Genomic DNA, 144,179 nt, shown 5'->3' with positions numbered 1-144,179 from the left:
GGTGCTCACTTTGGCAGCACATATATTAAAATTGGAATGATTCAGAGAAGATTAGCATGGCCACTGCTCAAGGAGGACCTAAAAATTCATGAAGCATTCCATATTTGTAGAAAGAATCAATATCTTGAAAATATCCATACTACCCAAAGTAATTTATAGATTCAATGCTGTCCCCCTCAAGCTACCAATGATCTTATTCACAGAACTGGAAAAACCCACCTTAAACTTCATATGGAATCAAAAGAGAGTGTGCATAGCCAAGACAATGCTAAGCAAAAAGAACAAAGCCAGAGGCATCATGCTACCCGATTTCAAACTATAATACAAAGCTACAGTAATCAAAACAGCATGGTACTGGTACTAAAACAGAGAAATAGACCAGTGGAACAGAACAGAGGTCCTGGTGGCAATGGCACACATCCACAACCATCTCATCTTTGACAAACCTGACAAAGACAAGCAATGGGAAAAGGATTTCTTGTTTAATAATTGTTGTTGGGAAAACAGGCTACCAGTGTCCAGAAAGCAGAAACTGGACCTCTTCCTTTCACCTTACAGTAGAATTACCTCCAGATGGATTAAAGATCTAGACATAAGACCTAATGCCATAAAAAAATCTAGACAAAAAATAGGCAAAGCCATTCAGGACATAGGTGTAGGCAAGTACTTCATGACTAAAACACCAAAAGCATTGGCAACAAAAAGGAAAATGGACAAATGGGACCTTATTAAACTCCAGAGCTTATGTACAGCAAAAGAAACCATCATTAGAGTGAACCAGCAACCAGCAGAATGAGAAACAATTTTTGCAATCTACCCACCTGACAAATGGCTGATAGCCATAATCTACAAAGAAATAAAACAGATTTACAAGGAAAAAAACAAAAGTGGACAAAGGATATGAACAGACGCTTTTGAAAAGAAGATATATATCACCTCATGCCAGTTAGAATGGTGACCATTAAAAAATCTGGAGACAACAGATACCAGAGAGCATGTGAAGAAATAGGAACACTTTTACACTGTTTCTAGGAGTACAAACTAGTTGAACCATTGTAGAAGGCAGTGTGGCACTTGCTCAAGGGCCTGGAAATAGTAATTCCATTTGACCCAGCAATCCCATTACTGGGTATATACCCAAAGGATTATAAATCATTCTATTATAAAGACACATGCACACGTATGTTCACAGTGGCACTGTTTACAATGGCAAAGACCTGAAAACAACCCAAATGTCCAGAGACGATAGACTGGACAAGGAAAATATGACACACATACACCATGGAATATTATGCAGCCACAAAAAACGATGAGTTTGTGTCCTTTGTAGGGACATGAATCAATCTGGAAACCATCATTCTCAGCAAACTGACAGAAGAAAGAAAATCCAACACTGCATGTTCTCACTCATAGGCAGGTGATGAATAATGATAACACATGGACACAGGGAGGGGAGCATCACACACTGGGGTGTTTTTGGGGGTGGCCAACAGGGGGACACCAGGGGTTGGGGAAGTCAGGGAGGGATTACCTGAAGAGAAATGCCAGATGTATGTGACGGGATGGAGGCAGGAAACCACATTGCCATATGTGTACCTATGCAACAATTCTGCATGATCTGCATGTGTACCCTATAACCTGAAGTACAGCTTTTAAAAAAAGAATAAACTGATGTGATAGAGCTGAAAAGCACACTACATGAATTTTTATAATGCAGCCACATGTAATTGTGTGTGATTGCCTTATAAAAATTTTTGTAATGTGTGTGGGCACCCAAGGGTGCCCTGTAAGCAGGTGTTGCCAGGCTGGGGTCCTGGGAGAGGCAAGCAGACTAAGGAGTGCTGAGGTCAGACTGGCACCATCTCATGTGCAAGACCACCTAGTAGAATAGATCAAGCAAAGGTCAGAGTCTCAGAGCTTGAAAACTGGCTTTCTGAAAGAAAAGAGGCAAGAATGGGGGAAAAGAATAAAAAGGAATGAACAAAACCTTTGAGAAATAAAGTATTATGTAAAAAGGTGAAATATATGCCATATTAATGTACCTGAAAGAGATGACAAAAATGTAACCAAATTGGAAAACATATTTCAGAATATCATTCATCAGAATTTCCCCAACCTAGCCAGACAGAACAACATTGAATTCAGGAAATCTAGAGAAGCTCAGATATGCCACAAGAAGAACATCTCTAAGACACATAATCATCAGGTTCTCCAAGATCAAAATGAAATAAAACTTGTCAAAGGCAGCTAGCGAGAAAGACAAGGTCACCTACAAAAGGAATCCCATCAGACTAACAGTGAACTGCTCAGCTGAAACCCCACAAGCCAGAAGAGATATTCAACTACTTAAAGAAAAAAATTTCAACCTGGAATTTCAAGTCCAGCAAAACTAAGTGTCATAAGTGAAGGAGAAATAAGATCATTTTCAGGCAAGCAAATGCTGAGGGAATTCATTACCAGCAGATCTATCTTACAAGAGCTCCTGAAAGTATAATTTAATATGGAAAGAAAAGATCATCACCAGCCACTACAAAAATGCACTGAATTACACAGACCAGTGATGCTAAAAAAAAACAACCACATACACAAGTCTGTGAAGTTATCAATTAGGAGCGGGATGACAGGATCAAATACTTACATATCATTGCTAACTTTAAATGTAAATGGGCTAAATGCTCCAATTGAAAGACATAGGGTGACAAGATAGATAAAGAGCCAAGACTCATTTGATTATGCTGTCTTTAAGAGACCCATCTCAAATGAACTCCCATACATAGGCTCAAAATGAATGGAGAAAAATCCTTCAAGTAAATGGGAAACAGAAAAAAGCAGGTGTTGCAATCCTGGTTTCTGACAAAACAGGCTATACGAATAAAGATAAAAAGAGAAGGGCATGGGCCCGGCACGGTGGCTCAAGCCTGTAATTCCAGCACTTCGGGAGGCCGAGGCGGGCGGATCATGATGTCAAGAGTACAAGCCAATCCTGGCCAACATGGTGAAACCCCATCTCTACTAAAAATACAAAAAAAAAAAAAAAAAAAAAAAAAAAAAAAAAAAAATTAACTGAGCGTGGTGGCATGGTCCTGTAGTCCCAGCTACCTGGGAGGATGAGGCAGGAGAATTGCTTGAACCCAGGACACAGAGGTTGCAGTGAGTTCAGATTGCACCACTGCACTCCAGTCTGGTGCCTGGCAACAGAGCGAGACTCTACCTCAGAAGAAAAAAAAAAAAGAGAGAGAGAAGGACATTGCCAATGTGGCCCTGACCTTTGATAAATGTTATTATTGCTTGATACCAACCTGGGCTATCCTTATTGTTCAAACCAATGGGATAGATGATTTGCTGAGGTTTGGGAGCTTCTGCCCCCTGGAGAGTCCCGGATCTCCCAAAATTTGGTTCAGAGGTAAGGTTGATTTTGCTTTACAGCTCCTTTTGTGAAGTTTTTCTCATTTCCGGTAAGGAAGACAAGTTGTTCTGCTTCCATGATGGTGGAGAGCAGGCACTTCCTTTCTTGAGTCTCAGCTTGCTTCTGACAGGAAAGGTGAGTGTGAATTTTTTCCTGTTTCTAAGATGGTAGAGAACAGTCATCAGCCTGAGCCTTATTTCCAGGTAAGTGGCTAAATTAGAGATTTGTCTTAAAATTTTTCCTTAATGACCAAAAGTTAAGATTACCAACCACTTAGTTTTAATTTCTCCTTAACATTAAGACACTCAGTAATCATATTTATTGTGCATTTTTTAATTTTGCTTAACTTTTTTTATTTATTTATGTTTGAGATTTTATTTCACTTTTCTTTCATCAAGTATGACCATATCTTTCTGACTTGGTCAAATCCAAGGGAATGTTCCAAATTTTGGGAAGCAAGTCATCTGAATTGGCTAAAACTCTTGTAGCTGCCAAGTATGTATTTTCTAGTTTGTAGAAATTTCTTCTTCTTCTTTTTTTTTTTTTAACCTAAGAGTTTCTGTCCACATTAGGCCATCTTTTATCAGCCAAGGCCAAACTGAAGGAGCAGTGGTGACCTTCCAATCCTAAGATTCTGCCCTGTTCCCTACAGCAACCTGAGTTTGGTTCCTAAATCTAATTCTTTCTGGTTTGATATTTGTTGCTTTTAAAATATCAGCAGTTTTTCCCAGCTATGATGTGGTAGTAAGAGATTCAAAAGGATTTTCTTTAAGAGCTTTATAATTAAAAGCATATTTCTTTTATTATTATTATCATCAACCCATGATCTACCTTAGGTATTTCTCCTAATGCTATCCCTCCCCTAGGCCCATCCGCAACAGGCCCAGGTGTGTGATATTTTCCTCCCTGTGTCCATGTACTCTCATTGTTCAACTCCCACTTATGAGTAAGAACACGTGGCATTTGGTTTTCCATTCTTGTGTCAGTTTGCTGAGAATGATGGTTTCTAGTTTCATCCATGTCCCTGAGAAGGACATGAACTCATTCTTTTTCATGGCTGTGGGTGTATATGTGTGACATTTTCCTTATCCAGTTTATTATTGATGGGCATCTGGGTTGGTTCCAAGTTTTTGCTGTTGTGAACAGTGCTGCAGTAAACATATGTGTGCATATGTCTTTGTGGTAGAATGATTTATAATCCTGTGGGTATATACCCAGTAGTGGGATTGCTGGGTCCAATGGCATTTCTATTTCTAGATCGTTGAGGAATCACCACACTGTCTTCCACAATGGTTGAACTAATTTACACTCCTACCAACAGTGTAAAATATTTCCTATATCTCTACATCCTCTCCAGCATCTGTTGTTTTCTGACTTTTTTAATTATTGTTTTTCTGAAATGACAAGTGATGATGAGCTTTTCATCATATGTTTGTTAGCTTCATAAATGTCTTCTTTCCAGGAGTGTCTGTTTATATTCTTTGCCTACTTTTTGATGGAGTTGGTTTTTTCTTGTAAATTTAAGTTCTTTGTAGATTCTGTATATTAGTCCTTTGTCAGATGGATAGATTGCAAAAATGTTCTCCCATTCTGTGGGTTGCCCATTCACTCCGATGATAGTTGTGTTTTGTTTCATTTTAGTTTTCTGTGCAGAAGCTTTTTAGTTTAGTTTAATTCTGTGCAGAAGCATTTGTCAATTTTGACATTTGATGCCATTGCTTTTGGTGTTTTAGTCATAAAGTCTTTGCCCATGCCTATGTTCTGAATGGTATTGCCTAGGTTTTTTTCTAGGGTTTTTATAATTTTAGGTCTTCACTTTTAGTCTTTTATCCATCTTGTGTTAATTTTTGTATAAGGTATAAGTAAGGGGTCCAGTTTCAGTTTTCTGTATATGGCTACCCAGGTTTCCCAACACCTTTTATTAAATAGGTAATCCATTCCCGATGGTATTTTTGGTCTAGTTTGTCAAAGTTCAGATGGTTGTAGATGTGTGGCATTATTTTTGAGGGCTCTGTCCCATTCCATTGCTCTATATATCTGTGTTGGTTCCAGTACCATGCTGTTTTGGTTACTTTAGGCTGGTAGTATAGTTTGAAGTCAGGTAGCATGATGTCTCCAGTGTTGTTCTTTTTGATTTGCTATGCGGGTTCTTTTTTCATCCCAGATGAAATTAAAGGTAGTTTTTGGCAATTCTGTGAAGAAATTGTAAATGGTAGCTTGATAGGAATAGCATTGAATCTATAAATTAGTTTGAACCATGGGGCCATTTTTATAATATTGATTTTTTGTATCCATGAGCATGGATTTTTAAAATGTGTTTGTGACGTCTCATATTTCTTTGAGCAAAGGTCTCCTTTAAGAAGAACTTTGAGTACGGACCCAGGAAGGACAAGGCAGCTGTCTTGGTTCTCCGTGAGTCCATGCTTAACATTGAACCTATATTCCTTTAAATATCAGTTGTTTCTCCAATTTAAGTTCATAGTAGTTGTAACTGATGGGTTGTCATAGGTAACTTGACTTATACCATGGAGTTCATTCAAATTGCATATATAAACAGTTTCAGTATTGGCTGATTTAGAATGACAGTCTGACAAAATGTTTTCTTGGTATTCAATTAAGTTTTCTTCTACTTGGGTAGGAGTTTAAAAAACAAGTAAGACTTTTCATTAAAATTCCAGGAAATCTTACACAGTCCTTAAAGTATTTGGGATAATTTGACAAAGGATGTGATTCTAAAGTTTCCAGAAATCTGTATTCAAGAGCTCTTTTTCGTGGTCTTTTCATTATTTCAGGAACCTCCTAAAAGACACCATATTCTAGGACATTTTGTGCTTGTGAAGTTTTCAGAAACTGCATCAGTATTAAGCAGTTAAGTGTGGAAATGATGTTAAATAGTTATAGTTACATGATTGACAAGAAAGTTTGTTCATTTCTGTGGTCTACAATTTATCATGGAAACAATATAATTGATAGCACATATTTTGGCACATTAGAATTTTAGGAATTTCATACAATTTTCAAACATATATTAACATTGCCTAGAATACAATCCGAAGAAAGTCAAATATTTCTTATTTTGACAGTGCTCCTCATGTAACAACATGTCAAATAATTCCATATACTTCTCTTTTGGATTTTTCAGTGCCCTCTTGTGCATTCCAAATTAAGAAGTCAAAAAGACTTAATTTTGAAGATAAAATTGGATTTGGGGAAGTGTATCAAATATATTAATATTCATATAAATATACTAAAGGCCTAAAACATTTGATATAAAATGAAATGCCAGGTCACAGTAAGTCATTCATTTAGCCAAAATGGTAACTCAAAAAATGTTTAAATGCAAAAGCCTTTACTCATTGATAGAAGACTCAGCTTTTCAAGCAATGTGTGTCTTTCCCTTCTTTTTCCTGTAATTTGAGGAGAGACAGAAATCTTTTTTATTCTTTAATATTATGTTAAAATCATATTCAAGAAAGAAAGCCAAATTTCACTCCTCCATTAGTGTACTGTTAATGTCAACTCAAATTTTTAATAAAACCTTAAAGATGAATTCATCCAGTCTTCATCAGTTTGACTATAAGTTGAAATTCTTATAAGCTTTTGATAACATTTTACAAATTTGTATTAAAGCAAAATTAGTACTCTAAGAAAACCCTGTTGTGTTTTTATTCCAATGTTCAATTTATGGAAAAACTGAACAATACTCCTTTAAATTTAGCCAGTGTGTTCACACGGTGTTTCTTTTACAAGATGACTAGTTCACAAACCTTCCACAACTTGCTCAAACCTTTAGCTTCATTCTATTTAAGTCAAAACAATTTTTAACCTTCTGAATGAAGCAAAAATTTGCATTCTAATGCCTTATAATGTTTTACTGAAAGCACATTTCACTTTTTCCACAAAGCTTCCATGTAAAACTTTTTTCAGTAGTCTCAATTATATGTTACAATGTTAGCTCTTAGCAATTTTTTTTTTTTTTTTGGTGAAACACCTGTCAGGTAAGTTATTTTAATTTTGTAATAGGTATGGAGCCTAGGACACCAGACACAAGTGCATATAAAGTCTGACTTTTTCAAGCATAGCCAGGGAGCACGGCTAACTCCACATGTTCTCAGACCTTACCTAGAATCTAGTGACTCCAAAGCAGGTAAGTTGAACGAATTTTAAAAGTCAAAAAAAGCAGTTTATTACTTTAAATCATTTTACAAACCTAATATCTGACCTGCCTAATTTAGAGCTAATGTCTTTATTTTACCAATAAACTTTAAAACTGTCTTTATTTCTCAAATATTACTAAAGTCATGTGAAGTAAAAGGTATTAGAGTTTTTATTTTTCTGAAAAAATTAATTTGATTTAAGCATTCATTATTTTAAAGGCAATTAGAGAGTTTTTTTATTTATAAACATCACCCACAACACCTAAAAATACACAAAATAGATCCAGTAGTTGTTGCTCTTACTGTCCCCACCTGATGTCCATTTATCACTGTTGCTGACAGTGATAAATGTGTGGAATAGTTGGGGCTGACAAACATTTCACTGTGATATTCTTTTTTAGGTCAAATGAAATTTAAAGAAAATTTTATTGAAACTAAAACAAGCAGTGTTTTCAAATTTTTGCAATAAATGATAGGCAAACAGAAGTACGAGTTACTATATTGTTAAGAGGAGGCAACAAGAAGTACATGCCTATTTCTAATTGACCAGGCACAGACCACAAGAGGCAACATGGACAAGTGTTTGAGTAGTGACTTCTTAAAAGAAACTTTTCCCTGAAAGCCACCTGGAGGGCACTGCTACTCAGAGGAAAAGAGCTTGTGAGGAGTGGACTATTGTGTGGGTAGAGGTTGAGCAGAGAAGTCACAAATAACACATAAAATTATTACAGTGTGAAAATATCTGGAAAATGACAATGAATATTACTTCTCTCTTAGATTTCTTAGATTGCTGTACTTCTTATAGACACTTTTTTTTTTTTTTTTTTTTGAGATGGAGTCTCGCTCTGTCACCCAGGCTGGAGTGCAGTGGCAGGATCTCGGCTCATTGCCTCTGCCTTTCAAGTTCAAGCAGTTCTCCTGCCACTGCTTCCCAAGTAGCTGGGGCTGCAGTCATGCACCACCACATTCAGCTAATTTTTTTGTATTTTTAGTAGAGACTGGGTTTCACCATGTTGGTCAGGTTGGTCCTGAATTCCTGATCTGAAATAATCCACCCGCCTCAGCCTCCCAGTGTGCTGGAATTACAGGCATGAGCCATCACGCCCACCCTGAACACTTCTTCAGTATTATGTAGTAACACTGTGTGCGTGTGTGTGTGTTGTGTATCTGTAAACATTAGAACTCATGGGTTAGTCTAGATAAAAATTGAGAAGTTATATATCCGTCCCTCCATCGACTCTGTCACCCAAAAGAATCAGTTTACATTTTTGGGGAGAAGAAGAAACTTGGGTTTGGAGGCATGTTTCTTTTTAAATCTGGCGATTTTAACATGATAATTATTTGACTTTTGGTATGCTACTCAACTTCTTTATATTTTACTATTCTCACAATAAGAAAATGATAAATAATACCTTTGTAGAGTGTGTTTCAGAATTAAATAAGGTAATGTTTTTGGAGTTCCTGGCACTCGATATGTGACCAATAAAAAGTAGCTATTGCTATCAATTTTATCATTAATCATTATCTTTATTATTATCATTATTTATTAAGTAACCAATATGAAGCAGGAGTTATAAGAGATATGAGAAAATAATAATGAATTATTTTCTTATATTAAGTTGTTCAGGCAGAAACCTCTGTTTTCTAACTAATAGCTGATAATAGATCTGAACTACAGAGTTCTTATGGATGACTCCCTTATAAGTAATGTTGAGTTTAGACTGCTATTTATATACAAAAATTTTAGAACAAATGCTGACAGTTGGTGATGTGTCCAGAATCAGCAGTCTTCTATTACTAGCTCTCAGCTTCACAAATTGACATCTTCACTAATTTGATCTATGCCCATAACCTTTTCCCCTTTAGTCCACAGAACAGTCTAAATGTTTGAACAAAGATTTCACACCAACCACTCAGTTTACAAGTGAACAAAGATATATTTATCATACTTTGAATAAGAATACTTCTTATATTATGGAATTTTAAAAATGTTCTGTGCCTGGGGCCCAAGCAACGATTTCTAAATACCATTTGGCTTCTCAGTTCCATTGCAATGACATACTGTAAGCAGTTTTAAAATTTAATTAACTATACTTAGCTTCTTAGAAGGCATTTGTTTTCTGCTTTTATAATAACCTATCTGTTATGAACCATGCCTTGTAGTTATCAAATGGCATCAACTCCCATAGTTAGTTCATTGGCACTCTCTGTCTGACTGCACAAAGCAATGTAAGATATAAGAAGCCAAAGCAGAACACTAGAAAAAGCCAAAATATTATTACTCTAAAGGTTTCTCACCACAACTCTCAGGATGGAACATAATTAGATACAATAATAATAATAATATAAAGTTATAAATCCTTACATTCTCCAATCAGCTAATCAACTTAGAAGTTAATATGCAGTATTTCCTTTCTTTTTGCAACTATAACAACACATCGGGAATAGGTAGCTTTAACTAGATTAGTTTAACAAAAAAGAATGAGAGAAGAACCAATAGGTACAATAAGAAATGACAATGATGAAAATGCCACCAATCTCATAGAAATAAAAAAAGATCCTTAGGAACTATTATGAACACCTCTATGCAGACAAATTTTTAAAAAATTTAGAGAAAATAGATAAATTTCTGGAAACATACAACATCCCAATATTGAATCAGGAAGAAAGTGAAAACTTGAAAAAGAAAGTGACAAATTTTAAAATTGAATCAGTAATAGAAAAACTGCCAACTAAAAAAGTCCTGGACTAGATGGATTCACAGCTGGATTCTACCAGATGTTCAAGGAAAAACTGATATTAATCATATGGAAACTATTCCAAAAAAATGAGAAAGAGGGATTCCTCTCTAACTCATTCTAAGAAGCCAGCATCTACCTGATACCAAAATCTGGTAGAGATAAAACAAAATAGTAAATCTTCAGGTCAATATCCCTAAAAAACATAGAGGCAAAAACTCTCAAGGAAATATGAGCAAACTAAAGCCAGTAACATGTTAAAATGCTAATTTGTCATGATCATGTGGGCTTTATTCCCGGAATGTAAGGCTGGCTTATCATATGCAAATCAATAAATGTCATTCGCCACATAAACAGAATTAAAGGCAAAACCATATAACAGTCTCAATACACACAGAAAAACTTTAGATAAAATCCAACATTACTTACTGATAAAATCCTTAACAGACATGGTATCAAACGGCCATACCTCAAAACAGTAAGAGCCACCTATGACAAACCCCCAGGCAGCATCATACTGAACAGGCAAACAATGAGCCATTTCCCTTGAGGCCTGAAGCAATGCAAGAGTGTCCACTCTCACCATTCCTATTCAGCATAGTACTGAATGTCCTGGCCAGAGCAGTTGGGCAAGATAAATAAATAAAAGTCATCCAAACAAGAAGAACACAAGTCAAACTATCTCTCTTCGCTGTGATATGATTCTATATCTACAAAATTCTAAAGACTCTGCCAAAAGGTTCCTTGAAATATCAAATGATTTTAATAATATTTCAAGATACAAAATCAATGCATAGAAATTAGTAACATTTCTGTACATCAATAACATGCAAGCTGAGAGTCAAATAAAAAATACAGCAGTCACATATACCGCAGTCACAAATAAAATGAAATACCCAAGAATGTGGCTAACCAAGGAGGTGAAAGAGCTCTTGAAGGAGAACTACAATACAATCTTCAGATTCAATGTTATTTCTTATTAACCTACCAACATAATTTCTCACCTAATTATAAAAAAAATTCTAAAACTCATATGGAAGCAGAAAAGAGCCAGAATGGCCCAAAGAATCCTAAGCTAGAAGAGCAAAGCCGGAGGCATCATACTGCCCCACTTGAACATATACTACAAGGCCGAAGTGACCCACACAGCATGGTGGTGACACAAAAACAAACATGTAGACCAAAGGGACCAAATAGAGTACCCAGAAATAAAGCCACACACCTACAACCACCTGATCCAACCAATGGAGAAAAGACTCTCTGTTTAATAAATGATGCCGAAATAACTGGCTAGCCATAGGGAGAAGAAAGAAAGTGGATACTCACATTTTACCATGTGTGGTAATTAACTCAAGATGGATTAAAGATCTCTAACTATAAAAATCTTAGAAGAAAATCTGGGAAATACTCTTTCTGACATTGTCCTTGGCAAAGAACTCTTGGCAAATTCCCTCAAAGCAATTGAAATTAAAAAAATTAACAAGTAAGTAGTACCTAATTAATGAACTTCTGCACAGCAAAAGACACCTGTCAACAAGTAAACAGATAATCCACACAATGAGAGAAGATACTCACAAATTATGCATCTGATAAAGGTCTGAGACCCAGAATCTGTAAGGAATTTAAATCAATAAGCAAACAAACAACAAGAACAAAGAGAAAAACAAAACAAAACAAACCCAATTCTATCAAAAAATGGACAAGGGATATGAACAGACACATCTCAAGATAAGTTATATTTAAAATACTATGTTATGTATTTATCATAAACATTTATATTTGAATATTCATATTCTCATTATTTGCTCTATTATATACTATTTAATTGTAGGTAATATACATTATGTGGTGTGTGTGTACATGTACGTATATACATTACATATTCTGTATTGTCAACCTATGAAGTAGGGAAGGTAGGTGTTGTGTCTTGTTTATAAGTGAAGAAATAATAAAAAGGGAAATGACTTTTCTAAGGCTAGAAACTGTTGATTTAGGACTCAGTTATCACTGTAACTAGTTTAATATGTTTTTTCCTATTATCTTGCAATTACTTAAGAAATTCTAACTAATTTAATCCTTCCTGAAAGAATACACAAATGAAAACTGTTAGTTAAATGTAGATTTCTACAGAGCTCTCATACCTCAAACCTCACATCAGTCCTGTGAGGTAGATTATTGTCACTTTCCCCAGTTAGAGATGAGTAAAACATAGAGATTAAAGCAGCATTCAAAGTTAGGCTAACCACCTCCTCATATGTGTTGAAATCACTATCTATGAGCTGTGTGATCTTTTTCAAGTTACTTTATTACTCTGAGGCCTATTTTATTATTTGTAAAATTAATGAAGTAATAGTACATAAGTTAACAGATGTCCATAGTAATTGAATACGTTTAATGTGCTTAGAAAATTATCTGGAACACAATTAGTTGTTTTAATAAAGATTTATTTTCCTGGCTTTTAAGTCAGTATCTCTCATGTATTCATTAATAATAAACAGTAAAATAATATGTGAATTTTTTCAAAAAATCAAAGGTATGTCAACTAACCTTATCTAGTCCTTTAGAGTAGCTTGTGCCCTGGAGGAAATATCATGTCAACTCTGAATTCTGTCTATAATGAGTCCAGTTTTCAATACATAAAACTGACATAAATTAAGCCTGACACAGTTAAAATTAAAAACCAATGTGAGGCAACATTATATTGTAACTATCAACTTCTCTACTAACTAAGGAGATGTTTTAAATAATATGTTTACTGTTAATAAATACATTTGGGGTCTAAACCCGGGAGGATGTGGGGTTTCCAGTTCCAGAACTGAGCACCCGGTTGCAGAATCATCCCAGCGGACACTCTCCGCTCCCAGAAGCTGCAGCAGCCGGTGGGTTTGGAGCATCAGAGCCCCGGGCGTCCAGGGATGAGGACCACATGTCGGGGACTTTTCCCCCGGCGCCGGCAGTCAGGGTTCTTGGGTCTTTGCATCCTCCCAGGAACCGTAGGATCACCCGTGCCCGCCCTGTCCCAGGCCGAGGGGACTGGACTGGGCTCTTTCCTCGTGAGCCCTGGGCCTCGGCACCTCGATGTCTTCCTCCCAAAGGGCATCCTTCACTGCCGCTGTCTCTTAGTCTACCTGACTCCATTTCAGTAACAGTTCATCACACTTTCCAATTTTAGCAGGTATCGTCGTAAAGGCTGTGTCTCAGGGCACTTGGCTGTTCGAAAATATGAGCACACCATATTTCCCTTTATTTCTCATATTTATTTCATGAAGGCCAAGCCGTGCCTTCACGAGGCCGAGTGTGAAACCCTGGAAGACTGGGGCAGGCAGCTCAGACTCAGCTTGCACCTCTCTGCCTCGTCGGTCTTCTGATGCTTCTTGAAGTGCAGTTTTACTTTACCTTTTACAATGCTGAAATGTCTTACATTTGCTTTCTGTAATTTTCCTGTTCAGTAGGGTTATGGAGTGTGGATTTCAACCTAAGAGGGACAAAGAGGTAAAGAAGGTTTTCACTGAACGTGTCTGGATGGATTTTCAGGTTCACCTCGCAGAAGACCGCCAACAGGCAGAGTCTCTTTTTGCTTGAAGATGTTAAAATCACTCTCTCTCAATCTCTTTCTCGATCTCTTTCTTTCTCTCTCTTCTCTCCTCTCTTTCTCCCCACATCCAAAATAAACTTAGCTACTCGGGAGGCTGAGGCAGGAGAAGTACTTGAACCCAGGAGGCAGAAGTCGCAGTGAGCCCAGATCGTGCCACTGCACTCCAGCCTGGGCGACAGAGTGAGAGTGTCTCAATGCCAGATATAGACGACGGGGAGGAAGGCAGCAAATCACACTGCCACGTGTGTACCTATGCAACAATCTTGCACATTCGTCACGTGTACCCCAAAACCTAAAATGCAATAAAAATAAATAAATAAATAAATAAATAAGATAAAAAAAAAAAACAACAGCAACAACAAAAGTTTGGAGAAGAAGGTGCCATTTTTCCTAGTCGCTTTTCTTACTGCAATGGTGACCGCGTTTCCTTCACACCTGCAGTCCAGGAGCTTCCACCCGGGGGAATGTGCAGACCTCTTGGTCAACGATGCCAGGCCACAGTGCCGGCCTCCTTCTGCTTTTGGCCGACAATGCAGTCAGGGGCAAGACTGGACCTCACCAGATACTGGTCGGATGTTACCCTCCCCAGAGACTGGAGGGCCGCGCTCCCAGAGGCCTACTTCATAACAGCCTTCAGTCAGGAAATGCCGTGGCACTCCACCCCTCTGCCGCCCCATTTCCATATTCTGTCTCCTCCCTTGCCCACTCTGAGAGGATTTACCACCTTTCTGGACCCTTTGGAGTCCCACGTGGACAAGACAAAAGGGGCATTGCCTTTTCCTGCAGGGGCGGGAAGAGCAGTCACAGCGGGGGAAACTGGACTCACCGCGCTCACCCCCACATACTGGTGCCCTGCTGGGTCCGGCAAACTCAAACAAGCACTCTCTGAAGCTTCTCTGGAAACGGAAGGACTGTGAGGTTTCTGATGCGGCAAGAGGAGCCAAAGGGAGAGGACCCAGGCCTTCCCTTGGCTCTAGAGAAAGAACCCAGAAGAGGGGCAGATCCAAAGGAAAAACGCAAAGGCGGCCCTGCCCCACGACCTGAGCCGGCTAAGGGTCGCACGCTACATTGCGTTGATCAGAACAGTTGTTTGCTCATATAAAGAAATCCTGGAAGAGGCATTGTGTAAGCAATCTGAGCGTTTTATTCATGAATGGGTATTGGATGTCACCAGTGCTTTTCTTCCGTAAGTGGTGTAATCATGTTCCTTTCCTTTTTAGTTTGTTAAATGTTGGACAACACTGATGAATTTTGGAATGTTGAACCAAACGTGCACACTTGGAGTAAATTGTGCTTTGTGATGGTGAAAAAAAAAAAAAAACAACAACAACAACAACTACTTTATTTGTTAGAATTTAGGAAGAACTGATTTTTAAAAGGTAAAATTCATACATTTATTTATCTTTGCATAAAAAGACACACCCAAACTTAGATATTAGAAACAGTACTTTATCATTATGTCTCATACTTCCGTGGTTTACCAGGCTTAGCAGGCTGATTCTATCTTGGAGTCCTTTATGCACTGCAGTTATATGGTAGTTAGGTCTGGAATCACCTAAAGCCTACTTAACTCACATGTCTTGTTTCAATTGGGATGTCTGGAAGTATTGAGGGCTAATTGATCATCTTCCGGCTCTCACTCTTGCTGTGTGTGTGTGTGTGTGTGTGTGCGTGCACGCGCGTGTCAGTGTGTCTGTGTATCTCTTCATGTAGTGTATCCCCGTGGCTATTTGAGCTTACTCATAACAGGGTGATCAGGGTAGGCTGGGCTACATACATAGCAGGTGACTGGTGACGTCCCTTAAGGCAAGCTTTCCAAAAAAAGAAATGAAAAAAGCTGCCAGTATCTTAAACTCTGGAATCGAAAACAGATATGTAATCATCTAATTGAGATCAGTGGGAGAAAGATCAAAGGGTTTGGGGCCATCTGTCATCTGGCATAGCCATCTAAAAACATGTATTTCATAGACTTTCTATCATTTCTGTGCATGTATATTTTATATTAATAAAATAGTCTAAAAAGTAGGTTACTTAATAGAGAAAATATTTTCCAAATATTTAGCATTTAATGATTCTCTAGTATTTTGTTAATGTATATTTAAGAACTATCTCTTTGTTACTAATGTTGTACATTCTAATTGTCTATCGTTCCTCACTCTTTGAATCAACAGCATAGTGAACATTCTTTTAGTTTAAACATTTAAAAATTTCAAAGTAATTTTCATAAGAACTATCCTAAGAATCAAAATTACCTACTCAAATTCAATAACCATGCAAGTCTTTTAAAGCCACCATGCAAGTCTTTTAATGTGTGCAAAGAAATGTTTAAATGTAAATATTAAATCATAAATTCCAGAAGGCATATTTTTCCTATCTAAATCAAAGGATTTCAGTAAAACCATCTCACTGACACTGCAAAGAAAATTTTTCAGAACACCTTCATAGAACACTTTGCAGAGACAGAATATTTAACATGTTCACAATCAAGCAATGTTAATGCTCAGAATCTTTTACCATTTTATGTTATGTCAGGACTTATATAATGGTTATAATAATAAAATAACTGAAGAAATCCAAGGTATTTTAGGTAGAATATTTCCATATTTCAAACAAGAAAATTCTGGACAATAAAAAATAAAAATACAAAGATTCTCTACAGAAGAATATGAGTTGAGATGTACACATACAAAAGTAATCAATAAATTATTAAATTCATAGTTCTGAAGAAGGCCAGAATGAGCAAAAGTGGAGCTGGAGAATTCCATTCTGCAAACATCCTAGCTCCTCATTGTGAGTGCACACTCCTACCCCAAATTAGAGTCATATGAAGACATAATAGTAGCTATAATTAAAAGTGATAATCAGTTTAATTTTGGTCAATCTTTTAGGACACTGTTATATCCCTCAAAGTCATCTTCTGAAGAGAATGGCATGAGAATATTTTGAGGAATTTTGAGAAATGAGATTTAGCTTTCTAACTTTGGAAACTGCAATAACTGGTATATTTCAGTTATTTGAATATATAAACTGAAAATCTTGACTACATCAAGAGACATATTGGTTGTACCAAATGGGCACTTGAGCCTCAATCTACAGAGACCAGCCTTTATATCATTATTTATCTCACATGTGGGGCAATTCCACAAGCACTAGCAAAGAATGCCAGGTCATAAGTTTTTAAGTGTCACTTTTAGGTGTGTGTGTGTGTGTGTGTGTGTGTGTGTGTGGGTGTGTGTGTCTTTACATATGCATTAAAAGTTCAAAGTAGAGCTATTTCTAGTCTAATAGAAAGCATAAAGTTATGCATAAATGCTTATATAAAATACTTATCAAGCCATATTTGCTTATATTGTGAGTTCTATCTTTCTTAACTGGTATCTCATATTTTTATAAATATTTTAATTAAAAGAACCAATCCACATCTTGATAAAGAGAGGAATCATTAACAGATTTTACAAGAAATAGCCTAATTATTTACAGGCTAACTTATGACATAGAGAATGGGTTGGGTAACAAGATTTATAGAATGATACAGATCTGAGATTATTTCTATTTAGATTTGCAATTTTTTACTTGTGAGAAATTTAGTTAATTATCTACAAAAAAAGAAAATATATGGCATCTTTTACACTGAATATAACTTTTCCATGTAAAATATTATTAAAATTAGGCTGGTCACAGTGGCTCATGTGTGTAATCCCAGAACTTTGGGAAGCTGAGGCAGGGGATCACATGAGGTCAAGAGTTCAAGACCAGCCTGGACAACATCATGAAGCACTGTACTTACTAAAAAAATACAAAAGTAACCAGGTGTTGTGGTGGGCACCTGTAATTCCAGCTACTTGAAAGGCTGAGGCAGGAGAATTGCCTGAACCTGGGAGGTGAAGGTTGCACTGAACTGAGATCACGCCATTATACTCCAGCCTGGGCTACAAGAGCAAAACTTCACCTCAAAGAAAGGAAAGTATTAAAATTAATTAACACTAAATACATTTCTCAAAAGTCTTGTTTTCTACTTTGTTTTTAATTTTGATTCTTTCACGTTCTGCATTAAGTTATTCAAAGTCAATAATCAAGAAAGGCCAGAATGAAATGCTAAACTTCAGTAAGTAGCAATTTTTAATGTTATTTTGTAGATTGTCTTGCAGAGACTAGACACTGTAGTTCTTTTGTACTTTTGTCTAATTATTAGTTTCCTAATTAGGATTAAATAAAACAAATAGTAGCCAGAGATATTTTTTTCAGTGTTCACTTGACACAGATTTAAAGTTCCTTTAATCATACAATGACTTTGTTGGTTTTTTAAGGATTCATTACATAAAACTTAAGACAACTGAATCCTGCAGACAAAACAACTAATGAGTAACTTGAAAAAGATTTCCATTGGCTGGATTAATCTGTATTACTTAGAATCAAGTCAGTTCTTTGTTCATGTGGATATTGAAAATAATAAAGCAACATTCAAATTCATATTTTATTTAGTTTTAAGTAATGCCTAATTTTATCTTGACACTAACCCTCTGGCAAAATGAGCCATTTGAATATGCAAAACAAAATCAAACAACAAATAAATAAATAATAGATAAAGTTAAAAGTACGTTGAAACTTCCAGCTTTAGACTTCAAGCCATTTTAATTCATTTATGGATTAACAATAAAAGGGAAAACACTGAATAAGATTCTTCATCTTTTGTAGTAAGGCAAATATATTTAAAAAACATGTCATCCATGCATTAGCAACTGGAAAAGAGAATAGATTGTTTTTCCTATTTCATCCACCAAAATATTTTGGTATAAAATATATATTGAATTTCTAAAATAAAAATTTGAAAGTAGACTTAAAACATAATTTTACCTGGTTGAGGGTATGTGAACTCTTTCAAGATAACTTGGGAATAAAATTTTCAATACTTAATTATTTATCCAGATAAAACCAACCAGCATTTTAAACAATTTATTTCTGTACACTGAGTTTTTTTCCCTTGGCAGTGTGGGTAATAACAGATGCTTATATTTACACATTTGAAAAAACACTTTTTAGCCTTACATCTTTAATAAGTAGATGAAGCAATATGAAGTGTTAATATCATGCCATGCACCAAACCAACTTCTGTGACATAACTCCACTCCAGCCCTCCAGTTACAATGTATTTGAGGTTTTAAAATCTGTTTATTCACATGTAAGTGGATTTCTGTGAGAATGAAATGAAATAATAAGGGTGTAATATCAGTCAAACCAAATGGCACATACAAGCCTCATATAAGTTTTCAGTAAATGTTGCTTTTTAAAAAAAAAATTTCTCTATTGTAACTCATTTAGTCAACATATGAGAAAAATAAATATCACAACTTCATCCACCACTCCAAAAATGATTATATTCATAGCCAACTCTGTCTCTATTTTCTCTATTCTTAGGTAAGGTCATAACACCAAATAGCTACCTTTACTTCTAGAGTAATTGATCAAATAAGTAATGCCCATTGAAATCATAAAACATGAAAGGAACATAGATACAAATAAGGTAAACATGCTTTAGAATTTGTATTATAATTTGTATTAGTGTTAGGTTAACACTAGCTCCTGTAACAGTTAACACCAAAATATCAAGAGATTAATATAATTTTAGTTCTTTTTTACGAAATTCTAATGGGTGGTGGGAAGAGGTTTGTGCTCTGCTTGATATGTCATTCTTTATGGATTCCTTGACTCATCAGATGAAGACTGTGCTTCTTCTTTAAGTTTGTTTTTCAGTATCTCCCTGAGAGTCATCCTCAATTCACCAGCAAGGAAAAACTACAAAGACAGTAAAGAGTATGAGATGTGTCAAGTTGTGTTATAATGGACCTGAAAAAGGCTTACATCACTTATCTCCATATGTCAGTGGCCAAGGCTTACTCTTTTGGTCGTAACTAATTGCAAGGGATACTGGTGTAACCGAATTCTGGGGAGCAGGGGAAGCTCAGGTACCAATGTTCTTTTCCAGACCCTTGGTACCTCACTCACCCAAGAATGGGAGAGGGGACCACGCTGGGCACGGTGAGTGATTAAGTAAATATTGGACCCGAAAGAGTTTTGCAGAAGGTGATTTATTTAGGCAGATAAATAGAAAAAGGAGAAAGAGAAAGAGCTTCCACGAGGTCATGGAAGGGGATCCAGATATGGAGTCCAAAGAGGTGTTAAAGAAGGCGACGTTTAACCAGGGAGGAATTCCTGCCCTCTTTAAGTTTTCTGGGCCTATGAAGAAAGTTCCTTTAAACTTCACTGGAGTGATTGCTTTTTGATTTTTCCTGTGTATGCCAAAGTTTAAACAAAGACCTTCAGTCCCCGGATGGAGACGTGGGGGCAATAATGGCACCAGGAAGTCATATGGAACCAAAAGAGAGCCTGCATAGCCAAGTCAATTCTAAGCAAAAAGAACAAAGCAGGAGGCATCACACTACCGGACTTCAAACTATACTAAAAGGCTACAGTAATCAAAACAGCATGGTGCTGGTACCAAAACAGAGATGTAGACCAATGGAACAGAACAGAAGCCTCGGAGGAAACACAACATATCTGCAACTATCCGATATTTGACAACCTGAAAAAAAAAACAAGCAATGGGGAAAGGATTCCCTGTTTAATAAGTGGTGTTGGGAAAACTGGCTAGCCATGTGCAGAAAGCAGAAACTGGACCCCTTCCTGACACCCTACACTAAAATTAACTCCGGATGAATTAAAGACTTAAACATAAGACCTAACACCATAAAAACCCCAGAAGAAAATCTAGGCAAAACCATTCAGGACATAGGCGTAGGCAAGGACTTCATGACCAAAACACCAAAAGCATTGTCAACAAAAGCCAAAATAGACAAATAGGACCTAATCAAACTCCACAGCTTCTGCATGGCAAAAGAAACAGTCGCTAGAGTGAATTGGCAACCAACAGAATGGGAAAAAATTTTTGCAGTCTACCCATCTGACAAGGGGCTGATATTCAGAATTTGCAAAGAACTAAAACAGATCTACAAGAATAAAACGAGCCCATTCAAAAGTGGGTGAAGGATATGAACAGACACTTTACAAAAGAAGACATACAGGAGGCCAACAAATATATGAAAAAATGCTCATCATCACTGGTCATTAGAAAAATACAAATCAAAACTACATTGAGATACCATCTCATGCCAGTTCGAATGGCTATCATTAAAAAATCTGGAGACAACAGAAGCTGGAGAGGATGTGGAGAAATAGGAACACTTTTACACTGTTGGTGGGAGTGTAAATTAGTTCAGCCATTGTGGAAGACAGTGTGGTGATTCCTCAATGACCTAAAAATAGAAATCCCATTTGACTCTGAAATCCCATTACTGGGTATATATCCAAAGGATTATAAATCGTTCTACTATAAGGGCATGTGCACACGAATGTTCATTGCAGCACTGTTTACAATAGCAAAGACCTGGAACCAACCCAAATGCTCATTGATGATAGACTGGACAGGGAAAATGTGGTACATATACACCATGGAATATTATGCAGCCATTAAAAAATTATGAGTTCGTGTCCTTTGTAGGGACATGGATGAACCTGGAAACCATCATTCTCAGCAAACTGACACAAGAGCAGAAAATCAAACACCAAATGTTCTCACTCATAGGCGGGTGTTGAACAATGAGGACACATGGACACAGGGAGGGGAGCACTACACACTGGGGTCTGTTGGGGGGAAATGGGGGAGAGACGAGGGATGGGGAGGTGGAGAGAGATAGAAATTACAGATATAGGTGAGGGGGAGGAAGGCAGTAAATCACACTGCCATGTGTGTAGCTATGCAACAATCTTGCATGTTCTTCACATGTACCCCAAAACCTAAAATGCAATAAAAAAATTTTTTAAAAAAGAAAGAAAGAAACTACCCTCACATTTCAGCCCCAGGAAAAGAATACATTCCCTCACTAGGACCAAAAGGAAACTTGTTTCTGGACCTCCTAATTTACCTGTTCCTAAAAAAGTCATAATTGAATACATAGTCAACATATAGTCTTTTTATGTAGTTACGTGTATAATATACTATTTAAACATTTTATATCCATATATTTGTTACAAAATAAAGAGCTTTTGTCAGTGCCTATTGAGCATCACAGTGAATATGCAGTATTAAATTATAGCTGGTATCATAGGCACACGCTATCATGCCCAGCTAAATTTTGTATTTTTAGTAGAAATGGAGTTTCACCATGTTGGCCAAGATAGTCTTGATATCCTGACCTCCTGATCTGCCCTCATCAGCCTCCTAAAGTGCTGGAATTACAGGCGTGAGCCACTGTGCCCGGCCTGCAGTATTGAAGCTTAAACCAGTATTTTGTTTAAACAAATGCATAACCTAGATTGTGACATATGTATATAAAATGTTGGGAATCCAATTCATATCATTTATAATCTGTGTTATATAAATGCAGTACTTCCCATTATTAATGATAGTTTCTGGTGTGCATGAGGGGAAATAAAAACATTATACATAAAATAGTAATTTTGCCAGGCCTTAATCCAACTGTAAGCACATTTAAAAAGATTCTTAGGTTTGAGATATTTATTTAATAAACAAAAGGAATACTTATATGTTAATTAAGACAGAAGTTGAATATTAAAAAATGAAGCTTTACTTCATATACATTATCTGATATATTTAAATATTTTACTCATCCACTTAAAATTTATTGTGCAAAGGTTGCTACAATTTTTTCAGATAAAATATTTTTGAGTTCAAAAAGATGTGTTTGAACATACAAAATAAAATTTATGTTTGCTGTGTGCCAATATTCTCCATTAAATTTTGGATTAAACAATTGACTTGAGATCTTACATTAGTTAACATTACAATTCCCACAATTTGAGATTTAAGAAACTATAATAAATTTAATAAGGAGACAAAATATGATTTATGGCTTATAAAGAGTTAAGAAATTTGATAGAAATTTGCATAAAATAGAGAAAATATCTTATTCTATTAAACATTCTAGGTTCTTTGAGGAGTTTCGATGATATTTCATACATGCTCAATTTTTATAAAGTATATATTACCTGTCATTCAGATAATCTACAAATCAAGTGCAGATGAATACAAGAAATTTCTTTGCTATATATGATTCATTTTGAAGTTGTATATACAATTAATTCATAAAGTTTTAAATTTAAAATTAGAGACTAAACTAGATGCATCTGAAGTCCTACAGTCCATTCATTTAAAACACACTTCCATTGAAATTGGAAACCCAGAACTTCGTATTGAAATGAAAATCATAGCTTAGGGAAGAGATACACACACACACACACACACACACACACACACACACACACAGAGTGGGGTGGAGAGAGAGAGAGAAAATATACTATTGGAGAAAATAGGCATCTCATCTCCACTGCCATCATAAAGATCTTCATAAAACTTGATGACAATAATCATTTTTTTTCATTACTTAACTTTCAAATATATCCGATAGTTGATAAGGAGTTCTAGTTTTGCATGCTAAAAATTATGTATTATTTTAAAATATAATATTTTTGGCATTCTTGAGAACAGAAGCTATTGTAAATAGATGTTAGTCTCAATACAGTCAACCTATGTAGTTATTCAGACTACAAACATTCATTTTACCATACAAGCAGGAATCTCCTCAGATGGAGAAGTGAAAGAATTACAAAACTGTGTAAAAATAAGAGTCTGTGGTTTTATTACTACAAAGAAAAATATGTCAAGAACCATTGAATTGTGGGAATGTTCGTAAAAAAATATCACTTACAAAATTATATTGCACTATCTTCCTTACCCATTGTATTCATTCTCTTTCCAACTCCCCCATCACCTTTTCACATCCTTGATGAAGTCATAATTTGTAGTTGGCAAAATGTTTTTTTAAAGTATCCATTTATTATATAGAGAATAAACCAGTGGTAAAACTTTAATGATATTTTCATTGTTGTTGCTGGAAAGGGTGGTTATATCTGAAATTACAAGAATTGTTTTGTTTTAAGTTTTCTTGAAGCTGATAAGAATTTATTAGTTATTTTAAGTTCTAAATATTATTTGTAATACCATAACACTGCTTAAAATTTATTAAGTAATATTTCAGACATCACATAAATTTTTCATAAAGATAAAATGTTGAATGGAAAATGATGAATATTTACCCCAAAGCCAGTTCAGGATTCAGGGATATCAGTTAATAACAAAAATGTAGTTTTATGAAAATTGAAATATTTCCCTGAGATTGGAACATCTTATCTCAATAATTAGCTTAATATGCTCAAAAAACAAGAATATTCTGATATACATAAAATGGTTGCTGGTTATGAGTGTTAATAAATAGCATTTTAAATAATTATAGATTTCACAGCTTTCCTAAGAGGTTAGTTTCCCTTATCCTTGAGTTATTAGTTTACCAAGTTTTCTCCATTAACAATATCTTAGTTTTCTTATTTAAAAAATTCATAAATTTTGTATAATTTATTATGATGAATAAAAATCATTTTATGGAATAATACTGTAGGCTAGAGATAGCATAAAGTATTATTTCCTTGTTTTTTGAGATCAATAAGAGATTATAATTAAATTTTATATCAAGTAAACAAGAATGCATTTCATGAATTCCTAAAAACATCAAACGTTTATGAAGAACACTTAGTAACTTATTTAAGAACCCAATAGAGTATAAGGATAACACAATAAAAATATGAATTAATTAAAACATATTTTCCCTATAATATTTGCCTTAATATCATATTAGTGACTGACTTCAATTCATAGAGGAACAATTATTATACATACTCTTTATGAATTTCTGATGATTTGAAATTCATTTGTGTTAGCTTCCAGATAGAAGAAGGCTGTGTAAAATGTACACTTAAATAAGAAACAAAGAAAAAACAATGAACTCACTAATGTTTCTCCCATATGGAAAATATTTGTGATATTCCTCCTTTTGTTTTTATCTTAGAAATCAGCTTATTTTTCTCTCTTGCAACTTCTCTAACAATGAAACTGAATCATGGAGCTTTAGTTAATTACCTCACATATGTAGGCTCTCCCTTTCTAGACCTTGTTTGTACTTCCTAGAAACAAGGGATGTGAGACACTAGAAGCCAAATAAAATGAGAAGAAAGCCAATATGAGGAGACTTGAGAGTATTTCCTGGTGAAATCATGGGAACCTACATCAACACAGTATAACTGTGGCATTATAAAAAGGCAAGCAGGGCACATTTAGGCAGACATTAATTAAGAGATTCTGGCTCCTCATCTTTTCTCAAGTCTTGTGTGAAACATAAGGAATCTAGTTCCTCAGAAGAAAGGCAGGACATAGCTGGGATATGGGAGAGAGAGAGTTGATCTTCATATGATAGTGAAGTTAGAAATGAGAAGACTTGGAGTCAGAATCTGTGGAGGGTACAACTTAATTAGGAACTATGTATTAATAGAAGACTTACCTAGAAAAATGGTATTTGCAGAACCAGGGAGAAGCAGAGGGGACAAATTGGAAGCTGTGCCCTGACTGCATCCAGATAAAAGGCCACAAATTACAATGGCTGCAAAGAGTTTTTTTTTTTTTCTTTTTTTTTATTGCATTTTAGGTTTTGGGGCACATGTGATGAACATGAAAGATTGTTGCATAGGTACACACACAGCAGTGTGGTTTGCTGCCTTCCGTCCCCTCACCTGTATCTGTCATTTCTCCCCATGCTATCTCTTCTCACCTCCCCACCCCCCGCCCCTCCCCCATTTCCCCCCAACGGACCCCAGTGTGTAGTGCTCCCCTCCCTGTGTCCATGTGTTCTCATTGTTCAACACCCACCTATGAGTGAGAATATACGGTGTTTGATTTTCTGCTCTTGTGTCAGTTTGCTGAGAATGATGGTTTCCAGGTTCATCCATGTCCCTACAAAGGATGTGAACTCATCGTTTTTGATGGCTGCGTAATATTCCATGGTGTATATGTACCACATTTTCCCTATCCAGTCTATCATCGTTGGGCATTTGGGTTCGTTCCAGGTCTTTGCTATTGTAAACAGTACTGCAATGAACATTCGTGTGCACGTGTCCTTGTAGTAGAATGATTTATAATCCTTTGGATATATACCCAGTAATGGGATTGCTGGGTCAAATGGGATTTCTATTTTTAGGTCCTTGAGGAATCGCCACACTGTCTTCCACAATGGTTGAATTAATTTACATTCCCACCAACAGTGTAAAAGTTCCTATTTCTCCACATCCTCTCCAGCATCTGTTGTTTCCCGATTTTTTAATGATCGCCATTCTAACTGGTGTGAGATGGTATCTCAATGTGGTTTTGATTTGCATTTCTCTGATGACCAGTGATGATGAGCATTTTTTCATATGTTTGTTGGCCTCCTGTATGTCTTCTTTTGTAAAGTATCTGTTCATATCCTTCGCCCATTTTTGAATGGGCTTGTTTGTTTTTTTCTTGTAGATCTGCTTTAGTTCTTTGTAAATTCTGGATATCAGCCCCTTGTCAGATGGGTAGGCTGCAAAAATTTTTTCCCATTCTGTTGGTTGCCGATTCACTCTACTGACTGTTTCTTTTGCTGCGCAGAAGCTGTGGAGTTTGATTAGGTCCCATTTGTCTATTTTGGCTTTTGTTGCCATTGCTTTTGGCGTTTTGGTCATGAAGTCCTTGCCTACACCTATGTCCTGAATGGTTTTGCCTAGATTTTCTTCTAAGGTTTTTATGGTATTAGGTCTGATGTTTAAGTCTTTAATCCATCTGGAGTTAATTTTGGTGTAAGGTGTCAGGAAGGGGTCCTGTTTCTGCTTTCTGCACATGGCTAGCCAGTTTTCCCAACACCATTTATTAAACAGGGAGTCCTTTCCCCATTGCTTGTTTTTGTCAGGTTTGTTGAAGATCAGATGGTTGTGGGTATGTTGTATTCCTCTGACGCCTCTGTTCTGTTCCATTGGTCTATATCTCTGTTTTGGTACCAGTACCATGCTGTTTTGATTACTGTAGCCTTGTAGTATAGTTTGAAGTCCGGTAGTGTGATGCCTCCTGCTTTGTTCTTTTTGCTTAGAATTGACTTGGCTATGCGGGCTCTCTTTTGGTTCCATATGAAGTTTAAGGTGTTTTTTTCCAGTTCTGTGAAGAAGGTCATTGGTAGCTTGATGGGAATAGCATTGAATCTGTAAATTACTTTGGGCAGTATGGCCATTTTCAATATGTTGATTCTTCCTAACCATGAACATGGAATGTTTCTCCATCTGTTTGTATCCCCTCTTATTTAATTGAGCAATGGCTTGTAGTTCTCCTTGAAGAGGTCCTTTACGTTCCTTGTTAGTTGTATTCCTAGGTACTTTATTCTCTTTGTAGCAATTGTGAATGGCAGTTCCTTCTTGATTTGGCTCTCTTGAAGTCTATTACTGGTGTATAGGAATGCTTGTGATTTTTGCACGTTGATTTTGTATCCTGAGACTTTGCTGAAGTTGTTTATCAGTTTCAGGAGACTTTGGGCTAAGATGATGGGGTCTTCCAGATATACAATCATGTCATCTGCAAATAGAGACAATTTGATTTCCTCCTTTCCAATTTGGATACCCTTTATTTCTTTTTCTTGCCTGATTGCTCTGGCTAGAACTTCCAGTACTATATTGAATAGGAGTGGTGAGAGAGGGCATCCTTGTCTACTGCCAGATTTCAAAGGGAATGCTTCCAGTTTTTGCCCATTCAGTATGATATTGGCTGTTGGTTTGTTGTAAATAACTTTTATTGTTTTGAGATACGTTCCATCAATACCTAGTTTATTGAGAGTTTTTAGCATAAAGAGTTGTTGAATTTTGTCCAAAGCCTTCTCTGCATCAATTGAAATAATCATGTGGTTTTTGTCTTTTGTTCTGTTTGTGTGGTGAATTACGTTTATGGACTTTCGTATGTTGAACCAGCCTTGCATCCCCGGGATGAATCCTACTTGATCATGGTGGATGAGCTTTGATATGCTGTTGCAATCGGTTTGCCAGTATTTTATTGAAGATTTTTGCATCTATGTTCATCATGGATATTGGCCTGAAATTTTCTTTTCTTGTTGCGTCTCTGCCAGGATGATTTTTGTCTCATAAAATGATTTGGGAAGGATTCCCTCTTTTTGGATTGTCTGAAATAGTTTCAGAAGGAATGGTATCAGCTCCTCTTTGTATGTCTGGTAGAATTCAGCTGTGAACCCATCTGGACCTGGGCTTTTTTTGGGTGGTAGGCTCTTTATTGCTGCCTCGACTTCAGACCATGTTATTGGTCTATTCAGGGTTTCGGCTTCTTCCAGGTTTAGGCTTGGGAGGATGCAGGTGTCCAGGAATTTATCCATTTCTTCCAGGTTTACTAGTTTATGTGCATAGAGTTGCTTGTAATAATCTCTGATGATGGCTTGGATTTCTGTGGAATCTGTGGTGATATCCCCTTTATCGTTTTTTATTGCATCAATTTGGTTATTCTCTCTTTTCTTTTTTATTAATCTGGCTAGTGGTCTGTCTATTTTGTTGATCTTTTCAAAAAACCAGCTCCTGGATTTATTGATTTTTTGAAGAGTTTTTTATGTCTCTATTTCCTTCAGTTCTGCTCTGATCTTAGTTATTTCCTGTCTTCTGCTAGGTTTTGAGTTTTTTTGATCTTGCTCCTCTAGCTCTTTCAATTTTGATGATAGGGTGTCAATTTTCGATCTCTCCTTTCTTCTCATGTGGGCACTCATTGCTATATATTTTCCTCTAGAGACTGCTTTAAATGTGTCGCAGAGATTCTGGTATGTTGTGTCTTCGTTCTCATTGGTTTCGAAGAACATCTTTATTTCTGCCTTCATTTCATTGTTTATCCAGTCAATATTCAAGAGCAAGTTGTTCAGTTTCCATGAAGCTGTGCGGTTCTGAGTTAGTTTCCGCATTCTGAGTTCGAACTCGATTGCACTGTGGTCTGAGAGACTGTTTGTTATGATTTCTGTTCTTTTGCATTTGCTGAGGAGTGATTTATTGCCAATTATGTGGTCAATTTTAGAGTAGGTGTGATGTGGTGCTGAGAAGAATGTATATTCTGTGGATTTGGGGTGGAGAGTTCTGTAAATGTCTATTAGGTTTGCTTGTTCCAGGTCTGTATTCAGGTCCTGGATATCCTTGTTGATTTTCTGTCTGGATGATCTGTCTAATATTGACAATGGGGTGGTAAAGTCTCCCACTATTATTGTGTGGGAGTCTAAGTCTCTATGTAAGTCATTAAGAACTTGCCTTATGTATCTGGGTGCTCCTGTATTGGGTGCGTATATATTTAGGATCGTTAGCTCTTCTTGTTGCAGTGATCCTTTTACCATTATGTAATGTCCTTCTTTGTCTCTTTTGATCTTTGTTGCTTTAAAGTCTATTTTATCAGAGATGAGAATTGCAACTCCTGCCTTTTTTTGCTCTCCATTTGCTTGGTAGATCTTCCTCCATCCCTTTATTTTGAGCCTTTGTGTATCCTTGCATGTAAGATGGGTTTTCTGGATACAGCACACTGATGGGTTTTGGCTTTTTATCCAATTTGCCAGTCTGTGTCTTTTGATTGGGACATTTAGTCCATTGACATTTAGGGATAGTATTGTTATGTGTGAATTTGATGCTGTCATTTTGATGCTACCTGGCTGTTTTGTTGGTGAGTTGATGCAGATTCTTGATTATGTTGATGCTCTTTTACCATTTGGTGTGTTTTTGGAGTGGCTGGTACTGGTTGTTCCTTTATATGTGTAGAGCCTCTTTCAGGAGTTCTTGTAGAGCAGGTTTGGTGGTGATGAAATCTCTGAGTGCTTGCTTGTTCACAAAGGATTTTATTTTTCCTTCACTTATGAAGCTTAGTTTGGCTGGATAGGAGATTCTGGGTTGAAAGTTCTTTTCTTTAAGGATGTTGAATATTGGCCCCCAATCTCTTCTGGCTTGTAGGGTTTCTGCTGAGAGATCTGCTGTGAGTCTAATGGGCTTCCCTTTGTGGGTAACCCGACCTTTCTCTCTGGCTGCCCTTAGCATTTTCTCTTTCATTTCAACCCTGGTGAATCTGACGATTATGTGCCTTGGGGTTGCTCTTCTTGAGGAATATCTTTGTGGTGTTCTCTGTATTTCCTGGATTTGAATATTGGTCTGCCTTGCTAGGTTAGGGAAGTTTTCCTGGATAATATCCTGAAGAGTATTTTCCAGCTTGGATTCATTCTCTTCATCACATTCAGGTACACCTATCAGACGTAGATTAGGTCTTTTCACATAGTCCCACATTTCTTGAAGATTTTGTTCATTCCTTTTTGCGCTTTTTTCTCTGTTCTTGCCTTCTCTTTTTATTTCATTGAGTTGATCTTCGACCTCTGATATCCTTTCTTCTGCTTGGTCAATTCGGCTGTTGAAGCTTGTGCATGCTTCACGAAGTTCTCATGTTGGCGTTTTTCAGCTCCATCAATTCAGTTATTCTCCTCTCTATGCTGTCCATTCTCGTCAGCATTTCATCCAATCTTTTTTCAAGGTTCCTATTTTCTTTGCGTTCGGTTAGAACATGTTCTTTTAGCTCACTGTAGTTTCTTACTATCCACCTTCTGAAATCTGATTCTGTCATTTCATCACACTCCTTCTCCATCTGGTCTGGTTCCCTTGCTGGTGAGGAGCTATGATCCCTTTTAGGAGGAGAGGTGTTCTGGTTTCGGGAGTTTTCATCCTTTTTGCACTGGTTTCTTCCCATTTTTGTGGGTTTATCCACCTGTTGTCTGTCTCTGTCCCAGGGAGTTGGAGCTTTATGAGTTTCCGTTGCACTACTGCCTTTTTTGATTTTTCTTTCAGGTCTGACCCGCCCAGCTAGCAGCACCCCTAGCCACTGCCTGCCTGCAGGGGCTTTGCTGAGCTGCTGTGGGCTCCGCCCAGCTGCCCTGAGCTCTTCCCTGCAGTCCTTTTTATATGGGCGTAGTTAGAACTGTCTCGGCAATGGTGGCCCCGCCTCTGTTACCGCGGACTCTCTCTGTTGTGGCAGGTTGCCTCGGCAACGGCGGGTTGCCTCGGCAACGGCAGCCTGCCTCAGTAGCGGTGGAGAGTCTCAGTAATGGCGGAAGCCCCTCCCTCACCGGGCCGGACCCTCCCGGTTCAGCTGTGCTTGGTTTGAAGGGCTCAACCCAGAGGGTTTCCAATTACTGTTTTTGTTTTCGTTGTTGTTGGGGGTGGAGGGGTGGGACCAACCGAGCCTGATCACCTGGCTCCCTGACTCAGAGTCTTTTCTTTTAAGTTGAACGACCCCGTGTTCCAGTCGCTTGTTGAAAAGGCGCCGGGATCTCCCGTGCTGCGACTCACGGAGTCGGCTCAAACTGCGGCGCCGGCTCCTGGCGGATTTTTTGCCTAGGAATCTCCTGGCCTGACTCGCTATTTCAGATGAATGGGCAACTCTGCCGTCTCAGGGCTCTGATCGCCAGCTAAGAGGGCTCCCAGACCAGTGGCTTTTGTAGGGAGAACCGCAGCAACAGGGAGTGGTCACAGCAGCTGCGTGGGCGGAATCAGCCCCAGGGGCGGGGGCCAGAACAGCCGCACCGGCTGGGACTGCGACGCTGGCGACCCCTCTGCCTGGGTATCTCCTGGTCTGTGGGCAATAAGAGTTCATCTGGAAATGCGGCGTCCACTCACCCTCTGCACCTTCACTGGGAGCTGAAGTCCTGAGCTGTTCTTAGGTGGCCATCTTCCCAGCATCACCTAGGGTTTTTCATTTTTTAATTTGATAATCATAGGTCATTAGCATGCCTATCCAGTTTGCCCTTAGGTGGTGGGAGTTCAAACACACAAAGACCCACTGTTGGTACAAAACCATTCTCGCCAGTTTGGAATAGGCTGCCATGGTTTTTAACGTTATTGCAGCATGTATATTAATTATGGAATTCAGATACAATTTGCTTATGTTCTGCTATGGTATTTGATCGAATCCTAATTACAGTGACCTCTTAGTTAGCTCAGTATGTGCTTTGCCCTCACGTGCACACTGTTTATTACTTTGTAAGATGCCACTATGAGTACTGAGATTTAGAGCTGTCGAAAGGCCGAGAACTGGAAACAGCCTTTCTTCCATGTTCTATGCATTGCAAATGAGAGTAATAACATTTTGGGAGCTTTTAAAATCTGACAGAAGAGGAAAGTGACCTTCTCTGGCAGGTCTGTGCAGAATAGAGTATTTCATTCATTCCCATGCCGAGAATGAGCACTGTGCTATGGCGGTTCTTTTAGGGTTTTTCTGTGCTCTGGGCTCATGAAGATAGTGCATCATGAGCTGTGGCAGCTGTACTCTTTTTTGATGACCTAAAAAAGGATGATTTCTGAGGAATAAAGGGCTCCCATCTTTGACAGTGGATGTGAAAAACCTTTCCTAGCCTAGAGCATTTATATCTATAACACATTGTAAAGTCAGAGTTCATGTTACCTGTTTTAACACATGACTCCAAGTCTCAGTACACAAAAGGGCACTGGTTGGCATTCTTCTTAATGTATTTAGTAAAGATCATAAGAAATCCTTTAAGATGAATGGAAATGTTTATCTTAGAATGGATAGGCACTAAATATTGATGATTGAACAGTTAATGTTTTAGGACACTTGGTATAGTGCTTTGCACACAGAAAGAGATGACAGATGAGATTATTCTTTTGTGTCTTTTCACAGTTGTAAAAATTGCTATTGATTACAGTTCACATAGCAAGTTGCTGATAAAATGTCCATTTTTATAAAACATCTCCAACAACAACAAAAAAGAAATCCTTTAAAGTTTAAATGTCCAGAAAATAAAATTAAAATGTTAATAAAAATTTTTAGAAGTTTAAAGGTCCCTGGAACAGGCATACAGATTGTCAAGAATGAACTAGAGTGCAGGAAAGCCATGTGACACCTGGCTTTCTGTGTCACATGGCTCCCTCTGTGTTCATGGAGCTTCTTTGAGGCTAGATTGATGTGACCATCCAGACTTCTCTGGCTAATACCTATTCTTCAACCACATTGGTTACTCTGACATGGGAATTGCCTTCTTTTTCTTGAATAGAAAGGACTTTAAACAATAATCACAAACAAAAAATATTCACAAACGTTATAAACGAATATATGTGACAATACTTGGCTGAAACCAAAAGAAGTTTCAGTAGACAGAATTGTACTATGTTTGAAAATCAAAGAGTTTATGCAGCTTAAAATGTGTATAGACTGCAGTGCCATCTACTGTTTGTGAATGTCGGCGTATTATCAGGAGAACCGTGTATACAGTCACAGTTGTATTTCCTCACCAAGTTCTTCACCAAGAGTGAAGTATGTTTTTGTGCCTTTCGGTTTCAGTTAGAGGCATATTTTGTGCAAGATGTATGTTAATGTGCCTCTACATTATGAATGAATTCTTTCAGTCAGACATTGTCTAAATCATAACTTATGATGCTTGGGAAAAAAATCAACAGTTGAAATTTCATGAAATTCTAATATTTGTATGCCAAAATACGTCCCATTGTTAGGATGGAGGGAGATATGTATTTGTGCTCCCTGAAGTGGAGATTCCTAGTTACTGACCATCTCCATGTTTAGCATTTTTCATGATACTTTCATAAATATGACATTAACAGGAGAGCACTAATATGATTTTACAGATGGAATAACATATTTGTCTGCATTAACTGAAAGAGTGCAAATATTGGTTCGTGGTGACTTGAGCTGACTCCTCCAAAAAGCAGGAATTTATCAACGTATCAGATAAACCCAGTTTCAGAATGAGCAAGGAAAAACGTTTAGCTTTTTCTTAAATAGATGACAAAATACCTACATAGAGTGATACTTTAGTTAATGTAGTAAATGTATTTTCCAGACTGACATTCAGCTTAAATATGCCTGCATGTGATTTACTCCATAGGTAACTGATGAACACATTCTTGTCAGATTGGGTACAGATGCTAAACACTATCTGAAGGTCATTCCTAGTCATTTATATTTCTTAGGGTAAAAGTAAAGTGATTCGAACTATCAAAAGACCTTTGAAATAATTTATCAATGTATTAGATAAACTCAGTTTCAGAATGATCAAGAAAAAACGTTAGCCCAAATAATGCAGCTAATTAACAGTGGTGCAATTTATAGCCGGGGGATTTAAAATGGACTTAAAGTTCTGTCTTGTGTTTTATTTTTGAACTTGCCGCTTTTGCATTCTGTGAGTTCAGTTTAAAGACAGTTAGTCTAAGTCCATATTCAGCCCTCGGGCTAGAAATCTTGCCTCTGATAATCAGCCACATTATCTGGGCTAACGTTTTTTCTTGATCATTCTGAAACTGAGTTTATCTAGTACATTGATAAATTATTTCAAAGGTCTTTTGATAGTTCAAACCACTTCACTTTTACCCTAAGAAATATAAATGACTAGGAATGACCTTGACATAGTGTTTAGCATCTGTATCCAATCTGACAAGAATGTGTTCATCAGGTACCTATGGAGTAAATCACATACAGGCGTATTTAAGCTGAATGTCAGTCTGGAAAATACATTTACTATATTAACAGAAACATCACTCTGTGTAGGTATTTTGTCATCTATTTAAGAGAAAGCTAAAAAGAATGGAAATCATATGACAGTGACTTAAGTCTTTCTTCAAAGTGCATGTGAGTCTTTTGCAGTACTTCATTCAGCCAAGTATCTGTTCTTTGCTTAGAAGGCAACATCAGAAGGTTAGCATTCATCAAAAACACAGAATTTTATTTTTTTCCTATTTGTGTCTGTTTATTTTAGATAACTGAAACTTCACAGACTTCAACAGCAAACAAAGTTTAAAAAATTCAGTTCTGTACTTTAGCTTCAACTATTTCTATTTTATAATCTATAAGGCTCATGCCATAGTTCAGCACCAACAGGATCCACACAAAACTGTTAAAGCATCTTCTTATTCATCCTGTGTGATAGTTTTTGTTTGTTGTTGTTGTTTTTTAAGGTAAAAGTCCTACTTTCAGACCTTGAAGTGGAATCCCTCTAGTCAGAGTATAAAACTTGGGTTGTACCTTCTTATTTTCATTGAACAGATACAAAAAAAAAAAAGGAACTGTGTTCCACCATTGATTTAGGTTGTCCGTCTATATGTTGAATTTATAACACCGAAGGGTCAGAAGGAACATAACAATGCCCTGCCCTATTCTTCCCCTCCATTTTAAAGTTTTAGAAAGGTAACCAGAAAAATGTTTCATTTATTCTTTAAAATAAGGTGCAAAGAAGGATTACAACAACAAACGTCCTCATCCACACCTCCAGCAACATCTCGCTATTTAGCATAATCTACCATGAACGATTCAGGGGCTCACCTAGAGCTATATTGACAGCTCCTGAATGGAGCATGTTTGCTATACCAGAGGCCTGCTCAATGGCAGCGTCTCTCTGTTCAGAGGTCATTACAAAATACATAGAATTTTCAAATGTGGGTTCGACTGAATAAATTTGAATTTATTTAGAAAGAATCAAAATACCTATTTAAAGATTGCAATATATGATAATCATTTTTAAAGGATTTTATTAAACCTGATAGGTTTTTCAGAAATGAATAAAAATCAGTTCTGAAACCAAAACTGATTTTAAGAAAATTTGAAAATGTAAATCAGTCCTATCCTACCCATAATATAGCTGCTCCAAAACTTTATCTTAAAGAGTCATTTTAAAATCACTATTAAAACATGTAACTGCTATCTTAATGTTTTGAAATTACTTAAAACATTTTAAAATATGAATATCACAGTTTAAAAGAAACCAGGGGAAGGAAAAATAGAGAAAGAAATGCCAATTCCAGTCCAAAGCTTTAGTTGCCAGGTTTTCTAAGAATTACTTTTACCAATGTATGAACTCTTATGAACAGAATGTAAGATGTAAATCCTGAGCCTTTTGTCTAAAGCGACATTATTGACTGCTGTTGTGATGCTCCAGTAATGTAATAAATTATTCAATTGCTGCAAAGTGCTGTTTTTGCCTTAAAATTTTGTGTGTCTTGACAACTATAGTATTAAAGGTATGGAGACTCTGCAAATGCTGGGCACGCTTGGCATGAGATAATGTGTTTTTATGAAATTGTAATATAGCTATGCAAGTGTGTTTATTAAAAGAACACAAACTAATAAAAACGTGATTAAAAGTTATGGGATAAAAATTGTGTAAAGGTTGTGGTAAAAAAACGTGGATAAAATGTGGAAAAATTTTATAAAAAGTATAAAATTTATGAAAAGGAAGTTAAGAGTGTGCGACCCGCAGAGACCCTTCCCAAAGCAAATGAGAGCGAGGAGTTGTTAAGCCGAGTCCAGGTTTATTGGGGTTTGCGGGCAACTGGAGCGGGAGAGGGAAGAGCTGCACCCAGCAGCTGCCGGAGAGGGTTTTTATAGGGGCGGCGGCCTGTTTAGGCAAGGTGTTGTGAAGTGATTGGTGGCGGTTGGGCATGGGCGAAGGGGGAGTATTGTGGAGTGCAGGGATTGGCTTAGCTTTGGCGGGCTAAGGTGGGGAGTACAGGTGAGGTGTTATGGAGTGATTGGTGGAGGTTAAACAAAGAAGAAGGAAGAGCCATGTGGCAAGAGGGGATGGGCTCCGGAGGCGGTCCGCTGGATGTGGGTCCCGGGCATGGGGAATGGGCCCTTTCTACCTAACAAAGAGATTTTTTAAAATCATCATGGGGAAAAATATAAAAATAAAAGCAGGCCCATGTCAGCAAGGCCCGAAGGGGAGCTGGAGTCTCCGCCCCACCATGTCCCTCTCAACCCTTCCCAGTCATGCCTTTATTACTAGTGTAGCAAGACAAGCCCCCCGTCTAATGGGGGGAGACAAACAGACCCTTTGCCACCTTCACCAGGGCTGAATCCTCAAATCTCTGGGTGATGATGGTTGTTATTTAAGAGCCAGAGGCTGCTGGAGTTGATCTGGCCTCCTTCCTCTCACCAAAGCAGCTTCTTCCTCAGGGGGCTCCCATCTTCTTATTCAGAGAGGCAGCTGAGGCAGGACTGTGGCGCTAACTGTGGACCAGGCGAGGGCACGGGCTGCTGGGGTGACCCTCCCCTTCCCCAGTGTACATATTGTATGTGTGTAACGTATATTTTAGCGGTTTTGGGTGCCCCGTGTATCTTACCTGGCAGAGGTTGGAGCTGGTACATGGGGGAGGAGGTTTTAATAATTATTTGCAGCTGGGAAACTTACTTATTGATAGCAGAGGACAGAGGAAGGAGGCGGGGACAGGGTCGTGGCTCCCTGGTGATGCAACTCCTGTTTATTTTGCCTTTTATTTTGGAATAAATGGATTTAGCCGCACTGCTCGGCCTGGTGTAGTCCCGTTTCCCTCACTGGGTCCTGGAGTTTGTGCCCCTGAACGAGGAGCCCCAGAGTGTCTGAGCGAGTCCAGCTGGGCTGTTGGGGACCTTCCAGGCCTGTTACCTGTGTGCTGCCTGGTGACACCTGGGGGACTTCCCGGGGACTGCGGTGGCACGTCCGGCCCTGACACCCAGCAGGCTCAGAAGCCAGATCAGCGGTGGCCGGGAAGGCAGGTACCGGCACCCAAGGGCGCTGACTCCCGCCCACCCCAGGCGTCTGTCTTCCACCCCCCGCCTCCCTCTCCTGTCTGCGCCTGGTGGCCTGCGCTGTCTGTCCCTCCAGAGTGCCGGCTGCCCCGCGGGCTCCCTCCAGGCTGAGTGCGTGGCCCTCCTGCCCCCTCGTGGCCAGAGCCGGCTGCACGGGACGAGACCAGCTGAGCTCCAGGGGCTTTCCGGGAACAGTGTTCCTTGGAAAGGGTGGGGCCTTTTCACTGCTCCCAACAGCACCCCAGAAATGGCTTGTCCTTTCCCTTCCCCTGAGCTCCAGAGAGAACACAGTCCACAGGGAACGCATTCCCCATCGTCCAGAAATGGGTTTGACTCTCAGTCGAGGGACAGCAGGAGAGGTAGAGACTGTCAGGCCACAGGGCTGCCTGCGCAGCACCTCGGTGCTTGTCAGGGGACAGGAGGGATAGTGGGGCCTGGGTGACAGGGAGGCTCACTGGAGGTGGCGCACTTTGGAGAGGCAGTGTCAGGGGACAGCTTTCTCTTGTTCGGACACATGACTCCACCACAAGGACATCACATTGACTGATTCCCAGTGCCAGAGGCGAGGCGGTCAGCCACGTGGAGGTGTGTGTATATATGTGAGTATTTATAGCTATTTCTTGAACAGGGCAGGAGCATGCCACAGAGAGGGACGGTCACACCTGGATGTGTCAGCTTACCACTACAACAGACTAAGTCACAGATGAAGGGGGCTGCCTTTGGGGCTGGGGATTCACAGAACAGCCGCCCAGGCCGGCATCGCACCACATGGTAGAGCAGGAGCTGGGGATCATCTGGGCGATGGAGCTGGCTCTGAGGCTCTGGCTGCTGAGTGGCTGCACAGACCCTGCCAGAGGCAGAAGAGACTGTCAGCCTTTGGGACCCAGGCCCAGGCCTGTGGCTGCAGAGAGGCAGCGTCACCCTGGCGTACGACCTTCAGCTCCTCCCGGGCTCCCAGCAGCCAGGAACGCCCACAGTCAGCACAGGCACCTGGGCGGACGGTGAGGGTCCGGCTGCCCTCCAGCGAAAGGAGCACATGCTTTTGGGCTGTCACTTGGAAGAAGTGTCCGGAGGAAGCGTGCCCGCCGTCAGGGAGGCCGAAGCAGAAGCCTCCGTCCAGGGCTCCTGGGGATGGGGGCATTGGGTCCACTGGCCTGAGCTGGCTCCCCACCCTGGGGATTCCCCGTGGGCAGCAGGAACCTGGGGCCTGCCCTCAGCACCCACCTCTGTGTGAGAACAGCACGAGCCCGCCGTCCAGCTGGGCCTGCGTGAAGCTGCACACCTCAGTGCCCGGCACCCCCCACAGCACTACGTGCCCGCTACTGGGCTGCCTGATGGTGTAGACCAGGTCCTCAGGCCCGGAGTCACCATCCGTGCTCCTCGGAGCCTCCGCAGGGATGGGCACCATGGCCTCCTCCCACATCTGGGGACACGGGCCTGTGACGGTTCTGCCCTGCCATGCTCACCCACCCCCTTGTCCCCAGCCTGGGCAGCCACCAGGACTCCAACCCCACTGCAGGTCAGGCCTCAGCTGGCATCGAGGCTGGCACCACTCCGGCTCCCCTGCACAAGGGGACCTCCCCGACTTCACCTTCCCTGTCACCCCAGGGAAGGCCCCAGGGAAGGCCACCCTCCAGGCCCAGCCTCCCTGCTCTCCATCTGGCCTAGTCCGCATGTCCCTCAAGGCCAGCTTGTGTCCCCTGCCCAGGAAGGCCCCAGCTCTCACCCTCACCAAGTTCTCACCCCCCAGAAACCAACTCTGACCAACAGTGCTTCCTAATTTGCCTCGCTGGTGGCGCCGGGGTCTCCTTTCAGGCCCTCCATGTGTGTCTGGCAGGGGCTGGGCATGGTGGGAATGGTGATTTTGGAAATGGGCCCTCCTTCCAGCTGAGGGAGGGGTGGGACGCGCCGAGAGTGGGACGTCTGGAGAGGTGGGACGCATGGGGGCTGATGGCTGGCAGTGTCCTCGGCACAGAAGCAGTGCTGGGATGGGCCGGGTGCTTCCAGAGCAGTTCCAGGCCCTGCTCATGCTGGGCGAAGGGGACCCCTCTTCAGGCCTCCCATGTGCAAGGAGAGCAGGCGCCGGTTCCTGAGGTCCTGAGGTCTGGTCTTGCTCGGCAGTGCCGGCATGGGGCTCACATGCCCGGAAAATGGAGCCCTTTGGCATTCCTGGGCCCTCTCCCCTGGCCCCAGGGAGCCCTCAGGCCCAGCCCTGGCAGTAGGGGCCTTAATGTGGGGGGCAGGGCCCCAGCGCTGGGCTCCTGGAGCAAACACGGGTGGATGGCCCCACCTGGTGGCCGCGCTGCCACACAGCCGTCCCGGCCCGTGGTTCCTGAGCGCTGTGTCCCACTCACTCTTCAGCGGCCTCCCCGCCACCAGGCCGCCCTCTACGGGCACATCCTAGACCACCAAAACCCCCCAGTGCCCCACATCGGAGACAGCCCAAGTCAGCCCTCTGCGGAACCTTCAGTGGCTCCTGACCACGGAGGATGCCCCCAAGAGGCTGGCGGTCAAAGCCCTGCCGTGTGGGCTTAGTAAACGCACGCCACTTCTGTTCCAGCAGAACTACATGTGCAGCCATGACAGGTTCCAGCCCATGTCCGGGCCTCTACTTCCACCCCTGCCGAATGGGGGCCCTGCTCTGCTGGGGCACAAGGGGCAGGAGTTTGGGAAGCCAGGCCATGCCTTCACTTGCTGGGGTGAAGGTGGGAAGCTTAACGACTCCCGCCCTGGCACCTGCCCTTAAGGGCTTGTAAGTGATTCTGGCAGGTGTTCTGGTCCTGAGCCACAGGAGAAGAAACAGCAGAGCCACGTGTGGCCGCTCAGAAGTCTGCCTGCCGTGCCTGCGAGTGTCCAACAGCAAAACCTCCCGCCTTGCTCTGCTTCAGCACAATCTCACATCTCTCCTTCCAGCCACCGTGTGAGGCACGCGGCAGCTCCCCATTTGCAGAGGAGGAAACTGAGGCTCAGAGAGGGGGAGCTCTGTGCCAGGAGGGAGGGGATGCTGGCCTCTTTCTCGAAGCAGACATGGGGGGGTGGTCCCAGGGATGCTCTCACCTGCAGGCCAGTGTTTGTGGCGAGGACAGGGGGTTGGTTGTTGGCAAGCAGGACGGTGACAGTGAAGGCCACAGGATGGCTCTGGTGGTCCGTCTCAGAGGCATCCACCATCAGGACAAAACTGTCTGTCAGTGTCTCGCTCCCATCATGCACGTAGCGGATGAGCTGCTCTTCCACCTAGGGGCAGGCCCAGGGCTGGCGGTCAGGCCCCAGCAGCACCCTCCGTGTCCTGCCTTTGGGTGCAGGAGGAGACTGACTCTTTCAGGGCCTCTGTTTCCACTGTGGAAATGGGGAGAACAAGCTCCAGCTCCCGGAGGAGTTGTGAGGAAGAAAGCAGACGCAGTGTGGAAAGCAGAGGTGCTTCTGACACGCGACTCCCGACTCCTCTGTGTAAACCCCAGATGGGAGTCCCGGGGCTCCCTTCACTGGCGCCCGGAGCCGGCTGCAGCCCTGGGCCTCTCACAGCCACAGCTCTCTCCAGGAGAAGGCGCTGAGGGTCCTGGCTTGAGGTCCGTCCTCCTTCTGCAGGGCCCTGCAGGCTAAGGCCAGGGGTGCAGGTACAGGACCCTTTCAGGGATTTGCCTGAAAATCCCAGGTTGGCTCAGAGATCTCTAAACCCGTCTGGGGGCTGGGCTGTGAGCCTACAACATGGGGAGACCCCTGAGAACAACAGGTGGCATGTCTGCTCCTGGGGAGCTGTGGGTCCCGAGGGTGAAGCTTCCACCCAAACCAGGGACACAGCCCCACCCCCAACCTGCTGAACTTACTTTGTGACTCTGAACAAGCAGGCTCCTCTGTCTGAGCCCAGGGCTTTCCCCTGGATCCATGGAGGTCTGATGCAGCTCAGGGGTTTCTGCAGTAAGTTCCAGGAAGGGAGGCAGCCTCGCTGACAACCCAAACCGTTAGGCCGTGGGAGATCTGCACGTGGGCCTGTCGAAGCAGGAGTAATGGCTGGAGGCCTGGCTAATGCCAGGGCTGGCACAGCGGCGGGCTCTTCCACAGGCTGGGAGCCGGCCTGGGCCTGGAGAGGAGCTGAGTGAGGGGCAGGAATGCTCAACAGGACAGGATCTGTCCCTGCGGAGTCCACCCCTGCCACCAGGCCACCTTGACACCTTGACGGCAGCCCTACAGCCATGACCCTACATCAGAGACAATCACGGCTTCATCGGCAATGCTGGCTTTTGGGGGGCACTTTATTGAAGGGGGTTTGCTTAGGCTGTGAGAAAGTCGGGGGGGTTGGAGAGGGAGAGAACAGTGGTGGGTGGGAGATCGGGAGACAGGAACAAATATCTGGTGTTCTCAGGGAGCTGTCTGTCCCTGCAGACTTCTCTCTCTCCCCTCCTGGGGTCAGAGCCACTGGTGGGTGACTGCCCCCTGGCCTGATGTGGGGAAGCTCGCTGCTGTTGGGGTGAGTGAGAACACCATGACCTCTGTGCCCAAAGAGTGACGTGAGACAGTCCCTGCTTTTCTCTGAGCCACAATTTCCTCATCGGTAAGATGGGAATGTTGGACAGGTGTGGTGGCTCACACCTGTTATCCCAGCACTTCGGAAGGCCAAGGCAGGAGGACTGCTTGAGCCCAGGGGTTCGAGACCAGCCTGGACAACACAGTGAGACCTCGTCTCTAAAAAAAGTAATACTCTGGTGTGGTGGTGTGCACCTGAAGTCCCAGCTACTCAGGAGGCTGAGGTGGGAAGATCGCTTGACCCTCAGAGGTTGAGGCTGCAGCGAGCCGAAATTGCTCCAGCCCTGGGGGACATGGAAAGACCTCATCTCAATAATAAAAAATGAGTGGGTAGCGGGGACCGTTTCCTGACCTGCAGGGCTGCTGTGGGCTGCAGGACTGACAACATAGTTAGTGGCACGCTGGGATGTCCCTGGAGGAAAGAGCTGGCCTCTCCTGTTTGGAATTATGGACCCTCCTAAGAAGCAGAGAGAGCTGGGAACCCTTGCCCCATGGAGAGCTAAGGACAAAACTGTTCATACAAAGTCAGTTCATTCAAACACTTTTCTTACAAACTCAGTAGGAAGAGTAATACGGTAAATTCGAATCCCGGCCTATGCCCGCAGCTGGAGGAAGAGTCTTAGCTCTGGAAGCCTCTATAGAACTGACAGCTGGGGCAGAGGGCCTGTTGGAAGCAAGAGGAGAGCTGAATGGGGTGGGAGTCAGGGTGAGGCAGTGAAGGAGCAGAGAGACCAGGGAGGGACCAGGCTGCAGGCCAGACCCACAGCCTCTTGTTCATTTGCTCCTGGCCTTGAATAGAATACAGCTCAGTGTGGCACCCGTCCCCATCCTGTGCTCACTTCCTTTCCCACAAGTGCCACTGACCCAGGTCTTCAAGGTAGGGGACTTGGAGGCGGCGGCAGTAGCCATGCTGGGCTCCTGGGCTCCGCCACCTCGGCCAGGTCTGTGGGAGTGGCCGTGTGCACGTGTGTGTGCCCTCATCTGTCTGTGCCAGTAAGTGTGGACGTCATGGCTATTTCCAACTCCCTCAGCAGCCCAGGAAGAGCCCCAAGCCCTGCTTTGAGGGTGCTCCCAGCCTGCGTGGGGGGCTACGCTTGCGCTACTGTGAGCGCGATGACAGATGTGGTATCCAGCTCCTTCGGAGCTGTGTGGGAGGCCCCCACAGAGAGCCAAGCATGGGAGGAGACTGGACTTGAGCTGATGCTGGAAGGACAGGCAGAGAAGGAAGGAGGTGACCTTCCAGTCTGAGGGTCAGAGTGAGAGCAGGGCATACAGGGATGGTGACTCCCACACCTCTTCCCTGGCCTGGCATTGCTGACTTTGAAAGGCAGAATGTGAGGGGTTGAAGTGGGACCCAGATGGGTGTACCTGGCAGGGAGGGCTTGTGTGTTACTGGTTGGGGGTCTCAGAACTGATGGGCGTGTCTTAGTGAGCAGGGCCAAAGGGGCACCAGGTACAAGAAATTGAAGCAGGGTAGATCCTGCTGCCTCTGAGGATGGCTTGGGGGGACCAACAGTGATCAGGACAGGTGCTGAGCCTTGTGTGCACCTCTGTGCTGCCCCAGGCCTCTGGAGCAGGGCAGTGCCCCGGGGCCAGCACCCTTGGCCCAGCCCACCCAGACTCACTCGAGAAAACTGTTCCAGAGCCAAGTGGAACTGAGCCTCCCTCCCTACGCCCGCCCACCCAGGCAGGACAAGAAGGGCCTTTTAGTGCTGCACCCTGGGGGCCCCGGGATGGGCCGCACCAGGTGAGCCTGGCGGCTGGCGATGACGGTGGGAGGGGAGTAGGGTGTGTGTGGCGCTCACGGAGGAAGTGTATAGGCTGCGTCTGGGAACTGGGCGTGCTGCACATTGTCGGTTCTGAGAAGAGATTTGAGAATGGCTCTCAGTTGAAGCCCAAGGATGTGGGAGCGTTGGAATCCCTCCTTGGCTGGAGGCTGGGCCTGGATGAGCTGACCGCCCCGGTCACCCTGGATGCTCCCTTCCCATCTCCCTGGAGGCCCAGCCCTTCCCTCAGGCCCTGAAATCTTAGGGGATCTGGTCCCTGCAGACAGGAACAGGGAGCCTGAGGATCCAGCACTGATTCACCCCAGGGGGGTCCTCCATTGACTCACTTCCCTTCCAGAAACCCCGTGATGCCCTCTCTGAGAGCTGGCTGCTCCATCTGAAGGGGAGAAGGGTGTGGCCTGGGCCCTGGTGAAGGAGGCTCAGGCCCTTCCTTGCTCCACCTTGCTCTTGGGAATGGTCCCGAAGAGGTAGCTGAGGCACTGAATCACGCATGGGAGGTGATGATGGGTGTGCCCTGAGGCTGCAGTTCTCACGGCATACCTCTCCAAAAGCAAACTTCCATTCAGCCTCAGCTGGGTCAGGCATCCGTGCTGGGACGAGGAGGTGTGGCAGTGGTGGTCCAGGGCTATCTGTAGGACAAGCCCCCGCTGGGGGGACAGGGTCTCTGAGGGGCACCAGCTCTGCCTCTAGGAGGCTGAGAGGGTGGTGAGTGGGTGTCCCGCCTGTCACCAACAGGAGCAGGGAGAGAAGGGCAGAAAGAGAGCAGAGTGGCAGATAGACAGATCGGTCCACAGGGGAGCAAGTGGAGGGAGAAGGGGCAGAGCTGGGGAGCAGCTGGAGGGGTGTGTGGGGCTCCTTACGGGAAGGGTAGGGTGACACTTGCCTTGTTTCCTTCCTTGCAGCACTGCCCATTCCTGGCCCAGGGCATCTGAGGCTGCAGGACCCACTTCTCACTGGGTCCCTTTGGGCTCCAACATGGCCACCTCAAACTTGTCTGGCAAATGAAGTCTGGCCAGCATTGGGGTGGCCCCACTGGGTGTCTCAGACACTCCAAATGGGCAAAGCAACGCCCTAGGCCATCCATGCCTGGGTCACCTGCCCTTGCTCCAACTGGAGAGCCTTGGCTAGCTAGAAACCCCATAACCTGAGATAGCGGGGTCCGTGTCCACCCCAGAGGAGATCCCTGGCAACCCCAGCCTGTGGTGAGAGAAGTGCAGCCTGCTTGACTCCTGATCTGGGGCCACTTCTGGCTCCTCCTGTCCTTTTTCCCTCCCTGAGGAACCCCTCTAGTTCCGCCAGGCTGGATCAGGGTCTCAGGCCCCTCACTCACCTGCGGATGCAAGTCTGGCCATCATAGCCAGGGTCCAAGCCAGGGCCAGGGCAGGGGCTGGAGGTGGGGCACAGCCCAGACTGCACCCCGGCGGGCTGAGCGACAGGACTTTTGAGATGTGATGGGCGGGCTCCAGGTCCATGCGGGGTTATGGTTTCTCTTGAAACCATAGAGACCTGGGTTTGAATCCCAGCTCTCCTATTTGGCTGTCAAATCTTGAAGTCCCCTCACCTCTCTGTGGCAGTTTCCTCATTTGTGAAATTGAGTTGATGAGGATTAAATGCTTTAATGTACCTCAAGTGCCTAGCCCAGGGCCTGGCATACAGTAGGTGCTCAATAAATGCTTATTCTTTCTCCTCTGACTCTGTCATTCTGCACATCCCTATGATTTGTGGTTTACATACAGCTTGCCACATATCACCTCCCTTGTGGCAAAGCTTGAACCTTCCCCTCCAGAGGCTGCTGCATACAGTTGGTGCAATAAATGCCTGCTGTGGTTGACTAAGAAACCAGTTGCTGCTGTTCTGTGGGGATTTGGGCAAACCTAGTACTTCCATCCGGGTACCCTGGGAGGCCTGGGATGGAGACTGTGCCAGGCTGGCCTCAGTGGCGGTGAAGCTATTGATTCCAGAACTTGTCCCTTGTTTTTCCTTCTCAAGTCAGCAGGACATTTGGTCCTCGTTAGGGGCTAACTACTGGACAGATATGGGCCTGGGGCTGAGGGGCTGTTGGAAGACTGTGTTTGGAGGAAAAGAGCTTTCTTTTCAGGAATGAGAAAAAGAAGAGAGAAGGCTTCTGCTCCATGAATCAAAAATTTGGGTGAAGGTCTCCACTGGCCCCATCTCCCCACTCTTTCTCCTCCCCATCTTCCCTGTTCTCCACCTACACAGATGTCTGCAGAGCCTCCAGGTAGGGCGCTCCTGCCCACAGCTGAGATTCAAGTCGGGATTAGCTGGGAGCCTCCCCCTGCCTTGTTGCTGGCTCGACAGAGAAACACAGGCCTGGAAGATAATGGCAACCAGCAGGGCGGCAATAATCTGGCTCCAGCATCTCTGCTGGGGCTTCCCAGTTTACCAAACGTTCACGTGGTCTCTTGACAACCTTGGGAAGTGTGCGTGTTGGGAGACAGCGTCCCTGCTTCCAGATGAGGAAAAAGAAAAACAAGGGTGATTTAGATGATGTGCAATGATCCTGTTTCTGTTGCTGAGGCTGGAACGTGGTGACAGCCATGGCTGACTGCAGCCTTGACCTCCCAGGCTCAAGCGATTCTCCCACTAAAACCTCTTGAGCAGCTGGGACCACAGGCACGTGCCATGATGTCCAGCTATTTTTTTTCTCATAAATAGAGATAGGACCTCACTATATTGCCCAGACTGGTCTGCAATTCCTGAGCTCAAGCTATCCTTCCTCCTCAGCCTCCCAAAGTGCTGAGATTACAGGCATGAAGCACTCTACCCAGCCGGTATGTTTCTTGAACTCCTGACCTCAGGTGATCTGCCCACCTCAGCCTCTTAAAGTGCTGGGATTACAGGCGTGAGCCACTGCGCACCACCCCATCTCTTTCTTTTATAGTGAAAATAACATTTTGTGAAAAGTACTGTGTGTTCTTTACACATTTAAGATTACACTCTTAAAAGCTGAGATCTCAGTTTTTAATAGTATTGCAAATCTGCCTCTTTTTTTTTTTTTTCTTTTTATAGATGGAGTCTCCCTCTGTCTCCCAGGCTGGAGTGCAGTAGAGCAATTTCGGCTCACTGCAACCTCCACATCCTGGGTTCAAGCGATTCTCCTGCCTCAGCCTCCTGAGTAGCTGGGACTACAGGTGCATGCCACCATACCTGGCTAATGCTTTGTATTTTTAGTAGAGATAAGGTTTCACCATGTTAGCCAGGATGGTCTTGATCTTCTGACCTCGTGATCCACCCACCTTAGCTTCCCAAAGTGTTGGGATTACAGGCATGAGCCACTACGACCAGCCTATGTATTTTTTTTTCCGTATTTTCAGAAATCTCTTTGTTTCTCTCTCTATATAAAGCATTGTTACTTTATGTTCTCTCTGATAATTCCAGTGTCTGTGTCTGCAGAGTCTACCTGTTGTTTCTGCTGGGTCTCAGAGTGTATTGTTTCCTTGTGGTGTTTTTGAGTTTTGAAAACTGGAGATCTCATTTTCTTTTCTTTTCTTTCTTTCTTTTTTCTTTCTCTTTTTTTTAGAGATGGGGGTCTCTCCCTACATTGCCCAGGCTGGTCTCGAACTCCTGGCCTCAAGTGCCGGGATTCCAGGCATGAGTTACCACGCCCAGTCGAGATGTTCCTTTTCCTTGGAACTTGAGCAACACAAAATCCTGAGGCCTGGTGGGTTGTGTTCCCCTGGGGCAGATTCTCAACCAGGCACACTTCTGCCCCCAAGGACACATTTCAACATCCTGAGACATTTTTGGGTGTCACAGCTGTGTGTGCACACACATGTATGTCCCTGCACATGATATGGGCACTTCAGGGATAGAGACCAGGGATGCTGCTCATATCCTGCAGGGAGACTGATCCACCAGTGTCACCAGGGTGGGCTCCAGGCAGGATCTGCCTGTGCCTCTGCCAGCCACCTAGACCCTGCCACCCGGGGCCACTCTACCTTCTCCCCTCATGGTCTCCAAGGCCACACTGTAGCCTGATTTCAAGCTGTAACTTGGAGGACCAATTTTTCTTCACCTTGCATGGAACCCCAAGGCTGAGAGGCGGTTGTTCCAGAGGTGCCAGCCCATCTCACGTTTCTGGTTTAGCTGCAGGGTCCAGCTCTGTGTGGGTGGTCTCCTGATGAAGTCACCCTGGGACAGACACTGTTCTGTCTCCTGCTTCCAGTCCTGTAAAGTTGCCGGGAAACCCCAGGGCATGGGAGGCATCCTCAAAGTCAGATGTGGGCGGGCCCTGGTGGGCAGACCCCAGCCTCCTATCAGGGAGGGAGGATTCTCCTGGTCTGCTGCTGGCCTACCCACTGTGCTGCCGTCCACCTGGTGCTGGGGCTGTGGGGCACAGGCCTTCAGGACCCGCTTCCTTTCCTGCCAGGAGGTCCAGTCCTGGTGTCTTTATGTCCCCAGGAAAGCCCACTACCATCCTCAGGGGAGGAGGGCAGCTGCATGCTGGGCTGGCTTGGGCCTGTTCTGGGACACCCCCGCAGACCGGGTGCAGGTGGGGACATGGCTCTGTGGGGTTGCAGTAAGCAGATGAGTGTGGAGCTGGATTCCGGAAAGGAATTGACCACTGCCTCTTAGGACCCCTCTTCTGAGATGGGGTGCCTTGTGGGACAGTGCTCCAATGTGCCCTGGGCATGAGGGGTCCCTGCACCCCCCACACACTGACGTTACACTGGGGTCCCTGCACCCCCCACATACTGACTCTGCATTAGGGTCCCTGTGTCCCCTTCATACTGACCCCTCATTGTGGTCCCTGCACCCCACAAACACTGACCTTGCATTGGAATCCCTGTACCGCCCCACACACTGAGCCCGCATTGGGGTTGCTTCACCCCCCACACTGACCCTGTGGTCTGCACAGGGTCCCTGTGCAGGGATCCTGGACTGCAGAACCCATCCGTGATGTTGCCATGCCCTGGCTCTGGTAGCACTCAGTACCTCCAGGCCGGGCTCGGCAGGTGCCCCCAACCAGTACCTACCCCAGCACACCAGGAGTAGGCCTGGGCGGGGGGCAGGGAATGATACCCAAGGGGACCTGCCCCAGCATCCTCCTGTACACTGGGGGTTCTCATTGTCTTTGGCTCAGGGAAGTGGCTTCTCCTGAAACCTGGGTTGGGCGTGGCATAAAAAGGGGGGTGAGCAGGACCCCAGACCTTAGGAATCCTGAGTGGGGGGCAGAAAGACAGGCTCTGCCTATGACGTATCTGGGAGCTGTCTGGGGGCGCAGAGTGACCCCCTTCCTGGCGACGGGCCCTCCTGGGGAGATAGGCTCACAGGTTGTTGTGTGGGACTCAGCGTGGGGCAGCAGCCTGGCCAGGATGAGGAAGGCCAGGACAGGGTTGGGGGGTCTGCGGGAGGCACACGCATGCCAAGCTCCCTGATCTGCTGCAGCCAGACTCCCTCAGCCTTGGCCGGGACCAGAAATCCGACGGCCATCCCTGCCAGGCTAGCATACCCCCGCTTAGAGGCCACCCCACCCCCCATCTGCTCCCATCCAAGCGACAGCCACCCTGTCCTGGTGCCCTGGGAAGGGGAAAGCTGGCCTTGGACCCGCGTCGCAGCCTCCCGCACCCTCTGCTGGCCGTTTTCGGAGGTGCAGCCTGGCGTGAGCGGCGCCTTTCCCTGGAGAGGGGGCCCAGGGCAGCACCGCTGGAAGCCGCTGGAAGCCGCTGGGGTGGCCAGAGATCTGCTAACTCATCGAGGGTTCACCCCACCCCGTGTCCACTGACAGCGGCAGCAGTAGCTGCAGGCTATACAGACTCAAGAGAGCCCCAGCCCATGTCAACACCAGGGGCCAAAACCGAGTCCAGGGCTCGGCGCGAGGTCAGCCTGGGGCAGGCCTGGGGAGCCCGATGGCAAGGGGGCCAGGAAGGCGCCAACTCAGGGACTGCGCCTGGGCCTGCCCGGGGTCTCCAGACAGAGAGGATGAGTGTGACGGGGTGCCTGCTGTCGCAGGGCTGAGTGCCAGGCCGGCCCTGGGGGCCCTGGGGCTAGATGAAGGTGGAGTCCAGAGCCCCCCTCGTCCTGCTGGCTCAGGACGGGGCCTCAACAGCTGCTTAATGGGCGTGACTCCTCCTGCTCCAGCTGCGTGATGCGCTCCCTCTTCTTGGCCACCTCCTGGGTGAGGAGTCGGTTCTGCTCCTTTGGCATGAGGATGGTCTGCTGCTGCCAGCACGGGGCGAGGTGGACGTCAGGGCAGGGCAGGGGGGTCCAGAGGAGGAGTGGGCAGGGCCCGGCTGGCACAGGCTGCAGCCAGCAGCTCCCCCAGGCCCCGGGACATCTCGTGTCCCTCGGGCAGTAGCCCCCCAGTGGCCGGGGACTCCCTGTGGCCCCAAAGTCCGTGCAGCCTCCGCTCTGGCCCAGGCTGCACTGGCGCTCCAGCACTCCTGCTGCTGCTGCTGGTACCAGTCACTGCCCTGAGCCATCATCTCTGAACCCTTCAGCAGCACCTCCTCCTGCTCCAGCTCCTTCACCTGCTTCGGCAGGCCGAAGCCCACGCCGCCGGTGATGGTGAGCCTCCGACGTTCCCCCTGGGCACCGGGCTGCCGGGCAACCCCTGATTCCGTCTCCAGGGCCTGCAGGCCGCTGCACCTGCTTCTGCGCTCTGGCTCCATTCCAGCGCCGCGCTCTGGGGCTACTAGGGCTCTGCGGGGCAGGGCGTCGCCAGGTCAGGGGACACAGCTGCTCCGGGCTGCGGGTCCGCACTGCTGGGGCCGGCCGGAGAGCACGCATGCCCGGGGCAGGGCCTTCCTCTCCAGGACAGGCCATGGCTAGTAGGGGGGCACCGACACCAGGAGCTGCAGCCGCGGCAGAGGCGGCAGCCGCGGCTGGTACCCTGCGGTGCCGTGGCGTGCTTGGGGCCCGGGGCTCCATCAGCCTCAGCAGCGAGGTGAGCAGGCCGGCCACGCAGTGCTTGAAGATCAAGTCGCCGCTGGCCGGGGCAACCTGGCACAGACCCTGGAGCACCCCGCGGAGCAGCTCACGCGCGTCAGCATTCTGTCAGTGGGACTCGATCTTGCGCAAGTGCAGCAGCCGCTGGTCGTCCAGGATGTGGAATAGGGTGCGCTGGCTCTGCAGGAAGGCTCGGAGCAGTCCCTCGTTGCTGGGCGAGGGGGCAGGCTCGGAGGGAGGCAGTTAGCCCTGCTCAGCCATCATAGCTTGGGTCTCCTCTCCACCCGCCTTTGTTCCCGCGTGGCCCCATGGCTGGGCCATCTCGGTGCGCTCCTGTATTTATTTTTAATAGATAATAAAATAATAAAATGGATTGTGTTGCCCAGGCTGGTCTCAAATTCCTTGGCTCAAGGGATCCTCCCACCTTGCCCTCCAGAGCGTTAGAATTACAGGTGTGAGCTGCTGCACTGGACAAATAGAAATTTTATAGGCAGAACGCTGTTGAGCCTTGCCATGGCATGATAATGTGGTTTCATTTTAATTTCTCCCCTTCAAATGTTTCTCTTTTTTAAAATTATTGTTTTTGGCCAGGCGTGGTAGTGTAAGCCTCTAATTCCAACACTTTGAGAGGCTGAGACAGGAGGATCCATTGAGCCCAAGAATTTGAGGTTACTGAAGCTATGATTTCACCACTGCACCCCAGCCTGGGCAAAGAGTGAGACCCTATCTCTATGCTTTTTAAATTTACATAATTGTACGTAATTATAATTGTACATAATAATTATACATAGTGTGATGTTTCAGTACATGTACCTCCAAATGTTTCTGGGTGTGGGTATGAAGGGTCTCTGTTTCCTGATAATCACCACACAGTGTTGATTTTTACGTATCCATCATTTTTCATGTTAATGTCAACTGAGAGGAAATGTTTGTAGATCATAAGCAGAAATACAGTTTGTTCAATCGGCAATCATTTATCATCTCTTGGTATGTGCCAGATCCTTGTTTATCAGGGCTGGAGCTCTCAATCCTTGAGGAATTGCCCTCTATTTCTTTGAAAGCACTTATAAAACTAGAGAGTAACTGTCAAGGAGGAGGACTTGTCATGTGCAGTGAGGACAGGGAGTCGAGCTTCTGAATTCTTAGTACACATTGGAAGGCTCAAAATATGTTTGCTGAGACATGAAATGAACTTCAATGCCCATCAGTAGTGGATTGTGTAGAGAAAATGTGGTACGTATGCACCATGGAATACTACACAGCCATAAAAACGATCATATCTTTCACAGCAAGGATGGAGCTGGACACCATTATTCTAGGCAAACTAATGCGACAATAGAAAACTGAATGCCAGCCAGGCATGCTGGCTCACACCTGTAATCCCAGAATTTTGGAAGGCTGAGGCAGGTGGATTCTATAAGGTCAGGAGTTTGAGACCAGCCTGGCCAACATGGTGAATCCTGTCTCAACTAAAAATACCAAAATTAGCCAGGCATAGCGGCAGGTGCCTGTAATCCCAGCCAGTTGGGAGGCTGAAGCAGGAGAATTGCTTGAACCTGGGAAGCAGATATTGCAGTGAGCCAAGATCATGCACCACTGAACTTCAGCCTGGGCAAAGGAAGAAAGAAGAAGAAGAAGAAAGAGAAGAAGAGGAAGAGGAAGAGGAAGAGGAAGAGGAAGAGGAAGAGGAAGAGGAAGAAGAAGAAGAAGAAGAAGAAGAAGAAGAAGAAGAAGAAGAAGAAGAAGAAGAAGAAGAAGAAATAGTAAAAGAAAAGAAGAAGGAGAAGAAGAAGAAGAAAGAAAGAAGAAGAAAGAAGGAGAAGGAGGAGAAGAAGGAGAAGGAGAAGAGGAGGTGGAGGAAATGCCCCACTTTATCACTTATAAGTGGGATCTAAACATTAAGTGCACATGGACAAAGAAGTGAACAATAGACACCTGGGCCTACTTGAGTGTTGTGAGTGGGAGGAGGGTGAGGGTCAAAAAGTTGCCTATAGGGTACTGTGCTTATTACCTGGGTAACAAAATAATCTGTACACCAAAACCTGAGACACACACAATTTACCTACGTAAACAACCTGCACACGTGCCGCCGAACCTAAGATAAAAGTTGGAAAGAAAAACAGAAAACAAGAAAACTAACATGTTTGCTGAAGAATGAGTGAAACTGTTAAAATATGTGTTCCTCACATAGCGTACAAAGCAGGTATTGCTTTGCTTAGGGGGATTATCTGTAAGATACAGGGATGCTATTCCGAGTTAGGGGAAACGCTGACACTCACTCTCCTGGTTAACTTCGGTGCTGTCTCCAGTGCACTTCATCTGCCAGTAACCACGTGTGTTTATGGACGACACACACACCCCGGAAATAGCTCTCCCTGGACACGTATGGGTTCAACATTCCTGGTTTCAGCCATTCACATGTTTCCCTATAGAGGTGTGGCTACATTGTTCCCAGTTATTTATTGTCCTGAGGTATCACTGTTTAATGTACATTTCCATATGATGGAAATTATATGATTTAATGAGGTTAATGAAGTTGGGGGGTTCATATAAGCCTCTGGCTGTACCTCTCAGAATAGAAACTCTGCTGTTGGCCTTTATGAAAACCCATCTTGGCCAGACCCAGTGCCTCATGCCTGTAATCCCAGCACTGTGGGAGGCCAAGGTGGGAGGAACATTTGAGGCCAGGAGTTTGAGACCAACCTGGGCAACATAACAAGACCCCATCTCTACAGAAGTAATAAACATAAAAATAAATTAGCCGGGCATGGTGGCATGTACCTGTTGTTCCAGCTGCTTGGGAGGCTGATGTGGGAAGATCGCTTGAGCCCAGGACTTCGAGACTGCAATGAGCTGTGGTCATGCCACTGCACTCCAGCTGGAGCCATAGTCTTATATATGTGCAGTTTAATCTCTTAAGTACCACAGTGAGTGTAATGGGAAAGTATATGAAATATCTGGGACAAAGCTTTTGAAATTGTTTTTCCATAGTACTTTCATTTTACCTGTTTTTTTTTTTTTCTTTTCTGTTTTTAAGCTGGATTTTTTTTTTCAAATTGTGTCAATTATAAGAAAGTTGAGGTAGAAAATTTTCCAAAACAAGTTTGTTTGTTTGTTTATTTATTTATTTATTTATTTATTTATTGGAAATGGAGTTTTACTCTTGTTGCCAAGGCTGGAGCACAGTGCTGTAATCTCAACTTGCTGCAAATTCTGCCTCCTAGATTTAAGTGATTCTCCTGCCTCAGCCTCCCAAGTAGCTGGAATTATAGACATGAGCCCCCACACCAGGCTAATTTTAAAATTTTTAGTAGATAGAGGGTTTTACCATGTTGGCCAGGCTGGTCTCGAACTCCTGACCTCAGGTGATCCATGCACCTTGGCCTCCCAAAGTGCTAGAATTACAAGTGTGAGCCACCATGCCCAGCCCATTTCCTTAGTTGAAGGAAGGAAGCTTGGTAAGTTGAAATGAAGCTGGAAAATTACCTTGGAGGTAATTTTCAAAAAAATTAGAAGCAACTGTGAAAACTTGCGTTTTGAATGGAACTGTTAGAAGTATTTGAAGCAGGAAAGTGGTCAGAACCTCTCACTGCTGTCGTGCTGCCCTTACAGTGCTACAAGTATTGGCAAAAGCCCACATCAAAAGTTGTGATAATAATAACGGCTTAGCACTACCTACTAGGATGGTTAGAACCAAAACTAAACAAAATGGACAGCAAATGCTGACGTTGCTGTTAGGAATGCAAAATGGTGCAGCCACTGTGGAAAGCAGTTTAGCAGTTTCTCAAAAGATTAAACATAGAACTACTGTATTACCTGGAAATTTCACTTCTAGGTATATATTTAAAATAATTGAAACAGCACCTCAAAGAGATACTTGTACACTCATGTTCATAGCAGCACTATTCTGACTCATTCTCTCTCTCTCTCTCTCTCTCGAGACAGAGTCCCACTCCGTTGCCCAGGCTGGAGTGCAATGGTGTGACCTCAGCTCACTGCAACCTCTGCCTCCTGGGTTCAAGCAATTCTCCCGTCGCAGCCTCTGAAGTAGCTGGGACTACAGGCACGCACTACCACAACTGGCTAATTTTCGTAATTTTATTACAAATGGGGTTTTACCATGTTGGCCAGGCTGGTCTCAAACTCCTGACCTCAGGTGATCTTCCCACCTTTACCTCCCAAAGTGCTAGGATTAGAGGTGTGAGCCACAGTGCCTGGTCAGCAGCAATCTCCTCAATAGCCAAAGGTGGAAGTAACTCGAGTGTCCATCAATAGATGAATAGATGAACAAAACGGTGCATATACATCTAATGGAATATTTTTCAGCCTTAAAAGGAAGGCAGTCTTGATATTTTCTCTACCATGACGGACCTTGGAAGCATTCTGCTTCATGAAATAAGCCAGACACAGGAGGGCAGCTATTGTGTGATTCCACTTGCATGAGGTGCCTACTGGCTGTTGTATGATTTCACTCGCATGAGGTAAATTCATAGGGACAGAAAGTAGAATGCCAGAGCCTGGGGAAAGTTGGAAAGGGGAAGATATTGTTTAATGGGTACAGAATATTTGCTAGGTATGATAAAACAGTGTTGGGTTACAAATAGTGGTGCCAGTTACACAGCAATGTGAATTTATTTAATGCAACTGAATTGCATATTTAGGAATAGTAAAAATGATAAATATTGTTATGTATATTGTACCACAATTTTTAAAAAGTGAGGCCAGGTGCTGTGGCTCACTCCTGAATCCCAGCACTTCGCGAGGCTGAAGCAGGTGGATCACTTGAGCTCAGGAGTTTGAGACCAGCCTGGGAAACATGGCAAAACCTTATCTCTACAAAAAATACAAAAACTAGCCAAGCGTGGTGGCACATGACTGTACTCCCAGTTACTCTGGAGGCTAAGGTGGGAGAATTACTTGAGCTCAGGAGGTGGAGGCTGTAGTGAGCCACAATCATGCCACTGCACTCCAGCCTGGGTGGCAGAATGAGATCTTGCCTCAAAAAAAAAAAAAAATTGTCAATCTAGAGTAGTGGCTTTTTCTTTTCTTTTTTTTTCAGATAGGGTCTTACTTTGCTTGTCACCCAGGCTGGAATGAAGTGGTGCAGTCATAGCTCACTGCCACCTCCATTTCCTGGGCTCAAGGGATCCTCCTGCCTTGCCTAGGAGTGCTAGGATTATAGGTGTGGGCTACTGCACCTGGCTGGAGCAGTGGTTCTTAGTGTGCTTCCCTGACCACCAACATCAGGATCATCTGGGAGCTTGTTAAAAATGCAGATTTTCACTGGCTGGGCATGGTGGCTGGAATTAGAACTAGGCACTGCAGTGAGGACGTCCAGATTACAGGCAGCTGTTTAAGACTTCATACTTTGTAGGTTCACAAATAGCCTCTTAGGTATAATAAGCTCATCGTCTTGTGTCATTTTACAATATAGGTACCATTATACGATGTAAGTTTTTTTCCTGAGTTTATCAGAGGGCCTTTTTGGATTTTACAGTATTGATCTAGGCTGGGCATGGTGGCTCACACATGTAATCCCAGCACTTTCGGAGGCTGAGGCAAGAAGATCACTTGAACCTACAAGTTTCAGACCAGCCTGGGCAACAGGAGGAGACCCTGTCTCTACAAAAACATTATAAAGGCCAGGCATGGTGGCTCGTGCCTGTAATCCCAGCACTTTGGGAGGCTGAGGTAGGGGATCACCTGAGGTTGAGAGTTCAAGCCAGCCTGACCAACATGGAGAAACCCTGTCTCTACTAAAAATGCAAAATTAGCTGGGTGTGGTGGTGCATGCCTATAATCGCAGCTACTTGAGAGGCTGGGGCAGGAAAATCACTTGAACCCAGAAGGCAGAGGTTGAGGTGAGGTGAGATCGTGCCACTGCACTCCGGCCTGGGCAACAAGAGCAAAACTCCATTTCAAAAAATATATATATTTTTTAATTAGCCTGGCATGCTGGCATGCTCCTGTAGTCCCTGCTACTTGGGAGGCTGAGGTGGGAGGATCATTTGAACCTGGAAGGTCACGGCTGCAGTGAGCCATGATTGTCCAGGCTGAGCAACAGAGTGAGACTCTGTCTTAAAAAAATAAAAAATGAAGGAAGCATTGGCCTAGCAGATTTGAAATGGCTGACTGTAATCTTCCCTTTAGCCCTGTCTAGCTGTATCCCACAGCTTTTGGTATGTTATCTTTCAATTTTTATTTGTTTCAAGAAACTTTTTGATTTCCATCTGAATTTCTCTGTTGACTCAATGATTATTCATTGAATCAACATGTTCTTTAATGTTGTTTAATTTCCATGTATTTGTCTAGTTGCCAACGTTTCTCTTGGTGTACATTTCTAGTTTTATTCCATTGTGTCCAGAGAAGATATCTGATATGATTTCAGTTTTTGAAAATTGATTGAAACTTGTTTTGTGGCTGAACACAGGCCCTCTGCTGGAAAATGTGAAAACATTCCTTGTGTTCATGAAAAGAGTGTACATTCTGTAGTGTTAGAATGCACTGTAAATATCTGTCAGCTTTATTTGGTCTAAAGTTCAGTTTAAATCCCGCTCTTTCTTGATTTTCTGTGTAGATGACCTGTCTGATCCTAAGGTTTGGATGTTGAAAGTCCCCACTATTATTGTATTGGAGTCTATCTCTCTGATTAAATGTAGTAATTTTACAGGCTGCTCTTTGTTAGAAAAGAAAATATTTGGGGGCTGTGTTTCATTAAAAGGAAAAACCTTACCCAGGACTTCCGCCGTCTCACTGTCTGCCTAAATAATGTTTTCTTAACTCCTGTATCACCGACAGGGTCTGAGCCGGAATGAGGTGGCACAGAGAACCTGGACTGTGCAGAATGCTTTGTAGTAAACACGTCTGAGCGGCAGTAGTGATCTCCAGTTTCCAAATGCAGCAGTGACATCTGACCTCACCTCAGGGTTCAGTGTCCAGCCCCAGGATGTCAGAGGTCTGAGCTGCGGTGTCTGTGCAGTAGGAGCAGGTGTCCCTCGGTGGAACCTGCTCTAGTGTGGGCTGCGGATTCTGTTCCTGGATGTGTAGTTTCCAGCCTGGTTCTGTGGCCTTCCCCCCAGTAAAATTAGCCCCCAACACCAGATATCCTGGTTTATGTGTAAATTACAGAAATTTGTTTTCTGTAGTTTGCTCCAAGAAGTAAGCGAGAAATCATTCTGCAGACCAGTGTCAGAGAGCAACACTGAGAGGTGTTCTTTGTGTGAGAGCTGCATCCTAAATTGTCTACCTGGCCTCTGCTCCATAGTGGAGAGAACAACAGGGAATCTCACGTCTCATAATTGATGATATACGTCCTCCCTTTTCTTTCTACGAGAAGAATGCTCTTTTAAATGAGGTTTGAAAACCCACCCGGTCCACCCACCCTGGGCACTCTGATCTCTGATCTCCGTGGATCCCAATCTGGTAGAGCAACAGGATTGCTGGCGGGGATTAGAAAATACTCAGGCAGCTTCCTAGAACACCTGTCTCAGAGTCTTCTGCACAAGACCAAGGAATCACTTATATAACAAGTGCTACAAGTGAGGCTAATCCTCAGACACGTGGGATCCTGGTGTTCTAGATCTGGAGACCAGAAACATGAGCTCCAGCCTTGCCATAAATCCAGAATCTCTTGCTGGGCTCTGGATTTACTGGATCTCAGCACCATGTCCAGGTGATTCCTGTGCTCAAGGAAGTTCCTTGTCTAAGTGTCCTCTGGACATGGGGTCAGGACCGTGCGGTCTGCTCTGGGTATAGTCTGATGAGATCCCTTAGAACTGGAGGTCCAGAGTTCCATCCTTGCGCTCATTCTTTTCCACAGCGGGTCACTCCCTTGGTGCCTTCATCCAGGCTTGAGGTTTTAAGTATCATTTATATGGTGTGACCTCCTAAATCGATTTCTCCAGCCCAGTATATTTTTCCTTTCCCCTAAACTCTGGAATTGTCTGTCCAACTGGCATGTGAGCTCCCTCACCTGCGTTCCTAGCAGAATTTTCTCCACTGAGTGCCTGGGATGTGCCCTCCTCCGTCTGTTTCTGCCAGAGCCTCCCCATGTCCACTGACAGCAGCTCCACCCTTCCGTCTACTCACTCCTTTTACAACGATGGGTGTCCTTGATTCATCTTCCTCACACCACTGATACAATCCATTGGCAAATGCTGTTGGTCCATCTTAAAACGCGTCCAGAATCCCCTCACATCCCACTATTTCCCCTGCTCACACCCCAGTCAAGGTAATGACATCTCCAGCCTGGAATACTGCGCTCACTTCCTGCTGTTTTCCCTTCTGCCTCCCTTGTTCCTCACCTCTTAGTTTTGTTCTTAGCATAGCAGTCAGAGATCTTTTAAAGGAGAAGTTGTACCATGTCCCTCTTCTGCTCAAAACTGTCCTCTACCACCCCAGCTGACTCAGAGAAAATGTTAGATGCCTCCCCACTCCCTGCAGGCCCACCTGCTCTGGCTGTCCCTCTGCCCTCACCTCAGTTTCTCTCTGTCCGGCCCTCCTGGGTTCCTTCCTCTTCTGGGAACACAGACACCCTCTTGCACTAGTGCATTTGAACTGGAGGTTCCCCTGTTGGGAAAGGACGTCCCCAGACATCCTTGTGGCCAACTCTTTCCTAAAAGGTCACCTTTGCAATGTGGCACACGCTGTCCACCCAGCACAACAGCCGCCTTCCCTGTCCCCACTCCCCACACCCTGGCTCACCTGCCTCACAGCACTCACCACCTTCTAGCACTTTCTTTCTTTGCTCTGGCTACAGTGTATCCATCATCTGCCTCTTCCCACTGGAACACATGCTCCACAAGGTAAGAGATTTTTCTCATTTGACTTCAATTATGTTCACCAGATGCAGAACCATTCTGTCCTGTGTCTGACCCACAACCAAGGACAGTTGAATGAGTGATCACTGCAGGGGACCTCCCTGTTCTAAAGGCAATAGCTTTATTAACATAACCTCAGGCCAAATGCTGTTTTGTGGCAACTACAGCACAAGGTCCCCTCACACGGACATCGAGGCCACCTGTGCTTTTCTCAGCAGGGCTGTTTGTATGTCCCCCTCCCCCATGTCTCCTCCCACACCAACCCTCCCTCCAACACTGCAGCTCACCATCAGCCTTCTCTCTTCAGGGAAGAACAGTCCTTGAGGATGGGTCCAATTTCACAAACAAATCTACATCAAAATTAGACTCTGATTAGAGTCATGAGTTGGGTATTGGAGCCAGCAGCAAGAATACTGGAACCAGCGCAGGCAGAGGGCAGGAGAGCAGAGCAGAAGAGGAGCCCCGGAAGAAGGGCAGGAGCTGAAATGGTCTGAACATTTGTCTCAGAAAGTGCAGAGACTCCTGTGTGCAGGGGAGACCCTGGGTGATGTCTGACCCTCTGTGATCACAGCTCCAACTGGACAAGTTTCCACTGAAGGGACAAGGACAGTGGAGCCGTGAAGCTAACCCAGCTGAAGACTGACCACATGAAGCCCATGATGGACTGAACCGCAGCTGGGCCCAGGCCCCATCCACACTCGGCTCCCCACAGCCCTCTCCACTCCCACCTGCAACAAACTCAGCACAGCAAACACACAGAGACAGAGATGGAAATGCCCAGCCCTGAGTCTAGCACAGGAAAGACGACTGGGGAGGGACACAGGTCAGCATGGGGACAGGGGTCACAGTGGGCACGGGCTGGGCTGTCTCTCCACCTCCTGACATCATGCTAACAGTGACACAGACACATTCAGATGCCTTTGCAGAAAGAGATGCCAGAGGCTCTTGAAGTCACAAAGGGGGTGTGTGAAGAAATCCTGTATCTCCGTCCCACACAAGGCAGCTGTCTCAGGCTACAGAAAACAATGAAGCAATTCAAGTCAGTCATGGTAAGTGATGACACTCTGAACAGCCACACACTCGAAACGGCCCAATCAAAGAATCTCCCTTACCCAGTCCTTTCCCCTCTGCCCCGCCCCCACCCACTTGAGACCCCCAGAGTCTCACCTTTAGCAGTCATGAGAGACATGTCAGAGTCCTGGGCACTGCTGGTGCCTGGAGTAGAAGAAGCACAGGACCTGGCCAGAGGCTGCAGGACCCGTGGGACAGGAGGACTTGTGGTGTGGGTGGGCTCCTCCACATGCCTGCCCCCCCACTTATATACAACCTGAGATTCATGCCCTCTTTTTCCACTTGTGGGAAGAACGTGTCCTGTGAGGGTATAGAGAGGAGGCTGGGCCGTGAGATCTTAGAGGAGCCTCCTAGTCTTGGACCCCAGAGAAGTTTCCAGAATTATGACTCAGAACCTAGGGCAGGATCAGAAAACATGAGGAAAGCAGGTGTGTGTCCTGCACCACCCACCCTCCTAAGGTCTGTCCTTAGCAGGGACCTTGCCCTGACTCATGAATGCTGAAATCAGGACCCCAACACCACAATCACCAAGGTGATGAATGTGTCCTTCATTGTCACATGTGCTTCACAGAAGACCAAGTGCTGGCACACAGGGCCCCAGAAGGGTCGGCCCATGTGTGGATGGTGCTTCCCAGCAACCAGGCAGGGACCACTTCTACCTGGGGCTTGAAACTGCCAGGGGACAAGAAAACCCAGACCCCACCCCTCACCCCTTCCCTACCTAAGTTCCTCCTCCTCCACATCAAAGCAGCAACCACAGCTCCAGGGACCAGAGTTCCTGGGACAGCTAGGCCAGCGCCGATGCCCACAATGGGGATGGTGGGCTGGGGAGATGGCCCTGGGGAAGGAGGGAAAGGTGAGGCTCCCTGACCCTAGGCCTCCGCCCTGACCCTGCTGGAAGGCTCCAGAAGGGCTTCTGCTTTCTCTGAGAAGAGATGTGACCCTCATCCCCCTCCTCACCCCACCTCAGGGTGAGGGGCTCTGGCAGCCCCTCATGCTGCACATGGCATGTGTATCTGCTTTTTTCCAGAAGGCACTACCACAGCCGCCCACTTCTGGAAGGTTCCATCCCCTGCTGGCCCGATCTCCACAAGCTGTGCCCTGAGTTTGGTCCTGCCCATCCCGCTGCCAGGTCAGGCACTTCACATCTCTCATGGGACACCCCAGCAGCGTCCTTGTGATCGTCCTGAGAATGGACACCTGGGGTGTGGAAGAAAGCACAGAATCCAGACACCAGCCTGGACGCAGGACCCTGGGATAATCTCTTATTCCTTGGAAAGTTCTAGTCTCTGAGGGAGGAACAGCGACTTCTGGTCCTGATCTGAGTGGAGGTGAGGGACTCACAAAAGCTGAAATCAGACCTTCAAACACACTGAGTGTGAGGCAGAGAACAAGGCCTGAGGAAAAAAGTCACAAAGCTCAAGATGGATGCAGGGTTCAAGGGGAGCCCCTGATCAGTATTCCAGGGACACTCTTCCCCTCCATTTCCTGAGAGACGCCATCCCTTAATTGTCCTAGAGAGCAGAGGGAGCCCTCAAAGGACTCTCAGGAAAACTCATGCCGTGCTCCATGCGAGGTAGGGCGATGTTCTCTGTGATCCTATTTTCCTCCCGTCCTCGGGGAGACCGTCCCGGGAGAGCTATAGGAAGTGGGGAAGGCTCCCCAGGGCCCCTGGGACCCCTCGCCGCCGCGTCTCCTCCCGTTCTCCAGTTATCTGTGGCGGCGCTCCAGGCGCTCAGTCTCGAGGTAGGGTCTCGCCCTCTTCGCCGAACGGCCCACCTCCCACTCGCGCTGGGTGATCTGAGGTCCAGGAGCGCGGGTCCTCGTTCGGGGCAGTGAAGTCCTCGGCGTCCTAGGCTTGTGGGTCACACCCGCGGAGGAGGCCCCCTCGGGCCCCACGCGGCAGCCAGTCACCGACCGGACGGCCTGAGACCCTGGCCCCCCGCCCAGGGCAGCCCCGCGCCCGCCCCACCCACCCCGCGAGGACTTTGGAGCCTCTTGGTCACACTGCGTGCCTGGGGCCTGGCCAGGCATCTGTGTGTGGAAACCAGGGAGCGACCCCCAGGCTGCGCGCAGCCCCTGCCCCTTCCCTTCTCGTCCTGGAATCCCCGTCCGGACGGGGGCCTCCCACCCCGTGGCTCTCCCCTTCGACTCCTGTACAAAGAAACTCACCAGGATGACCTGATGCAGGAGAGTGAGCTCGCCCTGGGAGTGAAGGTGTAAAGAGGGGTTTTCTCTTCAAACCTGGTGAAGTTTTGTCTGAAGTCACCGGATAGAGATTCACATGGAGACGAGTTTCCTTTTAGTTTATTAACACAGCAGGTAGCACAATATTGGTAATCCCTGAATGATTAAGATTCCAATCAATAAAAGACCTGTGTGAAAACAGCATTGCAATTAAACTCTCAAAGCTTCTAAGTTTTACTTTCCCGGACTGGATCTGTGACTCTGGGTTGTTGCATGTAAAACAATCTTCATTCCCTAGCTGGCATTCCCCTTGTGCGTCCAGAACATCTCCTGAATATAAAGAAGCAGGGTGCGTTCCCGTACATGGCAGGAGCCTGTAGTCACCACCTGAGCATTGCGAGTGCTCCGGGCAGTCCCACTGCTCTTCCCCGATGCTCCAGCGCTGCCTGCTTTCGTGAACGAGGCACATCTAAGCAGTGTGCATATTTTATTTGGACACTTGGTATCGTTGTAACTTTTTTTTTTTTAATCATGGGGAGGCCATTAGTTTTTAGGCATTCCCACAAGATGTGTTCAATACCGAATGCAGAGAACCCCGGCCGGGCTCTTGCACCGCTTTAGAATTCTTTCCTCTCCCTCTCCTCCCCTCCTGCTTCTCCGGTCCTTCTCTCTGCCCCTCTCATCCCTCACATCCTCCTCTCCCGTAGTCCCTGCCACCCTGTCACTCCTGAATTGTGGCACTAACACCGTCCCTCACTTCCTGCCCGTGTCTCTTCTCCCCACGGTGCTCGCCAGTCCTGCTAATGTGACTCAGGTCGTGTCATTTCTTCGCTTACCACGGTTGGATTTCGGTCTGCCATTTTGCTGTTTGTTTCCAATTTGTCTCAAATATTTTTGTTTCGTTTCCTCCTTTGCTACTTTCATATTTGTCAAGTAAACATTTTTTAGTTGATGGTTTTAATTATCCTGATGGCTTTTAACTACATTTCTTTCCACTAATTTTTTATTGTTGTAAGAGTGAAAACCCTATTCCTTGACTTTTCACAGTGAAGTTCAGGTCATATTAAACTACGTCCAAGGAAATAAAGGACATTGGTAACAGCGTAGTTTTATTGAACCTACCATTACGCTATTGTTCTTGTATGTATTATATCAATATGCATTATAAACTCAGTGATACAGTGTAATACTTTCTGTTTTAGACAAGCAGCCATATGTCCTCAGGAAATTGAGTGAGTGTGTATGTGATACGTATATGTGCCTCGTTTCTGTTTTTAATTCTTCCTTTCTCTGTATCTGGGTCAACATCTAGTATCATTTCCCTTCAGCCTGTCAAATTTCCTTTAAAATAATATGTAGTGCAAGCCCCCAAGTAAATGAATTTTATGGTTTTGATGATCTTTATTTTTGCCTTCTTCCTCCCTCTTTTTTTTTTTTCTTATTAGGGCATTTACATGTAACAAAATTCACCAGTTTTAGTTGTGCTGTTTGGTGAATATCAGTAATTATTTACAGTGGTGAACCTGCCGCACTACCCAGTAGAGAAACACTGAATGCAAAGAACCCCCTGCTAGGCTCCTCCTCTGCTTTAGTGTCCTTCCCCTGCTCCTTTTCCTCAGGCCCTGCTTCCCCAGCCCTTCTCTCTGCCCTGTCACCCCTCAGACCCTCCTCTCCCCTCAATTCACACCGCCCAGTCACCCCTGAACTGTGGCACTGTAGAGAACAGTTCCTTTCCCTAAAAACTTCTTTCATACCCTTTCTATTTAGTCCTTGCCTCCCACCCTCACCCCTTCCCCTCACTCAGCCACCACTCTGCGTTCTGTCACTGCAATAGTGTAATTTATTATTTATGCAACATGTATTTTGATTTTATTTTCCTGGCAGCACAATAAGCCAGGACATGCTGAAACTAGAAATCACATCCACTTTCCAGTGATAGAAAGCCCAGTCCAGAGAGGTGAGAAGGAGACAGTCCTCATTAGCGCTGAGGATTCAGGGAGAACAAGATGGGTTGGGCAGGGAGGTTTCTACTTGGAACCTGGAGGTTGAGCAATGACATCCCCCTCCCCACCTGAAAGCCCATCCTGGGCGTCCACCTCCTGGGAGCAGGAGCAGCGCAGCAGCACCACCTGGTGGTCCACGCACTTCCTTTTGCAGATCATGCACAGCCCTCTCCTTCCTAGGCACCTGGGACTTCTTCAGTGGACACCAGCCTGTGTCAACTTTCCTGTAAAGCAAAAGAAGCGTGAGGTTGCTGGGGGAGGAATGGTGTCATCTCCACCTTTGGGGTGATCCATGTCACCGTGTTCAGGAGAAGAGCCCGGGCTTCCACCCCATGCAGAGAGGAGGCTCTGGCCATAAAGGCACCTGCGGAGAGGTGAGGACCCATTTTATCTACACTGATAGCCAAGAGCCTGCAGACCGCGGGGAAGGCTTCCCCTCAGCCCTGTCCTCGCAGGTTTTTCCAGGAGTCAAGGAGTAGCCCTGTGCATGGCCTCTGGTGACGTGCACTGCATGCACACTTAGAAGTGAGGTCACCCTGGCTGGGGGTCCCTGGGCTGCTGGTTGTTCTGGGTGCTCAGTGTCCAGAGAGCAGGATGAGGAAGAGGCTTTGTTCCAAACAGTAACTATACTCTCTGAATTATTTTTTTCAGTAGGCTTTGTGTCATAAAATGTAGGACTCCAGAGGGGAAAAAAAACTGTCTAAAATTTGTGTACTTTAATAACAAGTAAATGCCCATTAGCCACCAGGGATAGATGTTTGCAGGGCAAACCAAAAGCTCCATCATTTGCCCCAGCTCAGCAATAAACTCTTTCCTCCCCCAAATGAAAACACATCCTGACTTTTAGGGTCATCCTTTCTTGTTGTATTTTATATTTTTATAATCCCAAATTATAATTTAGTTTTGCCTTTAGAACTATGCTTTTGTTCTCCTTTATTCTGTAGATTCTTTCTCAAAATACGTTTTCTGTGGTAGAGTTTCCCACAGTGTGCGTTTTGCTGACTGCTCCCCAAGGTGTAGTTGGATATGTATTTCTATGGTTTGTATTGCCTCGAAGTCGGTGACTGGCTATGGAGGTTAGCTTAGTTCAGGCTTGATTTCCTTTTCACTTGCTCTTGTCTGCTGGTACTCTACTGCATTCTTCCATCAAGAGGAAGAACGTAACATTAGCTTTTTTTTTCTTTATTGTGTTGTTAATTGCCATTGCTGTTCAATGGCTAAATCTGTTAATTCCTTATGGGTTGCAAAACAGTTTGTATAGTCTCAGTATCTCATTCCTTCCTCATTTATTATCTGAATAATTTCTAAAGTAAGAGATTTACCCTCCTCTACTGTTTGTTTATGACTAGAAACTTGTTCATTGAGAGACTAAGCCAAGCATCGACTCCCTTATGACCCAGCAATTGCACTCTTGGTTATAAACCAATAGAAATGCATGTATGTGTGTGCTAAAATATATGAAAGTATTCACAGCAGCACGATTTGTAAAATCTGGATATAACACAATCGTCTATCAACAGTGAAGGGACAGGAAGTGTAAGCTATTTATAAAGTGCAGCATTTGACAGCCTTGAGAATGACTAGCCTATGACCACAGACAGAGATGATGAGCCCCAGGGGCGTGATGGTGACTGTGTAATGCCATTCAGCCAGAACCTGAAGAACAAATTTGTGTTAGAAATCAAGAGTGGCTCCTCTGGGGGGGGGGGAGGGTGGTTTATGGCTGAGTAGGACCCAAAAGTGTTTCCCTGGGGCTGTGATTGCTGTGCTTGGATGTGGGTGTTGTTTGCCGGAGGGTTCACTTTGTGAAAATCCACTGCCCGCTTGAGGATTGTTCTCTTTTCTCCATGCATGTTGTCCTTCACTCAAATATACATTTCTGGTGTTTTGAAGCAATTCTATCTACGATAAGAAGAATTGCTCCTACTGCATATCCTTGTAAATGCTGCATTGAAAAAATCAGTGTAATTTTTCCAGGAAATAAGTACATATAAAGAGGATAATTGACGACAAGAGCAGTCGGCTTGGGAGCTGACACCACAAAAGCTTTGGGAATGGATGTCGAGCTAGGAACCAGGAATCAAAATACAGAGAAGCCTATGGGAGGTGAAGGATGTGAAGTGATGCCCCAGGAGTGCATGAATGAATGAGTCATCGGCAGTGGCTCTGGGCTTGGCTGGCAAGTCATGAACTTGGGGAAAATGGAGTTAAAAAATTGGTATTTAGAGGAGAGAGGTACTCATAGACCTCTTACTACACACAGAATGTGTGAAGATAGTGGTTGTGTGTGGATGCTTACTAGAGGGTCTTTTGGGGATGGGGCTCCCTGTGATCAGGTCGGTGAGATGGCTTGACGGGTGATGCCACTCAGCCACACAGGGCTTGCTCATGGAGTCCCTGCACAAAGTGGCCGTGGTGGCTGGGATGGACACTGCATGGGCACAGCAATCGCATCACCACCTTGGTGACAAGGCTGACCTGGCAGCTGCCACCGTTGAGGGCCCAGCCTGCCAAAAGCAGCTGTTACTTTGGATGGAGACAAAACAGGAAATGGTAATTCTGAATAAAATGGCATTATGACAGATAAATATGCCACTAATGATATAGTAGAGGTTTAAATAATTTTGAAATGATGAACAAGATTATACCAACGGGAAGAACTTACTATCAGTAAAGAAGTTAAAATGGTTTTAAAACTTTTTTTCCCTTCAGGCATATCCAGGCTGTTTTGAAAATAAGTTTGACCAAATCTTCAATGAAGTTTACTGAACTTATACATAATATCCAAGAGAATAAGGAAACATAGAGAGAGCTAGAAAACTCATTATTGTTTAGGCACCAATAACACTGATTCTAAAGCCAGCTAGAGAATAGATAAGAGAAAAGTATGATAGGATAGGCACTTCTAAGCAGTTAGACATAAAGATACTGAGAAAAACAGCAGTAGACGGTGTCCACCAATGAGCTATAAACAATTTAAAAATCCTGCCCAGGTTATGTATTCAAGGAATACAAGAATACTTTAACTTATCTGCAATGCATTTTACTACTTCATTAAAGAATAAAAGACAGAGACGGTCCCATTTCACCAGATGCAGATGAAATCCAACACTCCCTCTCACCTACATTTCTTCAGTTATCTCCACTTTTAAGAGCTTGTGATCATTTCTCACGTTGGCAGCATGCAGAATAAAACTGGAATGATACACAGAAGATCAGCATGGTCCCTACACAAGGGTGACATGAAAGTTCGTGAAGCAGTCCATATTTTTAAACTCTCAACAAACTAGGTATTGAAGGAACATACCGCAAAATAATAGTAGCCACCTATGACAAACCCACAACCGATATCATACTGAATGGGCGAAAGCTGGAAGCATTTCCCTTTAACATCAGCATAAGACAAGGATGGCCTCTCTCACTGCTCCTCTTCAACATAGTGTTGGAAGTTCTGGCAGGAGCAATCAGGTCAGAGAAAGGAAGGATATTCAGATAAAAAGAGAGGAAGTCAAATTGTCTTTGCAAATGACATGATTTTGTATCTAGAAATCCTGATTGTCTCAGCAGAAAGGCTTCTTAAGCTGATAAGCAACTTCAGTAAAGTCTCAGGATACAAAAATCAATGTGCAAAAGTCACAAACATTTATACACAACAACAATACAAAAGCAGTGAGTCAAATAATAAATAAACTCCTATTCACAATTGCTACAAACAGAATAAGAGGGCCGGGTGTGGTGGCTCATGCCGGTAATTCCAGCACTTTGGGATGCTGAAGCCGGCAGATCACCTGAGATCTCATTTGAGACCAGCTTGGCTAACTTGGTGAAATCCAGTTTCTCCTAAAAATGCAAAAATTAGCTGGGCATGGTGGCATGCACCTGTAATCCTGGGTACTCAGGAGGCTGAGGCAGGTTAATCGATTGAACCTGGGAGGTTGCAGTGAGCTGAGATGGTGCCATTGCACTCCAGCTTGCGGAACAAGAGCAAAACGCCATGTCAAAACAAACAGACAGACAGACAGAATAAGATGCCTGGGAATACAGCTAACAAGGGAATTGAAGGACCTCTTCAAGGAGAATGACAAATCGCTGCTCGAGGAAATGCGAGAGGACACGAACAGATGGAAAAACACTCCATGCTCATGGATAGGAAGAATCAATATCGTGAAAATGGCCACACTGCCCAAAGTAATTTATAGATTCAATGCTGTTTTCATGAAACTGACATCTCTCACAGGATTGGAAGAAACTACTTTAAAATTCATACGGAACTAAAAAGAGAGCTTGTATAGCCAAGATGATCCTAAGCAAAGAGAACAAAGCTGGAGGCATCAAGCTACTTGACTTCACATTGTGCTACAAGGCCAGTAACCAAAACAGCAGGGTGCTGGCACAAAAACAGACACATGGACAAATGGAGCAGAACAGAGAACTCAGAAATAAGACCACACATCTACAACTATGTGATCTTTGACCAACTTACCAAAACAAGCAACCGGGAAAAGATTTCTTATTTAATAAATGGTGCTGGGAGAACTGGCTAGCCATATGCAAAAAACTGAAACTGGACCCCTTCCTTACACCTTAGACAAAAATTAACTATGATGGATTAAAGACATAATTGTAAAACACAAAACTATAAAAACTCTAGAAGAAAATCTAGGCAATAGCATTCAGGACATAGGAAAAGTCAACAATTTCATGAAGGAAATGTCAAAAGCAATTGCAACAAAAGCCAAAATTAGCAAATGAGATCTAATTAAATAAAAGTGCTCCTGCACAGCAAAAGAAACTATTATCGGAGTGAACAGACAAGCTACAAAGTGAGAGAAAGGTTTTGCAATCTATCCATCTGACAATGTCTAATTTCCAGAATTTTCAAGGAACACACAAGGACATGGTCCCTACACAAGGGTGACATGCAAGTTCGTGAAGCAGTCCATAGTTTTAAACTTCAAATTTTCAAGGAGGACACAAGGTTCTGTGTCCTCCAGGAAACCCAGGCTTCTGCTGGAGCTGCGAGGTGCAGGGACATCCTGAGAGAGAATGTGGAGGTTTTGCTGATCATGGACTGAGAATTCCAGGGGGTGCAGTGGGAAGATTTGTGGAGTTGGGGAGGGAGGATGATGTGGACAGAAGAGGAGTGTGCAGAGCCTCGTGGATTCAAGTGCAGAGTATGTGGGGGACCCAGCGTGACTGACACAAACAGGGAGAGGGCATGATAAGCTCAGTCGTGGTGGGCTTGAGGAAGACGATGGTGCTGAGGCTGTGGGAGACAGGGGAGGAGGAGAAGGGGTGGCTCTCACCTGGGCTCTGTCCATGGAAGTGAGGATGGTGGAGTGGTTGGGTCTCCGTGCTGTGTGGACCTTTCTTGACCACCTGATGACAGTTTGGAGTTCCTGACACAGCGGGCTTCTTAGAGGATTGATTCTTGACCCCAAGGAAAGGAAGTGAGCTCATTCTAGGTCTCAGGTCTACCCTGATGCCTTCTTCAGGGGGTGCCACTTCTGGGTCCCCCGTGGATCCCAGCACAGGAGCCCTCTTCTGCCCTGCTGAGGGGACCAAGGCCCAGGGGAGCTGTGCTCAGATTTCATAATGCCAATATATATCTCCGCACCTTGGAATATTATGTGGACGTGGAGGTGTTTTTCCCAAATAAAAGAAAACTAAGTAAATGGGACCCTAAAAAAAAAAAAAAAAAAAAAAAAAAACAACTGAGCAATGGAGAGTAGAAGAAAATTTTCCTACTTTTCAGTTTCCCTGAATGTTGGTCTCAAGGGGCTGGAGAGAGAAGTTGCAGGGAGAACAGAAACTCGGAGAGGGCTGGAGCTCCCAAGCACTGCTCACCTCCACAAGAAAGACATGCGGGAAACGGTTAAGGCAATTTCACATCACTTTGAAATTCTGTAATATTAGGGAATTGTAGTAACTCTCTTCAGTGTAATAATAATATTGTTATCGGAAACATGTTATTTTTTAAGAGATGACCACCAAAGTATTTAGAAATGAAGGTCATGCTGTTGGCAAGTGATTGCCTAATATTTCAGCAAAAATCGTGGACATATAATTTATTACATACACAAAGGAAATAATTAGATCTATGGTGACAATTGTATTCTTTCCAACTTTTGGACTCTGAAATTTTTTAAATAACTTGGAGAAAAAAATTAAAGCTAATACTACATAATCACATGAGAAATGTTCACAACGTCATGTTGAATGAAAATTAAACTTCAAGACTAGCTGAGGTGACTCATATCCAATCCCAGAGCTTTTAGAGGCTGAGCTGGGAGGACCACTTTAGGCCAGGTATTTGAAAGCAGCCTGGGCAACATGGCGAGACCCCATCTCTACAACACACTAAAAAATTAATGAGCCTGGTGGCAGGTGCCTGTGGTTCTGGCTACTTGGGAAGCTGAGTAGGGGGATTGCTTCAGCCTGGGAGTTCAAGGTTACAGTGAACTGTGATCATACCACTGCAATTTAGCCTCAGTGACACAGCAAGACCATGTTTCAAAAAAAAAAAAAGTGAGAGAAAGAAGAAAAAAAAATAGATCAGGCCTTTCAAAGCATTCAAGAGCATGTGCATGAGAATGTCAGTTGTGTGTGGATGTGTCATTGTGTCGAGAGTGTCTGAGTAAGCATGTGTGTCAATATGTGTGACAACATCTTTTTGTCTGTGGGCAATGGTGTATGAGTCTATGTGTGCATTCATTCATTCATTTATTCACTCAACAAGTATATTTAAAGTAACAGTCACTGTTCGAGGCAGCTGTGAACAATCAAAATCACTGTCCTTGTCCTCATAAAGCATGTATGCTAGAGGACAGAAAGAGTATAAGCAATTAAAATAAATACAATCATAGCTGGGCACAAATGTATGTAATCCCAGCACTTTGGGAGGCTGAAGCAGGAGGACCACTTGAGGCCAGAAGTTTGAGAACAGTTTGGGAAACATATCAAGACTCCGTTTGTACCAAAAGTAAATACAAAACTAGCCGAGTGTGATGGCACACACCTGTAGTCCCAGCTACTTGGGAGGCTGAGGTGGGAGGATCACTTGAGCCCAGGAGTTTGAGGCTATGGTTAGCCAAGATTGCACCACTGCATTCCGGCCTGGGTAACAGCACAACCCTGTCTCTCAAAACAAATATGTAAAGAATTCTTAAATGTTAGTAAAAGGGTTGCGAACAAAAACAAAGCAGGGTGGGGTGAGGGGGGTGGGAGATGCCAAGTGGGCAGTGCAGAGACAGGCTCCGGTGGGCATGAGGAGAACGTGGGGCGGGGGGCGGGGAAGGGAGCCCTGGAGATGAGTTTCAGGCAGGGGAGTGGCTGTGCAGAGGCTCTGAGGTATGGACACCTGGGGTGCTGGATAAACCGTGATGCCTGGGCGGGCCTCGGTCTGGCCCCACCGCACAGCCGCACCTGGGTAAACTGGGCGGTCACCGGAGAGGGCCTTGCCCACGAGAGGGACTTTTCACCATGTTCTCCGCCCTCCCCACACCCCAGTTCCTCTGCCAGAAATGAGCGCGTGATCTCGCCTCGGGCGCACTTCCCGGGAAGAAGTTGCGCACGTGTCACTGCTGTCACAGGAAGCAGGAGCGCTGAAAAGGAAGAAGGAGCAGAAGAAAACGTTTCTTCTTTCCGGGTTTCTGGAGGGTGGGCCCGGAGGGCTGGAGAGGGGATGAGGAGACAGAAACCTCAGGGGCGGCTCCAGAGCTTCCCGCCCCTCCCGCGGGTGGGGTCCCCGGCTGCCAGAGGCCGCTTCACCCCTCCGATGCCCAGCGCGGCTCCGGGTCTCTGCCTGACTCACCCCCGCTCCTCCCTCCGCTGCTCCGCAGAATCCGAGCGCGGCCCGCGGCCGTGCGGATGGGGGAGCTGCCGGGCAGAAATGGGGCGACACGGAGAGGAGCCGCTGGGTGCCAGGCGCGGCTGGGGGCGCCCAGGGGAAGGACCCGGCTTTGTGGCCGAGGCCAAGGCCGTGGCTGCCGGCTGGATGCTCTGTTTTCTCAGCCGCTCCGAGGACTCTCGCCCACGGCAGCACCGAGGCTGTTCTTCACGGACCACCCAGTCCAACCGCTTATCCATTGAGAACTGCACACATAGGTCAGTTTTTGATACGAATTGCAGCAGCAAAAAACCTGGATGCACAGTTTGAAAATGATGAACGAATGACACCCTTGGAACAGCCCTGATGATCTGGGGTTCAGTGGAAAAGGAACAGGACAAACTTCACGAAGAAATAGAGAATTTAATCGAAATTCAGGCTATCGCTGTTTGTATGGAAAATGGCAACTTTAAAGAAGCAGAAGCCTTTGAAAGAATATTTGGTGGGCTGGGCGCGGTGGCTCACGCCTGTAATCCTAGCACTTTGGGAGGCCGAGGCGGGTGGATCACGAGGTCAAGAGATCGAGACCATCCTGGTCAACATGGTGAAACCCCGTCTCTACTAAAAATACAAAAAAAAAAAAAAAAAAAAAAAAAAAAAAAAAAAAAAAAAATTAGCTGGGCATGGTGGCACGTGCCTGTAATCCCAGCTACTCAGGAGGCTGAGGCAGGAGAATTGCCTGAACCCAGGAGGCGGAGGTTGCGGTGAGCCGAGATCGCGCCATTGCACTCCAGCCTGGGTAACAAGAGCGAAACTCCGTCTCAAAAAAAAAAAAAAAAAAAAAAAATTCGGTGATCCAAATTCTTATATGTCTTTAAAAAGGAAATTGCTTATGATAATCTCTCAGAAAGATACATTTCATTCCATGGAGTAAATGAAGAGTTATGTGAATTATGTGCTAAGTGAAAAATCATCCACTTTTCTAATGAAGGCAGCCGCAAAAGCATAGAAAGTAAAAGAGCAAGAACAATAACTTCTCAAGAGAAACCCAATGGTAATGATGCTGAAATGGAAACCGAAGCTAATTTGGATACAAGAAAAAGGTCTCACAAGAATCTTTGCTTATCTAAGTTGAAACATGGAACCCAACAACAAGACCTTAATAAGAAAGAAAGAAGAGTAGGAACTCTTCAAAGTGCAAGAAAGAAAAAAGAAAGCAGAAGAGCCAGTGAAAGTACGATACCTGTTTCAAAGGGTCAGCTGGTGACTCCTGAAAAGCACTGAGCTAGAAAAAGACAGATGTGGCTTTGGGAAGAAGACAAGAATTTGAGCTCTGGAGTGAGGAAATTTCGAGAGGGTAACATCTAAAGTACTGTTGCAGTATAAATTCAACAACCTGACAAATGTCATGTTAAAAGGCACAATGAAGAAACTAAAATGGATTTGCTCAGACAGTGAAGACTGATTGTGTTTGTAAAAGCTTGGTGAAAGGACAATTAAGTATTTTGGTTGCTACGTTTTGTTTGAAACTTGCATCATTGATGTATTTTAAAACTTTACATTGTTACAGTATTTTTCTGTGACCATCAATTAATATGAGGGTTTGTACTATAAGAGTTAAAGTATATGCTATCGTATTCTTTAAGAACTTTATTTTGATAAACTGTAAATTTGTTGAAGCCTGCTACATTAGCATTCCCACGCACAAATCCTGTTCCAATGAAAAAATTAAAAGCTGATATAAAAAAATTTAATTAACCTATTTTGTATCTGTAGGCTGACCTCAACCCTGTAACGTAACCCATTAAAATGTATTTGCTAGATGATTGAATAACAATAGTCCTTTGGTATGAGATAATGACTTGGTTTATGGCCTTAATATGCTACTTAATTACTTAAGACATGTATTAATAGAATGATAAATGTACAAAGTAACCTATAAGCATGACATTCTTTTGCTTTCAATGGTTTCATGTAAAGAAAAAAAAAAACTTGAACACAGTAATACCCAAGGACACAAGTGAACAATAGACACTGGGAAGGGAGGGTGGGAGTGAGAGCTGAAAACTGCCTACCGGGTGCTCTGCTCACTACCTGGGCAATGGATCATCTGTGCCCCACACCTCAGCAGTGCAGTGTACCCAGCTAACAAGCCTGCCATGTGCTCCCTGAATCTAAAATAAAAATAAATTTTATTATTACCCATGGAACAAAATCTGTACTATTAGCAAGAGTCATTTTGCGTCTCACTTGGAAACAATTTGACTTTTGTTCCAGTGTTTAAACTTTGACAAAAATGGTTTTGAATAGATCTGTATAGCCTGATGCCATAAACATAATATAACCTGATGCCATAAATATAAGATTCTCTGATACATTCATTTAACATATCAATATCGGGCCAAAAATAATATTGTATAAAGTTTAAATAGCTATTGACTATGAGCACCTTGACGTCTATGATAGGTAATAAACAAGGCCATACATACCTTACTAAGCAGTTTTGGTTTTTCACTAACATTGCATTTTTTAAAGATTTAAACTCACAGAATTATTGAGCATATTGACTTGTGTGCTTTATTTAGCAAGTGAGTAAAAATATTGGAATAATAAAGCATTTGCATAAAAATCAAATGGTAGTGTGTTGTAATCTGTATTTTACTTCCTATTAAGGTTTTATACGTGACTTTCCCATGGTTCCTGCATTTGTTATCTTATTATATACTATATATAATCAGAAACATGGATAATTTTTTAAAAGAAGAATCTGACAGCTGCGCGGCGACGCCCCCCTGTGGCCACAGGGCTAAGAACGGTGGCCCTTAGCTCCATCCTCACCTGCTCAGCCGAGACCTCCCCTGGGTCTCCCTGGGCTCCCGGCAGCAGGAAAGGCGTCTGAACACAAGAGGGCGCCCCTACCCCATGTCACGGTTGGGATCGGCCGCGTCTGTGTGGGTCTATTCATGGGCTTTTTATTCTATTCCATTGATTTAAGCCTATTTTATAACAATGTCGCACTGCTTTTTATTACTAGAGGTTTATAGTAAATCTTGAAATTACTCAATATGCATCCTCCAAATTCCTTCTTTTTAAAATTATTTCAGCTATTCGAACTTTTTATATTTTCATAGAAATGGTAGCTTCAGCTTGCCAATTTCTTTTAACATTTCCTTTAAAGCTCACTGGTGTCTTAATTGAAAATGCACTTAATTTAATAGCTCAGTCTTGGAGAAGTAATAACACTGGATATTCCACTTCTTGAATACGCAATTTCTCTGTTAATTTTGATCTTCTTTACTTTCTGTCGGTAGTGCTTGTAGACTTTAGTGTAGAAATTATACACACTATTAAAAAATTGATGCCTGAACATGGTATTACTTTGCTAATTTTTATTTTGAGACAGAGCTTTGCTCTGGTTGCCCAGGTAGAATGCAATGACGTGATGTTGGCTCACTGCAACCTCTGCCTCCTGGGTTCAAAAGATCTCCTGCCTCAACCTCCTGAGTACATGGGATTGCAGGCTTCCACCACCATGCCCGACTAATTTTGTATTTTTAGTAGAGAGAGGATTTCGCCATGTTGGCCAGGCTGGTCTGGAACTCCTGACCTCAAGTGACCCACCCACCTTGGCCTCCCAAAATGCTGGGATTACAGGAGTGAGCCTCTGCACCCGGCCTGTTTTTTATTGTATTAATTGAGTTGTGTTATTTAATTTGCAGTTTATTTGAATCAAACACTTCCCCATAAACCAATCTGGAGTGACATATTTTTTTTAAATTTGTATTTGAATTTATTAACTTCTTGCACTGAATTTTTGGTCTTTGTTCGAGAGAAATCATTGTTCTTGGTTCTTTTTTCTTCTAATTTTGTTGTCTGCATTTTCTTTTTTTAATCTGAGTAATGTTGGCCTCATAAATCCAGTTGAAAAGAGTTGCCTCCTTTAATTTCTAAAAAGGTGTGTGTAAAATTGATGCTATTTTCAACTGTGTGTTTCATATAATTCATCAGCAAAGCCTTCTGGACCTTCTGTATTCTCTATGGGAAGGATTTCAATTACAAATTCAATTTCTACAATTTATATATGGCTGGTCACATTTTCTATTTCTTCTTAGATCAGTTTTCATGAATTTTCTCTCTCAAGGAAATTGTTCATTTGGATGTCAAGCTTATTGGCATAAAATTATTAATATTCCTTTTCTTGACCTGAAGGTCACAGTGGTCTGATGTTCTTTTATTCCTGTTATTGTTAATTTGTATCTTTTTGTCTTGATCAATCTAGTTAGGGTTTTATAAAATTTACTGATTATTTTCCCGTACAAGCAAGTTTAGGATTTGTTAATTTTATTTATCTTTCTAAGTAATTGACTTCAGTTTCATTATCATTTCCTTCCTCTGCATGTTCCTTTTCATTTTTTATGGCAGAAGCTAAGTTACTAATTTGACATCTTCTTCTTTTCTAATAGAGGTACTTAAAAATGTCATTTTTTCTCTATTATTTCAGCTGCACACCATAGATTCTGATTTATTTTACTTTAATATCCTTCAGTTTAGAGGATTTCCTAATTTCTCTTGTGATTTCTACTTTGACAAAATTGTCATTTAGAGCTTTGATGTTTAATTTCTAAATACTTGGTATTTTTACAATCATGTATCTTAGTCCATTTCGGCTGTTGTAACAGAATACTATAGTCTGTGTGGATTAGAAACAAAAGAAATCTATTTCTCACAATTCCAGAGCCTGGGAAGTCCAAGGTCAAGACAATAGCGGAATGAGTGTGTGATTCAGGTGTTTCCAGATTCACAAATGGTGTCTTTTCTCAGTGTTCTTACATGGTGGAAGGGGCAAAGGACCTGAATGAAGTCCCTTTTATAAGAACAGTAACCTAATTAATAAGGGATCTGCCCTCATGACTTAATCACCTCTTAAAGGCGCCACCTCCAAACACCATCACATTAGGGATTAGGTTTCAATATATGAACTTAGGGAATGACCAAAACATTCAGTCCACAGGATCACCTTATTGCTACCAAGTTCTAATGCGTTTTCATATGGTCTGAAAATACGTCTTGTATGGTTTCGATATTTTCAAATGTATTGTTTGATGGCCTGAGATATAGTTTCTCTTGGTAAATGTATAATTCACACTTGAGACAATATATATTTTTTCACTGATGTTCATATGTATTTATATACATAAAGTCTGTGTGGTTAATGTTTTTGTTTTTCTAGTTCTTTGTTGGAATTTTCTATAGTTTTTAAATTTATTGCTAAAGTTTTAACATATCTAATCATGCTCATAGAATTCTCCATTTCTCTCTGTAATTTTATCCATTTCTTTGTGAACTCTGAAGTTAAGCTATTGGGCAGATTTCTGATTGCATGTCTTTTTGTTGGATTGATGCTTTTGTTATTGTGAAATGTCTCTCTCTCTCTTTTTTTAATCTCTGGTAATACATTTCATTTGAAAATCTCTTCTTTACTGGTAGTAATATAACCGGTAGCAATATAATGCTTTCAACCCCCTTAGGCTTACTGTTCACGGGACATTGCTTCTTCCGTCAATTTTCATTTAACTTAGACCTATGTGTGCAGGCGTTAGTCTGTTTTAACACTGCTAATGTTGTAACCAACCAAGTTGTAAGGAAAGTGCCACACTCTGAGATAGAATCAGCAGTTCTTTGTTGCCAGTGACCAAGAGACAGCTAACGCTCAAAATTCTCTTGGCCCAGAAGAAGGGGCTTGATTCCTTTTTACACTTTGCTTAGAGAAAGGGGGTAATCACCCCCTTGCATTTTGTAAGTCCAGGAATATTCAAGTTGGATTTAGAATTGGAATGATAGAAGATCCAGTCACAGACGCCATCGATTCTTTGATCTTTGTCTTTTGGATTCCTCGTTTTTCCTGATTATCCACTCACAAGTTGACTCAGCTGGGAACCTGACCATGAATGTAGTGCTTTCTGGCTGGGCTCCACCCCTCATCGGGAAGACCAGGTGAAAAGGTAAAGAAACAAACAAAAACCTGAATTCTCCCTTGGCAGTGTGGGTCATATCCACTGTCTGGGATTTAAAATGCCTCTTCATGTGCAAGGCGAGGTGGTCTGACCTGGAAAATGCTCGGTGGCATTTCTGGCACCGGAACGGGCGTTGCCCAGTGTGTTTACCGTAGTGCCTGGTCAGTTCATCTGAGCAGACGAATTTCCATCCACAGCCCTGGCAGTCACCGTGGTAAGGTTTCTCACCTGTGTGGGCTCGCAGGTGTGCCTTGGGATGGGAACTCTTTGTGTGGGTGGCCGTGCTTTTCTGGGACACGATCGTCTTCCCCTGTTTGGCCTGGGCTCCTCGGCAGGCAGGAACCTGGCGGCTTGAGCTCTTGGTCATGGAGCGGCGGACTTGCGGCTGAGTCTGGTCAGGCAGGAAGGATGGGTAATCGGGCCCTGGGTGGGGACGGAAGCCGGGGAAGTGGCAGGGCAGGGTGACAGTCCCTGCTGCTCAGCAGTTCCTCAGGTCCCAGGGGTCGGGGGCTGCCGCCCCAGGGGGACGTCGTGTGCAGCCCGCCGTGGCCATGGCTGGGAGGGGTCCAGCGCCTGAGTGGGTGCACGAGGAGGCTCCTCCTGCTTGATCTTGGGGTACGGGCGCTGCGGGCCGCCGTTGTGGGGGCCGCCACCACCACCACCAGGTGGCTACTGTCAGGGCGGTCTTCGCTGCCGCTGATGACAACTGGCTGTGTACTCGCTGCCCGGGGGCGCTCAGTGACACCTTCAGCACGAACTTGCCAGTCACCCCAACAGCTGGCAGCTGCAGCTGCAGCGGTGGAGTGGACCCCGGCTCCAACTGCGGCTGCAGCAGGTCCGCCGCAGAGCCGCCAGAGGGGCTCATGTTGTGGATGTCCTCCAGGTCGAAGAAAGCCGTCGGAGGGGGAGCTGACTTTCTGCCACAGAGGAGGCCTCCGCCCGTGGGGTCCCCACGCCTGGGTCGCCCCGCCGGCATCGGACAGCTGAAGCTGCAGGTGGAGGGTGCGCTGGCAGGGCCACTGCTCGACGGGAACGACGAGGAAGACGCGGATGCGGACAAGGGTACAGTGGCGGCCACCGACTGCTGATGGACAGCGAATTGGAGAGGACAAGGCCCAGGTCCAGGAGGCCGCTGAGCTCCTCGGTCTCTCTCCGGGGCAGGGGGGCACCGACTGCTGATGGACAGCGGATCGGAGAGGACAAGGCCCAGGTCCAGGAGGCCGCCGAGCTCCTCGGTCTCTCTCCGGGGCAGGGGGGCCAGGTTGCTACCGCCACAAGCTGCAGTGGCTCCGGCAGGTCTGTGGCCACGGTCGCCACCACTAGGTCCTGGCGTGGCCAGGAAGCATTGGGGGAAGTCCTTCATGTGGGAGAGCTCCTCCTGCCAGCTAATCGGGTTATTTGGAGCACCTGCTTAACACAGTGTCCTCTCCCTTCCCGCCCGGCCAGACGCCAACGTGGAGAAAGGTGGGAGCAGCGCCTCGCTGACAGCCCTGTCAGACTCGCCAGGTGGCTGCCTCATGAATGTGAGGGCCCAGAAGGTCCTCGGGAGCCCGAAGCATCTGGGGCACCTGAGCCCCAAAGTCAACGAAGAGAAGACTTAGAAACGAAGCCAAAACCCAAACCCCCAAGTTGCCTGACGTCCTTCTTCTTTAGATTAAATATAAATTAGAGTCATCCTTTTTAAAAAGTTTCTTTGTTTACAAAGTTCTTAGAAAAGTAGACAATCTTATAAAAATAGACAATCAGCAAGGCAAGAAAGTAGGCCCGGTGGCCGGGCTGCCCTCTCTTCCACTCACCAGCGTCCTCCACCACTATCACGGTCACCTGGGTTGCTGCCGTGGGCGCAGGAGCTGTGGCCAGGGCAGTGGGCAGGAGGTGCCACTCGGTGAGGTTGCCACGGAGGAGAACTGGTGGGTGCTGCAGGGCACGGAGTCTGGGGAGCTGGAGTCTGGATGCACGGAGTCTGGGTGCGCAGAGGCCACAGGCACGGGTCATGGGCCTGTGGGTGGGGAGGGGACCGGAGGGGCGGCGAGGTCACTCGGCGGCTCCTGGTGCCTCCGCTGCCTGTCACGGCCTCTGCTCCCCACGCGCCCGCTCCTTCTCTCTGGGAAACTTGGAAAAACTCTTAATATGTGCAGATTCCTTAGGCTTTCTTGATTCTTTCCGGGCCTTAACGTAGATTTAGAGAATTATAAATTCTTGGAACAGAAAATCTGCATTAAAAAAGTCTTCCCCGGTGATCTTTAGGCAGCTCATCTACAGACAGGTTCTTAGACACCCTGGCAAGTTTCAATGTTGACAATTGTTTTCTCTTCCCTCAAAGCAATGACAGGGCAGGTGGCCAATGGACGGGGACCGGAAACCGAGGCTGCCCCCGAGGGCGCGTCTAAGGCAGAAGACAAGGACGGCATCCGAAAGCACGTCCCGTCCCGTGGAGCTGCAGCATTTCAGATCAATACTGCAAATACCCCCGAACTGCCAAGGAACACGGCCCAGGCACCCTCTGAGGAGGGATTCTCAGTTTTAATTCCTCTGTTCTTCATCTTCTGCTCTGTTGGAACCCAAAACCTTCGAGTGGATCTCTCCCGTTCTGGGAGCGCAGCTGTTCCTGGGACTCGGCTCCAGCTGCTGCCCACTCTGCCCTAACCTGGCTGTGCCTTGGAGGTGGCGGCCCCTTTAAGGCCCCGCTGCGCCTGCGCCTGGGGCTCTCGGAGGCGGGGCCGGGGCGGAGGACCAAGCGGCCGCAGGGGGGCGGTGGGCGGTGGCTGAGACAGCGGCGGTGCCGGAGGGGAGGGGCGGGGAAGGGCGGGGCGGGGCGGGGCGGAGTGGGGGCGGGGGTGGGGAGGGACGGGGTGGGGGCGGGGGATGGGGGCGGGGGAGGGGAAGGGCAGGGCAGGGGAGGGGAGGGCTCGGGAGGGCTGGGGCGGGCTGGGGAGGGGAGGGCTGGGGAGGGGAGGGGAGAGCTGGGGAGGGGAGGGGAGGGCTGGGGAGGGGAGGGGAAGGCTGGGGAGGGGAGGGCTGTGGAGGGGAGGGCTGGGGAGGGGAGGGGAAAGAAGGGGAGGGGAGGGCTGGGGAGGGGAGGGGAGGGCTGGGGAGGGGAGGGGAGGGGAAGGGAGGGGAGGGGAGGGGAGGGGAGGGGAGGGCTGGGGAGGGGAGGGGAGGGCTGGGGAGGGGAGGGTGGCGCCGCCGCTGGGAGCCGCTCAGTGAGTGCGGCGCTTCTGGAAACGCAGGACAGGCGGGCGGGCTGCGGAGGGCGGAGGCGCGGGGCGTGGCGGCCGCCATGCCTGTGGGAAGTGGAGGTTTGCCGGGAAGTCCACCAGCGTTTGTGAGGTGAGGGCGCCGCGCCAGGCCGCGGGCGGGGAGTTCGGGACCCCGGCGCGCAGCTGGGTTGACGCGCGCGGGGGCCTCCGCAGCGTTTGCTGGGCGAGCAGGCCGGGGCGGCCGCCGGGCTGGAGTCCCTGCGCCGGGTTCCTCTCCCCGCGGCCGCCGCAGCCCTCCTCTCGGGGCGCCGGGAAGAATCCCGCTGGCGGGAGCGGGTCTTTGGGGCTTCTCAGATGATCTCACCGGGCGTCCTTTCACCGGAGCTCAGCAAGACTTTTGGAGTGGTGTCCTCGCTTTTCTTTTTTTTTTCTTTTTTTTTTTTTTTTGCTGGTAAAGCTGCTTTCCACAGGAAGTCTTTTCTTGAAGTGCTATCATTTCTTTGGGGTACAGTGTTGTTCACCCGAAGGAATGACTCCCAGTGCTCGAGGACGTTAAAGTGATCTGCTGGTCGTTTCAAAGCTTTGTTCTGAGCTGATACGCGTTAGTAGCTTTCTTTTGTTGTTAAATTTTATTGGTAAAATTTCACCTGTGAACCAGCAGCTCGGTTTTCTATTCTAAAATGCTAGCTTTAAGATTTCTGAGAACTTTGTGTCAAAGAAGTCTTTGAAAAGTTACAGAAGTCTGTGGAAGAAGTTGACAATTTGAAATGTGCCGGTGGTCGGGGGGCAGTGGATCACACGTGTAATCCCAGCGCTTTGGAAGGCCAAGGTGGGCAGACCACTGGAGCCCAGGAGTTCCAGACCAGCCTGGGCAACATGGCAAAACCCCATCTCTACTGAAAATACAAAAATTAGCTGTCTGTGGTGGTGTGTCCCTAGCTACCTGAGAGGCTGAGATGGGAGGATCTATCAGAGCCTGTGAGGCTGAGATTACAGTGAGCAGTGATCTTGCCAGTGCACTCAGGCCTGGATGGCAGAGGGAGAACCTAAAAAAAAAAAAAAAGTACAGGTAATAAATTTATACTAAGTAAAATTCACCACAGATGAAGAAATAGAACATTGCTAGATTGGGGTATATATGTAAGAGTCACATTGTTGGTTTTAGAGGTATCAGATATTGTTGAACATTTTCCCAAAGTGGTTGTAAAACTTATCAGGGAATATTCTGCTTATCCCACATCCTTGCTGATGCTTGTCAGTTCAAAGTTATTTTGCCATTGGAGTAGAGGTGCAGTAATGTATCAGTGTGGTTTCATTTTGCCTTTTCCTGGTATTGAGGTTGAGTTTTTTTACTGCCATTTATACGTCCTCTTTTGTGAAGTGCCTGTTAAATCTCTGTATCCTGTTTTCAGGATATGCTTGTTTTTCTGTTGATTTGTAACACTTTATTCTGGTTATGTGTCCTGTCTAGGATATATACGTATTGCATTTCTCTTTTTTCAAACTGTAGCTTGCCTTTTCACTCTTTTAATGGTGTTTTTAAATGAATGGAGATTTATTTTTTTTTTTTCATTTTTAGACAGGATATCACTCTGTTGTCTAGGCTGGAGTGCAATGGCACAATTACAGCTCATTGCAATCTCGACCTCCCAAGGCTCTGGTGATCCTCCTGCCTGAGCCCCCAAGTAGCTGGGATCTGCAGGGGAGCATCATTATGCTCAGCTCTTTTTGTATTTTTAGTAGAGATGGGGTTTTAACATGTTACATAGGCTGGTCTGGAATTCCTGGGATCAAGTGATACACCTGCCTTGGCCTCCCAAAGTGTAGGGATTACAGGCATGAGCCAGTGTACCCAGCCTGAGTTTCTTAATTTTAATGAAATTATACTTGATCAATCTTTTCCTTTATGGTGACTGCTTTTTGTGTCCTGTTAATCAATGCCTAACCTAAGAATATGAACACATTTTTTTCTGTGTTAACCTCATAGCAATTTTATTTTAGTTTATGCTTTTTTTTTTTTTTTTTTTCCAGACAGACTTTCACTCTATTTCCCAGGCTAGAGTGTGGTGGCATAATCTCAGCTCACTGCAACTTTCACCTCCTGGATCAAGCGATCCTCCCACCTTAGCCTCTTGAGTGCCTGAGACCACAGGCATGTGCTACCATGCCTGGCTAATTTTTTTTTTTTTTTTTTTTTTTGTAGAGATGGGCATTGAACATTTTCCCAGGTTAGTCTCAAACTCTTGGGCTCAAGTAGTCTGCCCACTTCAGCCTCCCACAGTGCTGGGATTACAGGTGTGAGCCACCCCACCCAGCCATGATTCACTTTTTACTCTACTAAAAAATAGCCATCTCTACTAAAAATACATGGATGTGACTGTTTAATGTAGCACCATATATTGACCGGGACATCCTTGTCCTTCTGGACTGTGTGGCACTTTTTTTCATAAATCAGATGGCTGTATGATCATCTGATTTATGAAATCAGTGTGGGTCTGTTTCTGGACCAACCTGAGCAACATAGTGAGATCCCATCTGTACAAAAAATCATAAATAAAGATGTAAAATGTTTTTAAGTGGGTAGAGAAGATGGAGTCATAGGTGATAATTTATAAATGATTGTCAATTTTTGGCTACATACAGGTGTTGGTAAGTCAGATCTGTTGGGAGTTTAGGCAACATGTATTAAGAGAATTATGTGTTCAGAATGATTGCTAGATGTTCACTGACTTCAATTAGATGTTATTTGAGACTCCCAGAGCTACAGGTTTTATTATTTTATTTATTTATTTGTCTTTAAAAAAATTTTACCATCTTCCTGTCAAGGCAGTAACTCTATACTTAATTGTTCTTAAGTATACCTAATTACCAGGAAAATTTTATGGATCATATCTAATTGTTAAGCCATTAAAGGACTGACGTGATGTAATATAGACAATAGTATTCTACATAATAGTTTCAGGACTACATCAATGAAATTGTTTCTTTTTCTTCTTCTTCTTCTTCTTTCTCCCCTCTTTCTTCTTCTTCCTCCTCTTCTTCTTCTTCTTCGTCGTCGTCGTCTTCTTCTTCTTTTCTTCTTCTCCTCCTTCTCCTCCTTCTTCTTTCTTCTTCTTCTTCTTCTTCTTCTTCTTCTTCTTCTTCTTCTTCTTCTTCTTCTTCTTCTTCTTCTTCTTCCTCTTCCTCTTCCTCTTCCTCTTTTCTTCTTTCTTCCTTCTTTTTTCTCCTGCATATAGTTTGAACATATCTTCTTCTCTTTGCTTTCTTGAGACAAGGTTTCGCTCTGTCGCCCATGCTGGAGTGCAGTGGTGCAGTGGTATGATCATGGCTCATTGCCGTTTTGACCTCTCAGGCTCTAGCAGTCCTCCTACCTCAGCCTTCTTAGTAGCTGCAGGCATGCACCACCATGCCAGGCTCAGTTTTTATTTTTTGTATACAGGGTCTTCCTATGGTGCCCAGACTGTTTTCAAACTCCTGGGCTCAAATGATCCTCCCACCTTGGCATCCCAAAGTGTTGGTATTACAGGTGTGAGCCATCACTCCTGGCCATTTTAGTTTTAATAATTTTATATTTTTCTAATTTAAAATATTTATTATTTATGAATATAATATTGTTATGATTATTTTGTGTTTAATCTCATTTTCAAAATAAGCTTGTGGAAATTAGAGATCTTGTTTCTTATTTACTACTGTATTCTCAGTGCCTGACCTTGCCTGGTATGAAACAGATATTCAATAAATAGTTGTTAAATGAATGAATGAACCACATTCAACAATTCTCTAAGTATCACAGCTTTCACTGTCTAACAAATAAAATAGCTTGTATAGAATAGAGTCACAGTTAACCTGCCATGAAAGGAAATGTCAATGAAAATAGACCTTTGTATGTGTAGCTGCTAAGATTTTGGGGCTTTTGTTACTGCAACATAAATTAGCAAAGCTCAGTGAGACTGCAGATAGAATATACATATATAAATAGACCAGATAGACCAGTGGATGAGATTCCAAAGATAGTTCAATCATCATTAACTAACCACACCCACACTCTCTTAATTTCCTAACAGAAAGAATGGAATTCCTGTTCACTAAGATCTGCCCCAAATATTACTTATTTTGTGAAAACTTCTCTGGCTACTCAGGAATCTCCCTGCTTCAGCCTCCCGAGTAGCTGAGATTGCACGTGTGCACCACCATGCTTGGCTAACTTTTTATTTTCAGAGACAGGGTCTTACTATGTTGCCCAGGCTGGTCAGGACTGTTGATTGCATATGACAGAAACCCAGCCAATTCTAGTTCCTCACCGCCTTTCAATCTGCTCCTTTCTCAGTCTTCCCAGTCTCAACAAATGGCAGTTCCATCCTTCAAGTTCCCCAAGCCCCAAATCTTAATGTTAACCTTGATTTCTCTCTTTTATGTCATAGCTCGTATGAAGGCCAATCATGTTCAGACCCAGGCGGAGGTTCCTGCTGACCCAGGCTCTCACCAGCACATTGTCCTTTACTGTCCTCCTGAGGGTGTCTGGAGCTTCAGTGCTGTGTGCTCTCGGCCTCCATGCTGGGGCACCACTGACTCCTGCTGTCCAGGGCTTCCAGTGGACTCTCCGAGGCACTGATGTAGAATCTTCCCCATTCGGTTCACCAAGAGCAGCCTCATGCAGTGTGGGCTGACATGAAGAGCTGCCAGATCTAACAGGTAAAAATCACGAGGCACTGCCAGCTGGATGGGGTCAGAGAGTCCTCTCTCCATTACGATTCAGATGAGAAGGGAAGATTCCATAGGCCCTAAACATTGCAGCATGACCCGCATGTGCCACCCACGAGCTGCAGTGCGTGGTCAGGTGGAAGTTATTTGACTTCAGGAGAGGACAGTGTTCTCTTCAGGCCTTTTCCTCAGTGGCTGGATCTGCGTCCCTCTCCTCTCTCTTCCCCTCTCATCCCCCAGTCTCCATCCCCATCTCTCTCTCTGTTTCCACCTTGCTGTTCCCTTTCACCTGCTTTTACCTCTTCAGCTTTCATGATTCCCCCCTTACTGTCCACCACATTTCCCAGGCTAAGGCTCCTGAACTGTCCTGTGTGGGGAGATGTGTCTGGATTTAGGCGGTGCCCTCTAGATGTTTCCAGGATGGGGAAACATGGCTCAGCTGCCAGTATAATGGTTTCAGAGAGTGGCCACTTTTGAAGGCCTTTCACATTTCCCATTCTTGAATTGTGTAGGACTTAAAATTGATGGGCCACAGTAGAATTCTTGGTTCCTCATGACCTTGTGGTGGTCACCTTCTTTCACTGAGCATTCACATGGTGGCCATTAGGTGCCAGGCCCTGCTCTGGGCTAGGGGCACCATAATGAGTAAATGTCAGATCACTACCCCATGGAACCCACCACTGCAGGCATAGAGAGGAGAAAGAAAGGGGCGTGGCCTGTTTGTGTTCTTTTCACGTGGTCACCTGCCAGTTCCTGGGGGAGTGGGAGCCAGTGCAAGGAGAGAAGCCCAGTGAGAAAGGCAAAGGGATGATGTCAGACCCAGGAGCTGAGGCTCACATTCCCCTGCAGCTGGGCAGCTTCTGGAGTGGACAAGGAGCAGCAGGGAACATTGTGGCCTGGTGTTCTGGGGTTCACTGTCTCATCTCATTCCTGTGGGTGCCAGAACTTGTCCAAAGGGAAGACTCAGTGTCTCTAACAACAGCAAGGCGGAGACAGAAAGTGTTTCAGAGAAGCAGGAATGATTGTCTGCCATGGAAACAGTATATGGATTTATAGTATATAAATTTATAGTATATAGTGTGTCTCTCTAATAACTAGTTAGCGTGTTCCTGTTAATTGAAAATATCGGTGGTGTAAGTTTCCTTGGATCTCCTCATCTTCATGTAAGTTTATCTGTTCCCCTATCCCTCCCTTCTTTCCTTCTTTTCCTTCCTTCCTGGGTTTTCTGATCAGGGTCATGTGAGGCTAAAATCCAGAAATGGGCTAGCTATGCTTTTTCTTTAGAGCTCAAGCTTTTATTCCAAGTTCACTGCAGATATTGGAAAATGTTTCTATTCTTGTTTGTGGGGGACTGAGGGCCCTTTTTCTGTGCTGGCTGTCAGCCAGGAGATACTCTGACTTCAGATGCCACCTGCTTTCCTCTTTACCTGTCTTTTCTATCTTTCAACCAATCACAACTCATGGAGTCCTTCTCAAGCTCCTTCCTTCTCTGACTTCATCTTCTCCAACCAGCCACAGAAAGCTCTGTCATGTATGGAGTGATGTGATTCAGTCCACTTCATGCAGGTAACCTCATCATCTTCAGGTCATGTAACTGTCACATAAAAACATAATCACAGGAGTGGTGTCTCATCACCTTAACAGGCTTCAGAGACAAGGGTATGGGGATGTTTGGGGACCATTTCAGAAATTCCATCTACCACAGTTGGACACTCACATTCCCCCATCTGCAAAATACATTCATCCTCTCCTCTAAAGTTTCCAAATTTCATGTCATTAAAGCATTAGTTCAACATGAAAAATGTCACATAGGCCACATCAGATCCAAAGTTTAAAATCTTATCTAAAACATCCACACCAGGTGTCAATGAGGCTTCTGAGGGTGTCCATTAAGTACAGATTATTGACATAATTGCCTTACCTCTGACGACCTGTGAAACTGAACAAACTGCTTATCTGCTCCTAATGTGGAATGGCGGGACAGGCACAGAATAACAATTACAGTGATTCTAGTTCAAAAAGAAGGAACATGGAAGGAAGAAAAAAGTCACCAATCCAAAATAGTTTGGAAATGGAGCTGGGCAAAATCCAGCAGGAGGTACTTAAGTAGGATCCACAGCCTGAGACTGACCCTCCATCCTGTGGGACTTTGCTTCTGGGATCTTTGCTCTGCATTTCTTGAAACCATTATTGTCTATCTTATTTCCCCCTACTCCTTTGGTTCTTCCCCTTTCTCCTCATGGCAGCATCCTCTGCTTAATCCTTGGTCCATCGCCCCCAGCAGAATTGGTCAGATAGTGCCCGTGTCACGGTCCTGACTGTCTCCACGAGGGGCTGTCCTTGTGAGCCCATGCTCCTCTGAGATCGTCTTCACTGTCCTAACCTCTCTCAGTCATGATTGCTTTCAGCTGATCTGGCTAGCTCAGGAGAAAACCTAAGACTGTGGAGTCCCAGAGCCATTCTCTGCCCTCTCTATCTCCAGGAGAGGAAGAATATAACAGGGATCTTCATGGAGAAATGACCCACATGAGGGCCTGGACTCTCCAGCAGTTACAGCAGAGGAAACTCCCTGAGGAAGCATGGAGGAGCTGAACGCCCAGACTGGGAAAGCAGGGTTGTGTTAACCACTGTTTAATCCTCACATGCTCCCTGCCCCAAACTGCTAGCCAGTGAATGACAACGGACTGGGAGTAAGTAATAGGCCTATAGAACTATGATAAAGAATTGTCCAAGGAAAGACCCTTTTACTCTGTTTGCAAGGTGAAATTGCTGTATTTGATCTAAAGTTTTCTGAAAGGCAGCAGCGAGTTTCTGGAGGATGAGTTACCTGCTTTGCACAGGGAGGGTGAGGCCAAGGCTTTCGTGGTATATCTGCTGCCACTGGGTGATGAGGGAGCCTGGGAGAGTCTTAGTCTTTCTGGACTTGAGTTTTCTCATCAGTAAAGTAGGTGCTAATTGTACCTCTCTGAGGTCCCTTCCTGCTTAGTTTTCTCTGAGTCCTTGAGGGACTGAGATGGTCTTTAACACTGCCTGGACCTCTAACCTGCCTCTGACCTCTCTGGGTCTGACTCCCAACTCTGGCCCCTGTGTTTCTCCTTCAGAGCCTGAGCTGAGTTCACACCTGCGAAGCTGAGAACTGAGGGAACAGATGGAAGAAAGTCAGCAGGTTTTGGAAAAGAGAAGAACCTGTAAAGGACAAGTCAGCGCTAGAACAGGTGAGAAACAAAGCAGGGGAGAATAAGGACAAACTGGGCCAGAAGCCTCAGGGGAATGGGCAATGGGCCTGTGATCATTCAACCAGTCGAGGGGCAGCGCAAGCTGAGCAGCGGGAACTGGGCAAGACACTTAATCCACAGGAGTCTTCTGACCCTGGTGAGGAAGAGCCAAAGGGGGGATCAGAGCTGGTTTATAGTGAGAGGCAGCACCAACTCCAAGAGGGGGAGGATTTGACCCTGAGCCCCACCCCAGACCTAGGAGCCTCGACCTCGGGGCTGCCATAGCAGTGGATGCTGTTCAGGTCAGTGTGGGTTAGAGAAGAACCATGCTTGGAGAAGGGTTGGAGATGTCTATTCTTACATTAAGCAGCTCTGCCCTAGGTCAGGTGCCAGAGTAATTATTTCTTGCCAGTATATGAAGCAGTGATACTTACACTATTCCTCTGCACTTTCAGTTGAGGAAGGTCTCTATATGATATGAGTATTTACTGGGTGTACTTAGGGTTCAAATAGTAGTGTTTCCCCAAGCAACTCAAGCTCATGAGAGAAAGAACACAATGACATGATTTCAAGAAAATATAGTAGTTCTCTGAAAGTGGTGTGTCATGGCAGCCCAGAGGATGGGAGTGTAGGTGAAGACATTGCTCCTAATGACAAGGGGAACCATAAGAGGAATTCTTCAGAGTAATCCCGTTTTTCCTCCAGTGTCCCACAGAAGATCCTGGGATGTGACTGGTGTAGAGCAGGGGTCTACAGGTGTAGGAAGGGGGCTTGCTGCATCTTGGGAGAAATTATAGCATCCCTGGTAGGACATTTTGGAGAGGATTGTTGGTGATTGGATTGGATATCTATAGTCAGTTTTATCCTATCTTCAGTGAACACTGCTGAGACCTTCCTTAGTGCCAGACCCTAAGCTGGGAATCATGAACACAGAGATGAGTAGATATGATCTCAGCTTTCACAGAATTCTCAGTCTAGTGAATAGCGAGTTATGAGAAATGTAGTGATGGTGGCTTCATTAGAGCAAGTGGCTCATGCTGCATGGAGATGACCTCAGTGGATGACCGGGTCCCCCTTCTGGTTGTTAATCAACAGCTGGCTGGCTTGCTCTGGGACAGTGACCCTGGATTTCTGCCAGGTGTCAGCATCTTAGGTACAAGCAACACCTCAGTTTTCTGTTGGGTCAAAACAGTTATCACTGCCAAGGTGATCAGAGGACACTAGTGACATCAGTAGCTCCTGATGAGGTCCTGGCCAGCTAGGGAAATAAAGATGTAAGTTTAACAACAATTCTAAATTTGTTCTTAACATCATGAGCAGAGAGTATCTGTCTTCTAAGTTAAATACTTTTTAGACTTCAAGATTCACCCACGTCCAAAATAAAATCTATGTCAGCCATATTACTGCCCTGAGATGATTTTTCCCTGTCCTTACCAGAAGCCTGCACTATCTGGAGCACTGAGGCTGTCTCAAGCCAACTGATCTGCTCTCTGGATTCCAGGGACACCCGCAGAGCCAGAGGTTGAAGGCACAGGCATTGCTATCTCTGACCGTTCTGACTCCAGGTTGATCCACCCCAATGCCCATTATTAACCACACAGTAACAGGATGCCACCAACATTTTGATTTGAGGCTGTCATGTCAGAATTTTAATAAAATTTAATAGATATTATTTTTTAGAGTACTTTTAGGTTTACAGATAAATTGAGCTGATAGCACAGGGAATTCCCCTATTCTCTCTTGTCCTCTAGAACACAATTTCCTCTATCATTAGTATCTTGCATTAGTGTGATAGATGTTTACAATTGATCAATCAATATTGGTATGTTATTATTAACTAAACTCCATAGTTTACGTTAGGGTTCATTCTTTGAGTTTTATAGTTCTGTGGGTTTTCACAATTACCTAGTGTCATGAATCCTCAGTACAGTATCACACAGAAGAGTTTCACTACTGAAAACCTCCTTGTGTTCAACCAATTCATCCCTCCTCCACGTTTGGCAATCACTGATCATTTCACTATCTCTACCATTTTGACTCTCCTGGAATGTCCTAGTGTTGGAATCATACAGTGTGTAGAGTTTTTAGACTAGTTTCTTCCTAGCATTATGTATTTAAAGTTCCTCCATGTCTTTTCATGGCCTGATAGCTCATTTCTTTTTATAACGGAATCATATTCTGTTGCACAGATATACCACAGTTTGTTTAGCCATTAACTTAGTAAAGGACATTTTGGTTATTTCCAGTTTTTGACAAGTATGAGAAAACTGTTGTAAATACCTGGATGCAAGTTTTTGAGTGAACATGTTTTCACATTACTGTGGTAAATACCTAAAACTGCTATTTGCAGGATTATGTGGCAAGGCTATTTTTAGCTTTGCAAAAAACAAAAACAAAAACAAAACAAAACAAAACAAAACAAAAACACCTGCCAAACTGTTTTCCAAAGTGACTAGCATTTTGCATTTCCACTAGCAGTGAATGAGAGTTCCCGCTGCTCTGCAACTTTGGCAGCCTTTGGTATTGTCACTTGTTTGGATTTGAGCCATTCTATTAGGTATATATTATAGTGTAGTGGCATCTCTTTGGTTTAATATGCAATTTCCTAGTGACACATGATTTTGAGCATCTTTTTCATATGCTTATTTGCCATCCATATGTCTTTTCTGGTGGAGTATCCAGATCTTCTGCCCATTTTTAAATTGGGTTGTTTGCTTTATTATTATTGAGTTTTAAGAGTCCTTTATGTATTTTGGACACCAGTCTTTCATCAGAGCTGTATTTTGCCAATATTTTTCCCAGTTTATCACTTGTTTATTCATTTTCTTAACAATACCTTTCCCAGAGCAGAAGTTTTTAATTTTAATGAAGTCCAACTGATCAATTTTTTCTTTCCTGGGTTGTGCTTTTGACATTGTATCTGAGAAGTCATCACTATGCCCAAGGTCACCTAGATGTTCCCCTATGTTATCCTCTAGGAGTCTTACAGTTTTGTACCTTGCATTGAAGTGTAAGATCCATTTTGTGAAAGGTGTAAAATCTGTGTCTAGATTTATTTATTTTTTACATGTGGATATCTAGTCATTCTAGCACCATCTGTTGAAAAGACTATCCTTTGCCTGTTAAATTGCCTTTGTGCCTTTCTCAAAGGTTAGTCTATTTCCGAGCTCTGTATTCTTTTCTAGTGACCTATTTGTCTGCTTTTTTTCTTTCTTCACCAGTTTCCACACTGTTTGGTTACTGTAGCTTTATAATTAGTGCTGAAGTCGGCAGTGTCAGTTCTGTGGGCATTTTTCTTCTGATCTTTACTATGAGAACCTGGTTGGGCTCCAGGTGATAAAACTTAGAAAAATGTGAGATCCCCACTAAATCTGGGCCCCAAGGAGTTTTGAATGCTCAAGGCAGGCCACCCTCAGCTTCTAGTAATCTGTCAGTACCATTTAAGTGCTGGCTTCAGCAGCTTCTGTTCCTTGTATTTGCCTGTCTGTCTTGTTTTCAGCATGGCAATTTGCCCTGTGACCTCTCTTCTAGGCCCGCTAATAAGATTTGATAATTTTCAGTTTGTTCAGCTTTTTTCTTGTTGTAAGGACAAGTGGTGACCTCCTGGCTCCTTGCAGGTTGGAGTAGAAACCAGAAATTTTATTGAACAAGTTACTTGTAATGAAAGTCAGTAATCACAAATGTAGAATTGAATGATTTCCGTAGATATGTAGAATTTTGTAGCCATCACCTCAGTCCCCTCTTAGAATACAGACTACCTTTCTTCCCTCCCCAGATTCCCCAGAGGCTCTTTGCAGTCATTTTCCAATCCCTGGTCACCATGGCAGAGCCTGAACAAAATTAAAATTTGGGAAACAGACAACATTACATTTCAGCTTTTATTAGATTGGGATTTTATGTAATGGACCATTGTCTTAATCTTGTGTCAACTAGAGGAAATATTTTATTCCTAAGGACTTTCTTTATGGGAACTTAGTAGTTAGTCCCATTTATTGCTCTCCTTAAATTGGTTCGTCTATGCTGGTAGCAGATAGTTGCAATCAAACCTTGTCCAGTGGGCACAAGTGAAAGCGCTAAAAAAAAAAAATCCTTCTATTAGAAATGTAGATGATGAATTTGCAGATAATGTTATGCAGAGTTACGTTTGTTTGTTTTTGAGCCGGAGTTTCACTCTTGTTGTGCTGGCTGGAGTGCAATGGCATGATCTCAGCTCACTGCAACCTCTGCCTCCTGGGTTCAAGCAATGCTCCTGCCTCAGCCTCCTGAGTACCTGGGATTACAGGCATGCAGCACTATGCCAAGCTAATTTTCTATTTTTAGTGGAGACAGGGTTTCTCCATGTCGGTAAGGCTGGTCTTGAACTCCCAACCTCAGGTGATCTGCCCTCCTCAGCCTCCCAAAGTGTTGGGATTAGAGGCATGAGCCTTCATGCTGGAGTGCTATGTGCAATCTCAGCTAACTGCAACTTCTACCTCTAGGGTGCAAGTGATTCTTGTGCCTCAGCCTTTCAAATTGGCTGGGATTACAGGCATGCAGCACCACGCCCGGCTAATTTTGTATTTTTAGTAGACAAAGAGTTTCTCCATGTTGGTCAGGCTGCTCTCCAACTACAAACCTCAGGTGATCCACGCACCTTAGCCTCCCAAAATACTGGAATGACATGCATGAGCCACCACACCTGGCTGGGAGTTAAATATTTTACCATCTTTTTTTTCTTTCAGAATTTGGATTGGTAACATGGAAAAGACACTTCTCACCTGCCTGAAATGCCCTTCATTATCTTCTTCTAGTTGCAAGGGCTCTGGAACAGCCCTTACAGTGCTCCCACAAAGGTAAGTATAACATTTTAATGTAGTCCCTTGCTTTTTTTTTTTTTCTTTCTTGTGCCTATAGGGATTAGCATACATGTATGTGAAAATATAAAAAGAGTACAGATAGGCACCTGTAACTAGTTTTCTGTTGCTACCTATTAACGCATTATAACAAGTTAGTGGTTTGAAACCACAGAAATCAGGAAAGATTGGGTTCTCTGATCAGGGTCTTAGGAGGCTGAAATCCAGTTATGGGCTGCCTTGTGTTTTTCATCCAGAGATCAGGCTACTCTTCCAAGTTTACTACAGATGTATCGGCAGAATTCCTCTTCTTGTGGGTGGAGGACTGAGATCCCTTTTTCAGTGCTCCTGGCTCTCAGCCAGGAGACACCCTGACTCCAGAGGCCACCTGCATTCTTTCTCACTTTTCCCATCTTCCAACCAACAACAGCCCATGGAATTCTTCTGCAGCTCCTATCCTCTCTCTGACTTTTTCTTTTCCTACCCACTAGAGAAATCTCTGACACTGAGGGAGTGATGTGATTAGATCTAGTGCACTCAGGAAAGCACAGCCTTTGTATTAGTCTGTTCTTGCAGTGTATAATTAATGACCTGGGTGATTTATAAAGAAAGAAGTTTAATCAGATCATGGTTCTGTGGGCTGTGCAGGCTTCTGCTTCTGGGGAGGCCTCAGGAAACTTACAATCATGGTGGAAGTGGAAGCAGGCACGATCTTCACATGGCCAATGGGAGAGAGAGAGAGAGAGGAGCGGGGGGAAGTGCTACATACTTTTAAGCAACTAGATCTCATGGAAACTCTCATGCGATGGCACTTGGGGGATGGTGCTGAGCCATTAGAAACCTTCCCCATGATCCAATAACCTCCTGCCAGGCCCCACCTCTAACACTCAGGATTATAATTCAACATGAGATTTCGGTGGGGACACAGAGCCAAACCATATCACTCTTTAAAGTCATATGACTGCCATGTAACAATGTAATCACAGGAATGTCTTATCAGCTTAACAGGTTCCAGAGATAAGGGTACAGCATGTTTGGAGACCATTTTAGAAATTCTACCTATCACAGTTTAACTTCTATTCCCCAGACATTCACATCCCTCACAGATGCAAAATACATTCACCCTTTCACCTAAGGTTTCCAAGTTTCGTGTTATGAATGCATTAGTTCAAAGTGAAAAATGTCATGTAGCTCTAATCTGATCAAAAGTTTAAAATCTCATTTAAATCATCTACACCAGTGTGAATGAGGCTTCTGAGGGTGTCCATTAAGTATGGATTCTTTTTTGTTTTTGTTTTTGAAAGTGAGTCTTGGTCTGTGACCTATGCTGGAGTGCAGGGGTGTGATCTTGGCTTACTGCAACTTCTGCCTCCTGGGTTCAAGCGATTCTCCTGCCTCAGCCTCTTGAGTAGCTGAGATTACAGGCATGCACCACTGGATTCAGCTAATTGTTTTGTATTTTTAGTAGAGAAGGGGTTTTGCCCTGTTAACCAGGCTAGTCTGAAACTCCTGACCTCAGGGGATCCATCCCCCTAGGCCTCTCAAAGTGCTAGGATTACAGGCATGAGCCACCGTGCCTGGCCCAAATACAGATCCTTGATATAATTCCCTTACCTCTGTTGACCTGTGAAACTGAACAAACAGCTTATCTGTCCTCAATGTGCACTGGTGGGACAGTCACAGAGTAACGACGCTAGTGATTCTTGTTCAAAAAGAGGGAAAGTGGAGGGAACTAAGTCACTGATCCAAAACCATTTTGAAATGGGGCTGAGCAAAGTCCAGCAGGAATTTCTTGATTGGGCTCCTCAGCCTGGAACTAACCCTCTGTGACAGGGGGCTTTGTCTCTGGGCTCTGCATATTTTTCTATCGTTATTGAAAACATTTTATTTTTCTTCTTCCCCTACTCTTTTGGTTCTTCCCCTTTCTCCTCATGGCGGCATCCTCCACTTAATCCTTGTTGCATCATCCCAGCAGAATTGGTCAGATATTGCTGGTGTCATGGTCCTGACCATCTCCACGAGGGGCTGTCCTTGTGAGCCCGTGCTCCTCTTCACTGTCCTGACCTCTCGCAGTCATGATTCCTTTCAGCTGCCCTGGCTGGCTTAGGAGAAAACCTAAGACTGTGGAGTCCCAGAACCAATCTCTGCCCTCTCTATCTCCAGGAGAGGAAGAAAATAACAGGGATCTTCATGGAGCAATGACTCACATGAGGACCTGGACTCTCCAGCAGTTAGAGCAGAAGAAAGTTTTTGAAGAAGAATGGAGGAGCTGAGAGCCCAGGCCGGGAAAGCAGGGTTGTGTGAAACGCTATTCAATCCTACATGCTCCCTGCCCCAATCTAGCAGCTAGTGAATGACAGCTGACCGAGTATAAACACCAGGACTATAGAACTGTGATAAAGGGTTTGTCCAAAGAAAGGGGCTTTTACTCTTTTTGTTATCACAGTGGACATTGCTGTTTTTCATCTAAAGTTTTCTGAACGGCAGCAGTGAGCTTCTGGAGGGTGAGTTACCTGCTCTGCACAGGGAGGCTTAGGCCAAGGCTTGTGTGGGATCTGCTGCCACCAAGTGGTGAGGGAGGGAGCCTGGGAGAGTCTCAGTCTTTCTGGGCTTCAGGTTCCTCATCGGCAAGGTAGGGGCTTTTTGTACCTCTCCGAGGTCACTTCCTGCTCTGTTTTCTCTGCATCTCTGAGGAATTGAGATGGTTTTCAATACTGCCTGGGACCTTCAGCTGAGACCTGACTCTGTGTGTCTCCTGCAGAAGGCTGAGCTGAGTCTACACACTGGAATCCCAGAGATCAGGGAACAGGTGGAATAAAGAAACTCAGCAGGTTTAGGGGGTGAGAATAATCCCCAAAGGACAAGCCATTGGTAGATGAAAACCAAAGAATGGGAGAATAAGGGAAAACTGGGACAGAAGCCTGAAGGGAAATGGGCACTGCCTGTGATCATTTAAATTCTCAAGGAGCAGCATGAGCTGAGCAGTGGGGACTGGGAAACTTACTCCACGGGAATCTCCTGCCTCTGGCCAGAGAGGCATAGGGTAGATCAGAGCTGGTTTATAGTGAGGGGCAGCTTCAACTCCAGGAGCGGGAGGATGTGACCGTGAGCCCCCACCCCAGACCCAGGAGCCTCGACCTCGGGGCTGCCGTAGCAGTGGATGCTCTTCAGGTCAGTGTGGGTTAGAGGGAATAACCGTGCTTGGAGAAAGGTTGGAGATGTTCATTCTTAGTCAAACAGCTCTGTCCTGGGTCAGGTGCCAGAGTAAGTGTCCCTTGCTTGTATATGAAACAGTGATACTTATACTATTCTTCTGCATCTTCAGTTGAGGGAAGTTTCCCATAAATATTTATTATTTACTTTTCTTTATATTGGCTAAGCACTTGTGATTCAGGTATTTAATGTCTCTAAAAAAACACAAGCCAGTGAGTGGAAGAACACACACAGATCATTTCAACAAGATACGGTAGTTCTACCCAACTGAGGTGTTGTGGCAGCCTAGAAGATGGGAGGGTATGTCAGAGGACATTGCTCCTAATGACAGGGGGAGGTGTAAGAGAACATTTTCAGATTGGCTGGGTGCAGTGGCTCACGCCTATAATCTGAGCACTTTGTGAGGCCGAGGTGGGTGGATCACAAGATCAAGAGATTGAGACTATCCTGGTCAACATGAAATGGTGGACCATTTCTACTTAAAATACAAAAAAATTAGCTGGGTATTGTGGTGTGTGCCTGTAGTCCCGGCTACTCGGGAGGCTGAGGCAGGAGAATTGCTTGAACCCAGGAGGCAGAGGTTGCAGTGAGCTGAGATCATGCCATTGCACTCCAGCCTGGGTAACTAGAGCGACACTCTACCTCCAAAAACAAAAAAAATTCAGAACAGGCTTGTCTTCCTTCAAGCTCCCACAGGAGAGGATCCTGGGGCCGCGATGGTGTAGGGCAGGCGCCTCTTTAGGGAAGGGAATTTGCAGCATTCTGAGAGAAAGAGCATCCTCACAAGACATAGGGGGCAGAAATGTAGGTGAAAGAGTCGGAGGTTTCTAATCAATTTTATTCAGTCATGGATGAACACTGCTGAGAGGCCTCTCTGTGCTGGGCCCTTAGCTAAGAACCATGATCACAGAGGTGAGTAAAATAGGATCCCAGCTTTCACACAATTCTCAGTCTAGTGACTGGTGATTGATGAGAAGTGTAGTGATGGTGGGTTCATCGGAACCAGTGGCTGATGCCGCATGGGATGACCTCAGTGGATGGCCTGGCCAGTGACCCTGGACTTCAGCCATATGTCAGCATCTCGAGGTGCAGTACACCAATACCTCTGCTGCATGTTGAGTCAAAGCAGTTAACACAGCCAAGGTACTCAGCCAAGGTATCACACTGGTGATATCAGTAGCTATTGACTGTTTCCAGCTGGGGAAACAAAGAAGTAAATTTAGTAAGTCTTCTAAATTTGTCCTTGCCATAATGATAAATAACTTTATCTTGATAATGAATTATTATTACTGGCAAATTAATTATTATTTGCCATAATGAGAAATAACTTTATACTGAGTACTGCCGACATACAAGCCCTTGAGGACACATGCCTGAGGATTCTGATGAAGATAATGATGTCCAAATATGTACACATTTGGACCTACAGTTCAGCTTTGAAACAGTGGAAGACCCAGTTTCAAATTCAAGGTTGCTTTGAGTAGAATCTCACTTTACCTCTCTTTGCATGGCAATGGGGCCAATCTTCCCTAAGCTGTACCTTACAAGAAAAGTAATACTGGTAAGATTTCAGAGTTCAGCAGACAGAGGTAAGTATTTTAGTGCCAATGATTGAGATCTACTCTAACAGTGTCCAATATTATTAAATTCTTATCTTCAGATAATTTAAAATAAAATATTTAGCACTAAACTTTAGCCTCGATGACAAAATAATTTAATCAAATTTTTATTGTTCCACAGCATCCTGTATATATCCCATATATCCCATATTTATTTAAAACTCTGTAAGTATGCCACTGGTCAGAAAAATGTTTTTTCACATATGTATTTATATTATTGAATACTATTTTGTAGTTCATGAGAGGTATTTAGGGAATAATAAAGAGCCACACACTGTTAATCTACTTAGCTCAATTAAATACATTGCTCCACAGAGGAACATATGTCTAAATCAATCACATTCATAGTCAAACCATTTTATATATTTGTTACCTACTATTTTAAGTAGTATTAAAAGTGTCACTAACTAGATATATCTTATGTCTTTTGTAATTATGAGCTGCTTAAGAACATGAACACATATTTACTTATTTGCACATTTTATATTGCCTCTCACACTGCTTGTTGTTTATAAAAAATCTGCTGCAATTAAGTTAATAAAAACAATAAAATAAAAGTGGTTTAAATTCAAAAGACAATCATAAGTTCTATCTGACATAATAAAAAGGAGGCCAGGTGCAGTGGCTCATGCCTATAATCCCAGCACTTTGAGAGGCTGAGGCGGGTGGATCACGAGGTCAAGAGATCAAGATCATCCTGGTCAACATGGTAAAAACCCATCTCTACTAAAAATACAAAAATTAGCTGGGCATGGTGGCACAGCCTGTAGTCCCAGCTACTCGGGAGGCTGAGTCAGGAGAATTACTTAAACCCAGGAGGCAGAGGTTTCAGTGAGCCGAGATCATGCCGTTGCACTCCAGCCTGGGTAACAAGAGTGAAACTCTGTCTCAAAAAAACAAAATAATAATAATAATAATAATAATAATAATGAGAAGTTATCTAAACAGTATATGTAACAAAAGCATTTTTGTTGTTGTTGTTGTTGTTGTTGTTGTTGTTGTTGTTTTGCTACATAAGTAAGAAAACTTCCCAAGACACACAAAGTGGATTTGAACAAATTGAAAATAAATGCTATACCCTTGGATAGGAAGACTCCAAAAAATAACGTTACTCTTGTTCAAGTCAACTGACAAATTTATAATTTATTCACTATGCTCCCTGGAAAATAATTAATACATCCCAACCATTGCCACAGGACTTGCAGTGCTTCACTGAGGGAGAAGACTTCCACGCCTACTGAGCTGAACCTGGCCACCTTTGGCAACCGGCTTTGGCCAAAAAAAGTAAGAAAAATTGATTTGTACCATTTTTCAGAGAAACTTGAAGAGCTTCATTGTGGTTTGGCCATGCTTTTCTCATCTGCTTCAAAACTGAGATGGAAACTTTATCCCACATTGTGGTTTCAGAATCAATGTCAAAGCTAATATAGATGTTAAGATGAGATTAGTAGATCATCTGTTACTACAGAAGAAAGCACTGATAGTTGGGAAATTGTTGCATGGAGGTTCATTGTAATCTCTACTTCATATGTGCATTTGGAAAATTTTAAAAGAACATGTTTGCAAAACGCTAAAAATGAACCAGTATGACATGTTGTCATTAGAAAGATATCAATGATTTAATCTAAAATATTATTCTAGCCCTAAAAAGTCCTTCATTTAAATTGAGAAAAACATTTGAACCTATTTTTGTATAATGTATATGTCTATGTGCAAATTAATAATTTAAGAGAAAATATTACATATGCATATTTTAAACACTAAATATAGCTCAGGCCACGCAAAGAAAATGTCTCATTTATTCTTTAAAATTCTGTCTGTTATATATGGTTTTCTCTAGTTTCTAAAACCTCAGATTTCTATATAGAGTAGGGTTTGATTTAAAAAAAGTTATGTCCATCAATTTTTATTTGGCTACAAAAGCTTACTATATTTAGGAACAATCCAGAATTGCAAGTTGGTTTATTGAATATATTTTTCACTTTCTTCCCTCTACTTTTAATGTGGTGCATTATCCTGTAAATTACATTCAGATTATCATCTCCTTAAGTTTATAAAATGTTTTTCAAAATAAAAGTAAAAAAAATAACAATTGTAAAGTTTCTTTTTAAGATACAAACTTCATGAAACATTATGTTTTTTGATAAGCATGATATCAGCAACATATTTGGTTGAGAATGAAAGGCAAAGCTTTACAGAAACAGGAATATCTGAGTCAAAATTTTCCATAATTTGTTTTTATGTATTATATTTCACAAAATGCATGTAACTGGATTAGTTCTGCAATAGATTAAATTTGTTTTCTCACAAAATAGAACTTAAACAAAAGCAGGTGCTGTTTTCTGATGGAACACTATGAACCTATTTCCATAATGAGTTTTACAGGCACATAAATCTTCAATTCACATTCTACATTTTATAAAAGTTGCCTGCTACTAAAACCTTCAAGAAAACTACAAATTTTAAATTGATTGTTAATTTGAGGGTCTTTGAACATTTAGACATAAAAAGATAACTTTAAATTTTCATAGCATTTACAGACAAGAAGAGCATGCTATTTTTAAAAATTATTTAAACACTTTTCAAAGAAAATTGTTTAATATTTTAATATTTATTTTAATATTTATCATCAGATAATACCTCAACACCTTACCATGAAATTTAATTATATGAGTTAAATAAAATACAATTTGACATTTAACGCTCACATTGAACTTATATCTGTACACATAGAGAACTATGCAACTTATGTATTATATTGCAAAAACATTAACAATGGAAACATATTCATGTTGCTTAAAATAGTCATGTATACACTAACCTGAATTTTTATTAATACATCAAATGAAATAAAATAGTCTCAGGTACAATTTAATATATATCTTTAGTTTTACATTTTATGTATCACAGAATGGTGCAGTAAAGTATGAAAAATATATTGAGCTGCTATCTAGGAGACTAGAATAATTAAATAGTCCTGTGTCCTAAATAATCAAACTACTCTGAAAGCATATTTGTTTTTTATTGGTGTCACATTTCTGTGTAATATTTAAATTTCCTTGAAAGCCAAAGTAAATAATTTAAAGCATATCCTAATTATAAACATAAAATTGAACAATGTCAAGGTATAATTTAAAAATTTAGAACAGATTTTAAATAACAGTTGTAGATATTAACAGAAATATGGAATCAGTTACCTTTAATACTGGACTTTTAATTTTACATATTTTTTCTCGAGTTCAAAGTAGAAAATATGATGGAAGGGTCACAGGATCCTTAGGGTGTCACTTTTCCAGCTCAGAACCAGCCACCTTTCCATCTGTGGCTGGTAGCATCTTTGCTTGAGCTCTTTTCAGGTCACGGGGCTGGTTCCATCCACTAGGCCCAGCAGGCTGTGCTTGGCTCATGCTAGCAGCTCAGATTCTGTGCCTGCCAAGAGTGAGCAAGGCATAGAGCAGTGAGGTGTGTGTAAGCCAGTGTGGGTTCTGGCCACTGCTCACAGCCAGGTGTGCCAGCTGTGGCAGAGTGGGCAGCTCTAGGCCCTGGCACAGGTGCTGGCACCCAGTGAGGCTGTGGCTGGACCAGGTGTATTAAAATTATCTTCCACTGTGGGTGCCAGGCAGCTTGGAGACACCAGAAACTGCAGAGCCTCAAAGAGTGTCAGCCCTGGCTTGGGGAGCACCTAGATCTAGGCTTCCAAAAGGGCCACTGCTCTTCTCTCTTCTCTCCTTTTAGTGATGAGTAGGGGCCATGTTTCATCCCCGTTTGTGTTATAGCTCTTTCAGTCCCATCATTTGGCAGGTCCTGAGTTTTTGTTCAACGTCCAAGTAGAATGAGTGGAAAACTGGAAGGTGAGCATGACAGAGAGAAGCTTCACTGAGCAACAAAACAGCTCACCAGAGATCCAAAGTGAGTAACTCTTTCTTGCAGCTGGTAGTACCAATGTCTGTGTGAGTCTGGGGTTTTTATATGCTCAGAAGGGAGGAATTGAGTGCTGATTGATCAATAGGTGGCCGTGGATGAGCCAAAAAAAGCACCATAAGTTCTCACTCCAAGCCACAGACTCCACCTGGAACTGGTAACCCATCCCTGGCTTGAAGGTTGAGTTTCAACAGGGACCCACCCTTTGTGCCCAAGAACCTGTCTGCCTGCCACCATCTGCATTCAGTACAACTCAACCACTCTGTTTTCACAGAGGAGAACTTGCAACCCTGTGCCAAGCTGCCATTAGCCCCTTCCAGTCTCCCTCCTGTGCTCCTTGGCACCCCAAATCTGGAAGACACCAAGGCAGTGGTGGGGGATATTGTCAGTGCTGTCTTTAGTATGTGCACAACTGGCTGGGTTGCAACAGCACTCGGGCTTGACCACAGCTTTCCTCCAAAATTATTGCAGGTGCCAAGGGAAAGGCAGAGTCCAGGGAGTAAGAACAGAGACATCTGAGCCACTTGGGGGAGAGGCGCTTCCTGGTCCCCAAGAGTGCAGGGATCCTGAGTCTGGAGCTGCAGCTGGATAGCTGCAGCTGTGTCCCTGAGCCTAGCTCTTCTGCCTCACCAACTCAGCAGGGGGCAGGCTTCCCACCTGTTCCTGGCTCCCGCTGGCTCCATGGAGTGTGCATCCCTGGCTGTGCCTCCCCCACTGCAGCTGGCACCCCCACAGAGGCTGCTCCAGATAGGCCACCACTGCCATCAGAGGCAATTCTTTTAAAAACTACATTTTATTTAATGAATGATATTAAACACAAATAGCTAATTTTAGAAATATTGTGTTTTCCATGTTATAGTTACCCAGTGACTATGGAAATTAAATATGTATTACAAACTGAAAGTGAGAAAATCAAGACATAAAATTTTGTTTGTTTAGCCCATTGAAAATAAAAGTCAGAATATGCTTCAGTAAGGCTACCTGTGAATTAAAAAACATAATTATTACAACAATCTATTATGGTTATTCCTTAAGTGATTCCTAGAAGTGACAATAATTCATGCTCTTAAGCTAATGATTTCATTTTTTTCTCACAGATTAAATATAAGCATATATATTTATAGCCAATTTAAAATATTTTTGACATGTGAAGTAGAGCATGGCATCAATGGTGATACCAATAAGAAATTAAAATATAGCATATTATATTAAAAGTTGCTGTTTATAAACATGTTGTATTATTGGTATGTCATTTGCACATTTTTTCTCAACAAGTCTTGCTATGACCATGAAGACAGAAAGCACTGTAGCTATAGCAAACAGAAAGATATTTAATAAAGGAATTTAGAAACAGCTCTTATAAAATAGCTGTTTTATAGAAAATCTGAGGAAGAAAAAGCCAAGGAAATCTGCCAGTGACTTCTAGAAGATCAAAATTGTTTAGTTAACATGGGAAGTAGTCATTGATTTTCTCAGACTTCTGCAGCACTAGTGGGAGTATTTTGATAGACAATGTCCACAGTCACTAGCAAAACCTTATGTCTGTCATATGCTTGTCCTGTCCCATGTGATTCTTTGCTGCACCCACGTGAACAGGAGTGATACTTGCTTCTGTTATCCCCTCCAATGCTTTTGTTAATGCCTTGTATTTATGGAATACAATCTAAAATTCCGCTGGCAGGAATTATGAAGAAATAGATGTTCTGGGCTTCTAGTCTCTACGACACTGGGAAAAGAATACACAGAAAATTTATTATTGAGTGGCTAAAAGACAAAATGAAACAAACTCAAAATAGTTTTTAAGGTTTATACCTTTTAAAACAATTACATGGGACCTTAAAGATACTCTACCTAAGCAATACAATCTCCATTGCAGGGTATTAATCAACACACTTAACTATGTAGTCTCTTCAAGGAAGCTCAACCATATCTGAAAAAGAAAGAATTGCAGTCCATATATATAATTGTTATTAGAGAACCTTTGTTTTTGTTCTTGAGAAAAATCTGAGAATTCTCTCTTCTGTGTTATTCTTGTCTCTTGTTTATAATTGTCTCTATTTTTATATGCATAGTGAGAGTTAGAGCTACAAATAAGTATATATACCTAAGATCTTTATGGATTTGTGCATTGTAGACATTTTGTGTAAATCAAATGATACAATATGTGGTTCTTTGTGTCTTGTTTCTGGCATTTCACATAATTTATCCAAGGCATTCGTGTTGTAAACAATGTGTTTTACTCACCTGTTTAAACTAAGTTGGGGTAGAAGAATAAAGTGCTGAATATCTAAGTTACTGAACTCATTAGAGCTCTTAGTTTTCTCTTGAAGTCTGATCTAGATGGGTAGATCCAATTATGTGGCTGATTATGTCTCTAAATCCTAATCATTCATTACTTTTCAGAAAACCTCAAACAAAAGCATTTTGGGAAATTCCTCCCACCATCTGTAGACCAGACAGTTATTATTACACACTCTAAGAATATTATGCTAGCTCCTCATAATATCCAACAAATTCTCATTCAATTTGTAGATATTACTATGAAACTGTACATTCTAAAATGGTAAGGCCAGAATTGGTCTTATTTGCCACTATATTCTCACTTTCTAATGCAATTCTTAGAACATAATACATACTACATGTGCAGCTAACAAATATATGAACAAATAAAAGACCTAATATAAAGAAATATTGCATTGAAGTTTCCAAGAACATAATGAATGAAAATTCTAAGTGACGAATGCCAACAAAATCAAGAAATAGATTGAATGCCAGATTCACAGTCTAAGAAAATATCATTATGTTTAGGTTTTAAATAATTACAACAAAATTTTATTTCATAGTGCTGATTTTGAAACTTTTCCTGGATCTTCAATTTATTAAAAAAAGATAAAGTGATAGGGAAGGAGAAAATAAAACTTAAAATGAGGAGGCTACCATCACTTAAACTATCATATGTTCGATGGTTTGGCTCCTTTCTGTGAAATCCCATGTTGAAACTGATCTCCAGTTTGTCAGTGTGGAGAGGTAGGGCCTACTCCGAGGTATTTGGGTCATGGGAATGCCTTCATGTTTTTGGGGTGAGATGGGGTTGTGAAGTTTAGCTTCAGCAGGAATGATTATGTTTCTGAGAGAGCAAGTTGTTTTAAAAAAAATCTGTCTTCCTGGTTTCTCTCTCTTGCTTTCTCTCTCACCACATAATGTCTCTGAACCTGCCTGCTTCTTCTCCACTTCCTGGAATAAATGAACTCTACCAGAGTCCCTCACCAGGTCCATCTGCCCAATCTTAGACTTTCAGTAGCCAGGATTGTGGGCATTGACTTCTTTCTATTACAAAATACCTAACCTCAGGAATTCTGTTATAGAAACACAAAGTGTAATAAACCAATGTGTAGTAAATTACAAAGTAAAAGGCAGTATAAATTACTTATGGAATGGATAGTACAAAATCTATTTACATTTGAAAGAATAATCTAGTAGATAGAGAATGCAGATTTTTATAGTAAAATGAGATACCCATGTCTCAGAAAGAGAGAGAGAGAGAGAGAGAGAGAGAGAGAGAGAGAGAGAGTTAGAAAGTAGTAAAATAATTTTCAGCATAGTTTGCAGAATAAAGGTGGACTGAAATATGAACACGTCTTCAAAAAAAAAGAAAGCAAATAAAATTTTGGAGCATATTCATAAAATAAATGTGGACTGAAATGTGAAGACATTATAAAATCTATAATATTCTCAACCCCAGGAAATCAGGGTTCATTTCTCACAGATAATCAGTCATGTGAAGTCCTTCATTGAACCTGTTAAGCTAAGAGCCAGATCTCCCTAATCTATGGAAGTTTATTTAAAGCTTATTTGACAGGCATCACTGAACAAAAGGAAAGTTGAGTCCTGAGTGGGTGCACACCTGGGTGATTGGGAAAAATGTTGAAGCCAGAACATATGGGTTCAGTCCTTTATACTTCATATTCCCAGTGTCCTCACACAGCCTCGTTAAGTCTCCCATTTTTCTGTGGCTCCACTATAAACTGGCTGGGGTGTCTGACTCACATACTCTGAGGGTGACTGGAACCACCATGGCTCTCCAAACTAAGACTAGGAGACACAGCAAGGCTTAGGAGCCTAGGGGAGCAGCCTGTGGTGTCATTTGATATGTTCTGGGAGCTGAAAAGTAGCATTGTGTCACAACTCTACAAATTGAGGACAACATACAGGAAGGTGATTCACAGGCTAAAGCCCAAGTCCTAGATTGTGAATCCCTTAGCCGAGACCTTCAGCATTTTCTGCTTTCTTTTGAGGCAGGTTGGAGAGCTCCAGTGATCCTTGAGATCTGTGACTGCTGCATGTCACGATCATGGCATCTTAGAACCCTGAGTGTGAGAACCAATGAAACCTCCGTCCCAGGTGATATGCAAATGTGTCCTTTCTCTAATCAATCTTCTAATGCAAATGTTAGAAGTTTTAAAGAACTTTGTTAAATTTTTTAATTTTTTTAAATTGTACTTTAGGTTCTAGGGTCCATGTGCAGATCATGCAGGGTTGTTGCATAGGTGCATACTATATGTGGCATTTCTCCCCATGTTATCCCTCCCCACACTCCCTACCCCCTGCTGTCCCTCCCCTAGCCTCCCCCAACTGCCCCCAGTGTAAGATGCTCCTCTCCCTGAGTTACATGTTTGCATTGTTCAACACCCACCTGTGAGTGAGAACATGTGGTGTTTCGTTTTCTGTTCTTGTGTCAATTTGCTAAGAATGATGGTTTCTAGATTCATCCAAGTCCCTACAAAGGACATGAACTCATTGTTTTTCATGGCAGTGTGGTATTCCATGGTGCATATGTGCCACATTTTCTTTGCCCAGTCTATCATTGATGAGCATTTGGGTTGGTTCCAGGTCTTTGCTATTGTACACAGGGCAGCAATGAATACACATGTGCATGTGTCTTTATAGTAGAACGATTTATAGTTCTTTGGGTTTTAAAATGCTTTTTCTGGCACTTTCACTTACTGCTATCTTAAATTTGGGTTCTCTCTCAATGATTTGCTCTTTTTTTCCTTGCCTCCTCATAAGTTTCTGTTATTTCTCTTATTCCCATTTATTTGCTTTTTTTTTTTGGCTGAACTACCTTTACAGTTTCTCTGTCTTATAGCTGTTTGTTTAAGTAAATTTTAACCATTTTGCAAGGTACTGATCCAATTATTTTATATAGGTGCAGGATATGTGTGTGTGTGTGTGTGTGTGTGTGTGTGTGTGTGTGTACACACACAATTACTGTGTATATATCAACACTATATTATGTAAATATACGCATAACACACCCATGGAGTCCACATCCACTCACATTGCTTTGAGAAAGGCACTTTGTTCTGGGAATGAGGCTTATAAGCAGTGGGTGTGGGAATCAAAGTGAGGCAGTTTAACTTCAAGACATTGCTCTAAACCATGACACCATATTACTCTCAGCTGTCTTTTTCACTTTGGATACTGATATACAACAGACACTTCATGCTAATTCCGGGAAATGATCATTTTGAAATGTGCAGGAAATGTTGCCTGTTCCCTTCTTTATCTGGATCCCTTCTTCACTATGACTTTGCTTTTTCTCACCTAGGATTACTTTTCTGACACATGCATGGGTACATCCCATTAAAGTAAGAGAGTTGTACTTTGTGTAAGGCACTGACAGAATCTCTCTTTCTCCATATACACCTGAACGTGACTGTCCTCTTTCTCCGTTCCAATTGTTTAACCCCAAATACCTTTTACCTTTTCAGATGTCACAAGGATGTGACTGAGTATTTTCAAGGGCATCCACTTTTGCTTCCTCCTCCTACCTTTGAATCCTGCATCTGCATTGCTGGGTCTCAGGCCAAAGAGGAAACCCTTGTTTCCCATTCCAGGATATTTTGATGACCAACTTTTCTTATGTTGTGAATTTGAAGGACAAGGGCAGATAATGAGAAATGGATAGACAGGGACCTGTGTTCTGAGACCTGGGCCAGAGGACTGATGGAGGTGGAGAATAATTTCAGTGATTCTGGCAGGCATCATGGATCACGAAGGGCCAGAGGAGTGGAACATATGGGCACAGGGTGAGAGGCCTGTGACAGGACACAGCCTATCTCCTTCACAGCAGAATGTTAATAGGCATTAGATTTTAATAAACAGAGAACATATCTCTGAGTCAGCATCAAAAATTTCTACAGTCCAGAAGAAGGAATAGCCACAGCACCTAACCTCACCTTCCCTTGTGAGTATGGGAGTCACAGGGCAGTGAGAATGGAACAGCGTTTATCTGAGGTTAAAGCCAATGCTTCTCTCTCTTTAGTCCACACTTACAGTAAGGTCCATTGGATGCCGTGGCTACAAGTTTCTGAACTTCTGGCTTTTGAAGGAAAGACTTTCTCACCCTCTGTGCTGAAGGTATTCTATGTATTATGAAATCTGGTTAGTGGCTCTTACCATCAAGAAATCTTGAAAAGTACAAGGCACTCAGAAGGCCTACATTAATAGTTTCCAGCCACTTAGAGACATCAGAGGGGTTCCTGCCAAGGGTGCACTGACCTTTTTCATCTCACTGTCCTAGAGTTAGTGGGTCTGTCTCTGGTCATCTTGAAGGAGATGGATCATCCTTCACTCCCTCTACTTCAATATCTTGTGCATCTTCCTCAACGGTTTTGCCATGTTGTTTTCATAATGATTGTCCAGTTGATACTAAATCTTGAAGAAAAATTCCAAAAGAATATTTAATTCTTTTTTGGTCTCAATTGTCAATTGCCCTTTTACATGAATCTGGGGCAGATCTAAAGGGCTTCTTAGAGCTCATGTTTTATAGGACCACAGTCTCTGGATGTAGATCCTCAATGTCCACTTCTTAAAGATACATTCCATCCCACATTCTCTTCCTATGATGTAACTTCAAGACTGCTACTGTTGAATGTTCTAGTCCCTTTACTTTGTGTAGTGTTGTGACTATAGCTGATGTTTTACTCTAGCATAATAACACTTCTCCTGACTCTGTGGGAATCTTCACTGTGGAAAGGTAACTACCATGCTGTGAGCAAGCCCAAGTGGCTACGTGAAGAGGCCCTTTGAATATATTCGAGGTAACAGCCCCAACTGAGGAACCCCAGACATCAGTCAGGATCATCTGCTAGACTGGGAGTGGAACATCTGTTGCCATTATTTAATTGGTGATCATGAAAATGACCATGTGGTAGGTAGACAGACTCAGTTGACTCACTAGAATCTGGGTTTTTATCAGAACTGGGTTTTGCTTGTTTTGTCTTGTTTTCTTTTTTCCTGACACTAATGTGTTCCCACTGTAACGTGAGGTGATGATGATGTCTCAGGTCTAGGTTATCAGTGAGAATTCACAATCTGTGTGAATTTTAAGTATAAACACATTTTAAAGCAGACAGTGTGCTCCTCTGTCTATTTTCCCCTGGGTGATGCTGTTTGCTTTTTTAAACAGCTACAGAAGTCAATGTGGGTTAAACCTTTTGGGTTCTAGCTCAGGCATTGCTGGCAAGTTCTCAGAGAAGCAAGGCTCCTCAGGCTGCACCATTTGGCTCATGTCTGCAGATGGCTGTTCTATCTAGGTTTTCGTAAGTTCACTCTGATGTTCACACAGTGATAAAAATCACTTAATAATGCATTTCTCAGAATGTGTTTTTGTCACCATAGGACACATGCCTGTTAAATCCTCATTTTTGCCCAAAGATTCAGTGACAATTTAGGTGTAAAATAAATGTTCCCCCTAAAGTGATGAGGTGCAGACTTTATTGTATCAATAGGAGGGAGCTCCCACACTTGCAAATGCATTGTACAAAATCCTGACTGTCCATGATGTGCAAATTATGTTCCTGCCTGAGATCATTCAGCTGGAATCACACACCCACATATTTCCAGAATTCCATCCAATAAATTCACAAAGCAGTTGAAAATCACAATATACACTTTAGGTAATGGGCCATTAGAGATTATTTTAATTGTAGAAAAGCATACAAAAATTTTTGCATTTTACATATTTTTTATTTAACTGTAATAAAGTGACACTAAAACAGAAAAAAAGCCTGAACAGTATGATTCCTTTGCTTGAACAGTGAAGGACTCCCTTGTACATGCAGTTCCCAAACAGTCAGCTTTCTTTATCTTAATCATCTGTGGCCAGTGTAAAAGAAAGGCCTGACAGGGAAATTTAAGGAGCCATCCGGGTAACGCCATATGAGGGAATTCTTGGCTACATTAAAAAAACTCAGACTTCCACTTTCAAAATCCAGAAACACACCAACCCGGCCCAGAGGTTTCTCTACATAGTGAGCAAGCATTGGAAAGCTGGTCAAGAGACGGAAATGATGATTCACCTTCACACATAAAAGAAGAAATATGTCCACAGATGTAATCATGGTGCCATTATTCCTTATCTGGGAGTCCTTACAGACACCCAGAGCCCAGTCCCAAGAGTCGTCCACATCCAGCTCCCAATAGTGTTTCCCAGAGGAGAAGCCCTGGGCTCCCCATGCAGCAAAATAGTCAGGTCTGTCAGAATTCACAGATCCACCTTCCCGTTCAGGTCTAAACATCCAACTTCTCACATCCTCAAACAGGCTGATAATGGGATTGCTTACTTCATAATTGAAGGAAATTTCCACTGTAGAAAAAAGAGAATGTTCCAGCGAAAAGCAGCTTATACATTCTTAGGTTCAGATAAGAAAGAGACTCTCACTAGAAACCACAGGTCAAGATTAAAAGGCAACTTTTGTCTGGAAAAATGTTGGAATCAGAGGGTGTTAGGATACCTGCATAAGTACATGGCTAAACTACAAGGACCACAATTTCTATAAACTCAAAAATATAAGGGGAGGATTGTCATGCCTAAGTCTAGTCAGCTACTTCTTATAACAACTGAAAAACTGGAAGCTCTTGCACTGCATCCAAGTCCATGGCAATAAAATATATGTGCATTTCCTCTTCCCTGTCAGGGAAGAGCAGGAGGCTGGGGACAGGAGACGAGGTGGGGAGCCATTCTTACACCTAAATAAATTATCACTTTGCCAGAAATATGATCTGCCACTTAAGTAAGCAAATTCATACTTAAAGAGAAAATCTGAATCCATCTTCTGGAAAGTGCAGATTCCTTGCAGGAATTATCTGACTTTCATGCTGGATTTCAGCACAGACTTCTTTTATCTGCCTGATTGATCATGATCTGTCCTGGAGTTCTATCTAAGGGCTCATCAACCACCAAATCACTTTCCTATTGTTTGCAGATTCTCAGATTTGCATTGTTATTTAAGTTACTCATGGGTGTTTTGGTTGATTAAAATGCACATGATTAAAATTACAAATGCTATGAAACTTCACCTGAAGTTTACTTAAAAAAAAAAAAAAACTCTCACCAAATCACAATCATTAACAGCACTTAATTTCAAGTTGAAATGTCCTGAATTAATTCAGTTCTGTATACCTCATGTAATACTTGTATACATGAAATTTTGTCAGAGAATGTTTCTAAGTCCTAAGGAGCCATTCTGCATGTTTTATGTTTTTCTAAGTAATATGTTATATGGCTGATTCTTATTACATTTTACCAGCTTTTAATTTAGTCTGTTTGATGATAGTGAAACTATAAATATAAAGACTTATTCACAAACTAGTTTCTTCCAGATGAAATATCATTACACTAGGAAAACTGCCCATAGAAACCATACTTGAAGACATTACATGTTGATCCCAGCAAGACGGCGACACTCACCTCGGAAGCGGTTGAGCCTGTGCACCAGTCCAGTGATGGGCCCTGCAGTAAACTCTGGATTCACAGGCTGGGGCATGTGCAGCAGCACGGACTCGCTCCTGCAAGGAAGCAGGTGCAGTTGGTTAACCTTTCTGGTGTCTGTGTTTAAGAAATAGATTCCAACAGGAAATCCTTCATTCAAACCCACTTCTGATATTGCCATGTAACTCCACAATCCTAGGATGGGTTTATGGCTCTCTTAGGGAATCTTTCTAAGGATTCACTCCATTTCTAACCTACTACCACTGAAAGATAATTGCCTCTCTCTCTATCTGCCACCAAATAGTTTGTTTCTAATTATGATTCTGAATCTTAAAATTAGGCAACTATATCCTAGTAACTTCTGCATTGAACTCTTCAAAACATTACCCCCTGAGTCACTTGGGAAAGTAAGAAAAGATTAAAATCTGATACAGGGCATAAGAAAACATATTCAACATAACACACGAACACCTGAGTACACACACATACACACACAATCACACTGACACATTATGTTAACAAATTATGTTTTCACTTTGTTGAAAACAGCTTGATGTTTTTCATAGCACACCTTGTGCTTCGGCCTGCAATGATGACCAAAAACATACCTTGCCATGATGTCTCCCAAATCCTGTAAAGAGAGAGAGAAAAAAGATACTTCTTTAGAAAGTTGTTATTCTGGCTGGGTGTAGTGACTCATATCTGTATTTCCAACGCTTTGGGAGGCCAAGGTGAATGGATCACCTGAGGACAGGAGATCCTGACTAGCCTGGCCAACATGGCAAAACCTCATCTCTGATAAAAATACAAAAAAATTAACTGGGTGTCATGGTGCATGCCTGCAGTCTCAGCTACTGGGGAGGGTGTGGCAGGAGAATTGCTTGAACACAGGAGGTAGAGGTTGCAGTGAGTTGAGATTAGGCCACTGCACTCAGACTGGGTGACAGAACAACACTCTGTCTCAAAAGAAGGAAGCAAATGAACACACAAGTTGTTAGATTCCACCTGTCTAGTCTTTAGGTTTTGAAAACTTTCGAAGTACTACGTACTATCACTGCAAGTCTTTTAAAATGTATTCTCATTTCTCACATTAATACCAGTAAGACCAATTGACAGAATCTGTTTCTGATAAATTCAGGACCCTGGATCTGAGTGAGAGAGAAAGGTTGAGTAGTGACTGTGCATTGCTGCAGCTGTCTACAATGTGGTCTTTTTCAGGGCTAGTTCCTGAGGGGTAATGTGGCTCAAGTCAAGGGCATTTCAAACCTAGGACTGCCCAAAAAAAGGAAGAAGGAAATGTTAGTTTCTTCATAATTTCTATGTATCATCCAACATAGACAAAAATATTATTTTCACATGAAAGTTTTCTCTTCCAGAGTTTTAATGAAATGAACTGGAGAAGAAAGCTTGAGGTGGAAAATGTTCTGTGGAAATCTATCTGCACAGCTCCATAAAGCTTTGTTTCTATGATTAGGTTAGGAGTTGTAGTTTATCTCTATAACTAGGTGGGAATGTCTATCACCATCAATGCAGGAGATGAAGTATGTCTTTGGTACCCAATGAAAAGCAAAGATGTAAATGTCAGCTAATACAAAGTGTCTCAAGGGACATCCTCAGTTCTTACCTGGAGCAGCTCCACATCTGGTTTATGACACATTTCCATTAGTTCCCGATACATTTCTTTCAAGTGCTTCTTCTTTTGATGCATGTTGATGCAACTTCTCTGGATTTGTGGAAATATCTCTTGGTGTTCCTTGCACAGTCTCTCTAAATGTTTTTCTTCCTTATGGAGAACTGGATGCACCTTCATATACTCAACCCTGATCATCTGTGCACGAAGAAGTGCATAGGCCTGGAGAGACATGGATTTTGTAGGTTACATACCCAGGTCTACTTCCACCTCACAGAACCCACTAATTCATCCTGACCTTTCCTTCGTTTAATTTTCATTCTTTGCAAACACTAGGATAAGTTAAAAAGATCTTCCTTAGTGGAGACCAGGATGGTTGAAAGGAAGCTTCTCTGGAGTGCAGCTCCCACTGAGTGAGACACAGAACCAGAGCGATATCCACAGGCCACCCATCTGACAAAGGGCTAATACCCAGAATCTACAAAGAACTAAAACAGATTTACAGGAAAAAAACCAACAAACCCATCCAACAGTGGGCAAAGGATATGAACAGATACATTTCAAAAGAAGATATATGTGAGGCCAAGAAACATGAAAAATGCTCATCATCACTGGGCATTAGAGAAATGCAAACCAAAACCACATTGAGATACCACCTCACATCAGTTAGAATGGCGATCATTAAAAAATCAGGAGACAACAGATGCTGGAGAGGATGTGGAGAAATAGGAATGCTTTTACACTGTTGATGGGAGTGTAAATTAGTTCAACCATTGTGGAAGACAGTGTGGCAATTCCTCAAGGATCTAGAAATAGAAATTCCACTTGACCCAGCAATCTCATTACTCGGTGTATACCTAAAGGACTAGAAATCATTCTATTATAAAGACACATGCACACATGTGTTCATTGCAGCCCTGTGTACAATAGCAAAGACCTGAAACCAACCCAAATGCCCATTGATGATAGACTGGACAAAGAAAATGTAGCACATATACACCATGGAATACTATGCAGCTATAAGAAATGATGAGTTTGTGTCCTTTGTTGGGACATGGATGAACCTGGAAACCATCATTCTCAAAAAACTGACACAAGAACAGAAAATCAAACACCACATGTTCTCACTCATAGGTGGATGTTGAACAATGAGAACATGTGGACACAGAGATGGGAGCCTCACACACTGAGGTCCATTGTGGGTGCTGGGGGGAATAGTGGGAGGGAAGGTAGGAGGGATAACGTGGGGAGAAATGTCAGTTATAGGTGATGGGGGGATGGGGGCAACAAACCACCTTGCCATGAATGTACCTATGCAGCAATCTTCCATGACCTGCACATGTACCCCAGAACCTAAAAAAAGACCTTCCTTCAAAATGTTTATAATTCATCAATTCCTGAACACCTGCATAAAAGCCCTTTAGATTTAAATGTTTAAATATATGTCCTCTCAAATCTGAAATACCACTAGAAAACAAGTAAAATTTATCATTGATTGTTAAATCATCATCAACAATATATATATTTGTTACTCAATTAGTCTGTAGTCTCAAATCTTTGTCCTTCACAGCCTAAACAGTCATTCTTAGTAAATGTTGTCAGTATATTCTAATCAGGGTCAGAAGTCATCACACAAAAAAGATCTCAATAAACATTGTAGCCCCCATCTCTGAAACTGACCACCTCTGCTCTGTCTCCTCCCTTCTTCTGTCTAAAGCTACAGTCTCGCCTCACCATTCTAAGAACATGAATCCCCATTCCATTGTGTTTCTCCTCCCAATACTGACAAACTGTTCTCTCACTCCCCTAGTCATTTTCGTTTCTTCTCCTCAGCTTTTCATCATGTTACATTTTCTCCTACTCAAACAGGCATCATGGTCTGGGTCCTTTGCTATCAGATTTCACTAACACAGGCATAGTTCTTAAATTACTGTTTCCACCCACTTTTTTCCCTAGGAGCAACATCCTATTTACTGCTAAATGCCTTTATTTCTCATTTACATATTATTTAATCAGTATTACATAATTCATCTCATACAGAAACCTCTGCCTGAAATACTGATTAATTTTAAGCGCACACTGGCCTCTCAGAATTTACATATATATATATTTATATATGTAAATATACATATATATATTTACTTATCTGAAAAACATTTCCAGAACACCTGAACAATTGTTATGTTGAACAGTCAGGTTGTTTTCCAGGCTATAAATAAACATATGACAAAATCTGGCATATGAGAATTTCAACTCAAGTTGCTAATATAAATGTTCTCGGCATGCCTGACTCAAACATGTCCTGAAGACACATGATCTCATACTTACACTCCAGAGGATGCTTGTTTTTACCTCCTCACTTAGATTTCTCTGATTTTCTTGAATTTTTTCCCATAAAATCCTCATTTGCTTTAAGAGCTTCTCCTGCAAAAGAATTATGAGGGTGAGCAACAGAAAATCAAATACCATAGATTCCATACTCTGAGTGAGATACGCAGGCAAGGGTTAAAATGTATGAACAGACTAGAGAGAGGAAAATAAACCAAGTTTTTTCACTGCTCATCCTCAGTATTTTCAAATCTGAGGTTTCAGATGTATAACAGTTTAGGGAACTGGTGAGTGAAGATTTCTTGTAACCTAGGTAATGATCAGTGAAACACCCTTCCACTACGCTGGCCGCCTGCTTTTGTCATTTGTCCAGTAAGATTAAATACATTTCCAAAATGTATTTTCTTTGTTCTTGTAGTTTTGGTAGCTTTTCGATGCCTTTAGTGTTATACTGTAGAGTCAAAGTAATAGTGACATTCACTTAATCACCCTCTTTTTGGGTGCAGGCTTTGTGAAGGCAGGTATAGTTGCATATTGAATTCAAAATTTCATCATTGGTACCTCCAAAAGCACCTGGCACTCAGTAAAGGATGGAGTGATCACCACAATGGTTCTCATCTCCCTTCTCATCTCTTTAACTCCTCCACCCTCCAGCCTGCAGGTGATCCCAGCACTGTGTCTTACCCGGTGTTCTTCAGCTGCCCCTTCAATGGGACAGTGTTTGTGAGCCCCGTGCTCCTGAGAGTTAGAGCACAGTGAGCAGAGCAGACTCTTGTCCGTGGCACAGAACATCTTCTTTGTTTCCCTATGGGTCCCACATACTTGTGTCTCAGAGCTCAGGAATTGCCAGACACTGGCTTTCCTGGCAATCGTCACTAAATTCTTCAGAAAAATGTTAGTTTTGAAATCCTTTTGATGTGATGGCTCCCTGCACATAGGGCAGTTGGCAGGACTTTGGGCTTCTTCCCAGGAAAGGCAGAGGCAGGGTCTACAGAAGCTGTGCCCACAGCCTATGGTGACAGGGTCTACCAGGTAGTTCAGGCAGATGACACAGGTGAGTTCCTTCTGGAAGGCCTGTGGGAAGTCTGAGTCCATTTTCCTGGGGGAAGAAAACCACAAGAATTTAATCTTCTGCCCTGGAGAGACAAAGATCCAAGCAAAGTCTCAATCAGGTTGTGATCAAATAACATCTTGTTTTTTTTTCTAGAGAAGAATTGGCTTTCATTTGCAATGACAGAGATAGGACAAATAGAAAACTGAGGCACTAAGAGCCATCAACCTCTGCAGAAAAATGTGATTGTTCTCCAGTCAACGCACAACCAGCTTTCCAAACCCAACTCTTTTGCACAGAAGAATGTCAGTTTTTTGAGGTGTTAGTGTCCACCAAGTTGCTTGGGCTTCTAGGATTTAATCAAGCTATCAACTCATGGGGTAGTTACACTCTAAATTGCCAGGGACTGGTTTGGAGAAGGGATGCTAACTAAGCTCTTCTACTCTCATCGTTTGATTTAACTGTAACAAGGATCCCTCAGAGTTGTCCAGAGGGCCCCTGCTTGAAAATAAAGCAGAGGTCATTCTTTGTCCAAAATCAGGCAAAGCTAGCCTTTACACTCCAAGGCAAAACAAACCAAGGTAAAGGCACTTCTCCAAGATAGAACAAACAATCATTTTTTAGGCTGCTGTGTTCATTCAATCAACAAAAACTTTGTGGCATGTTTACTATTCCTGGACTGTCTGTTAGTTTGGGGATATATTGATAAAATATAGAAGGGTTAACAGAGGATAGAAATGTTTTCTAAGCCCTTTGGAAGCATTGTCATTACTCTTTCACACAGTCAGAAAAATACTCAGTATCATGCAATAATAAAAGGCACTAGACAGTAAGGTGGTGTTTTAAATGGAAGGGTGGGGGGAAGAAAACGTAGGCCAGGCAAGGTAGCTCAAACTTGTAATCCTAGCATTTTGGGAGACCAAGTCAGGCAGATTTTTTGAGCTCAGGAGTTCTAGACTGGGCAACATGATGGCAAAGTGTCTAGATCAGCCTGTCTCTAAAAACACACACACACAGCCGGGCCTGGTGGTTTATGCCTGTAATCCAAGCACTTTGGAGGCCAAGGCAGGTGGATCACTTGAGGTCGGGAGTTCAAGACCAGCCTGACCAACATGGTGAAACCCCATCTTTAAACACACACACACACACACACACACACACACACACACACACACACACTATATATAGATTATATATGTAAAGCCCAACATGGTGGTCCATGCCTGTAGTCCCATCTACTTTGGGGGATGAGGCTGAAGAATTGCTTGAGGTATTAAGTAGAGCCAGTAGTGAGGATTATTTCCACCACTGCACTCTAGGCTGTGTGTCCCTGTCTAAAACAAAGAAAGAGACAAAGAAAGGAAAAATCTAAAATCCTGGTTTCTACACAGTATAAATACAGAAACCCTCTATTTCTGATATTTCTGCATAGTTGCCCGTGAGACTTTCCTACATGGATAGCCATTTCTGGCTTTCTTCCACAGAGGAACTGAGGTTTCTGAAGAGACTTTTACCGTGTTTTAGAAAAAAATGTTTGCCCAAATCATTCAAAGCACTCTACCTATGTACAGGCATACATTGCAACATAGGCACATTTTCCCTAGTAGAGTAGAATATAACACATTTTTACACATAGATTACAACACTCCTAACCCATTTACAGAGTCTTCAGAGATTAAAGAATTACTAGATATTTGGAAACTACTGCAAAATGATTATAATCTATAAAACAACTAAAAAATACGTTAAGTAAAAAATTAATCATAACATTAATTTGAGGATCATGCAGCAAGACAGATGACAAAAATGTTTAATTTGTAAATAGGTTAAATGGAGCTTGTAAACCTATTGGTTATGTTTAAAATAATTTAAAAAAAGAAACGGAGCTGTTTTTAAAACTCAGAAAATGACATCATTTAATCTAAAAAAAAAATCTAAGTTTGCAGATAAAGTCCCCAAATTTTGTTTGTTTTGGTTTGTAACCTAATAGCAGCTCCTACTCTGGAAAGTGTACACTTACCTCAGAAATAGATCTACGTTCTCACCAAAGCTTGCTGTCCAAAAAGATGAAGTCAGCTCAGGGATCAGGGTCTCACGGCGCAGTGGCGGTAGCTTTTGGAAGTCTCCAAGGCCAGTTGCAAAGCCACTCTGTGGGTGCTGGAGAAGAATGAGCTTGGCTCTTGCGGTGTCCTTTTATACGTCTCTGAAGACCACACCCCTTTCCTCTAATTGGATTTCAGAGGGCGTAGGTGGGTGTTAACACAGTTGATTAAGTTTCTTCAAAACAAAAGGTTTTTTTTTTTTTTTTCTTAATGACGTTTCGCTGTGTCGCCCAGGCTGGAGTGTCGCGAAGCTATCGCAGTTCACTGAAACCTCCGCCTCTGAAGTTCAAGCAATTCTCCTGCCTCAGCCTCCCAAGTAGCTGGGATTACAGGTGCCCGCTGCCGGGCCTGGCTAACTTTTTTTTTTTTGCATTTTTAGTAGGAGGGGGTTTCACTATGTTGGCTAGATTTATCTGGAATTCCTGACCTCAAGTGATCTGCCTGCCTTGGACTACAAAAGTGCTGGAATTGCAGCCTGAGCCACAGCCCCCAGCAATTCACTTTTATGGTAATGTAAGAATTTAATCTAGGGTTACTCCTGGCCTCCCGACTCCAGAAGGAATATTTCTCCTTCTCCTTGTGCTGCAGATGAAGCCTTCCAAGGGCCTCTCAGCAGCCGTGGGACATATGATTCCCTCCTTTATTACCTGGCACTGCTCAACCCAGCTCAAGGGGTATAGGGAGAAAGTCTAGAAAGCTCTAGCCAGGTGCAGTGGCAGGCACCTGTAGTCCCAGCTACTATGGAGGCAGAGGCGGAAGAATCGCTTGTGCCTGGGAGGCGGAGGTCGCAGGGAGCCGAGATCATGCCAGCAATGATATAGTGAGATTCTGTCTCCAAAACACATAAATCAATAAATAAATATAAAAAAATTGATGATTAGGAATACAATATACTAAGATATTTATGACAAAATATAAAGTAAGCAGAAATCATATAAAATTGTAAATAGAATTTGGTTACTTTAACAAATATAGAAAAAATTAAAGGGATTTAATCAATTAGTATAATAATTGTGTTATCTTTAGGGAAATATTGGGAGAATTGTTTCCTTATTGTTTATAATTCTTTCCAATTTTTTTTGTGGGTAAGAAGTCAATAATGAGAATAACACTTTCAGTAGATTTCAAACATGGTGTATTCCATGAAGCTGATTTTCTAACTTGAAAAGAAAAATGATGATGTCCCTCCTTGACAAAATGCCTCATCATTAGAAACATGGTTTGTTTAGGACACATAGCTTTTTCTTCCTTATTTCTATATTTGTTTCATTTTCTCCAAATAATAGTAAAGATCTAGTTTGTGTCTCTATTTGATGTTTACAATTCCTGAAACAACTGAGCAGTGCATTGCACATAATAATTTCTCACTAAGTAAATTAAGCTGAATGTTGAATTTCCATCCAAACCTTTGAAACCAAAGGAAGAACTGTGTCTTCATCCTTCTTTTCTTGTATTATTTCTTTCCCCTGTAACAAAGGATACAGCGTGTTAACACAAGATACAGAGAAAGAGAATGTGTGTCTGTGTGTGTTTATATGTGTACATGCTTTACATATGGTAACCACATCAATTTTTGTATTTGTAGCAATGCCTTGTAATTTTGATTCAGAAGCCCATAGCATTTTATTAAAATTATGTTTCATTTGATTGTCTCATCTGTTTATGGGAGCTGCTAACAGGGATTCTGTGTTTCATTTACCATATACTATTACAAAATGTGAGTTTTGTGCTCAATCAATCTTCCTACCTCAGGCTCCAAAATCACTAGGACTAGTCACGTGCCACAATGCTCAGCTAATATTTGTACTTTTATTTGTCGAGATAGGGTGTCCCTATGTTGCCCAGGATTGTCTCCAACTCCTGACCTCAAGCAGTCCTCCCACCTCAGCCTCCCAAATTTATGAGATTAAAAGCATGAGCCACTGCTCTGGAGCTTATTTATTTACGTCAGAGTTTGTTCTTCTCTTCCTGGTCTATTGCATGAACTATCTTAGCTCCTACTGTAAAATATTCTTCTGCCGTGGTCATGTGAAACATTACAAAATTGTTTCTGATGATTCTTCATGTTTTATGTCACATATTCTAACATGATAGTGTGACTTTTTAAAAAAGAACAAAAAAATAAAATTTTGGCTAATCACAAACAAGACTTTAATGATCACTGTTGTGCTATAACTTATTATAATGCATTAAAAAATCAGGACTTATTTATAATGTGCCTTGAGACAGATACTTCAGTCACTTGATTTCTCAGACCTCAATTTTCTTCTCTGTGAAATACTAATACAAACTGTGTGTAATTTATTTTGAAGAATTTGGAAAATTGTAACTAAATACTCTTATCAAGAATGATTGCTGTGTTTTCTATATTGTTGTTACTGTTGTAGCACTGAACCACTTACCAGTTTTAAGTTTTTGCTCAAAGTGAAAATATAATTAATTAATATGTATTTCATAGACTATGATTTTTTTTTTTTTTTGAGACACTCTCTCTCTATAGGTCAGGCTGGAGTTCAGTGGCATAATCAGCTCACTGCAACCTCTGCCTGCCAGGTTCAAGCAATTCTCCCTCCTCCTGAGTAGCTGGGTCTACAGGCATGCGCCACCATGCCTGGCTAACTTTTTGTATTTTCAGTAGTCGGGGTTTCATCTTGCTTTCCAGGCTAGTCTCGCACCCCTGACCTTGTGATCAGCCCACCTCTGGCTCCCAAGCGGCTGGGATTACAGGCTTGTACTACCTTCCCTGGCCAGACTAGTCTTTAGAGATGATTGAATGTGGAAGTTCAGTTGAGAAGTGACTTGTTCAAATTGTTAAATTAGAAATATTCAATGTTAAAATGGTAGCATGCTCTTGTGTTTCTCTTCTGTAACATTTAGGCAACTAATAAAGACCATACTGTTTTATCAACAGGCATGTCATCCATGCTCCAAGCAGCCACAGCAAGTATTCAAGGGAGTCATTTTCAGGAATTTCTGATGCTCTGTTTGATATTGAAACCAAAGTGGATCTTTGCAAAACTAAGGGAGAAGTGAAGAGAAAGACTGCTGTTGCAGCCTTCACAGTGCAGGCAGCTGCAGAGGCTTTGAAAGAAGCAGCCTGAGAGGGTTCTTTAGAGAATCCATAGAGATTTTTGTGGTATATCATTCAGAAAGGCTTATGATGGGTATATTGGTGAAGTTTAAAGGAGTATATTAGAAATAAAGCTAGACATTATATACAGTCATGTGAGTGTTCATATATTTATCTGTGTATATATTTTTCTTTTATTTCCTTGTTATGGACTAAAAATAAAAAATAATAATTAGGCAAAAAAATAATAATTATTCTGAAATGGAAGAATCAAACTCAGTAAAACATCCAAGGGGAATGGGTAAATATGGTAAAACTCTCATCTGGCATTATCAGGGAATCAAGTCTAATCTGTTCATGTCACTTCACACATAGGAAAGCATCAGTGTGTCCTAGAGCGCACTGGGGAACATGCACAACTGCTCCAAGGCGGAGGCCTCACGCCCTGCCTGGCCCCCCAGGGCTCAGAGGATCACTAGCTCAGCACATGGTTGAGAAACTAATTAAATTACACTTTTAGTAAATGTAATCACTGTATAGCATAGGAAATAATTTTTTATTAAAAGTATTTTATATAAAACACTATCATATAACACACAAGGTAGAGAAAAATAGTAATGAAGTGAACATTTGTGAACCTACTAGCTATATTAAGAAAATAATATTTTCAATATCTTTGGGTCCCCTATGTATTCACGACAGTTGTGCTTTTTCACTTTCTTGAATTGTTATGTTTATTTCCTGTTATTCTTTATGATTTTATCATACATGGCTATATTATTTACATGTTTTATGTTTTTGTTTTATGTAGTTTACTATTTTTTATAAATGCAATCATGCCATGTATATTTTTATGGTACTTGATTTTTTCCCACAGGCTTTTAAGTGTTCAGCTAGATAGATAGCATTTATTCAAATGAAAATAAGATTCATGGACCATCAAGACACAGAAAATACATAATAATGTGAATAAGGAAAGTTAATATAAAGAATGATTAATTATGATAGAATTTGAGCAATGAAATATTGTCTAGTAAAGTGTAAGGAGAAGTCTAAATCATATGTGATGAGCACATATAAGGAATTGCCATTGTTTCCAGGGTGAAGTTTGAGAAGCCGATGAAGAGACCCCTCACATCTTGCCCTCACTGAATGTTGAAAGTTGCTGTGGTGTTGCGCATGAAAAACTTTTGGTCAGTCCGAAAAGTATCACTTGCTCAGAGGGAAGAACCTGGTACCTGGTACCCAGAAGTGCCCGGATGTGGCTGGGCGGTGTCCGAAGGCTGCGAGCAGGTGCTCACAGGCAGAAAGCTCATGCAGCGCCTGCCAAGCCCAGATGATGTGGACATGGCCCTGGAGATGTATAAGCTGTCTCTGAAGACTGAACGACTTGAGAAAGAGAGAGACAAATCGGTGAACACCCATCAGAAATTTTCTGAAAAAGAGGAAGCAAAGGACTTATTTTTTCCTTTAAGTCAATACACAGAATCTTCATTCATCAACTCTACTCTTCGTTAAGCACAATCACTCTAAAAAGTGTCTGGGCTAGAACTTTATTACTGCGAGAGAACATGTGTAGTTATTGGTAATCCAGCCTTTTGTGGCTCATACGTCTACTTTCCTGGACTTGAAGTGCTGGGGGTGGGTGGCACAGAGTAGGCCGAGGCGTCGCCACAGCCCGGACGGTGCTTCTGCCACTGCTGCTCCGTGGAGATCGTCCCACGCCTGCCGGATTGTATCTGCCCAAGACGCGAGTCTGGTTTCATCGAGGAGCTTCCAAAAGAGACCAGGGGCACAGAGGATGGTTCTGCCCCCTGCGCAGCCCTCACGGACTGGAACCGCTGGAACCGGCTGCCTTTGGAGAACGTGGACCAGGACCTCAGGACCGCAGGGCCGCAGACAGTTCGCTCTCGGCATCGTTGACGGCGGCGTCGAGACCCCCACGCTCCCTCCGGGGGCGCAGGCTGACGACGGCAGGGACCCCGAGCGCCGGGGGGAGCGAGAGCCCGAGTCCCGGCACCCGCCCCCGGGGCCCCGCGCCGCCTCCCCCCGCGGCGGGCCACCTGCCGACACGAAGGCGCCCCCACGCTGGAGGGGGTCGCCCGGCGCCGACGGACATCGCGCCCGCCGCCGTCCCCGGCCCGGGTCCCTGGGGAGCTCCGCCCGCCGACCCCGCGGCCCGCGGCCCGGACGCCGTCCTCACGCGGCCGCTCAATCCGTCTGAGAACGCGGCCCCCACCGGCGGACGGAGAAGACCCAGGCCCTGCCCGCCGCCCCGGCCCCGAGGGGCACCGGGCTCCGGGCGGGAGCGCCCGTGTGCGAGGACGACCGTGCGCCGGGCCGGCGCGGGCGGCGGCTGCCCTGCACCCCCGGTCCGCGAGGCCGCGGGGTGCCCTGGCGGGAGCAGGGGGTGCCCGCCCGCGCGCCCGCCCCGACCTGCCCCTTCTCCCGCCCTCGCCGCTGTCCCCGCCAAGCACGGCGGCTGCCCCGGCTGCCGGAAAAGCCTCACGGGACAGAACTCGGCCACGAACGCCCCGGGCCTGGCGGGGCTGAGCGTCTCCGCGTCCTCCTCCGCCTCCAGCTCGCCCGGCAACCAGAACGCCGCAAGGAGCCCCTGAGCCCGCGTCTGCCGGCGCCACCCCGGTCCGCACCCACCCCCGCCCGGGGGACCCGAGGCTCCGGGGAAAGTGCGGGGCCTCTGCCCCCCACCCCCGGCCGGCGCCACGTGGCCCTCGCAGACCGTGTGCCCCGGCGGCGCCGCTCCTGGCTGGTCGGCACCGCAGGCCCGGCCTGTACCGGGCGAGACCCGAGCCCGGCCCACGGGCCCCCTGGCTTGGGAAGGCCTGCGCCATACGGCCCCTGCCGGGGCACCCCGGCCTCCCTGGCCTCGCTGTCTGACCGCACCTTCTAAGCGTTCAGTGGCGGAAAGGTTTTCATAATTTTAAATTATTACTGCTTTGAAATACATGGACGTTTTCGCTCACATGCTGCCCATGCGTGAGCTGTGGCAAGATGGGGCCCAGCTGCTCCGCCAGTGCTGCGAGCACCGCCAGGACAGGCCGTGTGGGCCCCCCAGCCTCCGCCTCGGCTGCCTCCACAACCCAGAGTTTGGGGGCTCGGGACCATGAGGATGACCAGCAAAATTCAAGAACAAAACTGCTACAGCAGACTTTTTTAAAGGAAAAAAAAATGTGTATCTTGAAAGTCATTTAAAATACACCGCATACAAAGGAAAAAAAAAAAAAAAAACTTGGTTTCAATCCACACTTCAGGACTCCCTGGAAACTTGCCTTCTGGGCCACTTGTAAAGCTGTTTAGGTAGAAATGTCATCTCTGAGGTGCTCCACTGCAAATTTGAAAAAAGGCCAGTATCAGAAGAAGCTCTTGGCTGCTGAGGTCTCCTGGTCACCATGAACTTGAAGAAGTGAGTGCTATAGCAGCAGCCTTAACTACAGAATCTGGGAACTGGTGTACCCCTGCATACCATCTGGGCCAGATACCGGAGATGTCATTTCCAAAGCAGATTGGAAGCACGTTTTTGGAATTCTCTCCAATGTCTTCTACTCAAAAAGACTGACATCCTAACACTTGACTATATATATATATTTAAAAGGTCTAGATCTATTTATGTAAAAAATCAAGAGCGAGTGGATAACCCAAGTTTGGATAACTGGTGCATAATAAATTTATTCATTTTTTGCTGTTGTACATTGGATTTATTTTTGTATTTTGGTTTTGTGAGCATGTCTGCTCATGCAAATAATCAAGAGATTCTCTTTCCTGACAGCATCTTCCGATAGGTGGAATATCTGGGTTATAAAATTTGTGGATTGTCAATTCTACTGAGCAATGCCACTTACTGTTTTAAAGTGATTTCATTTATATTTCTACTAACAGGGTAATCATATTACATAAAAATAATAGAAGTATGGTTGATTGTGGCAAGTTAAAGAAATATAAATAACTCACTCTTATTAAAATCCAAGGGGCACAGTGGCTCACGCCTGTAATCCCAGCACTTTGGGAGGCCGAGGTGGGTAGATCATGAGGTCAAGAGATTGAGACCATCGTGGTCAACATGATGAAACCCCGTCTCTACTAAAAATACAAAAAATGAGCTGGGCATGGTGGCGCGTGCCTGTAATCCCAGCTACTCAGGAGGCTGAGGCAGGAGAATTGCCTGAACCCAGGAAGTGGAGGTTGCGGTGAGCCAAGATCGCGCCATTGCACTCCAGCCTGGGTAAGGAGCAAAACTCTGCCTCAAAAAATAAATAAATAAAATAAAATCCAAGGGATTTGAGGGAAGAACAATTTATACATTGAGCATCAAATACTTCAAATAAGTTTTGGAAGACATCCAGAGGAGTTTAACTACTTTCTTGTAGTTTATCAAAATCCCGTAATAAGGTTAAGCAGGTAGGAATATAGGCACATTTGTATTTCAGAAAGCATTCTGGCCTAGATGAAATAGAAGGGCTTCAACCCAGCAAGAGAACAGAACAAGTGTGTGTGTGTGTGTGTGTGTGTGTGTGTGTGTGTGAAAAACAGTCTGACTCTGTCACCCAGACTAGACTCAGTGGCACAACCCCAGCTCAGTGCAACCTCTGTCATCTGGGCTCAGGCAATCATCCAATTTAAGACTCCCAAGTAGGTGAGATTACAGGCGTGCACCATCATGCCTGTCTAATTTGTGTGTGTGTGTGTGTGTGTGTGTGTGTGTTTTGTGGAGATGGAGTTTCACCAGGTTGCCCAGGCTGGTCTTGAACTTCTCGGCTTGACTAGTCTATCTATCCAGGCCTCCCAAAGTGCTGGAATTATAGGCATGAGCCACTATTCCAGGTCCTAAAATCATTTCTCATGGCAACTGCTGTCATGTAAACTTTACCCTCAGAAAAGATAAGACTACCCTCATCTGTTGGATTTCAGTTTAGGTGTTACTTCTCTTAGGAAGACTTTCAGGATGACTGTCCCTTCCTTTGTATCACCTACTAGACCATGAGCTCCTTAAGGATTGAGTTTTCATTTTTTAAATTTTTTTAAAAATTTAATTTTCGGGACTCATGTGCAGAACAGGTAGGTTTGTTACTATTTTGGCTCCAATCCCTACCAATATGGAGAGTCCATAGTAGACACTCATTTTGTGAGTAACCAGAGAAGTGCACACACGAGATCCTCTGAGACATTCTGGGCTTTGAACAGACGAGCTACACTGCATTGTAGGAATTGCACAATGCCTTTGTTATGGGGTTTGGCTGAGCATGCCAACAGACTTTTTGTGATGTCATTGATAGAGAGTTGGGCAGTGTTATAGATGTGGGACAAGGTGAATATTATTATTCTATAAAATGCACCAAAACCTGCACAATACTTGAAAGCTGTGTAAACTTCCAATCAATTCTGCCAGCATGCAAGAAGCATTTCCCGCAAAATATTGTATGCAGTTCTGTGGCTTAGGAACATACTTTGGCAACATATTTAATATCACTGAGAGAAAAACAGTTTTCAGAGACAGATTGCCTGTGTTCAAACCCTACTTAATTTGAATATAGCTATTCAAATTATTAAAGTTTCCTGTTCTTACATTTATTAATCTTTAAATGAGTATGAAATATTATTTATCTCATGGGGTTGCTGTAAGAATTAAGTAAGCTAGTACTTAGAACAGCTTGTAGCATATAATTTGTAATTAATAAATGTCTGATATTTTCATTTGAATGACAGTATATTTTAGTTAGGTAATGAAATACTGCTTTTTCTCTCTTACCTATTCTGCGTGATGACACAGTTGTAGTATAATAGATGGTAACTTTTTCAGCCTCTAGCACTAAAGTTTGCAATTATTGCTCATTCTTTTTTATGCATCTCATAAGTGCTCATGGTTTATTTCTGTCTAATTCAGGGCATTCTACACAACACAGCATTGAATTTTTCCTGAAAAGTGAGAGTAGTAGAAAGCCTTTCTTCTCTACACTTAGGTAGATAATATACAACATTTTAAGAAGTGTTTGAAGCAGTTTTCAAAAAACAACATTTATGGAAGACTCTGCATATATGTATCTATGATTACCTTTTCTAACTTTTTTGGATCTATCTTTTGAAGCATAATGCTGATCAAATGACACCTCAGAAAACATACTAATTTGCAATGCCATGGATTGATTAAAAAGACAGCCACTGCATCTTTTACTAGGACATGCTTTTATAAGGTTTATAATTGTTTTAATGTCTGTTAATATGTAAATGGTGACTTTTATTTAGATTTTTACTTTTTCAGTTTCTAGCAAGGTTTGTTAATTTTTAGTTTATAGAAATGACCGAAATCCGCAAACTTTAGATAATCTGTTAATGCAAGTATGTGTAAACATTGGTGATTTATTAAATCATGGTAAACAACAACAAAATCTGCTAGTATGGCGACTGTGTTAAAAATATCTTTTATACACTATTAAAGATAATTATGCATATAATTATTCTGTAAATAGCAGCTGGGTGCCTTGGCTAAGGCCTGAAATTCCAGCACTTTGGGAGTTGGAGGCAGATAGATCACCTGAGGTCAGCAGTTTGAGGCCAGCTTGGCCAACATGGTGAAACCCCCATCTCTACTAAAATTACAAAACTTAGCCAGGAATGGTGGCAGACACCTGTAACCCCAGCCGCTTGGGAGGCTGAGGCAGGAGAATTGCTTGAATCTGGGAGGCAGAAGTTACAGTGAGCTGAGATCATGCCATTGCACTCCAGCCTGGGTGACAGAGGGAGACTCCGTCTCAAAAAAAGGTAATAATAATGATTATTATTCTGTAAATAACTATTATATAATTTTAAAAATATGAATACATACATTGCTTTAGATATTTGTGTACATATATGTAAAGTATCTGTAGTGAAATTATTCAAAAAGGTGTATGAATTGAAAAAAGATTTTATTTTTATATAAAACAATCATTATGAAATGGTCATAAAATAGTAAAAATAAGAAAAAAAGCTTAATACAACTAATTCCACTAAGCATTATATATACAATTATATGAAACACAATTGAGTTCCTCCAACACTTTTTTAAACAAGGGAGTTACACAGTACAGATGTGTTGTAATCCCAGTTAATGTTTTATCTTTGGACATATTCTGTTAAATAATGGCTAGGCACTTAAGCAATTATAATTTTAAAACTCACAGTAAGAAATAAAATTTTAAAAGTTAGCATGTGGCTGGGCACGGTGGCTCATGCCTGTAATCCCAGCACTTTGGGAGGCTGAGGTGGGAGGATCAACTGAGGTCAAGAGTTCCAGACCAACCTGACCAACATGGTTAAATCCTTTCTCTCCTAAAAATACATAAATTAGCTGGGTGTAATGATGGACACCTGTAATCTCAGCTACTTGGTAGGCTGAGGCAGCAGAAGAATTACTTGAACCAGGTAGGGGGAGGTTGCAGTGAGCCAAGATTCAGCCATTGCACTCCAACCAGAGCAACAGAATGAGACACTGTCTCAAAAATAAATAAATAAAAGTTAGCATGTGCAAAATAAAAACATATTTAATGAAATAATTGTTTTACATAAAATATTTCTTTGAACAAGTTGTGTAAAGTCAACTTTCTTGCATCCCAAACTTGTCTGTTGAGCTTTGAGCCCCCAAGTGTGGTTTTCTGTACTATATAAATCTAATCAGCCAATTTACCCCTTCCTGTGCAATCTAATCAGTTTCAGGAAGTGGGTGTGGTCTTATGTGGGCCCTTACACACTAAAAGGATGCCCATCCACAGACCTCTCCTTCAGTGAGGACCCACTGGATTTCTGGCTTTTGGGCTTTGGAGCACTAGGAGTTACTTCTAATCTGGTTATCGACAGAGCTTCTAGAAAGAGACCATTCATAGTAGTCTTGTGAGTATCAAATTTACAGTAAACCCATCATGCTTACTTTTTCTCTTAAAAATACTTTAAATTTACCTGACAGCATGCTTGGGTCTTTTCTAAGCAAACAAGTAGCTGTCCTAGTGATTTTACATCGAATCAAGATAAAGTGTCTTTTATTTGTAACAGCATTTTTGTACCCTTGCTATTTGATTTTTTTTTCTGTATTGTTGGATTTTTTAGGTATGAAAAGATATCTTTCCAGGGTTTCATGCAGTGATAGAACCCATCAAATACCTAAAATGTTCACTGAAATGTGGGAATGTAGTAATGGTTATTATGTTCACCACAGTAAAATTTTAAAATGTTGAATTGCTTTGAAAATTCTTGTTGGAAAAGTCCTATTTGCTGTCTCTTCACAATTTTCAGTTTGCAGACTACACTTGAAAGCTGTTAAAAATAGATCTAACTGGCCTAGTGTGCTGGCTCATGCTTGTAGTCCTAGCACTTTGGGAGGCCGAGGCTGGGAGATCTCTTGAGGTCAGGAGTTAGAAACTAGCCTGGCCAAAATGGTGGAAAACCGTCTCTGCTGAAAACATGAAAAAATTATCCTGGCATGGTGGTGGGTGCCTGTAATACCAGCTAATTGGGAGGCTTAGGCAGGAGAATTGCTTAAATCTGAAAGCTGGAGGTTGCAGTAAGGTTGCAACAAAAAAGGAGGGAAGGAAGGAAGGAAGGAAGAAGAACTGGGGGCTACACTTCCATTAACTGCATTTCTGAATTTTCTAGTTGAGCACAGAAAACCTAAAGCATGTCTTCACTTTTGTTATTTTAGAAGATAATTTATTAGTTCTTTATGAATTCTTGCTATTATAGTTTAAATACTATTTCAGAATGTTAAAGTGTTCTCTCTGATCATCTGAATTGACTATGGAAAAGTTTCTAAATTAAGACATTATTTACATTCAATTTATTGAAAGGAAGAGTTTTGATGTTAAAGCTAAAAGGACTAATTCAATGAATGATAATTTTGGGAGTTGACAGTTGAAGTCCACTTTGATTGATTAATCAATCTTAGATAAAACCTATTCATAGTTGTCTAAGAAAACTTCACAGGTGAGTTTGGAGGCAGGGAGTATAGAATAATAGCGTAGATACTAAGTGTCTTTCATATATTATCATCATGGAATCATTGAGAGAGATAGAATGACAGAGACAGGAAGAGATTCAGAATGTGCTTCTTCATTAATCAGCTCATATAAGTGACTCAGAACGCATCCCCACATTGACTCTCTTCCCAGGATCTAAGCTTGTCTAAGTAATTGGGAATGATTGAGAGCACTGCTTGTTTAACAATAATACCATGAGGACTCTCGTCTCATTTTCCCATTTGAATCACAATTGAATCTTCATATCCATGGGTTTCATACCCATGGATTCAACTAATCTCAGATAAAAAATATTTGCAGGAAGAAAAAGCAGCTGTACATGCATTTTTTTGAGACAGTCTTGCTCTGTCACCCATGCTGGAGTGCGGTGGCCAGATCTTGGCTCACTGCAACCTCTGCCTCCTGGGTTCAAGCGATTCTCCTGCCTCCGCCTCCAGTGTAGCTGGGACTACAGACATGTGTCAACATGCCCAGTTAATTTTGTTGTATTTTTAGTGGAGACTAGGTTTCACCGTGTTAGCTAGGATGGTCTCAGTCTACTGACCTCATGGTCTGCCAACCTCAGCCTCCCAAAGTTCTGGGATTAGAAGCTTGAGCAACTGCACCCAGCCAAACATGTACATATTTTTAACAATCTTCTTGCTGTTCCTAAACAATCTTCTCACTGTTCCTAAACTGTATGGCATTACAAGAATTTATACGGCATTTACATTATATTAGGTATTCAAAGTCATCTAAAGATAAAGTATTCAGGAGGGTAGACTTAGGTTACATGCAAATCCTACACCATTTTCTAAAAAGAGACTTGAACATCTTAGGATTGTGGTATCTCAGGGAGCCCTGGACCCAATCTCTAATGGCTACTGAGGAAAAACTTCATAAATTCAGCATGTTTGCTAATTTACTATGTCTCAGTTTGTACTGGAGCTAAGTTATTGAATAGATTGGACAGAAGTCAAGTAAACAATGAAAATTGTCTACCAGCCTTTTTTCCCCCTATTATAGGGGAAAATACAAATAAAATAAGAGAGAGAAATTCTCAGAATTTTTTTTAATTTTCAGAAACCTGGATTCAGCAGCCTGCAGGCCTTCCAGAATGAGGTCACCTGCACCATATGCATGACCTGCTTCATAGACCGGGTCACCATTGCCTGTGGGCACAACTTTTGCAGGCCCTGCCTCTGCCTCCGCTGGGAAGAAGGCAGAGCACCAATGCACTGCCCTGTGTGCAGAAAAATCTCAGAGAAGTCCAAATTCAAAACCAGTGTGGCCCTCAAAAAGCTGGCTTTCCTTGCCAGACAGAGCAGACCTCAGAGAAACATCAACAGCTCAGCCAAGATCTGTGTGCGACATGAGGAGACTAAGGAGCTCTTTGGCGAGGCTGACAGGAGATTGCTCTGTGCACTCAGCTCTGAGTCACCAGAGCTCACGGCTCACAGCCACAGCCCAATAGGATGGGCTGCTGAGGATTGCAGGGTACATGATGCCTCTAAGGCAGTTTGAAATCTACAGAATCTTAAATCACAAAGATGAGGGTCTATGCTAATGACGATGATGGGAATGCAGATGGTGGCGATGGTGATTATTCCACGGCAATCATAAAGCAGAAATGTGTCCTTATGCAGCCATAAAAAACGATGAGTTCGTGTCCTTTGTAGGGATATGGAAGAACCTGGAAACCATCATTCTCAGCAAACTGACACAAGAACAGAAAATCAAACACCGCATGTTCTCACGCATAGGTCGGTGTTGAACAATGAGAACACATGGACACAGGGAGGGTAGCACTGCACACTGGGGTCTGTTGGTGGGAAATAAGGGAGGGACAGTAGGGGGTGGGAAGTTGGGGAGAGATAGCATGGGGAGAAATGCCAGATACAGGTGAAGGGGAGGAAGGTAGCAAATCACACTGCCATGTGTGTACCTGTGCAACAGTCTTGCATGTTCTTCACATGTACCCCAAAACCTAAAATGCAATAAAAAAAGACAGAAATGTGTCATTTCAATGTTGTTGACTAGTTTGACACTCTAATCAAAGCTGTGTTGAGCCTTCAGTAAAGCAGATTTCCTTAGAAACATTGTTCAAATATGTGGTATGGAGCTGTGAAGCAGGCGGCCAGCAGCAAAACACTTTTCAAAGTCAGATTATATAAAAGCCAGTTTCTCAGAAAATTGATGCTATTATCTGAAGGGTCCCTTAAAACACTCTATTATGCTTCTATTAATTTTCACTTCCAAATTATTGGGAACAAATTTGTTTAACATGGAAAAATCTGACCACTGCACTCTAACTTAAATTCATGATTCTTTCAAATACAGCCTTTTTAAAAAATCAGTAATGGGATGAAATCTACTATACTGTCCTCATTATTGTTAAGCTTCTTGTTTATGTTGCAGAAGAAACTCACAAAGGAAATGGACTATGGAAAATCAATCAAGAAACAGAAAACAATCTAAATCAGGAAACTAGCAAAACTCGTTTGATAGTGGTAAGAATGAAAATGTTTCCTTTTGTTTTTATGCAAATAAACACAATGTTGGCTTATAATTTTTAGCTAAATTCAAACTACCACCTAAAAGATAGTGGTTTCGTCCCATAAAAAATATAATGATTTCAATTGATATAATAGGATTCACAAATAGAGAAGCCCACACAAGCTAGCCAAGTAATTTTAATATATTAGATAAATGGCATATTATGTCTCCTAGTTCAAATTAGAAGGTTGGTATAAACATTTTCAGACACTGGAAATGAGACAACATTTTACTAAGGTTGGGTGTGAGGAAGAGGAAATAAATAGAATAGTATGTAAAGGAAAAATACAGTTAAAAAACCCTGTATGCATAATATGGTGTATGGCTAAAATGTTTTTTAATATTTAAGTGAATCAGGCATGGAAAAAACCTAAAAGGCAGAAGATTAATAGGGAAAATAACTGACTTGGTAAGAACTGTGAAGAAGCATCACAGGGAGAGAAATGAAGAGTCTTTATATAGGTTTCGATTTAAACAGGGAAAGAGAATAGGAACTTTTTTTTAAAATGATAGAAGAAATGGCAAATACTCAAGACTCTTTGCAAGAGTAGGCAAAAATTTATCAAATTGCTTGATTACACCCAGAATATAATTATTTGCAGTTTTCTGTTGAGAGTTACAACATGTAATCATTTTAACCAAATGTCTCTGCAGGACTATGTGGATTTAAGGCAGGTGATAATCAATATTCAATATCAAAAGATGCATCCATTTCTTGAAGAGGAGGAGCAACTTCATCTACAGGCACTGGACAGAGAAGAGCTTTTCCAACCACTCCCAAACAGTCAAGTGAGAATGACCCAGCATTTAGAAAGGATGAAAGACATGTACAGAGAGCTGTGGGAGCTGAGCCACATGCCTGGCATGGAGCTGCTCCAGGTGAGGAGGGAGGGTCCATCCTCAGAGACAGGAAGCCTTTGCTGGCCAATGCTGCCAGGACATGGTATGTCACCTGCATAGGTCACTACTGTTTGCTAAGTAACAACTGCTGTCTGATACCCATCATTACATTTGTCCAGTCATTTATTACTGCATACTTTGGTAATCTTTGGGAAGTTTTTGCCATTGTAGTACCTAACATAGGAAAACATTCTCTTCAATATAATTAGGAGTACTATCCACACAGAGAGGTTATCCAAGGTCAGCAGAACCCCAGGTGAGGGGAAGGTTACTAATACTCCATTTATGTGCCCTGGTTCCTCTCCACTCTCTGATGTACCATGCAACAGTGATTACTGAAGCTATTGAGGCTTTTCCCCTTGCCTGGGCAAGGTTTGTAAAAGTTGTTCATCAGTGTCAGCATACTCTGTTTCTCATATAGTTCTCTGTTTTGTTTTAATAGCTGTCATATGCGGTCAGACCTTTCCATGGGAATAAGATTAGGAAACTAATGATCCTGGAAACCCAGGTATCCTTGATTTACTCCATAATCTCTTGATGATCTCCTTTGCTCTTAATGTCTGCCGATGAAGTGTTTCATGGTTTAGTTGAGGTTCTATTATTAACGTAACCTGGAATTATTCCTTAGAGGGGAATACGAAAATATACATTATTAAAACACTGAACCAAAAAGAAACAAAAGTATGGGAAAATGTGCAGAAGGAAAACACTTTCACAATTAACATTATCTTTTATTTCTTTGCAGGATGTGGGAAATGTATTCAAAAGGTGAGTTTGCACTAAAATAATGTTATTTCTGAACAGGTCATTCTCTTGTTAATGAAGTGTATGTATACATTTTGAGCTACTAAAATCATCCTCAGTGGCTATGTTTTTTTTTTTTTAATGCATTTTAGGTTTTGGGGTACATGTGAAGAACATGCAAGATTGTTGCATAGGTATACACATGGCAGTGTGGTTTGCTGCCTTCCGTCCCCTCACCTGTATCTGTCATTTCTCCCTATGCTATCTCTTCCTACCTCCCCACCCCCCCCACTCCCCCACTTTCCCCCAACGGACCCCAGTGTGTAGTGCTCCCCTCCCTGTGTCCATGTGTTCTCATTGTTCAACACCCGCCTATGAGTGAGAATATACGGTGTTTGATTTTCTGCTCTTGTGTCAGTTTGCTGAGAATGATGGTTTCCAGGTTCATCCATGTCCCTACAAAGGACGTGAACTCATCGTTTTTGATGGCTGCGTAATATTCCATGGTGTATATGTACCACATTTTCCCTATCCAGTCTATCATCGTTGGGCATTTGGGTTGGTTCCAGGTCTTTGCTATTGTAAACAGTTCTGCAATGAACATTCGTGTGCACGTGTCCTTGTAGTAGAATGATTTATAATCCTTTGGATATATACCCAGTAATGGGATTGCTGGGTCAAATGGGATTTCTATTTTTAGGTCCTTGAGGAATCGCCACACTGTCTTCCACAATGGTTGAATTAATTTACATTCCCACCAACAGTGTAAAAGTGTTCCTATTTCTCCACATCCTCTCCAGCATCTGTTGTTTCCTGATTTTTTAATGATTGCCTTTCTAACTGGTGTGAGATGGTATCTCCATGTGGTTTTGATTTGCATTTCTCTGATGACCAGTGATGATGAGCATTTTTTCATATGTTTGTTGGCCTCCTGTATGTCTTCTTTTGTAAAGTATCTGTTCATATCCTTCGCCCATTTTTGAATGGGCTTGTTTGTTTTTTTTTCTTGTAGATCTGCTTTAGTTCTTTGTAAATTCTGGATATCAGCCCCTTGTCAGATGGGTAGACTGCAAAAATTTTTTCCCATTCTGTTGGTTGCCAATTCACTCTACTGACTGTTTCTTTTGCCATGCAGAAGCTGTGGAGTTTGATTAGGTCCCATTTGTCTATTTTGGCTTTTGTTGCCATTGCTTTTGGTGTTTTGGTCATGAAGTCCTTGCCTACACCTATGTCCTGAATGGTTTTGCCTAGATTTTCTTCTAGGGTTTTTATGGTGTTAGGTATGATGTTTAAGTCTTTAATCCATCTGGAGTTAATTTTGGTGTAAGGTGTCAGGAAGGGTGTGGGCAGCAATAGCCGCCATTTTGTGATCTGTTGAGGTTTGCACAAGTTAAGTTTCAGTTCCTGTTTTCCTGTTGACAAGTTTCAGTCTTTGTTTCCTCGCTGATAAGTTTCAGTAATGTTTCTGTTTCTCCGCTGAATGTTTCAGTTTCAGTTCCTGTTTCTCCGCTGAATGTTTCAGTTTCTGTTTCCTGCTGGTAAGTTTCAGTTTTTGAAACTTAGGAAGGCCGGAATTTCCCAACTGCAAGCTTCCTTTGCCCCGCCTCCCTGCCTGGCCTATTTAAGCTGTGAGCTCAGCAACAATAAACGAGACTTGATCAGACTCCTGTCTTGTCTCCATTTCTCGCGTCTCCTGCCCATCCATCCCCACTCCCTCCCTTCGAGCTCCTGTTGTTGTCCTGCAGGTCGGGACAGAAGGGGTCCTGTTTCTGCTTTCTGCACATGGCTAGCCAGTTTTCCCAACACCATTTATTAAACAGGGAGTCCTTTCCCCATTGCTTGTTTTTGTCAGGTTTGTTGAAGATCAGATGGTTGTGGGTATGCTGTATTTCCTCTGAGGCCTCTGTTCTGTTCCATTGGTCTATATCTCTGTTTTGGTACCAGTACCATGCTGTTTTGATTACTGTAGCCTTGTAGTATAGTTTGAAGTCCGGTAGTGTGATGCCTCCTGCTTTGTTTTTTTTTTTTTGTTTTTTTTTGTTTTTTTTTTTTTGCTTAGAATTGACTTGGCTATGCGGGCTCTCTTTTGGTTCCATATGAAGTTTAAGGTGTTTTTTTCCAGTTCTGTGAAGAAGGTTATTGGTAGCTTGATGGGAATAGAGTTGAATCTGTAAATTACTTTGGGCAGTATGGCCATTTTCACGATGTTGATTCTTCCTAACCATGAACATGGAATGTTTCTCCATCTTCTTGTATCCTCTCTTATTTCGTTGAGCAATGGCTTGTAGTTCTCCTTGAAGAGGTCCTTTACGTTCCTTGTTAGTTGTATTCCTAGGTACTTTATTCTCTTTGTAGCAATTGTGAATGGCAGTTCGTTCTTGATTTGGCTCTCTTGAAGTCTATTACTGGTGCATAGGAATGCTTGTGATTTTTGCACGTTGATTTTGTATCCTGAGACTTTGCTGAAGTTGTTTGTAAGTTTCAGGAGATTTTGGGTTGAGATGATGGGGGCTTCCAGATATACAATCATGTCATCTGCAAATAGAGACAATTTGATTTCCTCCTTTCCAATTTGGATACCCTTTATTTTTTTTTCTTGCCTGATTGCTCTGGCTAGAACTTCCAGTACTATATTGAATAGGAGTGATGAGAGAGGGCATCTTTGTCTAGTGCCAGATTTCAAAGGGAATGCTTCCAGTTTTTGCCCATTTAGTATGATATTGGCTGTTGGTTTATCGTAAATAGCTTTTATTGTTTTGAGATACGTTCCGTCAATACCTAGTTTATTGAGGGTTTTTAGCATAAAGCGTTGTTGAATTTTGTCAAAAGCCTTCTCTGCATCAATTGAGATAATCATGTGGTTTTTGTCTTTGGTTCTGTTTATGTGATGAATTACGTTTATGGACTTGCATATGTTGAACCAGCCTTGCATCCCTGGGATGAATCCTACTTGATCATGGTGGATGAGCTTTTTGATACGCTGTTGCAATCGGTTTGCCAGTATTTTATTGAAGATTTTTGAATCTATGTTCATCATGGATATTGGCCTGAAATTTTCTTTTCTTGTTGCGTCTCTGCTGGGTTTTGGTATCAGGATGATGTTTGTCTCGTAAAATGATTTGGGAAGGATTTCCTCTTTTTGGATTGTCTGGAATAGTTTCAGAAGGAATGGTATCAGCTCCTCTTTGTATGTCTGGTAGAATTCAGCTGTGAACTCATCTGGACCTGGACTTTTTTTGGGTGGTAGTCTCTTTATTGCTACCTCGACTTCAGACCCTGTTATTGGTCTATTCAGGGTTTTAGCTTCTTCCAGGTTTAGGCTTGGGAGGATGCAGGTGTCCAGGAATTTATCCATTTCTTCCAGGTTTAATAGTTTATGTGCATAGAGTTGTTTGTAATAATCTCTGATGATGGTTTGGATTTCTGTGGGATCTGTGGCGATATCCCCTTTATCGTTTTTTATTGCATCAATGTGGTTATTCTCTCTTTTCTTTTTTATTAATCTGGCTAGTGGTCTGTCTATTTTATTGATCTTTTCAAAAAACCAGCTCCTGGATTTATTGGTTTTTTTGAAGAGTTTTTTGTGTCTCTATATCCTTCAGTTCTGCTCTGATCTTAGTTATTTCCTGTCTTCTGCTAGGTTTTGAGGTTTTTTTTGATCTTTCTCCTCTAGCTCTTTCAATTTTGATGATAGGGTGTCAATTTTAGACCTCTCCTTTCTTCTCATGTGGGCACTCATTGCTATATATTTTCCTCTAGAGACTGCTTTAAATGTGTCCCAGAGATTCTGGTATGTTGTGTCTTCGTTCTCATTGGTTTCGAAGAACATCTTTATTTCTGCCTTCATTTCATTGTTTATCCAGTCAACATTCAAGAGCAAGTTGTTCAGTTTCCATGAAGCTGTGCGGTTCTGAGTTAGTTTCTGCATTCTGAGTTCTAACTTGATTGCACTGTGGTCTGAGAGACTGTTTGTTATGATTTCTGTTCTTTTGCATTTGCTGAGGAGTGATTTATTGCCAATTATGTGGTCAATTTTAGAGTAGGTGTGATGTGGTGCTGAGAAGAATGTATATTCTGTGGATTTGGGGTGGAGAGTTCTGAAAATGTCTATTAGGTTTGCTTGTTCCAGGTCTGTATTCAGGTTCTGGATATCCTTGTTGATTTTCTGTCTGGTTGATCTGTCTAATATTGACAAGGGGGTGTTAAAGTCTCCCACTATTATTGTGTGGGAGTCTAAGTCTCTTTGTAAGTCATTAAGAACTTGCCTTATGTATCTGGGTGCACCTGTATTGGGTGCGTATATATTTAGGATCGTTAGCTCTTCTTGTTGCAGTGATCCTTTTACCATTATGTAATGTCCTTCTTTGTCTCTTTTGATCTTTGTTGCTTTAAAGTCTATTTTATCAGAGATGAGAATTGCAACTCCTGCTTTTTTTTTTCTCTTCATTTGCTTGGTAGATCTTCCTCCATCCCTTTATTTTGAGCCTTTGTGTATCCTCGCATGTAAGATGGGTTTCCTGGATACAGCACACTGATGGGTTTTGGCTTTTTATCCAATTTGCCAGTCTGTGCCTTTTGATTGGGACATTTAGTCCATTGACATTTAGGGATAGTATTGTTATGTGTGAATTTGATACTTTCATTTTGATGCTACCTGGCTGTTTTGTTGGTTAGTTGATGCAGCTTCTTGATTGTGTTGATGCTCTTTTACCATTTGGTGTGTTTTGGAGTGGCTGGTACTGGTTGTTCCTTTATATGTGTAGAGCCTCTTTCAGGAGTTCTTGTAGAGTAGGTTTGGCGGTGATGAAATCTCTGAGTGCTTGCTTGTTCACAAAGGATTTTATTTTTCCTTCACTTATGAAGCTTAGTTTGGCTGGATAGGAGATTCTGGGTTGAATGTTCTTTTCTTTAAGGATCTTGAATATTGGCCCCCAATCTCTTCTGGCTTGTAGGGTTTCTGCTGAGGGATCTGCTGTGAGTCTAATGGGCTTCCCTTTGTGGGTAACCCGACCTTTCTCTCTGGCTGCCCTTAGCATTTTCTCGTTCATTTCAACCCTGGTGAATCTGACGATTATGTGCCTTGGGGTTGCTCTTCTTGAGGAATATCTGTTTGTGGTGTTCTCTGTATTTCCTGGATTTGAATATTGGTCTGCCTTGCTAGGTTGGGGAAGTTTTCCTGGATAATATCCTAAAGAGTATTTTCCAGCTTGGATTCATTCTCTTCATCACATTCAGGTACACCTATCAAACGTAGTTTAGGTCTTTTCACATAGTCCCACATTTCTTGAAGATTTTGTTCATTCATTTTTGTGCTTTTTTCTCTGTTCTTGCCTTCTCTTTTTATTTCATTGAGTTGATCTTCGACCTCTGATATCCTTTCTTCTGCTTGGTCAATTTGGCTGTTGAAGCTTGTGCATGCTTCACGAAGTTCTCGTGTTTTTCAGCTCCATCAATTCACTTATATTCCTCTCTATGCTGTCCATTCTCGTTAGCATTTCGTCCAATCTTTTTTCAAGGTTCCTAGTTTCTTTGCGTTTGTTTAGAACATGTTCTTTTAGCTCACTGTAGTTTCTTACTACCCACCTTCTGAAGTCTGATTCTGTCATTTCATCACCCTCCTTCTCCATCCAGTCTGGTTCCCTTGCTGGTGAGGAGTTGTGATCCCTTTTAGGAGGAGAGGTGTTCTGGTTTCGGGAGTTTTCATCCTTTTTGCGCTGGTTTCTTCCCATTTTTGTGGGTTTATCCACCTGTTGTCTTTGTAGTTACTGTCTTTCAGATTGGGTCTCTGAGTGAGCTTCTAGTTCGTGGATGCTGAAGTTACTTTTTTTTTTTTTTTTTTTAAGCTTTCCTTCTAACAGTCTGGCCCCTCAGCTGTAGGACTCCTGAGGTCCTCTCTGGGCCCTGCTTGCCTGGGGATCACCTGCAGCAGCTGCAGAACAGTAAGGGTTGCTGCCAGTTCCCTCTTCTGCTATATTTGTCCCAGAAGGATGCTCGCCTACTGTCAGTCCGTTCTCTCCTTTATGAGGTAAGTCTTTGGATCTGTTGGGGTCAGGGAGCTACTTTAGGAGACAGTCTATCTTTTATTGGGGCTTAAGTCCTGAGCTGTGAGCTCCATTGTTCATTCAGAGCTGCTGGGCAGGTACGTTTAGGTCTGCTGAAGCTGAACTCATAAAGCACTTTTTGTTCCCAGGTGCTCTGTCCCGGGGAGTTGGGGCTTTATGAGTTTCCGTTGTACTACTGCCTTTTTTGATTTTTCTTTCAGGTCTGACCCTCCCAGCTAGCAGCACGCCTAGCCACTGCCTGCCCGCAGGGGCTTTGCTGAGCTGCTGTGGGCTCTGCCCAGCTGCCCTGAGCTCTTCCCTGCAGTCCTGTTTATATGGGCGTACCTAGAACTGTCTCAGCAATGGTGGCCCCGTCTCTTTTATGGCGGACTCTCTCTGTTGTGGCAGGTTGCCTCAGCAATGGCGGGTTGCCTCGGCAACGGCAGCCTGCCTCAGTAGTGGTGGAGAGTCTCAGTAATGGCGGAAACCCCTCCCCCACCAGGCCCGACCGTCCCGGTTCAGCTGTGCTTGGTTTGAAGGGCTCAACCCAGACGGTTTCCAATTACTGTTTTTGTTTTTGTTGTTGTTGGGGGTGGGGGGCTGGGACCAACCGAGCCTGATCACTTGGCTCCCTGACTCAGAGTCTTTTCTTTTAAGTTTAACTACCCCAGGTTCCGGTCGCTTGTTGAAAAGGCGCCGAGATCTCCCGTGCTGCGACTCACGGAGTCGGCTCGAACTGCGACGCTGGCTCCTGGCGGATTTTTTGCCTAGGAATCTCCTGGCCTTACTCGCTATTTCAGATGAATGGGGAACTCTGCCGTCTCAGGGCTCTGATCGCCAGCTAAGAGGGCTCCCAGACCAGTGGCTTTTGTAGGGAGAACCGCAGCAACAGGGCATGGTCACAGCAGCCGCGTGGGCAGAATCAGCCCCGTGGGGGCCAAAACAGCCGCACCGGCTGGGACTGTGATGCTGGCGACCCCTCTGTCTGGGTATCTCCTGGTCTGTGGGCAATAAGAGTTCGTCTGGAAATGCGGCATCCACTCACTCTCTGCACTTTCACTGGGAGCTGAAGTCCTGAGCTGTTCTTAGGTGGCCATCTTCCCAGCATTCCTCAGTGGCTATTTTTGATTTTGTTTCAAAAGAGGCCCTGATGTCTGTTTCTCTTTGGTCTGGAAAGTTTTCATTTAAAATTTGTATGAATTCAAATATATTTAAAAACAATTTTCCATTCTGAAGTTTGTTCTTCCCAATTCATCCATCCTGCCCAGCTCTAACCCACAGATCTTTATAAAAAATTATTCTGAGGAATCATAGCAATGTCTTCTATTCTAGAGGGGTGGGAGGTAAAAAAGACAGAGGTAGGAGGGAGATTCCCTAAGGATGGGCTGAGGAAGGAGGTTTGTTCCCAAAAGCATCCCAGACCTGCTCCATCACAAGACATACAGTTGTAGGAAAGACCTCGGGAAGATGGTCACCCTAGGACCCTCAGCAGCAGGGCTTTCAGGCTGGAATTAGACCCCTTCGTTTTGCACAAAAGATTAAGTCCTTTGTCTCATGGAACATTCTCTGTTAGACACTGACTAGCATTAGTGACAACTGCAGGCTGATGTCACAAATGTTTTGGTCTGAGTTTTCTGCTCTCTGTAATATTTCCAGGATTTCTGTATATTTCCAGGGGATGTGATGG

General features: G+C 43.2%; 1 protein-coding gene, 1 long non-coding RNA gene, 2 other non-coding genes and 3 pseudogenes across 15 annotated transcripts; 5 read left to right on the top strand and 2 right to left on the bottom strand.

Moving 5' to 3' along the window:
* Nucleotide 1: 1 nt before the first annotated feature.
* Nucleotides 2-108, top strand: LOC141582343 (U6 spliceosomal RNA). Its single transcript, XR_012515210.1, has one exon. It is a non-coding gene; the product is annotated as a U6 spliceosomal RNA (small nuclear RNA).
* A 67,810-nt stretch (nt 109-67,918) lies between these two features.
* On the top strand, nt 67,919-68,025 carry LOC141582354 (U6 spliceosomal RNA). Its single transcript, XR_012515220.1, has one exon. It is a non-coding gene; the product is annotated as a U6 spliceosomal RNA (small nuclear RNA).
* A 4,412-nt stretch (nt 68,026-72,437) lies between these two features.
* On the top strand, nt 72,438-74,391 carry LOC141582187 (telomeric repeat-binding factor 1 pseudogene; annotated as a pseudogene).
* Nucleotides 74,392-78,431: 4,040 nt separating this feature from the next.
* On the bottom strand, nt 78,432-80,270 carry LOC120363111 (Krueppel-like factor 4 pseudogene; annotated as a pseudogene).
* Nucleotides 80,271-81,770: 1,500 nt separating this feature from the next.
* On the top strand, nt 81,771-124,047 carry LOC120363112 (uncharacterized). Of its 12 annotated transcripts, none has more exons than XR_012515176.1 (9): nt 81,771-81,925; nt 86,217-86,487; nt 89,598-89,711; nt 94,433-94,543; nt 99,497-99,540; nt 100,572-100,659; nt 103,177-103,284; nt 107,596-107,697; nt 112,953-114,696. It is a non-coding gene; the product is annotated as an uncharacterized LOC120363112 (long non-coding RNA). The 12 variants fall into 12 exon arrangements; XR_012515173.1 differs by adding an exon at nt 82,307-82,396 and having other exon boundaries at nt 99,497-100,659; XR_012515170.1 differs by lacking the exon at nt 112,953-114,696 and adding an exon at nt 123,094-124,047 and having other exon boundaries at nt 99,497-100,659.
* Nucleotides 111,330-120,235, bottom strand: LOC141582312 (tripartite motif-containing protein 43-like). The gene is made up of 7 exons (XM_074390204.1): nt 120,101-120,235; nt 117,714-118,128; nt 117,030-117,125; nt 114,696-114,923; nt 113,680-113,702; nt 113,051-113,148; nt 111,330-111,946 (listed from the first exon to the last, which is right to left on the bottom strand). The coding sequence occupies exons 2-7, from the start codon at nt 118,122-118,124 to the stop codon at nt 111,453-111,455; spliced, it is 1,350 nt and encodes a 449-aa protein (XP_074246305.1). The 5' UTR covers nt 118,125-118,128; nt 120,101-120,235; the 3' UTR covers nt 111,330-111,452.
* Nucleotides 124,048-126,264: 2,217 nt separating the features above from the next.
* On the top strand, nt 126,265-136,479 carry LOC141582186 (tripartite motif-containing protein 64C-like; annotated as a pseudogene).
* The last annotated feature ends 7,700 nt before the right edge of the window (nt 136,480-144,179 follow it).

This window comes from Saimiri boliviensis, chromosome 19 (assembly GCF_048565385.1).
Source record: "Saimiri boliviensis isolate mSaiBol1 chromosome 19, mSaiBol1.pri, whole genome shotgun sequence".
NCBI classification, from domain to species: Eukaryota; Metazoa; Chordata; class Mammalia; order Primates; family Cebidae; genus Saimiri; species Saimiri boliviensis.
This window is presented reverse-complemented; position numbering and strand designations above follow the sequence as displayed.

Excerpts from the sequence above, each read along its gene's own strand:
- LOC141582312 (XM_074390204.1), bottom strand. The coding sequence starts at position 118,124 with ATGGACTCAGACTTCCCACAGGCCTTCCAGAAGGAACTCACCTGTGTC. Across the intron at positions 114,924-117,029 it reads AAACAAGCATCCTCTGGAGT|GCCTATGCACTTCTTCGTGC; the intron begins GTAAGTATGAGA and ends ATGTCTCTCCAG. Across the intron at positions 113,149-113,679 it reads TTGGGAGACATCATGGCAAG|GAGCGAGTCCGTGCTGCTGC; the intron begins GTATGTTTTTGG and ends GCTTCCTTGCAG.